Source organism: Ruditapes philippinarum, unplaced genomic scaffold (assembly GCF_026571515.1).
Source record: "Ruditapes philippinarum isolate M1 unplaced genomic scaffold, ASM2657151v2 ctg421_1_1_1_1, whole genome shotgun sequence".
NCBI classification, from domain to species: Eukaryota; Metazoa; Mollusca; class Bivalvia; order Venerida; family Veneridae; genus Ruditapes; species Ruditapes philippinarum.
The window spans coordinates 1-126426 of NW_026858341.1; the positions used below are offsets into that span (position 1 = coordinate 1).

The 126426-nt window shown below is 33.9% G+C and overlaps 7 protein-coding genes across 14 annotated transcripts; 4 read left to right on the forward strand and 3 right to left on the reverse strand.

Annotated features, from left to right (window-relative positions):
- Window positions 1-16846: 16846 nt before the first annotated feature.
- On the reverse strand, window positions 16847-26377 carry LOC132752880 (uncharacterized). Of its 5 annotated transcripts, none has more exons than XM_060743272.1 (5): window positions 26301-26377; window positions 21145-21199; window positions 19746-20582; window positions 19006-19136; window positions 16847-17249 (listed from the first exon to the last, which is right to left on the reverse strand). In XM_060743272.1, exons 2-5 carry the CDS (start codon window positions 21188-21190, stop codon window positions 16944-16946), a joined length of 1320 nt encoding a protein of 439 aa, XP_060599255.1. In that variant the 5' UTR covers window positions 21191-21199; window positions 26301-26377; the 3' UTR covers window positions 16847-16943. The 5 variants fall into 5 exon arrangements, with proteins under 5 accessions (XP_060599255.1, XP_060599257.1, XP_060599254.1 ...); XM_060743274.1 differs by lacking the exon at window positions 26301-26377 and adding an exon at window positions 22440-22722 and having other exon boundaries at window positions 19746-20579; XM_060743271.1 differs by lacking the exon at window positions 26301-26377 and adding an exon at window positions 22440-22722.
- A 2558-nt stretch (window positions 26378-28935) lies between these two features.
- On the forward strand, window positions 28936-57122 carry LOC132752897 (puromycin-sensitive aminopeptidase-like). Its single transcript, XM_060743303.1, is given in 20 exon segments — window positions 28936-29393; window positions 36906-37064; window positions 39593-39793; window positions 40224-40320; window positions 40900-40967; window positions 40969-41049; window positions 41052-41063; window positions 41408-41574; window positions 42836-42941; window positions 43845-44000; window positions 45223-45304; window positions 45937-46073; window positions 47493-47627; window positions 49213-49432; window positions 50555-50697; window positions 51811-51867; window positions 53097-53204; window positions 54573-54725; window positions 55676-55723; window positions 56214-57122. Coding segments are annotated over 20 exon segments (2610 nt in total). The 5' UTR covers window positions 28936-29054; the 3' UTR covers window positions 56355-57122.
- A 5320-nt stretch (window positions 57123-62442) lies between these two features.
- Window positions 62443-65335, reverse strand: LOC132752881 (perlucin-like protein). 2 transcript variants are annotated; one of them, XM_060743275.1, is made up of 6 exons: window positions 65187-65335; window positions 64631-64731; window positions 64321-64411; window positions 63254-63340; window positions 62812-62941; window positions 62443-62552 (listed from the first exon to the last, which is right to left on the reverse strand). In XM_060743275.1, the coding sequence occupies exons 1-6, from the start codon at window positions 65230-65232 to the stop codon at window positions 62519-62521; spliced, it is 489 nt and encodes a 162-aa protein (XP_060599258.1). In that variant the 5' UTR covers window positions 65233-65335; the 3' UTR covers window positions 62443-62518. The 2 variants fall into 2 exon arrangements, with proteins under 2 accessions (XP_060599258.1, XP_060599259.1); XM_060743276.1 differs by lacking the exon at window positions 63254-63340.
- Window positions 65336-67771: 2436 nt separating this feature from the next.
- On the reverse strand, window positions 67772-70361 carry LOC132752882 (perlucin-like). Its single transcript, XM_060743277.1, has 6 exons — window positions 70220-70361; window positions 69681-69781; window positions 69372-69462; window positions 68631-68717; window positions 68210-68342; window positions 67772-67927 (listed from the first exon to the last, which is right to left on the reverse strand). The coding sequence occupies exons 1-6, from the start codon at window positions 70263-70265 to the stop codon at window positions 67900-67902; spliced, it is 486 nt and encodes a 161-aa protein (XP_060599260.1). The 5' UTR covers window positions 70266-70361; the 3' UTR covers window positions 67772-67899.
- Window positions 70362-73729: 3368 nt separating this feature from the next.
- Window positions 73730-77640, forward strand: LOC132752883 (uncharacterized). The gene is made up of 2 exons (XM_060743278.1): window positions 73730-73883; window positions 75693-77640. Exons 1-2 carry the CDS (start codon window positions 73857-73859, stop codon window positions 76893-76895), a joined length of 1230 nt encoding a protein of 409 aa, XP_060599261.1. The 5' UTR covers window positions 73730-73856; the 3' UTR covers window positions 76896-77640.
- An 11250-nt stretch (window positions 77641-88890) lies between these two features.
- Window positions 88891-91010, forward strand: LOC132752898 (uncharacterized). The gene is made up of 2 exons (XM_060743304.1): window positions 88891-89737; window positions 90979-91010. The coding sequence occupies exons 1-2, from the start codon at window positions 88891-88893 to the stop codon at window positions 91008-91010; spliced, it is 879 nt and encodes a 292-aa protein (XP_060599287.1).
- A 5020-nt stretch (window positions 91011-96030) lies between these two features.
- LOC132752885 (uncharacterized) lies at window positions 96031-125911 on the forward strand. 3 transcript variants are annotated; one of them, XM_060743281.1, is made up of 7 exons: window positions 96031-96459; window positions 112676-112714; window positions 113110-113166; window positions 113693-113870; window positions 114484-114534; window positions 122415-122527; window positions 124977-125911. In XM_060743281.1, the coding sequence occupies exons 4-7, from the start codon at window positions 113725-113727 to the stop codon at window positions 125663-125665; spliced, it is 999 nt and encodes a 332-aa protein (XP_060599264.1). In that variant the 5' UTR covers window positions 96031-96459; window positions 112676-112714; window positions 113110-113166; window positions 113693-113724; the 3' UTR covers window positions 125666-125911. The 3 variants fall into 3 exon arrangements, with proteins under 3 accessions (XP_060599264.1, XP_060599262.1, XP_060599263.1); XM_060743279.1 differs by lacking the exon at window positions 96031-96459 and adding an exon at window positions 97059-97333; XM_060743280.1 differs by lacking the exon at window positions 96031-96459 and adding an exon at window positions 97070-97209.
- The last annotated feature ends 515 nt before the right edge of the window (window positions 125912-126426 follow it).

Genomic DNA, 126426 nt, shown 5'->3' on the forward strand with positions numbered 1-126426 from the left:
TATGAATCAAAGTCTGAGTAAATAAAAGATTTTCATGTATAGTCAAGAAAAAACGCTTGGGGAATGAAATTGTTTAAAGGAATAAACATTATGTTTGAATTATTATTATCTTAAAACAAAATTCTATTGAGCAACTCAAACATTTACACCATTGTCAACTTTTAGCTAAGTGTCTAAGTTTGAAATACTTTTGTCTATCAATTTCAATTTTCGTTTTTTTTTCCAGAGAGTTCGCTTACAAACCCTATTACAAGTAGAGAAACTGATAGCGAACAGCATGGGTCCTGATCAGACTGCGCGGAGGCGCAGGCTGGTCTGGATCCATGCTGATCGCTAACCCACTATATATGTTGGTTTTGTCGTGACGCGGCTCTTATTAATGTAAACCATGCATTCCAGCAAGTATGTCAAAGAAAAGTTCTACAAATGTAAAATAATTTAAAAACAGTCTTAATGATGACGTTATCACTAGCATTTAATCTAAAAATAATTAGTTATCTTAGATTTGTTTTACAGAATAAAAGTAAAGCTAAATGCTGATTTTGTCATGCCAGATTTAACTTGTCATTTTTTTTTGAGAAATTATAATAAAAGTTAATTAAATGAGGTACAAAAATACACAATATTCATACATGTCTTATATCGCAATAGTGGCCTCAAACATTGAATTAACCTTTGATAACCTCTAAGCTCTAGACTATCAAAGGTTTATGTGCTGTGTCATTGGTCAATGTGATGCAATAAGGCCGTCGTCGGTTATGTCAAAATGCTGCCGGTTCTATTTTCTCCGTATCATCATTCGTGTCGTGATTAATGGACTCAACGATTGGCCGAACAATCTAATGCCGAAGCCATATTTCTTGTTGAAATTGGTTTCGCTGCACCCAACAGAATTTCGCCCCCACCAACTGTTGCACAGTTCAAGGCTTGGGTAGTAGGGTGAAAATTCAGTTCCATTCAGAATTGCGAAACCATAATCAGCAGAGCTCGCAAGGCCTATAAAATATGAATTTTATAATAAAAATTTAAGTATTTGCTTCTAACTAAATATTTGATATTGTTTTATTATCTATCTTCAAACAATCTATCTAATAATTGATCCAATAACATTTATATCGAAACAGCAATACTTCGTACAAAAATATGTTGAAACAAGGATCATTACCGCTTAATGTCGGTAAATCTTGTCTAGTAAAAATGTCGCAACATTTGACGACATTTCACGTTAATATTTTGACATTGAATTTTGAGGTTTTAGCTACATTTTGCTGTTGTTGCGACATTTAGTGTCGTTACGACATTCCTATGTACGTAAGTTGCCTGTCTCTAGCGAAGCACACCAAACGGCGTGTTGTCGTGTGGCGCGTTGTCGCGATGACACCCTGTCGCTTGGCTTAAAAGCCAAACCTTCGATTTGTGCCGAGCGACATTGTGATATCGCAAAAACACGTCGTACGACAACGCTGTTATCGCCGGTTGGTGTGCACCGTTAGCGACTTGACGACAAGACGAAGGTCCTATGACGCGCCATTTGGCGCGTTGTCGTGCTGTCACTAGCGACATCACGACGCATAAAAAGCGTATTAAATTAGCCACCATATATTTGGTACACTTTGCGGAATTCGTTGTCGATAGCGACAACACAACCTATATTTGTTTCGCCTTTTCGTCTTGTCGCTAGCGAATCCACCAAGCTGCTCGTTCCCACACTGTCGTGTTGTCGTCCTGTCGCTAGAGAAGCACGCCAAACGGCGTGTTGTCGTGCGGTGAGTTGTCGCGATGTCGCTTGGCTTCTGTATATACAAATAGCCAATTCTTCGATTTGAGCCGCGGGACAATGTGGCATCGCGACAAAACGCCGCATAACAACGCGCTGTTTGGCGTGCATCGTTATCGACAGGACGACAATACGAAAGTCCGACAACGCACCGTTTGGGGCTTTGTCGTGCTGTCGCTAGCGACAACACGATGCAAAAAAGTGTTCCAAATCAGCCACCATAGAATGCAGGCAATTGCTTCTTCGCGTTGGTGACCTCAGCATCGTAGGGACGAAATATCTGCACGATATTCTGAGTAACTCCGGGACTAGAAAAAAACCTGTCTTACACAAGTTTGGTGATTCCCACGCGCCTTTATGAAATACTTGCAGAGCCTCGTTATCGCAATAAACACTTTAACCCCGAGCAAGATATCACTGTATTTAACTTAGGCATTTGCCATGCCAACGATGGTCAAATTATCATAAAATAATCACCCCTTCATCAGAAAGAACAAATTTAAATTACTATCCAGCACCAGTTTACTATACAGTATAAAATATATACAAGCTACATAAATCGCCGTATCATATTCCCCAGACTAGGTCAACATTTTGATCTCGCATTTTTCAAAAATGAGGCATATTTTCATAATAAAACGTGCAAACATAGCACAGTAGATATACATGTATCTTTTAGTAACCGTAAAAATATTGAGCCATCTATCTTCATTTACGTTAAATGAATCATAAAATGTGAAAAAATACCTTAAAATTTCAAGGTCACATAATTAATTAATTAATAAATGTCACTAAATCATGAAATTTTAAATAATTTTTATCACATTATTCTTTTCGTACATATTGGCAACATTACGTCACGCGCATTGATATAGCCAATGGAAACCTTCCAATTCATTTGAAAGCAGCATGGCGGTATTGAAGAAAAAATGTGTATTTAAATTAAGTTAAATTGCGCGTTCATGTCACTTTAAATAATGGCCCGTTATATTATAACTGGAATTCGATGTTTCAACCTTTGTTTGGAATAGTTTCTTATCAACAGCAAGCAGCTTAGCGTATGTTTACTCGTGGTGGATTTGGGAAATTTCGTTACCCTGTAAACATTTTACATAGTAAATGGGTGCTGGATAGTATTTTGTTGTTGATGATCAAGGGGTGACTATTTTATGATAATTTGACCATTATTAGCATGGCAACTACGGCGACGGCCTGTAGTCTCCTTATACGCTTACGCGATAAGACGATACGTCAAAGCCGCCAGATGATACGAAAATGGAAAATATCTATATCTGTCATTGCATTGCCTCGTCGCACAATGGCATCGTCTTATCGCCTCGTCCCTTTGATGCATCGTGTTCTTGCGACGATACGATGCTCTAATACGATGTGGTAATACGATGTACCATGACCGACGATATCTCAAAATGCATTGTTATTTCACGTGTCGTCACATCGCTTTGGCGTTTTAACTACATCAGAGGTTGCCGATGTGACGAAAGTATAGCCACAATAGAAATATATCATATATCAAAGAATGAATCGATTATTGGACGACTCCACTACACACATACAAAATAAACAACACAAACTTAATTAAAAAATAATAAATAAAAACAAAATATTATGTACAACATATCTTTTTTTCAGATGATAAGATGATGTTATCTGACTATTATTACCTGTTTTCTCTGCAGGTTCTGCATCTAGGAAAAGTATGTACCTTTCGCCAATAAGTTTGAAACGATCGTATCTTTCATGTGCACGATCACCAGACATAAGTGACACATCATACCAAAGTTCAGTCGGCAATTCCGCGAGTTCCTGTACATACTTAAGACCTAAAAAAGAAATGCCTTTGTTTTCTGCTGCCTTATACAATAAAAATCCTCTATTAAGACCACTAATTCTTCACAAAATAAATGTGTAGAAATCAACAAAATCCACTCGAAGACTCGTTTTCTCTCTAAACTTTATTCGACATTACAATCGAGCAAATAATAACAGCGAACGTGTGGTCTAAACTTTAGATTTGAATTTAATTTCTTTTGCAATAAAAAAAATCCAGCTGTGTGAAACTTATCAGTTTAATCGACAATTTCTCAATTTCTGTTACATATCAACGCCTATGGAACAGAATTAATGCATTTATTCTATTTTGCTTGATGACATTGGACCTTGCATTATGCTTGATTCCATCTTGCTTTATGACATTGGAACTTGAATTATTCCATCTTGCTTTATGATATTTAAGCTTGCATTATGCTTGATTCCATCTTGCTTTATGACATTGGAACTTGCATTATGCTTGATTCCATCTTGCTTTATGATATCTAAACTTTGCATGAAGCTTCATTCTTTTTTTTTCATTATTTCATTCAAACTTTCGTAGTGACTAATTCTATCATTAAGTGATAACTATTAAACTTGCACAAGCCATTCATCGTACTGTTTTGGAATATTAAAATGTTAACGTCATATACCTTTATGTATAAGCTACCTTTCTTCATGCTCTTTACAAACTATATACGGTTTAGTTCTTTTTTTGTATTACTTTAATGTAGAAGTGATTTAAAATCGACTATTTTCTTCGTACACCTTAAATTACACGATGGATTTTGTTAAAGTGTGACTTATATGATTTATCGCTGGCATGGCGTGATTACTGTTAGCTTTCGCTTATATTCATTATTAAGTGTTTATGCTAAATAAAGCTCGGTGTCTGATGCTTTGTGAATTATGTTTGATCATCTTACAATATATATAAACAATTTAAACAACGTCTAACGAGTGTGAACTGTTAAGGGGCGAGAACTCTGTTATCGAGATCAACGGAATTTTTCCACATTTCGCCTACCATCGGTATTTTCCGTATACAAACTGCGGTGACCATTTTGCGTAAAATACGTACCAAGCACTAAATATAGAAATTGCCCAGGAAAGAATATAAATATAAGTAGAAAAAGGTTATGCAATATAATTTTATATATTTATGCAGTCTGATAGAAAAATATATTCGTAAACAGTTATTTAATGGGGCAGTTATACAGTGGCGGATTCAGGCCCTGGCTTAAGGGCTGCATCCAGCCCCCAGCTCAGCCAAAAGATGCGTTCATGGGCTGGGATGGAATATATACGTGTCAGTTTCGTCAGTTATTGGCCTATTAACTTTCCAAATGTCTCAGAGTCACTAATAGTGGCGAATAGGTGTGTTACGCACTTACAATATATAATAAGGAAAAGGGAAGTTGTTTATTATTGTGACATGTGCATATTGAGCCAATTACAAATAATGAGCATATATATGTGTATGATTATAGTACACGGCCCAATGGGCATATAAGTCACCAATTTACTGTGTCACAGACACCCCTCACACACCACCACATTCAAAGATATACTATGCACATCTTTCACTACAGAAATTTATTGAAATATATAAGATTCTTACTGAATATATCTTATTTAAATAAAAACACATACACACAATGTATGGGAATCTGCATACCTTATTACGGGTCAAGTAAAGTTGTGCCTTTCTTAAAAAAAACTGCCATATTATTCTAATAACACTATATTCATAGTGCCCACTTATAGTGTATATAGGATTTAAAGCAAAATATTTGTGTGAAGCCAAATTATTTTTTTATGTTACAAACAGACTGTGAAGCAACACTCAATATTTTCAAACATCAGCTTTGAATTAATCTTTAAATTCAATTTCACGATTGTACAAACGACTTCGCCACACACTCAAAAAGGTGTATAAACAATGAGAGGTGTTTTGCCACTTGTAGGATGAGTTATAAGAGACATCTATAACATGCTGAATCTTCAAAAACACGCACTTTTCCCCTGTCGCATCGTTTTCTATTTCTTCCACTTACGGTATACGCCCCTATATAAAGGGGACGTAACTTTGTTTACTCCAGTTGCAAAAATAGCGGGAACATCCGGAAAATAACGGGATGTACCGACAAAGCGACACCTGCTGTCATAATATGAAAACAAAATATTGCAACTCGCATTATGCTTACTGTCAACTGCTTAGTGCGTACTGTAACATGCGACTATAATATCGCTATCGTTGTCATCTTCGTTGTCGATGCGCAGTGATCATGTATTGCATTATATTTGTAATCAGTGAATATATTGAAACATATGAATGCTAAGACACATCGAATTCGCCAAGTATTGATCAAAATCAATTATTAATTGTGAAATAGTGTCGACAATGTAAGTGGCAGATTTATAACAAATTAAAGGTACCTAAAGGAACTTGCCATTTTACATCTTGTTATATCAAGAACAAGCAAAGAATGTTCTTTTAAACACCGAACATAATACTCTGTCCTAAATAAAAGATGAAAATAAACACATAGCATATTAAAATATGTGAGTTTGATGGTTCAGAAAGGAACACAAAAAGTTGCAATTACATAAAATTGCATAAAGTAATCACAATGCAAGATTGTATTCGGCAATACGTAGGTTCCATTGTCATAAAGAAGAATGGAAACAAGCACAATATAAGTCCCAATATCATCAAGCAAGTTGGAATAAATGCACTAATTCTGTTCCATAAACGCCGGGTGTACGTATTTATCCAAAATCAAAATCGCATTCAACGCGAAATACTGACAAGAAAGGGAAGAATTGTGTCAAGGCATTTCGAATATTAAAACTAGAAGTAAGGACATCTTCTTTTCCAAAGAAATTAAATTCAAATCTATTTTGATTGCTTTGAATGCCTCGTTTTTGTTCAAAATACCGGTTGAAAAAGTGTTTGCGGTATCAGAATTTTGAGGATGCGCGCGCATGGTATGACCCCCTTGAAAAAGGTAAAGTGATCTCTATAATGTCGAATATGGTGAGTGCATTTGGTGAATAAAATCGTCACATCAGTCTAACAATTGTAAGTAGGGCTCGCACCATTCCATTATAGAGACAACAATATCCTTCGGAGCGAATCTATGTGTGATCCGGTGTCGCGTAATAATCATACAGGTGGTTATATTACATCCCATGTGATAATAACGCGACACCGAAACTACCGGATTGCACTCGTTTATCAACATGGACGTTCTTGACAGTGTATTTGATACATGCATTAAATATTTTTTAATTATGTATAATGAATTGACTTTACTTTCTCAAAATCAGTACGATGTTTTCCGTAAGAGAATTTTATAGTAAACAAAAAATCGTTATTTAAACTGAAATAAAATTGAAAGAAACTTACCGAGCCAGAATTCACCGTTTATATCACCAAATCCGTTTTCAAACATTAAGAAGTTTCTATCAAAATCAACTGAGCCATCAAACCGGTTTTGGAAAACCTGAAAAATTTATTGATAAAGCATAAAAATTAAACACATAATGTGTATCGGTGAAATGCTATCCATTTATATCCAAAACACATTTAATATTGATATTTTAATCCTTTCCATGCTAAATATCTCATATTTGGCGTGTCAATCTTTCAAGCTGGACAACAACTATAAATTTCATATTATTTAGAAAATATTTTCAAAATAACTTAAATAGCGAAAAATGTAGACTATGATCGTCCGGGATATTTGCAACCTTGGTCTGTACTGTACGCTGTATAGAATCAGAGGCCTTCAGCAGGCTTTGTGCCAAGAGACCAGGTGGCCGTTTTATCAACGTGTCATAGTCTACGACATTTTATTGTCACTATCGTACGTCTGCGACAAAGTCGTACGACTGTTTTATAAAACGTGTCGCAGACATTGTGTTTCTGCGACATCGCAGCCTTTGTGGTGGACAATAATTTTACGCAAGACACAGTCTAGCAAGTGCGCTTTGACGTCACATGAAATCAAAGTACTAAAAGTAATACTTGTCTAAGATATGATGAACTTTATATAAATGTGTACAAAATACAAAGCACGCATCCATTATTTGATTCATAAAGTGTACTCGTGTAAATTTGAAAATATATTGAAGAAATTAGAGCATACCGTCCATCCCCCGCCGTCTGTTGTCATGTCGCAGTAAACTTGTTTCGTTTCCGAGTTCCTCAAAGTTATCTGATATACGCCATTTTCGGCATCCTCATTTCTCTCCAGAATGTCTTTACAATCAATGTCAAAGTCTGAAACCAAAATGTTAATTGATTTTAAGCAAAACCATTCACCCCTACCCAAAGAAAAAACAACAATAATCTGTGTTCAAGGCAAAAGTCTGTAACATAAAAAAGTAGATAGGGAAGGGAAACTTTATAAGAGCTATTCTTTTTTATAAAACAATCTGCTTTCGGATAAAAACAGGCCATTGCTATACAGATAAATAAGAATGTTCCATTACACTTACCTCTATTTGAAAAATGTACTGATCCGGTCGATGTCGGCAGAGGAGCACCTTTTAGAAACACCTGGCATCCAATGCATCGATGACTTTCCGGTTGAAAGAAAGTCGAGGGACATTTATTTTTCAGGTAACACATCTTGCTGCATGCAAATGAATCAGGAACGTCGTCGGCAACAAATTGTGCTTCTTCAGGAATACACGTGGCTTCCACGGATTTGTCCTCAAATCTGTATTTAGTCCAAGAAATGGAATAAGCCGATATCATGCCGAGGAGCATTGTAAAATAGCAGACACCTAATAAGGCATTTTTTGCTTCAACGCCTCTCCAATCCAACATTTTCCTGTTACAAAATCACCTTGAAAATGTTCAGATTTAAAACGCGTCTTCTCAGAAGAAAGACGGACACGAATCTGTGGTTACTGCGCATTTAGAATAGACGAATCGTGCTTACTAAATAATTCTTGTAAAAAAAATGAATATTAATGCCAAGTTACTAGAACATCAAAGACTGCATTTGCACTTCAAACAAACCATTTTTGTTTTAAACGTGTCAAGTTGCAGGTATCATTCGCTTAGTCCTGAATAATTAAGAGCATTGTCTGCATACTATATTACTCTCTCTCCCTTTGATCGAGAGTACATTAATTATTTTCTAATCTAATATAACAAAATAAAGACAAACATAGGAATGACACTCTGTTTGTTTGTTTGTTTGTTTCATGTTACGCCTTTTCCCAACAGTATTTCAGTCATATAGGCGGGTAGTTTCCTAACCATCGTTCCTGGAGAGTTACACCAGTATAAGACTACCTTCCTCCGTGCTAAACTACCAAAGCATCTCCCGGGGATCGAACCCACCCCAGAGAGGTAACTGGATTAGAAGTCATCGACTCTAACCCTTCGACCACGGAGGCGGTCTGAATGACATTCACTCTGTATTTGGCAATGATTTTCGAGTATTGGCATCATAGAAATAATTTTGCCCGACAGTTTCGCTATTTTTCTGGAAGTTACATATGGAAAAGTTTTTTTGATCGAAATGATGCATGACAGTGTATTATCAATACGACAATCTGGAATAGATAAAACCCCATTTTTTTAAATCCCAAACAAAACCTAGCCATTCTAATTGTTTCTGGACAGGGATAAAAACGGATTTAATCTACATTAATCAGATATCCAGCACTTGTTTAAGTTGATTTTACTAATTTTGAGTCTAACGTTGCAAGTTCAAACGATTTATTGACCCCTCAACCATCATCTAAAAATAACGCTTTTCTCATACCTTCTGAACACCAATATTTGACTAGTGGCCGTAGTAATGTTGTGAAAATAAAAGGAGCAGACGACAAACCGAAAGGTAATACGGAAAAAACAAAATAACGCCGTTTGCTGTTCATAATCCAAGAAAATCCCAAATATGAATGATGAATAGGTTTAACTGACAAATGATGATAACCACTTGCAAGATCAAACTTATACATACATTCCTGTGGAATTAACAATTCTTTAGCTACCTTATAATCCTCAAATATAATATGTTCTTTTTTTAACATATCCGTTTAAAACGCTTAAATCAAGAATTAATCGTTTTTCCCCAGAAGTATTAGTAGATACGGATAGAGGATTTACATTGTGTGGTTAAAAAGGTACTTCATAAACACACTGTTTATGTAACAAATCTGAAATAGCGTTCTCCACAAAAGCACTGTTATCTAAAGCAGATTTATTATTATTCATGTAAAATGTCGGAGGCTGAACAGTGAAAGGAATAACATAACCTTGTTAAATACAAGATAAATACAAGATAAAATATCAACTTTAGGTTGCAGTACGTTTCACCAAAAAGTCAAAGCCTTTTTAATCTGCCATTAACAGAAAGGTCGGACACTGAATTTTCAATGTATTCACAAAAAAACTCGTGATCATCAAATGTTTGAGTAAAATTTAAGCCCGTACAATAAAAAATCCAATACTTATTACAATCAAATGATGAACTAGTCTCGGCCGTTGTTCTTTTCGCCTGTTGTATCACTGGTTGCTGCGGAAGATCCCGGCTGTCTTGAGAAACCAGTGTTTGGTTGAATACATTCCGAGGCAATGTGTCCCATTTGTCCACAACGGAAACAGACGACTGCCTTCCCCCCCCCCCTGATAAAGCGTATCTTGAGTCGATTCCTCGCCTGAAGCTGCGATCAATACGAGCTTTGGCTCTATCTTCGGCCCTTCGAATACGTTTGTCATCTTCCGAATCACTGGCAACCACTGCACCTGGTAATATACTCAATTTTTGAAAGTAACTCGTTATATAGACTTTTGCTGTGTCATTTAACATATTTGTCCGTTACCAAAGTCTCATCCATCCAAAATCACCCGTAAATGTTATGCAAACTATCACTTTTAACATGATTTCGTAGAAATAACTTCATTTATCATCGCCAGTATTGTCCAATTATCTATATTGCAAAACACTTAATTAAGTTAAGAATAAATCTTCATTTATAATGCTGAAAATGAGCTGTAGTAATGTCTATAGTAATGGTTCAAAATTAGAATTTTATATGTACAAAATGTCAATTTTATGTCATGTATCATTTCGGTTGCTTTAAAAAATATTTCACCTTATCTTGTTTTAACCAATTTATGTTTTCTTCTCTATTATATAAAGAGATATAAGAGTGATATTCACATCTCTATGTCTCTCATAATGCTCATTAGTTCGACTACACCTAGTCACATTTAAAAAAATTGTCCGTTTAATAACTTTCAAAGTATTGCATAGTGGTTAAAAAGCATTTTCCTGCTGGTTTCGATGGTCTTTTTCACTAGGTTTGCAAGTCGTGTGTTTGCACTTTTCATGAAAAGAACGTCTTGAAATGTTCAACTGTTTCTGTTACAACAATGGTGGTAACGTATTTTAGCTGTCAGGAGGCCATTTACGCCTTTGATTTTTCCTAGGACCTTACTTCACGCTTAAAGTGTCTTGTTTTACACAAAGACTTGATTTAAACATGAAAGTCGAAGGTTTCATCTTTACTGACAACTTCGCCACGAGATTTATTTTCTTTCTGCAACTTGCACAGTTATTGTCTTAAATAAATATACGTTCAACATTTTTTCTTGTTTCTGAACTTTTAATAATAATATGGTCTCTTGCAGTTTTCTCTTCTTGTCGTAATGATAACAATACTCTTTTCTAATATTTCGGCTTTTTATCCAGTCATCTAAAAAAAAGCATTGTCTGATCTATATACTATACTTAAGTACAATACTATAATTAATAATATCTCTTCAAGTGCATAAAACATCAATGCAGCGGGGTATGAAGACACTTAGTTTTGTAAAATTTTCTGTAACATGCAAACTTTCAAAAGAGAGCCAAACGAGGAGCCAAACGAGGAGCACTTTAAGTTTAAAAGAAAAGTAAACATGGCACTCCAAGAGGCCGGGAAAGAATACGAAGCCAGGTAAAAACACGCAGAAGGTCGGTAAAATAATTCACTATAAATCTTGATTATAAATTCTGTTGTAAAATATCTATTCCGCATGGTATGCATATTTTATTTGTATCTATTAATGGAAATAGAAAACATAAACCGTTTCTTTAGTAAATGATGCATATATCGTTCTTGTAATGTAGCATTATCAATACAAGTTGTTTCGTAAAACTTATTATTTTTTTACGGCTCGTGGTCGTTATCATCGTAGGTAATTAGTGATTATGAAATTTCTTTACAATTCACATTCCTTTAACGTGCATAATATCAATAACCTGTCTTACAACCGTACATTTCTCATTGATCACTGGCTCATAGACAAAATATGATACTCTTGGCTGATTCTTCAGACCTAGGTTGGAGGCTGGTTATACAGTATGAGGCGAATCCGCTTCCCGACGATTATGACCACGAGTGTGGAATGTTACACACAGCAGAAACACAGGTGAAATCAAAGCTCAGAAGAAGAAGAAAAAAGATCACGTACACGCCTCATTATCGGAAGTTAAGCAACAAGTTTACGGGCCATTCTCAGATGTCAAACGGCAACGTCAGTGGCACAGTCGACACAACGCAGACCAGGGTTATGTTCCACGGATGCAATTAAAATGGACACAGATACGGTATGCGTGCATAATACTGATAAAGATAAGAAGAATGTATGTATGTAGTTAATGCTAATTGAGGGTCCATCCGCTCCTTCAAGCACAAAATGCAGCTTTCGCTGTCGAGTACGGACCCGGACATGTCACCAGTCATGCTCTTAAAGAGTTAATTTCGAAGCACAAAGTGGTGATAATTTACCGCCATGCAATTTCCACGGAGAATTAGCCATAGATATGAATTTTAAGCCAAAAGTAGGTCACTGTACGGCGGTCAATGAGAACAGAAACCTAGACAATATGAAAGGAAAGTCCTAAAAGGGGCCGTTCGTACCAATAAAAGACCTGCCGTTCAAGCCGTCTCACCGAACTAGGGGCTCACGCACCCTCGCACACAACCCTCGTCGACTCAGAGCCTACTTTGTAGGGCCACTCTCCTCGGCTTTAGTCAGGACACCGGCAGTTAACTTCATGCAAGCTAAGTCGTGCCACCTTAAACGTAAACCCGAGCAGTAGAAAACATGCGAATCTTCAATCATCTACCGATGCCCTGTGTCTTCTCACCGACGTGTACACGTTCCAAGGGGAAGGGAGAAGAGAAAACAGAATTCTCCAGTAGTTAGGTTAAGGGTAAATTTGGCAATGTGGATATAAACAACTGTCTTTAATGTATTTTAACAAAGTTATAAGCTTCCTTTCGAAACTATTCCAGAAAATTCATAAATTAAAAATAAATAAATTGACAAGAGAAAATCCTGAATTCGTAGAAAAAAGAAAACAAAGTATTGATAGAAATCTTTTTTCAAATCAGTTTAAAGCTAAATATGAAGATTTTGTGTGCAAAGCGTTTTAAGAAATAAGGTACGATTACTAACAAGACATTTACTCCATTGTACTGAAGATTATTTTTGCTAGCTTTGTCATGTTTACCTTAAACGAAATAATATAATAATTACCTTTATTTTTGTCAGGTTTTTGGTGTAAGAGACAAATAAAATAGTAAAATAGACGAGGCAGAAACATATACATCATCTTATGTAGGCATTACGGACGGAATGACCAGTTATTTGCTTAACCATTGTTATTCATTACGTGTACGTTCCAAACCAGTTCATAGGAAAGACGCTCATTCTACTGAAATAATTCATTTCAGTCCCTGCAATCGATAAATGGAACTTCTAATGACACAATAGATTAAAGAGACTTATTCATGCTTATTCTAGCATACTCAGGGTTTAAGAACATTAACGAAGGTACTAATTTCATTGTAACCATATTTATTTCAAACAATATCACTTATTTATAATGTAAGATAAAGATGTATGTAGAAAAGGGCTTGAGATTGTTACAATTTATATACAAAGGTACATCAAAAGCTTGCTTATTCTATTTCAACAAAGGTACGTGACGCACGCTAACAAAACAAATGTTTATTTCGGCTTTGTTTTAGTTTAAAACAATTTTCAAGTTTAGTAAATGCGCAAAACGTTAAGGTACACATGCGAACGAGAATGTCTTTTTAGAAAATTAAAGCTTGTTGGAGCTGAATGAGATTGTGGCATACATTCTTTATGAGCCAGCAGTGTTACAAATGCGTCAGCTGTGTCTGACAAATGTCTTATGGAAGACCGAGATGATCACAGATGGCTATATACAAGAATGTTTAGAAGAAAAGTGTCTGTCACCTAAATTTTGAAATTAAAGTAGTTTTATATATTTTCTGTTTTGAATTAGAAATTGCTCTCGCACTATACTTTGTATTTTTTGAGTAGTTCTTGCCAAGCACAACAGAATTGTTACTTCATTGGTTTTGTAGAAAACTATCAAATACTTTTGAGTACCCAACGTTACAGTGTATAGTTGAGTTCTACTGCCTTTACGGATATTGTAAAACAAAACTGGTTTGTCTAGAAATTTATGTTCGGCGGATATTGATGATTGAAGTCAGTTCTAAGTTGCAAAGGCAAATTTTAGGAATGCTTTTATTAGACGTGTAGAACCTTTGGCCAAATTGAAACGCAATTTTTAGCATGCTTGGAAATGTTCTGTGATTTCTTAAATTAATTAACTTTAACATGCATGACAAAGAATATTTTGTTGGTTTGATTGGGTTTAACTTCCGATCGACACAGCATAGATCATATGGCGACGTTCCAGCCTTACTGGAGGAAGACCTCATGTGCCCTTCCTTGCAATATTTCAGGCACGAACGGGCACCTGAGTAGAAACACGACATTCCGCAAGCTAGATGAATAGCTTCCTCACATGAAAGAATCAAAAGTCCATGCCGGTATACAAACCGCCTTAAAAACACAATATTCTCAAGCCAACCGTTTTAACACCATTTGTATGATTATTTTGCAGATTCGATTTTGTTTGGAGGGTCTTTCTTACACATTATAAAGCCCAAAGCCAAAATCCAATCAACATGTATGTGAGATTTCCGCGTGGCATGGGCCTTTTTCTGGTCCAACGATTTGTTCTTTCTGAATATAAATTCTCGTAAAAAGAACCATATCATTGAGCCAACCGTTTTAACACGATTTGTCTGTTTTTCTGCAGATTCAATTTTGTACACGTTTGGAGGGTCTCTCTTACACATTATAAAGCCCAAAGCCCAAATCCAATCAAAATGTCCATGAGATTTCCAAGTCGGATGGTCGTTATCTGGACCATCGATTTGTTCATTCATTTATAAATTCTCGTAAAATGCACCATTTTTTCAAACCGCCTTAAAAGCACAATATTCTCGAGCCAACCGTTTTAACACCATTTGTCTGCTTCTTTTGCAGATTCAATTTTGTACAAGTTTGGAGGGTCTTTCTTACACATTATGAAGCCCAAAGCCCAAATCCAATCAATATGTCCGTGAGATTTCTGCGTGGCATGGTCGTTTTCTGGACCGTCGATTTGTTCTATCTGTAATATAAATTCTCGTAAAAAGCACCATTTATTCTAGCCGTCTGTTCTTACACCATTTGTCTGATTCTTTTGCAGATTCGATTTTGTACAAGTTTAAAGGGTCTTTCTTACACATCATAAAGCCCAAAGTCTATAAATATGTCCGTGAGATGTCAGCGTGGCATGGTCGTTTTCCGGACCGTCGATTTATTCTTTCTGTATATAAATTCCCTAGAAAGCACCATTTTCTCGAGCCAACTGTTTTAACACCATTTTTCTGATTCTTTTGCAGATTCGATTTTGTACAAGTTTAGAGTAAGTTTTATTTTGATTATGTACACTCGCTCTAAGATAATTATTTTCAGATTAATTCTAATGTATTGATGGTGTCGTCATTAAAACTGATTTTATCTTATTTTATATGATTATGTACAACTTTGCTTTGACATGTTCGCTGGAATACATGGATTTCAACTATATAAACCTGTATGTTCATTTATTTATGAGCTTGGTACACATTCTTTAAAAATTAGTGTTGGTGTTACATATGTGGCAAACGCGTTTGCTGTGTCTGACAAAAGTCGTAAGAGGCACGATCGATGGAAGATCATTAAGGCCAAAGACGGCTATATACAGGACTCTTCAGAATATAGATTGTCACTAAAATTATTAAATTATAGTAGTTCTATATATTATCTGTTAAGAATTGGAAAATTTTCTCACACTATAGTCTGATTTATTTTTTTCTATAAGCATTTCTCGCTAACGCACAAAGATAGAGTCGTTGCAGAAAGACAATTGAGCCGCGTCACGACAAAACCAACATAGTGCGTTTGCGACCAGCATGGATCCAGACCAGCCTGCGCATCCGCGCAGTCTGATCAGGATCCACGCTGTTCGCTATCAGTTTCTCTACTTGTAATAGAATTAGTAAGCGAACAGCATGGATCCTGATCAGACTGCGCGGATGCGCAGGCTGGTCTGGATCCATGCTGGTCGCAAACGCACTATGTTGGATTTGTGGTGACGCGGCTCAATTACTGTTGTGTTCGATGTCCTTATCCGAATATTGACGGTTTATTAAACGCAGAGAAGTTGCGACTGTTTTATGTCTTAAAGGAACTCCACGGAGGTTTTTTGACATGACGGGATTAAAAATAATTTTTCGAAATTAATGTTCCATTTGATGTTGGTCTGGACCATAACTTGGGTGCTAAATTTCTGATCATTTTCTTACTACGTTTTCCCGGAATTATTATTTCAATTGTGAAAAATGACCTAAATTGAAAAGCATTGCAACGCTTTTCACTCAATTCGAGATACGATTTGCTCAAAGATACTATATTCAGTTTATTTCTAAATCTTTTTCTTAAATTTTACTCTTTTCTATCTATAAATAATTTCGTGTTTTCAGAAGCTCATTTTAAATGTCCCAAAAGTCATGATCCTATATGTAAGAAAATCCATATTCAATTATATTTACGTTTTAGGTCATTCTATAGAATATGAACCTTATAGAAATATTTCTACATTTGATCAAATAGAAATATACAGTATAAATAAACACAATGCGTTTTGACAGCCATGATCCAGCCATACGAAATGTGCTTATTATCAGGATTTGCGTTTTTACCACTCGATTTCAGTAATGAAACTGATAGCGAACAGTATCATCGGCAATGCACCTGATATTGGCACAAAACCATTATGCATTTGTCAATGACGAGCTCATATATAGTTACACAGCTTTGAAATATCAGAAAAACACATAAAATCTTTACAACGCTAGCATCTTATATGATAAACAACATAACTTTGATTTTGTCATTATGTCAGAATCGTTCCCAAGACCTCGGTAAAGCCACTTCGTCATAGCTCGGCATTGCACTGTGCCAGTCAACTGGTCTATTATAAGAATTTCTTACTCCAAATGACGAAAAATTTGGCCATCTGTCAAAACGTCCGTCTTTATAATGTGTATTTCCATGATCGACAGATTGTTCAGGAGCATTTTCAAAGGAATAGGAACTGTAAGGATCGTACGGGAAACGTTTGTATGGTTCATCAAGCGGGGACCATCCATCAGAATAAGTCATCTCTGGCAATCCATATGGTATCTGACTTGACTTGAAGAAGTTCTGAAAAACAAGTGAATGTTTTGGAACAAAAAGAAGAAATGAGGGGTAGGGGTGATATTATGTTATGCTTTGCTATGCTATGCTACGCTGCACTGCACTACATTACACTACATGTACACTACACTACACTTGACTTCACTTCAATTCATCGCACCGCACCTCACTGCACATCACTTCTCTACACTAAACTACATTACACTGCACTTCCCTACACTATATTATTATGATATTTTCACATTTCAACAATGTATCTTATTTATATTTAATGCAAATAAATTTGATGCTGTACGGTCATCATTAATGTTTTATTTATCTATCTGCGGCGGTGCCACGCCAGTCGTTTTTAAAATTTTCTTTAATGAAAGATACTTTTTTAAATCTTTAAAATAATTAAAAAAGCAGCATTTAATAACCATGTAAAATGATTTTGTACACCAAAATTATTATAGGCACAATTTTTTCTCTCTAATTTCTAAATTGTGACATATGAAAAAAAGAGAGAAAGGAAAGGAAGGTTAAATGGAACTTTAAGAGCTACTAAAAAAGGATTATTTTTTTCTGTTTGTAGAAAAGACAAAGGTGTGCTTTATAATGTTGTAATAATAGGTTTAGAATATGCAAGATGCTTATCACCTGAAGAAAATACCTATTAGTACATGTAAATGTAAATTGCGAAACATGTAGCCAATAAAGCAAGTCTGACACTTAATGGGCCTTTAAAGTAAATGTTATCATATTGTACTAAGACAATAAGCGTTAACATTTTTTCTTTGTTAAAGATCCATTATACCTCAGAAATGTTTTTTCACAAATTGTTTCGAAAATTTGTCAAAAACTTTTTATTTTTCATTTTTGATATCTTATTACAACTTTCGAAAAAAATTCGTTTGCCATATGTATGATTTTTTTTTGCTACTTTTGCTGATTTGGCATATGCTTTAATTATAGAGTATAAATACTTTGTACGGAAGGCAAAATACTACTTTGTTTACATTTTGCTATCTTTGCGACACAACGTGGCACGTTCATCCCTACATTCTTAAGGCGATTAAACATTTAAAATGCTCTTAAACCATCATCAAAGCATTAAATAAGCAAATGTTTGACATTTCTATAAGATGAAATGTAACAATATGGATTTCCGAGGCATAATGTGCCTTTAAATGAATGTATACGAGAGAGAGGATGGTGATTAACAGAACTCAAAGGTATACTGTGTAGTGAACTACATTGAATATATAGGAAAATACAAAGATGAAGAAAGTAAAATAAAGATAAAAAGAGATAAAAAAAAGGAAAAGTGGAACAAATATGAAACATAGCGAAACTCTTGAAAAAGAAATAAGAGTTATGCAGTTAAAAAACAGAGACAAGATTAGGAAGTATAAGAACTACGCAGGGAAATTACCATACCATTACCAATAAAGACACTGGTGAACCCACACACTACGGTGTTCCGTTAGGGCCAGCGCGTTTTCTCTGAGAACGGAAATCGCGAAAGATGACGGTACGATGGTGACAGTACGCTGGTGACAATACGACGGTATTCTGGCAACAGTACGATAATACGATGGTGACAATACGACAGTACGACGGACTGTCACCATCGCGCTGTCGTGCTTCGCCATCGTATTGTCGTATTGTCACGATCGTCGAACTGTCACCATCGTGCTGTCATGTTCCGCGTTTTTCGTTCTCAGAGAAAACGCGCTGACCCTAGCGGAACACTGTACTAAACAAATGTAGATACTAATACCTCTTTACTATGTGGTCCAAAGCGTCTTTCACTGTGTTTGTTATGGTATAGGATGAACCACGTGCAAATTGTCAGTAGGCATATCAGAAACACAATACCTGCCATTGTTATAGAGGCGATTAGTGCTATTTCTGAAAGAAAATAAACATACATATATAATATACCCTAAAGTAGCTCATGTTTTGGTCGGTTTTTATAAGCTGCACCGATACTAGACAAAGTTTTCAGGTTAAATGGACTAAATCCTTTGTTTAATTTCGGTGTAGACAATTTAAATAATTTATGTTTTTATACAGAATTAATTCTGGTCCAAACTTTGTAGAAAGCTGTATAAGCTTACAGACAGACTCTCGAATTCGTTCCTAGAGTTAACCTGTACTCAGTCTGACCAATTGGTGTATAGTTTCCTGCTCAAGGAAACAGCGCCTTTTCCATGCGGACAGTGACTAATTTATTGTTTGACTTGGCCATGCCGCTATGTCAATAATTCTATGTCTTGAATCGACACATGTGATTGGATAATGAAACGAGTTATGCCAATCGGAACCAGTCTTTTTAAGGTGTAAAAGTACTTAAGTCCATTTTCTTAAGACTGTTATTCAAAGAAATTTTACGCTTTAACTTATAAATGGAAATAAGAACATCATTATGAACCCACTAAAAACGTAAATGTATGTTTGTAATATGTCAATTTCTACAAAGACTCCTTGTAAATAAAAATATAACGAATGAACATTTACTTGAATCTAGCAGTCTTTTTGTAATGCCTGGCCCCGGATCAGTCGTAGAGCTTACATCTGATGTAGATTGTCTGGTCGATAACGAAGCCCCAGTATCAGTCGAAGTAATTATAGAAGTATTATTATCAGTTGGATCAACAGTTGAAGATGCGTCAGTTATGACATTTGAAGTTGTTACTGAATCGGTAACTGCGTTAGTTGAAACTGAATTGGTTACTCTGTCAGTTGAAACGGAATCAGTGATTGCGTCAGTTGTCGGCGAATTGGTAACTGCGTCAGTTGTCACTGAATCGGTGTGTGCGTCGGTTGTCACTGAACCGGTGTTTGCGTCAGTTGTTAAATCGGTGGTTGCGTCTGTTGTCGATAAATCGGTGGTTGCGTCAGTTGTCGATAAATCGGTGGTTGCATCAGTTGTCACTGAATCGGTGGTTGCGTCAGTTGTCACTGAATCGGTGGTTGCGTCAGTTATCACTAAATCGGTGGTTACGACGGTTGTCACTGAATCGGTGAATGTTTCGGTTGTAACTGAATTAGTTACTGCACCAGTTGTCACTGATTCGGTGGTAGCGTCAGTTGTAACAGAATCGGTGTTTGCATCAGTGGTTACTGAATTAGTGACCGCGTCAGTTGTAATTAAGTCCGTGACTGCGTTCGTAGGGGTCAAAGTAGACGTTGTTTTAGCATTTGCACTATCTATAGTACTACCCGATATCTCTGTAGTTACGGCGTCAGTCGTTGTGCCTTGGTCAACTGTGGTGATAGCGTCAGTTGTTCTCGTGCTAACGACTGAAGTTGGAGTATTCGTTGAAGTAACAGCGCCAGAAATCGTTATACCTGCTGATTTGAAATGAATTCTATTATATATAAAATGATTCTGATTATATAAAATATGATGTCATTTTAGAAGGGAAAACGTTGTTTGGCAAAACGCCGTGCATGACGTCACTATGATATCATTATACGAAAAATTATTTAACTATGAAAACATAATGTAAAAATGATTCGATTTAAAGAGTTATAGAGGCTTAAGGACGATTGCAGCTGTTTAAGACGTTTTATTCATTTTTCCCCTTTTCAACTTAGTCGTTGACCTATTTTTCGTAGGCACGGGTAATGTTAAGCCAGATATAGATCTACGCGGCGCTTAAATTAATGGTTTAATTCGTAAATGCTGCTCGGATCGGTTTATATGAAAAAGATAGTCAGAAATTTTCAAATTTAGGCACAATCGGAAAGTCCTCGGCTATTATTCATAATAATAGCCCTTATCCGAAGACTGACGGAAAGGGCCGGAAAGTTGCATTGATTAAGATTTTCTAATTGTTAAAAAACTATAATATGAATCGTATTGTTCTTATTCTTAGTGACGTTAAACCGAAAACTAGTATTGAATCTTTACCTGTACACATGATAATAAGAAACGCTAACGCTCCTCGTGACGTCATAGTGCCCTCCTTAAATGATAATTAGAATAATAATCAAAATATGCCTACGTACAATATTTAATGCTTTGTCATATGTCAATAGCATTCTAGTTATAATACTGCAAGTTTGTAAAGCCTATTTCGACTGGACAATCGTAACGTTTTTGATTTTTGCTTCGTAACAATGTATCTTTTACTACATAAATTTTCCAGGTGAAATGTATTTCTAAACAGATTTTCGAATTGTGTTACATTTTACCATAAAAACAACAATAATTTTATTGTTAACGTACTGACAATATAAGCATGTTAATTAAACAATCTAATTAAATGTAAATATGGTTAGCAGTTATAGCAACTAGAAAGTAATTCATTAACTTGTCAAATCAAGTTTCAAGTATATTTGAGCCGTGTCACAACAAAACCAACATAATGGGTTTGCGACCAGCATGGATCCAGACCAGCCTGCGCATCCGCGCAGTCTGATCAGGATCCATGCTGTTCGCTTACTAACCTTATTACAAATAGAGAAACTGATAGCGAACAGCATGGATCCTGATCAGACTGCGCGGATGCGCAGGCTGGTCTGGATCCATGCTGGTCGCAAACGCACTATGTTGGTTTTGTCATGACGCGGCTCATTTGTTAACTACACGCCATCAGTTCAAATACACATTATAATATTTAAAATATGTACATCAGATTAGTTTATACAAATTTATTTTAGTTCGTGTTGGAAGCTATATAGGCTTATTGAAACACTCTTGAATCCGCCGTTCCTGAAACCATCCAGTACACCTGGTTGTGTCACAAGTTATAATATACAATAGAGTTAGCATATTCAATAATATTGAACATTGTACAACAAGGTGGAGAATAATGCATAGTACATAGCCATTAATGTTCAACATGTAATTTCAAGTTTAGAAAATAAAACACCATACAAAAAACCTTGTAATACATGAAGAAAATTACGGAAAACAAAAAAAAACTTTGTTTACATTTGGGTATTTTATTAGTAATATTATAATTATTATTATTTTTTTTTTTTTTGAGAAAAAATCTTTTGTCAATTTCTATCAATATGAAACACTATGCAATAAACATTTATGCATGAGATTTTGTTTACATTTACGTACATGTATGTATTTGTCTTGAATAGATCTTTAATATCTTTGAAACCAAATCAATTCCTATATATCAATATTTATCATACGTTTGGTTACATACAATACTAAACTTTTTTTTATTTCATAGAAATAAATCTTACCTCTATAATTGTACAATTAGCGCATCTGTTCCTTACTCAAATCTTCAACTTTCCCGATCGTTATAAGAAATTTTAGTTTTGCAACAACTTTGACATCTCGCCCATATATCACATTGCAAAACAAACAATTTCTTACCGGTCAACTGACTTTAGTGAAAAATGAAACTGACCGCGGAAATCACCCGCCATATGATTAGCTCGGGAATGTGTATCCATTGAAAATAAATGTTCCGAATATATATAAACAATATAATAATGAGCCGCGTCACGACAAAACCAACATAGTGCGTTTAAATTTGCGACCAGCATGGATCCAGACCAGCCTGCGCATCCGCGCAGTCTGGTCAGGATCCATGCTGTTCGCTTACCAAGTAGTGAAACTGATAGCGAACAGCATGGATCCTGATCAGACTGCGCGGATGCGCAGGCTGGTCTGGATCCATGCTGGTCGCAAACCCACTATGTTGGTTTTGTCATGACACGGCTCATATAAACAATATATATCTATATATAAACATGGTAAGAAAAACATTATTCTATATATATATAAAACACTTTTTGAAAGGGGAGAAAATTATCAAATCACCAATGAAGAGATTGTATATATTTATTTTATACTTTTAAATGAAATATTGAGAAGTATTGATGAAATAAAATGCATATTTTCATTTTCCGTAATTTCACTGCAGTGAAGCATATTTTCCGTATTTTCACAGCAGTGAAACATAATTATTTTCCGTATCTCCACTGTTGTCTTGCCGGACTACTTTCTGCTAAATTCAGCCAATCTACAAAATTTATGGGAAAGTCTTTCAAACTGTGATGTCAAAAAAAAAAGAGAAAAATGTATAAAAATAAACAGAAAATTCAAGTTTTTTTTCTATGGTGGCATATTTCTGCCACCAGATAATCTGATACCTAACTAGTTAATTAAGAGGTTAACTAGTTACGTAACTAGTTAACCTGATACCTAACTAGTTAATTAAGAGGTGGTTAACTAGTTACGTAACTAGTTAACCTGATAACTAACTAGTTTATTAAGAGGTTAACTAGTTACGTAACTAGTTAACCTCTTAACTAACTAGTTAGGTATCAGGTTATCTGGTGGCAGAAATATGCCACCATATTTTTCTATTAATACAGGATTTTTTTTCATCTTGTGCTAAGAAATTATCATATTTCACTCGTGGCTACCGCCACTCATGAAATAACTATTTTCATTCCACTAGATGAAAATAAATCCTGTATCTATAGAAAAAACTTGAATATCATCTATGCATTATATTACATTTATGTCTCTTTGATAATGAATAAAAATACAGTGCGTCCTGGGTCCATTTTTACGCTGCCTTAGTAGCTAAGTGAACACAATATCGTTACCAATGTGCAGAAGGCGTAGGTGCAGTTGTAACCTATAGGATGAGTCGCCAACATATCGCAAGTTCGACGCCTATGTGGCGCCGATATACATGTCGCAAACGACGCTAAATGCCGCCATTGCCACTAAATGTCTCAACCGCCGCTGAATGTCTCAAAATGTGTTGCCGTTAAATGTCGCAATGGTGACGTTAAAGGCCTTAACATTTTCCCCTCACCGTTAAATGTCACAACACAACCGTTAAATGTCACAATGTCTTAAAACATGTTAAACAACTTGTATTAAGTCTATACTAACGTTATGTAGGTGATCTGGGGACTAGCCATATAACACATAGGAAAGAATTTGCTGTAATGTGCAAAGTTATTGGTTGAAATTGAAGTCATCTTAATCTGTATTATAAATTGAAAACCACAGTTCATGACAAAGATCTCCTTAGTGATAAAACACATTTATATACGTTTTTCATTTAGCAACCCAAATGTCGTGGATTCGAGCTACGAAATCAGCTTGAGATATATCTAACACACCGTGAAATTTATTCTAAAAAGATATTAAGATTCAATCTCAGTTGAGAATTTTTTTAATTTTGTGTCGGCCTTTGACATAGAAACATGTTTACTTATCAAATGAATTATGCTATATATGTGTGTGTTATTTTTTGCCACTTTCAGATTACAAATTTACAATATCGTTTGATACAATGGCATCACTTAAGGTCACGTACATGTACCAAGTGTGTACGTCTTTTTTGTGCACGAATGGGAACTGGAGTAGAACTACCGACTTTTCTTAAGATTGCTGGGTAGCTTCCACACAGGATTCTAACCCACAGCGTCAAGGGGCAAGATGGACACTACTAGTTAAGAAATACTTTGTAAGAATTTCTAAATGATACGTTTTTATTGCTTTTTATCAATAGTTGAAATATTTCTTGAAAACGTGTCTATTGTAGACCAATTCACTTTAAATAGCATTTTTTATCTTGACTCTGCAGATGGATCGGGACATCCAAAAAATTATTCACAAGCATTTACTCAATGTTTTTTTCCTTTATTTATTTAATATCACTAGCTAAGTAATAGAAAGAGCATCGAAACACGAGGCTATCTTATTTGTACGAGGGGGCGTATCATAGTCAAACATAAAATTACGCTCCCTGTTGTCACAAATTGAAACCTCGGGAAAAAGTAACCAACTATGAACGACTATCTGAATATGATATTTCTGTCGCTTTCCCTTTCTCTGCCGTCACAATAAGTAAACCCCAGCAAAAATGAGCCAATCAATGGTCATGCTCTGGAGTGCGGGTAACTAATACCTGCACTCCAGTTAACGCACTGTGCATGTATATGTATACGATTTAACTCTGACACATTTTCAACAGAAAGGTCCCCAAACTATGATACAAATTATTGTATCATGAGTATATATACATTTTGCGACATTAAACTAAGGTGATTCGACATTTAACAGTAAGGGAAAATCGTGTGACATTCAATTCATGTTACCATTGCGACAATTTTGCGTCATTTAGGGGCGATTGCGATATTTAGCGGCAATGGTGCGACATCTGGTAGCAGTGAAGCGGCGTTGCGACATATATTACAGCGCCACATCCTGCCCCACCTCTCCACCACTTACAATACGTACTATGTTATATCGATACTTTTAAAACCGAGGTCCCATGTTATTTTGCTCTAAGTACATCGTGTATGTTAAGAACCAGGGTCGTCTCTGGGACGAGGCATTTGTTCTTGAAAGTCTATGCACTCCCCTGAAAACAACAACAGCACGGATTTGTAATATAAATCCGTGACAACAGGGACTACCTACAGGGACTGCACCAGAATTGTGAACCAACTGACTGGACTTTTGACTATAATTACTTAAAAACTTATTTAAAACTTCTGACCATTTGCTTACTCCGTTAAAGTGGATCTTTTAAACGCTTTTAATTAAAATCAGGCAAAAAAATCTGTTCAAGAAAAAAACAAAGCATCTATAGACCTCTCCCCCCCCCCCGGTCTGCGTAGCCTAAACAACTATATACAGTATATCTTGGCTTATAAATAAAAGATCTAGATTCTTTAAAATGTTTTACTTAAGGGGTTTCATACATCCAGTAAAGCAACCGTTTCAGATGATAAATTTAGGCAGCCAGACCTATACAGAATATTCCTTTCATTTGTTTGCATGTATTCTATGAGGGTCCATCCGCCCTTCCAGGCACTGCATGTGAGTAGTGAGTACGCACCCTGAACATGTCACCATTCATGTCCTTAAATGTTATTATCTACCAAAAGGTGACCAGTAAGGCAAACAGGACGTTTCGGCTCCAAACCAAATCGGCCCCTGTGCAAAAATCGGCCCCTAGACGTTTCGGCCAGGCCCAGGGCCGAAACGTCTTGGGTTATTCGGAGCCGATACGTCTTGGGGCCGAAATGTCTCGAAATCCCAGTTAGTCACCACCAGTAAGTCACCTTTGATTTCCAGTTTTATTTTTATTTATCCATTTTTACACCTCTGAGCCCCGCCCCCTTCCCCTCTCGCGTGACAATCACATCTTCTCGGATTTAGCTCAATACAGGATTGGAGCAGTACCTCTAGACGCTTGCAGAAATCATGATCACAAAATAGACAAATATCGTTTTTTTCGCCGAATTTTACATTTTTCCTTGATTATCGTACTTGATTCGGTGTGAAAAGATGATTTAGACCTGTTAAAGTTCATTCCGTTGGGTTAAAAGACAAGATTTTAGCATTTTATCATTCAAGCGCCTTGTCCGGTATATACCGGAATACGGTATTTAGTGTGGTGCTCCAATCCTTTTTGGCTTGCAGCCACGGCTGCAAGCCCATTTGTTTTGGAAAAGTTGTTCCGGTAAAGTGGTTTCCTGCTTACATTTGTTAGTGCATGATTGAACGGGAAACCAGCTGCAATCGTGCTAATCGCAACTTTTTGGCCCTTTCCGTCACTCTTCGGTTTAATAATAATAGCCGATGTAGTTCCGATTGCAATCGTGACAATTCGGGCGATTCCGGAAATCTAAGCTATTTTAGTTACTATCTATCTATCTTCCATATAGTCAAACCCCTGCTGGGGACCTAGACTTGACGCGCGTCAACTGACAAGAATGTTAGTAAAAGAGTTGAAATAAAAGAATATAAAAGTAAAGGAAATGAGTATATTGTTAAAAACAGGTTAAAAACAGAAAAGGTATTTTTAGGGAGACGTATGTTCAATCCGGCTTACAGCCAGACTGAACTCGGGGCCAGACAAGTTTATGATTTCAGGTGGTAAAGCATTCCAGTGGGACAATTGTTCTTGGGAAAATGAATATTTATAGTAATCAGTTTTTAGTTTGGACTTGTTGGAATGCATGGAGATGGGATGTTCTAGATGATCTTGTAAGAGGGACGATATACTTTGGGAAAGGAATAGCCACCTGGTCATGCAGGATGTTGTGAAACATGACCAACCGTTGGTCAATACGCCGAAGGTCAAGGCGCCTCCATTGAAGGGAAGTCAACATGTCAGTGACACTTGACATACGGCCAAAGTCATGTTTGACCCACCTAGCAGCCCTTCTCTGGACTGACTCTATCTGGTCAATGAGAGTTCCTGTGTAGGGGGACCAGACCGTGGAGCTGTACTCAAGCTGGGGTCTGACAAGTGTCTTGTATGCGGTTGACTTTAACCTTTCTGAGTGAACCTTGATGTTTCGGCGTAGAAAACCAAGTGTTTGATTCGCCTTTGTTGTGATGTTGTTTATGTGTTTGTTCCATGTTAAATCATTTGATATTGTAATGCCAAGGTATTTTGCAGATGGAACTGTTTCTAATGTGGAGTTATGTAGGAGGTATTTTGTTGGAATGACTGTTTTTCGTTTTGTGATTTGGATAACCTGGCATTTTGATGGATTAAATTGCATGTCCCATTTTGTTTCCCATTGTTCAAGTTGGTGTAAGTCATGTTGAAGTAAGCTAGAATGAGAAGCGACAGTCAGAGATAGATAGATGGCTGTGTCATCAGCAAATAGGCGGACCTTAGAGGATTGGACATATTCAGGAAGGTCATTTATGTATATAAGAAATAAGAGAGGTCCGAGGACCGAGCCCTGGGGAACACCGGAGGAGACTGGTATGGAGCTGGATGTGGAGCCATTTACCACCACGGACTGTGACCTGTTATCAAGAAAACCTTTGATCCATTTAAGAGTCTGACCCCTTATACCGTAGAAATGCAGCTTATACAGGAGTTTTTCATGGTTGACCATATCAAAGGCCTTAGAGAAGTCAAGAAGGATTAAGTCTACTTGGCTTTTCTGATTTACTGACTGTAGGATATCATCTATAAGCATTAATAATTGGGATTGACATGACCTTTTTTCTCGGAAACCATGCTGCAAATCATAGAACAAGTTACTTCGGTAATCCCAGTTTGTTTATATGAATAGGATTTCTATTCTTACTTGATTTATCGGTTTAAAGAAATTCAATTCTTTTTCAAGACGCAAATGTTAGTTTCTTTTATAATTGTTTTTGTATCTATTAGTTTTATACAATCAGGTACGTATATTAACATATATACCTGATACAATACAGGATGGTTACGTCTCCAAAGGGTCGTCTTGCTTACCAAATCACACAGAATATTAGTGCATGATCGAGTTATATTTAGATCTAAGGAACGCAGTGAGGTAATCTAAAAATGCTATATAAATGAAATTAGCAACTGCCAAAACGAATTATTTCTCTGGAAATGAAATGTGCACACTTGTTTCCTTTTCAGTATGATAGAATAGTTAGTATTTTTATGATTGATTATTTTCTTTATAAGTTTTATACAATAGAGAATAGATTTCAAACCGTTTTGACAAAAAATATTCGTTTTTACAAAAAAAACAAAAAACTAAATAAACCCTTTATGAAATTCAAAAAAAAAATTGTGATAATAAATTGAAACAAAAAAAAACAATTTTAAAGGGTTGGGATGAAGGCACAACTGTGCAAGCCTTTCCTTTTAAAAGGAAACTTTATTTTAGTCACAGCCCATCTTCTCGGCCCTATCCTTCAAACCCGAGGTGTGCCGATTGCTCACGTGAGTTGTGTAAACTTCACGACATCTATTTTTTATGGGAAACACCGTCGGCATTTCAGCATAAACCGAAACGGAAACTCTAAGCGATACTTTTGACCACTTTTAAACATATCTCTATCGACGTCTACATTGAATGAATACTTTGTTATTCAAAATATCCAAATCACTTGTTTATAACTCTAAAACTTGTTTACAATTATCAAAATCTTCATTATTGTGCTCTAGTTCTAATTATTTGGACCGGGTGGTGTCGAGGTTCTTTTCACCACTGACAAAAGTTAAGACAGTCGAATTCAACAGGAAATATTTGCCGAACTTAATTATTAGCCGCAGGGTTACCGGTTCAATCATGCCAGCTAAAGAACCATTTCAACGTCTTCCAGCAAATGTTAAAGCTGTGAACTACGATATTCAGCTGAAACCAAATTTGAAATCCTTTGTGTTTGAAGGATTGGAGTCAGTCAGTGTAGAGGTAAGATTCAGGCTTCTGGTTGTGGACCATCAAACACAGACAGCCCTCAAACAGGATGACCATCAAACTCTGACGGTCCTCAAAATGTTTGCTTTACTGCCCTTTAGCAGGCTGGTGAAAATGCCCAATCGGGCTTATGACATAACAAATCATATTTCTAGAAGGAAGTGGCTAGCCGTACGGGCCCTTACACTATATCGGCTAGCCGTACGTCATTTTCAAAATTAGATGGAAGTCCAAAATGCATATGTTATTTTATGACTTTAAGCGAGGATTTTAACCAAGAAACAGCAATTGTCTTCGTATGTTTACTTTTTAGAGATTAATCGCCTTGTTGGCTACAGTAAAAAAAGTACAAATATCGATCTTTGTCATCTCAAGACGTTTAGAAAAAAAGGGCCGGAAAAAAAAGCGTTTGGTCACAGTTAAATAACATCAATTGAAAAAGTTTACAAAATTTTGATGATAATCCGTTTTTGTTTCATTAAGTTTAATTTTCGACACCTTTAAAATGAAAAATCGTTGTTGGGCTCTGATAATTGCGTCAATTACCGACGGTATAGAAGTTTGTCCATCATTAAGGAAAGTTTGCATGTTCCGTGAAACGCATTTTAAAATTCTATTGTCAGTCCCTGTGTAGGCTTTAATTAAGGCTTATTACTTGATTGCGCTTTTATATTCGATATTTATCTACTGTATTGGAAAATTATACAATAATTTTTGCTTTTCAAAGTGTTTTTTTCAATGTTCTTTTTATTTATTCCACTCCGATCATTATTTATTCGCATACATGTGAAATTTTTTTTGTTGATCAAGTGGGAGATTTTTCTTCAAAAAGAGGGAGATTTTAGAATTTGCAATACACAAAGAAGGAAGTTCTGACATCAAAAAGAGGGAAAATTTCTTTAATTTGTGAAAATACCCCTTATTTTAAGAAAAATCTTTGAAAATATGGCTGCAGAAAGTGGGAGTCTCCCACTTAAAGTGGGAGAGTTCACATGTATATTTATTCGATCCATGTGCTTAATGAACAAAAATTCACCTTTCATACAAATAAAACAACAAATCATAATCATGAGGCACAAAATAACATATGCATGTTCGACTTCCATATAAGTTTGAAAAGTGCCTTACAGCTAGACAATACAGTGAGTCCTGGCTAGTCGTACATGACTCACGTACTGCTAGAACTTTTGGCTAGCCATACGGCTAGCCACTTCCTTTCTAGAAAAATAATAAAAATATTTCTGTTAAACTTTCTTTGTTTATTGAGCATAATAAATGACATAAACATAAAGGAACATGTTTGGTTATGGTCACCTCTTTGAGAATTATTTCTACTTTTTCATTTTTAGCTCACCTGAGCATATGCTCAGGGTGAGCTATTAGGATCACTCTTCGTCCGTCGTCCGGTGTCCGTCGTACGTCGTCCGTTGTCCGTTCACACTTTTCAAACGACATCTCCGCTGAAACCATAAGGCAGATCATAATGAAACTTCACAGGGATGTTCCTTGTGTGAAGCCTTAACAAAGTTGTTCAAAGAATTCCATTCCATGCAGAACTCTGGTTGCCATGGCAACCAAAAGAAAAAAGTTTAAACATCTTCTTCTAGAAAACCAAAGAGCTAGAGCTTAGATATTTGGTATGAAACATCTTCTAGTGAGTGTCTACCAAGATTGTTCAAATAAAGCCCTGGGGTCAAAATTGGCCCGCCCCAGGGGGTCATTGATTTTCCCTATATGCATATAGTAAAAACTTAAAAAAAATCTTCTTTAAAGAACCCAAAGAGCTAGACCTAAGATATTAAGCATGAAACATCTTCTAATGAGTGTCTACCAAGATTGTTCAAATAAAAGCCCTGGGGTCAAAATTGGCCCGCCCCAGGGGGTCATTGATTTTCCTATATGCATATAGTAAAAACTTAAAAAAATCTTCTTTTAAAGAACCCAAAGAGCTAGACCTAAGATATTAAGCATGAAACATCTTCTAATGAGTGTCTACCAAGATTGTTCAAAATAAAGCCCTGGGGTCAAAATTGGCCCCGCGCCAGGGGGTCATTGATTTTCCTTATATGCATATAGTAAAAATTAAAAAAATCATCTTCTAAAAACCCAAAGAGCTAGAGCTTAGATATTTGGCATTAAACAATGTTCTAATGGATGTCTACCAAGTTTGTTCAAATAAAAGCCCTGGGGTCAAAATTGGCCCCGCCCCAGGGGTCATTGATTTTCCCTAAATGCATATAGTAAAAACTTAAAAAAATCTTCTTTTAAAGAACAAAAGAGCTAGACCTAAGATATTAAGCATGAAAATCTTCTAATAAGTGTCTACCAAGATTGTTCAAATAAAAACCTTGGGGTCAAAATTGGCCCCGCCCCAGGGGGGGTCATTGATTTTCCCTATATGCATATAGTAAAAACTTAAAAATATCTTCTTTTAAAGAACCCAAGAGCTAGACCTAAGATATTAAGCATGAAAACATCTTCTAATGAGTGTCTACCAAGATTGTTCAAATAAAAGCCCTGGGGTCAAAATTGGCCCCGCCCAGGGGTCATTGATTTTCCTTATATGCATTATAGTAAAAACTTAAAAAAATCATCTTCTAAAAACCCAAAGAGCTAGAGCTTAGATATTTGGCATTAAACATGTTCTAATGGATGTCTACCAAGTTTGTTCAAATAAAAGCCCTGGGGTCAAAATTGGCCCCGCCCCAGGGGGTCATTGATTTTCCCTATATACATAGAGTAAAAACTTTAAAAAAATTCTTTTAAAGAACCCAAAGAGCTAGACCTAAGATATTTAGCATGAAACATGTTCTAATGGGTGTCTACCAAAATTTGTTCAAAATAAAAGCCTGGGTCAAAATTGGCCCTGTCCCAGGGGTTATTGATTTTCCCTATATACATAGAGTAAAAAGTTTAAAAATCTTCTATTAAAGAACCAAAAGAGCTAGAGCTAAGATATTTAGCATGAACATGTTCTAATGGATGTTTACCAAGTTTGTTCAAATAAAAGCCCTTGGGTCAAAAATTGGCCTGCCAGGGAGAGGGGGGGGGGGGGCAAAAGTTCATTGTTATTCTTTATTTGTGTATAGTAAAAACTTAACATCATGAAATATCTTCTAATGGGTGTCTTCCAAGTTTGTTGAAATAAATGCCCTTTGGTTTAAACTGGCCCGGCCCTGGGGGCCTATGTTCAGGTGAGCGACCCCAGGGCCATCATGGCCCTCTTGTTATATAACACATAATTTTTGAGGTCCGTAAATAATATGTTGTAATGTAAAATTCTTAACAGAAATGTGTCCAACAACTTCATTTGCTCAAGATTATTGCATTATAGTCTGTCCCATCAAATTTGAACATTCCATTTTTTATTTAATATAATAGTAAAATCATTTAAATTAATGTCATGTTAACCCTTACGTCAATATCTCTAGGCATGTTTTTCATTTTTTTCATAAAGTCAGTAATATGGTCAAAATGTTGAAATTATATTTTTTCCTGTTGACTTACGTTGTAACCTGACGTGACGTCCATTTCAAAATGGCGGCGCCCATATAGACGTCATTTAGGGTTCGTCTCACAATTAGCGCGAAAATGTACTCAGTGATTATAAAAAATTATTACTCTTATTCACTTACTAATCAATAGCTAAATGTTATCATTAAAATGAAAAATGACATAATAAAGTTGGAGCCTAAAAGGCAATTTTACTTAAGCAACCATTATTTGAAATAATCAAAATCATTTGAAGTGAAAATATCAGTAAGGTTTATAAATTATAACAACAAAAGATTTAACAATTAGCATGATATACCGCCGTATTTTTATATTTTTTAGAGAAAAGAACAATGAAGTGATTTGATTAGATAGCTTTTCAATCAAGCGCGTATCTTGAATACCGCAACGCGTCGTAGGGGAGCGGGAACACAAGCTAAAAGACTATAAAAATTGTTCTTCGCTAATTAATGTTTAATTTACATAATTCTGTAGTTGTCTGAATTCTGTCCAAAAGTGTGTATCACGTCTATTCAAAAACAGGTTCAATGGGATACAAAAATATGTTACCCTTGCTATTTCCAGAGACATAGATAACATATATGTCTCTGTTATTTCGGATGAGATGTTCGTGTGCTAAAACTTTACGTAGGTTTCAACTTTCACAAGAAATCGCCAACAAATACTACATTATCATGCAAATCTGACAAAATATATTAAGAAAACTGATTCACTATACGTTCAGCATTGGTTTGCTTGTCACCACAGTGTCTACTTTAACTAACTAGCTTTGAATAAGCGACAATAAGTGCTGCTTTTTTGTAGTACATATAATTATTTTGTTAATATCGATGAAGGGTAGATCAAGTCAAAGAGAAACGCCGAGTGACGTTCTCAATATTTTTAGCCTTCCGAAAATTTGAAAATATTCAAACAAAAGATCTAGCATATTTTTCGCGGGAGAAAAAATACCACGTATTGTAATACTATATTTTGTAGCTAAAAGAGTAGAATTTACAGAAGTCTTGAATAACGAGATAATATATGTAGGGAAACTATTTCTGAGAAATATAAAAAATAGTTCAAAAATATAAAATCAAAACGAATGTTTTATGTAATTAATGGAAAAAGTATTGTACTGTTGTATTTTCATGTCATTTTAAGTATGTTTAAAATTATTTTTAAATGTTATCAATCGTTTTATATTGTTAATATATGAATTGAAGGTGTAATTTTTAGCTCGACTATTCGATAAGAATAAGTAGAGCTATTGCAGTCACCCGAGCGTCGGCGTCGGCGTAACCACTTATGTTAAAGTTTTTGTAATAGTTCAAATATTTTTCAAAAGTCCATTGACATAATGGCTTTGAAACTTTGCACACTTGTTCACCATCATGACCCCAACCTGTAGACAGGAGGAGGTAACTCTATCAAGCATTTTGACAGAATTATGCCCCTTTTTCGACTTAGAATTTACGTTAATAGTTTTTTGTAATAGTTCAAATATTTTCAAAGTCCATTGACATATGGCTTTGAAACTTTGCACACTTGTTCACCATCATGACCCCAACCTGTAGACAGGAGGAGGTAACTATATCAAGTATTTTGACAGAATTATGCCCTTTTTTCGACTTAGAATTTACGTTAAAGTTTTTGTGTAATAGTTCAAATATTTTCAAAGTCCATTAGACATATGGCTTTGAAACTTTGCACACTTGTTCAACATCATGACCCCAACCTGTAGACAGCAGGAGGTAACTCTATTAAGCATTTTGACAGAATTATGCCCTTTTTCGACTTAGAATTTACGTTAAAGTTTTTTGTAATAGTTCAATATTTTCAAAGTCCATTGACATATGGCTTTGAAACTTTGCACACTTGTTCAACATCATGACCCCAACCTGTAAACAGGAGGAGGTAACTCTATCAAGCATTTTGACAGAATTATGCCCCTTTTTCGACTTAGTATTTACGTTAAAGTTTTTGTAATAGTTCAAATATTTTCAAAGTCCATTGACATATGGCTTTGAAACTTTGCACACTTGTTCACCATCATGACCCCAACCTGTAAACAGGAGGAGGTAACTGTATCAGGCATTTTTTTTACTATCAAGCACTAAGAATAGTCGAGCATGCTGTCCTACCGACAGCTCTTGTTTAATTTACAATTAAGTTGCAAAATCTGGGTATACAAAAATTATTTTAAATGCCATCAAGACAAATTTATCTCAACGCTGAAAATTATCTGTTTGAGGTTACATATGCCTAACCGCCCTCTGTCAATGCCGCAACTGGAATAGCGCGAGGCATTTTGTTACGTCATATATTTCGTAAATTGTTGTTGACGTAATAATTTTTTTTCGTCAGGAATCCATAAGCATTGTGATGTTGACAACAGTACTAAAATTGATGGGCCGTTCTTGAATTATGGATTTGGAACATGCTGAATTATGATGTGTTTCATTTACATATTTCATTTGCTAACCCAGATAACTCCACAAATTGAACAATGTTTTAATAATGAAACGGATTATTAGTTTGAAAAAATCTGGATCATCAAAAGTGTAGATCTAGGAGTCTTGACTCATGTCATTCAGGATTTTTGAAGTAAAAAGTGGGATCTACGGAACTGGGTAGAAACTGACAATGAAGGAATCTTCAGAATGCGAATTTGTCGTGACGTTTATAAACTATTCAGCATAAAAGTAAGTGCAATTTCTAGATCTACTCCATGTGACTCGATGTTCTTGTTGCTTATTTTTTAAAGTTTTCCATCATGCATTGCAACTAAACTGCTGCATCTTGTAGATCCAGCTTTGTAAAATAATCATGAAACAACCCGAGAAACTCATGTATATTTTAGAAACATGACACGTGCTTTCTCCCGTTCATCTTCAAATGAAGAGTACTTCCGCAAATGGCTACGAAAATAAACAACATAGATTTACCATAGAGAAATCAAAATTGGCTTTCACAAGAAAAGTAGACACTTTAGAAAAAAATCCTGAAAAATCTCGAGGGTGACTTTTTTTTAGTTTACATAAAAGTTTTATTTTTTATTCAACGTCGTTTTGTTAATTCATACCAGGCAAAAGTGCATTTCCATTTTTAATGGGACAGACTATAGTATCTTTATTCTATATATTTGGATTAAATATTCTGTTTCTGGCATTTATATTTTGACAATGCCTTTGACACTGAACATTATTCTTTGAAATTATCTTTGGAAACTGAATGAAATGTATGCTGACAGGTGTAGGTGCAATGAATTGGAGCATAAAGAAGTTACTTAACCTATTTAAGTTTAGTGCTATTTCATTTACATTACGGTGTGATAAAATACCAGTACATCACATTTGAATGACAAATCAAATAACAATGTTTGATTTTAATTTTCAATTAGCTATATACGGACAATGATCAAGTATAATCACATTCGCTGGTTAAAGAACAAGTTATTGTAAATTTCTCTTTTGAAGAATACATTTATTTTTAAATTGACCCATTTAGCTCAAGTGAAGGAACCGATGATTGGTTGTGTTTTAAATTAGGGGATATGCTCGTTGAATGCAACGCTTCCTTTGTTGATATTTGTTTTCATATTTTAAACAAATAAAGTGGAACACAATAGATTGGCCAGTTGTGTTGAGTATATAAGAACAGAAAATGAGAATTTTATTGAAAAGTGGCTGACTGATTTTCCGTGTATAAATTGAACCTTAATGATGTGAATAAAACATGAAATAAACTGTTGTCTTTATTTTGCACAATAAATGTTCTGGGCCTGTGATTTTCTCTCTGGGCCTATACTTCTGCTTGGGTTGAAGGCCCAAATGGCCTATGATCTAAAAAAGTTATTTTGCACACTGCACTTTAGGCTTACATTACAGCATTTTTACAATAAATAGTAATATAAGATTGATACACCTTTTTTATGTGCATTAACATACGAAGAAGCATGAAGATGTTAAAAGTTATGCTGTTACTGGTAATGGATTATCTTGATTTTTACAGATCACTTCACCGACAACAACTGTGACCTTGAACAGTATAGAAATAGATATCAGCTCTGTATCATACCTGGCGGAGGGCGAGACCAATGAACTTGTTGGTACAGTGGCGTATAAGAAGGAAAATGAAACGGCAACATTCACTTTTCCTAGTGAACTTAAGGTAGGCATTTTACATTACGAATTCAGGGTTCGCAGAAGTCTTGAAAAGTGCTTAAAAATGATCTATGTCTTGAAATGTGCTTGAGTTGAGAGTGTCCTTGAAAAAGTGTGTAAAAAGGGCTTGATTTTGGGGGAAAAAATCCTTGAAAATCTCTGATTTACGTTAAAATAACAGTCACCATCAATTAAGTAAGAAATTATTCTTAGTATACTGTATTAATATATATGATATTCTAACCGTATTTCTGAAGAAAGCTGTTTTGTGGTTATTCTTGGGTGCCCTTTTGTGCCTGAAAAATTGTACGGAGGGGCACCTGATGTCAACCTCTATCAGTCAGGCTGCAAATGTGCTATATGACCCTTAAAGTGTTTGCGCGATATAACCCCACCAGGGGAGGCAATCCATTTCATGTGATATTAAAAGCATCTCGTGCATTTTAATAGAAATGCAGGCAAAATTTAAGGACTTTTGTTAAAAGTAATGATTTAATTACGGAAAGTGTAAAAATAAAGTTTTAAACTTTATACTTGTAAATTTTTTTTCGTTTTTTAAAATTTTTTTTTTTGAAAAAAAATTTTAAATAATTTAGAAATGGGAATGTAATTTTAAAAATGGGGGGAAAAAAATTATTTGATTTATTTCTATTGTTGAGGTAAAGGTTGGGAAGATTTGTTTAACCCGGGGAAATTGGTGACAAAAAAGAAAAAATTTTTCGAAGTTAAAACAAGGGTTTTGGTTTAAAATATGGCTTTAACAAATTTTGAGGGAAATTTAGTGTTTTTTTCCTTTTTTTTCTGTTTCCAAATTGGGGTTAAAAATTTAAAATTTTTTTTCATTTGGGACTGTCCCCTTAAAACCGTTGGGTTTAAAAAAATTTTTTGTTGTTTTTGGTAGCGTAACACAGTTTGAGGTAACATTTAAATTTTTTTTCCGTTTATAGGCTTTTAAAAAGTTTTTTTTTTTTTTACTGTGCTGGGTTTCACAGTTTGAAGGGGAAAAAATTTAAAAGTACGTCCCCTTTTTTAATGTTTATTTCATGTGGCCCCCAAGAAAACATAAATTTACGAAGTTGTAAATATTGTAAAAAATGTTTTTTTGGCCCGGGTTTCCCCTGGAAGATGGGAAACCAAAAGTGAACCGATAAAAAAACCCTTTAAATTTTTTACTTTTTTACGCCCGTTTTAGGTAGGGAAAAATAATGTTGTTTTTGCCGCTAAAAAAAAAATCAAAAATCCCCTTAAAAAACATTAAAGGGCCAATTTTAAAACAAAAGGGTATTTTCTTTTTTTTAAAATGTTTTCATTTTTACAATGATCAAGAAGAAAAAAATGGTGGCACATGCCCGGACGATAAATTAAAAAAAACTAAAATTAATTTCCCTGTCCCCTTTTATTATGTCCCAAAAATTTTAGTAAAATTTTGTTTTTTAATTTGGGCCCCCTTTGGCCCATTATTAGGGAAGGGGAAATTTCATTTAAAAATGGCGGCCCCCAAAAGCAATAAATTTTTAATAACATTTTAATTTGTGAAACCGGCCCTTTTACCTCCCCCTAAAGGCTTTTCTAGTTCAATTTTAATAGAAATGAAAAATTTTTCAGGATCTTTATGCAAGGAAACCTTCCCCTTTCTTTGGGGAAACCCGGGACGAAAACCCCTTTGAAAACCCCACCCGATTGTTTTAAAAAAAGTTGCCTTGTCCAAATTTGGGGAAGTTGAAAAATATTTATTAAATCTTAATTTTTTTCTTTTGGGGTTTTTACTCGAGGTGTTTTGAAATTGGAAAGGCAAATGTTTAAGAGGGCAAAAAAGTTTGGTCAATTTAAAATTTTTGTATGGGTGTTGAATTTGCTGTATCTGACAAATAGAAGGAGGGATGTTGACACCCCTTAAAGGGACTCAACTGAGGTTTTTTGACATGACAGAATTTTTGACATAACCAATAACTTTTGTGCAAATTTTCAGATCATTCCTTCATCCCAATTTTCCCGATTGATAATTGTTATTGTGCAAAATGACCCTAAAATGAAAAACGCTTTTAGCTCAAATCAGACTAAGAATTGCTCTAACTACAAATTTTTATAATTCTGAGTATATTTCTTTATTATCCTTTACAGATTAATTTTTTTTCCATTTTAAGTGCTTCACTTAAGATCTATGTAAATTTCAAATTTTATATTTTTAGTTTTTTAGACCTCAGTGGAGCTCCCTTAATACTTTCACTAACATATTGAGACATTAGATTTTAGATGTGTCACGTATATGGTATGGCACAGCCTTAACATAAAAAAGTTACTCCATATTCGGGTACTACAAGATATGAGCAAATGTCATATCTTTTCATAAAGAAACAAAGTTAACGCTGAAAATCTAAGGATTTTATTAGTATGGTTGGTTAAATGTTTAACACGGTTGATAGGTGGCGATTAAACGGTTAGAATTTTTTTCTAACTGTGATACCCCTATTAGAGTTTACCTGGTGCAGTTGGCATTATTTAAGTTAGTTTTATGTCTTTATGTTTATTTTGCAGCCTGTTATATCCGAGTCTGTGGACCCCGCCCATCATAACCATAAAGTATTGAGGTACGGCAAATCACCGATCATGTCAACCTACCTGCTGGCATTTGTTGTCGGAGAGTTTGATTTTGTGGAGGGCACGGATGTGAATGGTGTGAAGATAAGGGTGTACACACCTGTAGGCAAGAAAGAACAAGGACAGTTTGCACTTGATGTAAGAACACATTGCTTAGTATATATTCTGGCATCTGTTTACTTAAATTTATGTTAAAATAGTTATAAACCAGTTCCTACCATTAAAGAGTCTTTAGTGAAAGGATGAATTCAATTAACAAAAGAAAATTGTAAAAAGTAATAAAAAACTGTTTTTACTCTCAAATCACCTTAACAATTTTGTAATAAATAAAATTTTATACTCTTATTAAAATGTATTTGTACAAAACACAGTGAAATTTGGCTTGTTTAGCCCTAGAATTAAGATATTTTGAACAAAAGTCAACAAAAAAAAGAATTAAGTTTGGAATAGAAAATGGAAGTTTTGAGAAGTGTTTTTAAATATGTTCTGTATTCATATCTGAATTTGGTAGTGACCGGTCAATGTGACATCTTGTAATGGTATATAGTTTGATTTTTTTCTTTAACAGGTAGCTGTGAAGACACTTCCTTTCTATAAGAATTACTTCAACATCGCATATCCGTTACCAAAAATAGACCTTATTGCCATAGCTGATTTCTCCGCAGGTGAGAGATATATTTTGCAACGTTTTTTTGTCTCTACAGAATTTTTTTCTACCTCGTATCTTAAATATATCAAAGATTGGTAAACATGGACCTATTCCCTAGGAGGCAAGGACGAAAACAGTTGATTTTTTTAGTTGAAAGTAGTATTTAGGCATCTCTTTTGAAAATAATTTAAGAGAATTGAAGCTGGAGAGGGAGAATACCTCCATGACAATTGATTTGGAACATCTTGCTAATGGTCATGGTCTCTCACGAGTGATTCAAAATCGTTTTTGAATTAGTAGTTGGTCACTTAGAGATATTGAAATCTTAGTTATCCGAAGCTGTAAGGTGGTATCGACTGCCGAGATATGGCCAGGTCAAGTTACATTGGGCATAAAAACCCAAGAATCATTGGTTTAAATCCTACTTTGTGCCAGCACCCTATTTATTTTTCTTATTTAACATGAGTATAGGGTAGTTCCTTGAACAAGTCTTGAGATTGTTTCTAATAAATCATCATGCTTTCTTTTTGATTAAGTTCATGAAAATCATGTGTAACTAAAAATTGAATTAAAGCTCTTCTGTTGACAGTTAAAGGTGCCCATGCTGAGAACTGGGGACTCGTCACTTTACAGGGAAACCAGCCCTTGTTGATCGACCCATCATGAATTCCGCTCCTCAAAAACAAAACCAATGGTTGCCCTCGTTGTTCGAGAACATGAACTGGCTCATAAGTGTTCTGGCAACTCTTGGTTACCATGGTAACATTTTTTGATCCCCAATTGTTATTCAGGCTTTTAGACAAGCATAAGCCCCATAGCTAAGAAATAACAATGTGATCATGTTGCCATCAGTAAGATTTTATAAAGTGTGAAATAAAGTGTTTTCCATGATGAATTTGACTAAGAATAATAAAGATCTTAGCATATTTGAACATTGACCTGGAAAGTAGAGTAATATTTGATAATATTGGTGTATCATCAATATTTTTCATCTTATATATCAGCAATATGCTAACCACTAAATCAATGACAGCTCTAGTAATTTCATTTATTGTATATAGAATTTTATGCTGACATTGCAAGTTTTTGTTTTATCACATCAGGAATGGTGGACTCATTTGTGGCTGAATGAAGGATTTGCTTCATGGATAGAGTATCTCTGCGTTGATCATTGTTTCCCGGAGTTCGATATCTGGACGCAGTTTGTTAACCAGGATCTAGGTCGTGCCCTAGAGCTTGATGCTTTACATACAAGTCATCCAATAGAGGTACTCCTATGTTTAGTCTAACAAATGTTCCGTAATCAGGAATCAAAGACAGGAATCAAATATGCCCCTTTAAATGTTTAATCTAACAAACGTTCCATAATTAGGAATCAAAGACAGGAATCAAATATGCCCCTTTAAATGTTTAATCTAACAAACATTACGTAATCACAAAATCAAAGATAGGAATCAAAGATGCCCTTAAAAATATTTAATCTAACAAACATTACGTAATCAATTAATAAAGATGCACCTTAAAAAGTCCATCTGCTCAGCTCAATAGGGATGCATCAGATTTGTAACCGCAGTGGTTGCTGGTTTGATCCTTTGAGCGAGGCATATAATTTCTTAGTGACTGTTGATCTCAGACATTGAGTCTAATGGTCATTTGTTTAACACCTTTGATTAAAAAATCATGTGGGATAAGTAGTGGGTCACTTGCTTAAAAATTGGAATTACTGGTTAGTTATCCAGGAAAGCAGGTTAGGTGGATTGATCACTGAGATATAACCAAAATTTGTAGGTTTGTATCTTGTCAAGAGCCATTTAAGTCATTCATGTTTGAAAGTTAAGTTAGTATAACAGTCCTATGAATATTGAGGTTCTGCCCAGGTGATGGCTTAAGCTTTAATTAATGAATATGAATAATTCAGTTCAAGATCTTAATTGTTATCATTATATTCGTTATCTTCATAATTATGCAAAAGTTCAAATGTGATGGAATTTTATATCATTACCTCTTCAATTTTAAATTTCATCTGTATAGTAACAGTAAATCAGCTTGCTACACAAGGGGCATCCATGGCTGAGTGGTTGATGTTGTTCATTTCATACCACTTGCTCCTCACCGTTGTGGGTTCGTAACTCACCAGGGACTATGGATTCTTTAATGTGAGGAAGTTATCCAGCTAGCTTATGGAGTGTCAGTGGGTCTATGTCTAAGGTCATCTACCAGTAAAGCTGGAAAATGGCCATATGACCTTAATAGTGTTGGTGCAAAGCATAATTATTGTCGAAGATGTGTTATGAATTAATATAATATCAGCAAACATTTGCAGCATAACGACTCAAGCCATATAAAGTGTGAATAATGAAAACATTGGTGCTGTTATATGTATCTCTTTATTTGAGAAATGTTTGTGCATATATTTTCATCATAAAACTTTTAAGTATGTCAAATAAATCAAAAGTTTTCTGATGAAAGTATGTTAAAGTTTTCTGTATAAATGTATATTAAGTATAAATTTTCAATGTTTTTAATAGGTAACCAGTGGGAGGTCCGCGGACGAGGTGGAAGAATATATTTGACGCTATACTCTTACAGCAAGGGAGCCTCGGTCATCGGAATGCTTCCATAATAATCGGAGATGCAGTATGTATATACATATGAGCCGTGCCACGACAAAACCAACATAATGGGTTTGCGACCAGCATGGATCCAGACCAGCCTGCGCAGTCTGATCAGGATCCATGCTGTTCGCTATCAGTTTCTCTACTTGTTATAGGGTTTGTAAGCGAACAGCATGGATCCTGATCAGACTGCGTGGATGTGCAGGCTGGTCTGGATCCATGCTGGTCGCAATCCCATTATGTTGGTTTTGTCATGACACGGCTCATATACCATATTATACAGTATCAGAGATAGAAAATTCCACTCGTACGCTCATAATTATGAGTAGAATTTTAGAGAACTCGATACAGGATGAGTAGAAAAATGTTGCCTGTTCATTGGGTTTTAGAAGGGACTGGTCCTGCAGGACGAGTTATTCTGAAAATATTTTTCGGTGCCTGTAATATTTATTCTGTAGTTATTTGTCGGAACATCGGTGGTTCTACTCCGGTGCCGGCTTGTGTCAGAAATGATACATCGAGGGGCACCTGAGGTCTCCTGCCACCAGTAAAGCTGGAATGTTGCCATATGTATCTTTCTGTGTTGGTGCGATCGAAAACTCAAGCAAAATTTTAAAAAAAACAAGTGATTGGTTTGAACTTTAAAATTCATTTTTGCAACAGGTCTTGCCGTTTGAAGTAGGTGTTAATAAAAATGAATAGAAAATTGGAAAAGCTTTAACCATGAGAATTCCTATTATTTTGATTCTATGATGTATAAGAAGGAAGCCATGTGTATTCCTTTTATTTTCATTCTATGAATTATTGGAAAAAAGCATCCTTCTATGTTGAAATATTTAAAAAGAAAACTTGTATGAACAGTTTGTTTGCTATCCTGTACTAAGAATGGAGATATGTATTTCATAAATAGTTTTTTTTTTTTCAGGATTTCAGGAAGGGCATGAATAGTTATTTGAACAAGTTTGCATACAAGAATACATTTACTGAGGATCTATGGGCTTCACTAGAAGAGGCTAGTGGTAAACCTGTAGGTAAAGTAATGACAACATGGACAAAACAGATGGGCTTCCCAGTGATAAAGGTAATATAACAGTGTCCTTCTTTTGTAAAATTTGAGGTTTAGTTGCATTATGATATGACCATCTTAATGGGCACTGTAAGAAACTGAAAATTTGACAAACCTAGGTCAGCTATATGCCTTAAAAAGACACCTGTATGCAAACTGTAAACACAATTTACCATACGGTTTATGTGTTAAGGACAACATTCTGAACATAGCTTAGGTATTAGAAGGGATCTTTTTCAGAAATGAGAAAAGTCTTTAATAGCTTATTTAAATACTATTCAAAGCAGAGGTAATGGATTAGGGTGGTCATACTTAAAGTAGGTGAAAAATGCATTGTACTGTATCAGTGTTTTTCGTTCTTCATTAAATCTAAGGGAAAAATGCTAGGGTCTTATAAGTGGGAGAATAAGAAATTTGTATAAAAATGACTTCAACCATTGACTTTTATAACTGCTGTGACATGACTTTTTATGTTCAGGCCCATTAATCCTCAACAGTTTTTTATTTTTGGTGAAGATTGAAAAAAATTGCTGATTTTTCATATAGCTGAGTCATCTTTTTGTCTCTTGCTATTTGGAACTTAGTACAGTTGTAGTGATTTATTGGGGCATCAGTGGCCCAAGTGGTTATGGTCAATGACTTCAAATAACTTGCCCCTCACCTCTGTGGGTTCATATTCTGGCTGGGCCTTGGAATTCTGTCATATGTGGAAGCTATCCAGTTAGCTAATGGAATATTGGTAATTCTAGTTGGTGGCCATTTCATGCATGAAATAACAAGGTACCTGAAGTCTTCTTCAACCAGTAAAGCTGTAAAGTCGCCATTAGATCTCTACTGTGTTGGTTCAACATAAAATATTAGCAAATCAAAAGAGAAAAAGTAAATAAATAGAGGATATTGAATGAGTGTAACTTAATACTGAATTAATTGAACAAGTTGAATAAAATTTATTATGCAAGCCACTAGCAAGCATATTTTATTCAACGAGTTTCAGCTAATTTAGTATTATCATATACTAAAAATAGAGACTTTTTGAAGTGAAAAAGAACCATTTTTCATTGATGCACCTTTAGTGTAACACTAACATTTTGCTCGTCTTAACGCTATGTTTATATAAGCAAAATGACGTCAAATCAAAACATATGCACGATCATGCATTACCATTTTTACAGATTCTCAAAAACAGCATAGGTATATGATAAGATGTTTCGAACAATATTCTATATTGATATTTCAGGTATCCGAGTTACAGGAAGGAACTAAAAGAATATTACAGATTTCACAGGAGAAATTTAATGCGGATGGCAAAACGAAAGAAGGTATTGTTACTGGGATACCTATATTCCTTTTTAGTCAGAGTTGCAATTGTCATTTTTTGTCAATTCTGTTTAAGAAGGCAATGACAATTTCTAACCTTTCCAAAACTGGGATGTTTTGTGTGTGTATGATTCATACGATGCAATGCTAGTGTATTTAGGGATCTTTTTGCACACATTTGTTTCTGTTTTAACCAAAATTAGGCAAAAATGACGTCCCCTCTTCAAACTGTATAGAAGTGTTTGCATAAATGGCGATGAATTACATTGTGTGCGTGTAATAAGTTGGAAGAAAACATATATTAGTTCAGTCTCACTAAGTGCTTCCTGTAAAACATGAAACAAAAATAAGTCATATACTTACGGACAACAGCAAACGGCCATTTTTTACCCTCAGCTTCTACGACGAATACTCCACTGCCTCTGTCATGGACCCACTGCTTCTATGAAAGCTATGGCCAGTGTGTAGAGAGCAATTAGTTTATAAAACTTATTTTGATTCAATTGTGTTGGAAGCTGTATTGAAACACTCTCGTATCTGTTCCTTGAAATAACCAGTACTAAGCAATGAATGTAAAAGTTTCCTGCTCAAGGAAACATCGGTGGATTGAGTTAAAATTTTACTTTCTTTGCAGGAGAAAGTTCACAGTGGTTGGTTCCCATCACAGTGTGCACATCCAAAAGTCCTGAGGTACCAGTAAAAACAGAACTGATGGAGGACGCTAAGATGACTATCGTACTGGATGATGTTGCGCCAGACACGTGGGTCAAGGTTAAGATTTGTTTACATTTTTATAGTGGATTGGTCTACAATGGGCACATTTGCCATAAGTTTTTCAAGAACAATTGATAAAAACAATAGTAACAGAATAAACATATCATTTGGATATTCGTATGAAATATTTCTTGAAAATACACATTTTCATATTTTATCTGAATTTTGACCCCAATGTGTGACCTTTGCTTTAGCCATAGGGACCTAAATTTGATAAATTGAAATAAATAATTTTGATAAAATTGAAATAAATGTTGATAAAAGTGTTCCAAGTGATTTTGGACTGACACTTTTGTTGCTGGAAAAAAATTTGTTCTACATGTAGAACAATCAAAATTATATTCTGCTATACATATATATGTTATATCGGATCATGCATCTAACACTTCACCATTAACATACATGCCTAGTTCTTTCATGGTCTGTTGTTTATATATGATACTAAATACAATCAACATAATTCTTCTGTTTTTCAGACCTTCCATTATGAACTAATTCACTTAAATGTATATATATTATAGTTAATGACCGATATTGGCCAACATGTATGGATTGCTGTAGATATGATTGAAACCTGAGGGCTATCATGAGCCGTCTTGTGAACTCATTAGGTAGAGCATTTCACTGACTCTAGCGACCTGGGTTAGATTCCGGTCAGGGCGCTTTCATTGGGATTAATCATGAAATCTTTTCTACAGCCATTTGCACTGTACCTCTGGCATGTACAGACGTTGCCTATTCCTTGCAAAAGTGAAGGCAACTAGTACTGGTAAACTACTTGACAGCTTGCCCAGGAACAATGCGGTGGCTGAAAGTAGGTCTGGTCAATTCATTGTGGCTTATTGCGGTGATCCAGAGGTTACAATACCAACTCCACCACAACCATTAGCATTATACAGATCTGTACCTGTTTTCTGTAGTGTTAATATAAGTGGGAAAAAATTTTGAAAGTTGTAAGTCATCCTTTAACTTCCCATTTACTGAACATATAGAAGGAATTTCTGTATTTGAGCCGCGTCACGACTAAACCAACATAATGGGATTGCGACCAGCATGGATCCAGACCAGCCTGCGCATCCGCGCAGCCTGATCAGGATCCATGCTGTTCACTATCAGTTTCTCTACTTGTTATAGGGTGTGTAAGCGAACAGCATGGATCCTGATCAGACTGCGCATCCGCGCAGGCTGGTCTGGATCTATGCTGGTTGCAAACCCATTATGTTGGTTTTGTCGTGACGCCGCTCATTTCAATTTTGACTTTTGATGACATGTGATACTGCCTTATTACTCAGGTGAGTGATCTATATTCCATTGGGCTCTCTTGTTCAACTGCCTGTTAATTTACTGAAGATATACGTGTGTTAATCTTATTAATGTTTTTTTGATGTCTGAAAGTTTCTGTGTTTTATATTACAGTTGAACGCAGGTTCTGTTGGTGTATACCGTGTACAGTACTCGTCAGAGATGTTGGCGAGGTTTGTGCCCGCAGTCAGAGACAAGGCATTGCCTCCGAGAGACCGACTTGGTCTGCAGAATGACCTTTTTGCACTTGTAAGTGAATACGTTGATTTATCTGAACTTTTTGCACTTGAAAGTGAATATGTTTATTAGTAGTATTCACTATTACAAGAATTTACTGTAACAGTGGGTGTAACCGTGATCTTTCATTTAATGTATAAAGAATACAATAAAGTTCATGACATCAGAAAACCTTAACCGCTAGAAAATAGACCTCTCTTTAAAACAATGTTCTCGAACAATCAGTTAAAGTAAAATAGTTGTATACCTTTTAAGGGCTTTAGCGATTTTTTCTACTTTGTGTATTCTAACAACATTATGTCAAACTGGTTACATTTACAACAAACAATGTGTAGCCCTTAAAGTCCAATTGAAAAAATGTAGTAATTTGTGAAAGTTATAGTGATGTTTTTAATGACCAATGTATTCTAAACTAAACAAACTAACGTCTTCAAGTGCAAAATTTTAAAATGTCAAAGTTAATGTTTGTTAAATCTAACATTTTTAGCTCGACTTTTCTATGAAAAGGGGAGCTATCCTACTCGCCCCGGCGTCGGCGTTAGCGTCGGCGTTGGCGTCACACCTTGGTTAAGTTTTTCGTACCACCCCACTTTATTTCAGAAGTATTACAAGTATGGCTTTGAAACTTACCATACTTGTTCACCATCATAACCTCCATCTACAGACAAGAGTACATAACTCTGTCAAGGTTTTTGACAGAATTATGGCCCTTTTTTGACTTAGAAAGTGTATTGAGCTTTGGTTAAGTTTTTTGTACCACCTCACTTTATTTCAAAACCATTGGAGGTATTGCTTTGAAACTGACCATACTTGTTTACCATCACGACCTTCATCAACAGACAAGAGGACATAACTCTGTCAAGGTTTTTTGACAGAATTATGCCCCTTTTTGACTTAGAAAATACATTGAATATGGGTAAAATCCACTTATTGCCTTAACCCTTTGAGATATTGCTTTGAAACTTTTAATGCTATTTCACATCATTACCCCCCATCTGTACGCAAGAGAAGGTAACTCTGTCAAGGGATTTGTTTTAAAAATTAAGGCCTTTTATCGACTTAGAATCTTGGTTAAGTTTTTTGTACCAGTCAACTTTTTGACTGAACTGTTGAGATATTAAATTGAAAGTTGGCAATACTTGTTTACCATCATGGTCCCAAACATGGGCAGGAGAAGGTAATTCTGTTAAGGATTTTATTTGAATTATGGCCCTTTTTGACTTAGAAACTCAGTTAAAATTTTCATTCTTGTCCACTTGTTGACCTAACCATTTGAGATATTACTTTGGAAGTTGGAGTTCTTATGTGCCATCATGAGACCTATCTGTAAGCAAGAGAAGATAACTCTGTGAAAATGTTTCTTGATTTGTACTTAGAAATTCCTAGTTAAAGTCTTGTGTGCCCTTAACTGTCAAAGTTTTGTTTTATAGGCAAGCACTAAAAAAGTCGAGCGCGCTGTCCTTCTGACAGCTCTTGTTATTAGTACGGTCGATTAAACATTCAACACTGTTATAAGGTCTCCATTTAAATGGTTATCCTTTTTTCTAACCGTGACACCCGTAACGATATATACATATAAATATATATATATTTACAGGCTAGAGCAGGACTGGCCTCGTCGGTGGACGTACTGAAGGTCGCGGAAGGTTATATCAATGAAGATAACTACACAGTGTGGTCTGACCTCACCATGAACCTCTCCACTATTTCTAATATGATTCAATACACTGATGCTGAAAGTAACTACAAACAGTTCACGAGAAATCTGTACGGACCTGTGGCTAAAAACCTAGGCTGGGAAGCTAAACCTGATGAAGGTTAGTATTATTTGTACGAGTTTACCTGGTTCATTTGTAATCATTTGAGCCGCGCCATGACAAAACCAACATAATGGGTTTGCGACCAGCATGGATCCAGACCAGCCTGCGCATCCGCGCAGTCTCATCAGGATCCATGCTGTTCGCTATCAGTTTCTCTACTTGTTAAATGGTTTGTAAGCAAACAGCATGGAGACCGCCTCCGTGGTCGAGGGGTTAGAGTCGATGACTTCTAATCCAGTTACCCAGTTACCTCTCTGGCGTGGGTTCGATCCCCAGGAGATGCTTTGGTAGTTTAGCGCGGAGGAAGGTAGTCTAGTACTGGTGTAACTCTCCAGGAACGATGGTTAGGAAACCACCCGCCTTTGTGACTGAAATACTGTTGGAAAAAGACGTAAAATGAAAGAAACAAACAAACAAACAGCATGGATCCTGATTAGACTGCGCGGATGCGCAGGCTGGTCTTGTTCCATGCTGGTCGCAAACCCATTCTGTTGGTTTTGTCATGGCGCGGCTTATTTGTGCATTTAAAGTGATATTATGCTTATGATGTCATTGTCAAGTTAAGCTGAATTAACTTTATATTTCAAAAGATTGACTTTCAATGAGGGTAAGTGTAATATTGGGTGTTTTCCTGCTTCATTCGTAATTATTTGTGCATTTAAAGTGATATTATGCTTGGTTTTTATATGTGAAGTTGAGCTGAGTTAACTATACATGTATATTTGAAAAGATTGACTGTTATATTGGTGAATGATCAACAGTTAATATTTGAAAATGTTGAGGATAAAATCTGAATCTGCCTCAAATAAAAAAAGTCTGCCCCACTCTTTTTATGAATTGAACATTTCAGGGAGATTCCAATGGATATTTATCTAGAAATTTCCATGGGCCACCCAAGTTATTTATCGTTCATTCAAAGTGAATTATAAAATTAGAAGGAATATAATCATTGTGAATTATTTGAATTATTGTAAATTAGGAAAAGCATTGTGAATTAGGAAATGATAATAACATTTGTCACATATATTTTCTCTAGTATTATAGTTAAGTGTTAATTTACAAACAAAGGACTGTTTGAAGTTTATAACAATATAAGTGTCTACATATTAAATATTACAGGTGTGTTGACAGCAATGTTACGTGACCTTGTATTACTTGTCATGGGTCGTAGTGGTGACCCAGATGTTGTTGCCGAGGCAACCAAGCGATTTGAAGCTCATTGTGCAGGCACTAGTAAAATACCAGCAGACCTCCGGGCTACAGTAAGTCTTTAAAGTACAACGAAAAAATGAGTGATACATTAAATTTTCTGTTCTACTGAGTACTCGAGTATCAATTTTGTTAACCGGTTCATAGACGTTTGGATCCAGTTCCCGATTGACCAGTTTCTTGTTTCCATCCCTCTCAAATATGTGTTAAATCTAAATGTAACTACTATTATATTCTCTTTAAAATTTTTATTCCTTCAATAAATGCCCCAACCTCATTTTTCGACAAAGAAAATGGAAATTGAGTTAGGGTATGAATGCAAGGGAAATAGCACAAAGTTTTACACAGTTTGAGCTTCCAAAAGGTTGGAGGGTGTTTATAAGGAAATATATGGTTTTATCAAGTACCCATGCCTCTTTTGCAACATACGGCCAAGCATTAAAATATTTTGATATGAAGTCACTTGTTATATACAAACATTGCATTGAAATGTTATAATGTTAGCGTTATACTGTGGCCTTTTCACTGAAAAAATTATTGTTTCTTTTGTAAACCATTCTTATTTTGGGTATGTGATAAATAGAATATTATATTTTTGTAGGTGAATTACTAAATTTATTGAAGAAGTTAATTAAAAGAATTTCATGCTCACCAGAGGCTTGCATAATATAATTTTATCAAACACATTAACCCTTTCACTGCCATAGGGACGGCTTAAGCTGTCCCTGTTATTTTCGGCGTATTTGCCATATGGACGGCTTTAGCGTTTTCTATAATAATAATAGTAATAATAATAAATTAGTAATAATAATGATAAAAATAATAATAAATACAAAGAAAATTATACCATCGACAATAATAATTATTATACTCACAGATTTGGAAACATATATAATTATTATAATACTAATAACGAATAATAATAATTATATTAATTAATAATATAGTAATTTCTTAGAAAACCCTCTGGCAAATAGGTGATCAATAAAACAATAACCCTCTGGCAGCGAAAGGCTTAAATAAATTTCTTATTGAACATAACTTTATTCAGTATGCTCTATTTATGTAATAGAGACTGCGAAGTTTTGTTTTTGCTTACTTATGATACTATGTTCTCATAAGATTATCAATACAAATATGATGATTGTATGTATTTTGTTTTACAGGTATATGCAACAGTATTAACAAATGGCACAGAGGAAACTTATGATAAAATGCTCAAGGTAATTATAGCCCCCCCCCCCCCTCACTCATAAATTCGCTTAGACCGCAAGCAAATTACACACACTGATATCCAATGTTCTATAGAAGCGCAAAAATATGACTATTCAGAAATTATGTTTGTTGTAAATTTGCGCTAAACATGATTTCGCAGATCAAATGTCACCGCAAAGATCGCGAAATTTGAAGCCCGCAAATATTTCTACACATACAATATTGTATAACAGTTTTGTATATTTACTGTTGTATGACAGTATATAAATAACACAGGGGCTTGTGGGTAACAGTAAAAATATCATCACGAGGAAAATACCTCGGCTACTCCTTGGGGTAACAGTATTTTTACGAGGGATGATATTTTTACTGTTACACCCAAACCCATGTGTTATTTATTTTATTACCCCCGAACAAATACTGTGATGATCTGAATTTGTAAACTAAATCTAACTGTTAACAAAAATAAACCAAGAGTAGCAATAACTAACTGTCCTTACCTTGCAAGTTTTAAGTGTACTGTAGGCCTACTTGAGAGGCTGTTTTTCTTTTATTCTTTAAGCAAGTGATGATATCTTCCAGTCATAAACATACAAAAAGCTGTGTTTTATTTAGAAAACAAAACACTACCCCATTTATAAGGTTATGATCTGTGAAATCTGGTCCTTCTGTATCCTGAATATTCTTAGCATGGTTTTTGACAAAGTGCATTTACAAAATAACGATGATATCCTACAGATGTCTGTCCACCAACTCTATCTATAACTTTTCACTGGTTAAAATTGTTAAATAATCCTTTGTTGCATGCTTTAATTGTCTGCATGTTCCAGTTTGACACAAAATTATTCACATTACAATTACTTCCGTTGAAAACGGATGTTTACTTTTTGACTATTCAACAAAAAGATATTTTATATGTGAAAAGAACTCTAGGGTACAAAGAACTAAATTTTATGAGAGTCATAGTTACTTTGGTGATGCCCTAGGCCTTATCGTCGAAAATAAGAATGAATCGAGAGAGAAATGGCGGCCATTTTATTTCATTTTATTTAGAAAATAGACCACTTGACCAGATTTTATACTATATAAAAAAATACTGTTACCCATGTAACAGTACAGAATTCTTAGTCACGAGGTACACTTGCATTAACAGTAAGAATAACTCCCAGAGGCCTATGGGAAATTAACATTACGAAAAAAGTGAGGGTTAATAATATTTAATATTGTATATTTACAGTTGTATGACAGTGCTGACATGCAGGAAGAGAAGGTCAGGATCAGCAGACTACTTGGAAAAGTGAAATCTGAAGCCCTCATCAAACGTACACTGGACTTTGCCTTATCTGTAAGTTGATATTTTAACATATATTTTAGAAAAATTGTTTTATTGTATTGCAAAAGCTATATTCTTTATGTTTTATAAATAGGAGATCTGGGCTGCGTTTCATGGAGAGTCCTAAGTTAATCCTAAATCCTAGGACTTATGACCAACTTTAGGAGAAAAAGTTTTTGCACTCGAGACCGTTTCAAGTAACTGTCCTATCTTTTGTCTTAAACTTAAGACTTATGACCAATTCGCTATCCTGAAAAAAGTAACAAAATACAATGGCACGCGCATAATCCCGGATTTGATTTACTCTGTAATTGATTATAGCAAGTATAAAAAGTAATGTATTGCCCTCTTATCATGTTGAGTGAAAATATTTACTATATTTCACGAAAAACAATAAAATAACCGCTTTATTTAATTTCATAGTAAAAAAATGGTTACTAACCCCTTTGCTTGCTATGCAACTGCAATTTTACAGCGCAGTAATAATATTATTTATAGATGCATCTTGTTTTGCACGCAATACTTGGCGCTAAATTGTGACGTCATGTAAACAACTCTTTAAACCTCTGTACAGCGTTAATGACTGAATTAAAGATATTGGTGTTCGGATTTATTTTCTTAGTTAGACCATTATCTATCATTCTAGATAGTTTTCAAAAAAAAATTCAACAAAAAGTTTTTTTGATTTTTGAGTGGTTTTGACTTAGGACAATCTTAAGATACCTTTAATACACTCCTAGACTTAGGACTGTTTTTGGTCATAAGTATAGGAGTCATAAGTTAGGACCTTTTTTAAGACTTTCTTTGAAATGCAAAATTGTCACAATTTTTATCTTAAGACAAACTTAAGACTTAGGACTCTCCATGAAACACAGCCCTGTATCTCAAGTTTTGTAGCTCAAGTTGCATTTTGTAAAGTGGAGTCCTCAGGATGAATGTGAAACCAATGGTGAATTTTTACAAAACCAGAGTGATAATGTTCACCAGAGTAGCTCACCTATAGATATTTACACACTCACACTACTTAGGGGGCTTAAAGATTTGTCCTTGTCTGTCATGCTGTCCATCCAAATACTGATAAAACAATGTATTATTTAATTTAAAGCATCCTTGTCAAAGGACAGGTTTAAAGTACTTTAGTATACTTTCTGTACAACATTTAAAAAGAATCGGAACTAAAGCAAGAGAACATTGTTTTCTTATGAATATATAGCTTATGACTATTTCAATAATACATATCCTTGATGTAAAAAAGTGTTGAATACGGAATGAAACCAGATCCAAATGACTTGTGTGTTTTTCTTCAGTTAGAAGTGACCATTTTTTTATTACAAAACTTTGCAGATGTCTGATATTGTGTTAAATATTTTATTTATTCAGGACAAGGTAAGGTCTCAGGACACAGTTTTTGTGATTGCTGGAGTAACAGGATCAGTGCTAGGGAGAGATTTGGGTTGGAATTTTGTCAAAGACAACTGGACAGAGCTGCACAATAGATACCAAGGTGGATTTTTATTATCCAGGCTTACAAAGGTTAGTCTAAAAATAGTCAATATATAGTTAAGATACAGGTGTGGTGTTGTTAGTTATTGCTCCGGATCACAGCATTAAGCCACAGTTAAGAAATTGTCAAGATATAGGCTTTATAAATGCATGTACTGAGTAATTTTAGTTCTGGGGCCTATATTACAGAATTGTTAAGGAACCTGACTTCGAACCACTGACACTTAACTGCTGTGGGTTCGAATCCTGCCTTAGACTTTTGACTGTTTCATGTGAAGAAGCTATCCAGGTAGCTAATTGAAAGTTGGTGTTTCTACATATATGTCTTGCTCCACCAGAAAAGCTGGAAAATTGCTGTATTACCTTAAGAATTTTGTGACTTAAAACGTAACCCACCCCCACCTTTCTGCCCTGCTCCCCAAAATATACTTGGTTCAGACTAAAAACATATTTGTTAAAAAAAAAGTTGGTAATTACTGGTTAGTTACCCAGGACAGTCGGTTAGGTAGATCACGAGTCAAGAAATGACCAAAAACATGTTAAATTTACCATGAAAAAAGATCACAAGGAACAATAAACATTGTTGAATGTTTTGTCACATGTGTATTTGTGATATTTTAGTGATAAAATTGATCATTGTAGTGACTGGTACACTATTATCTTTAAAACTAAAAGATTATTGAGATAGTAAAATTCAATACATGTACAATAACATAATAAACATATGAGCCGCGTCATGACAAAACCAACATAATGGTTTTGCGACCAGCATGGATCCAGACCAGCCTGCGCATCCACGCAGTCTGATCAGGATCCATGCTGTTTGCTTATCAACTCTATTACAAGTGGAGAAACTGACAGCGAACAGCATGGATCCTGATCAGACTGCGCGGACGCGCAGGCTGATCTGGATCCATGCTGGTCGCAAAACCATTATGTTGGTTTTGTCATGACACGGCTCATATGTCTTTGCATTACAGTGTATGACAGAGAACTTTGTTACAGAAGAAAAGGCTGGAGAAGTGGAGGTTAGTGTTTTTAAAAGCTGTTACTTTGAAAATCATACTAAAGAAGACCTACGTAAATTAAAAGAAAGATGCTTGAATATTTTCCAGAACATTTTTTGTGAGTCTTTAAGGGTATCAGTTTTATAATGAATGTCTCACTCAGTACCACTCAACCCTCTAATGTTTATGATTTATAATTTATTTCATTAGAGGAGACTATATTCCTCATATATGAAGGGCAGTTGATCCAATTTAGGGACCGCTAGTGCACGAAAAATAACACAGCTTGGCACAGGAGTTCCTCCTTCACTAAGGAGGGTTTTAAAAATGTCACGGCGACTAAAACCACAACCATTAGGAAAAAAAGAAGAAAAGGCACTTTGTGTGATAATATTTGTATTTTTATAAATTTAATTTCTCAGTTTAAGTTGCAAGAACTTGTTTCACAATCGAGCTTAAATAAATACGTTTAAACCAAATTAATTTCTTATTTTGTATGTTTTCTATACAGGCATTTTTTAAAGCAAACCCAGCTCCAGCTGCCGAACGAAGCATACAACAAGCCGTGGAAAATGTCCGTCTGAATGCCCAGTGGATGAAGAATGAATCCGAAAAAGTGATGGCTTTCTTAAAAGACCGTCCGTCAGCCTAAATGTGTTCCTCGGTCTAGATGTGGCACAAGAACACATTTTCGAGACTTTGAATATGATATCATATAATGATGTGTTTCATCATGTTTGAAAAATTTTGAGTTCGAATTTTGAATGATCAACCAGAGGACCAATTTATATTGTACTCAAATGAGTAAATGATAGACTAAAATGTTTAAAATTATGAAATATGTGTTATTTAAAGCTGCATGCCTCCAAATAAGCCGAAATATTTCAAGACAGTTAAACTTGAGAAAAATGTATGAAGATTTTTTGAAAAGTAAAAAGATTCAAGATTGAAGTAATAGTTTATGTGTTATGTGCTATAAAACACTGATTTTGTTGTATTTTTTGCCATATTTCTACTATGTGACCAATGCAGTAAGTGCTATTTTTTATGTATTTTGACCTATTTCTAACAATTAACAATAATTGTAAGTGCCCTTATAGTGTGTAAATTTTTTTCTTTGTTCACTTCACAATATTCAATTTTTAAACACATTTTTCAATTTTTTGTGAAATTCAAATTTATCTTGAGGCATGCTGCTTTGATAATTGACGTGAGTTTATTAAGCTTTAAGTGCTAAATATATTAATATACTGTTTACAAAAATTATAGAAAATGATTAACATATAAATGGAAGTATTAATTTCTTGAATGATTATGATTTACATATAAATGAAAGTATTAATTTCTTGAATGATTAAATATCTGCTTAAATCAATAATGGCACCATTTAACCATTGAAATTCTTATTTCAATGTTTTTATTTAATTGTAACATTTTTCTTTTCATCGAAATCAATAATGAATTATTAAAATCAATTTTGGTTTGTTTTACTTTTTACATAGAGTATATAAGATTTGCAAATAAATGCCGGAATTTTTTACCCTTAGATAGACATTTTGACTGTAATATCTGAATTTTTATCAAGGTTTCCTATTTTCTGCTCGCCATTAATTTCACCGACTCTTCCTCCTTTTCGGGGCGCCTCCCGCAATCTACCCCTTGGGGTTGAGGAATGGAAATAGGGGACCATCTAACTTTAAACTGGATTAGGGTACAATAGACAATATACCTCATTCAGTAACAATAAATCAAGGGCAAAGACCCATCATTCAATCTAGACAAAACAATTCAATCAAGAGAAAACAATTCAATCTGGAGAAAACAATCCAATCAAGAGAAAACAATGTTATCAAGAAAAAAACAACATTCAATCAAGAAAACAATTCAATCAAGAGTGAGCAATTCAATCAAGGGGGGAATTCAATCAAGAGTAAACAATTCAATTAAAAGTTAACAATTCATTCAAGAGAAAGCAATTTCAACGGAGAGAAAACAATTCAATTAAAAGTTAACAATTCAATCAAGAGAAAACAATTCAATCAAGAGTTAAAAATTCAATCATGAAAAAGCAATTCAATCATGAGAAAACAATTCGATCAAGAGAAACAATATAATAAAATATAAAAAAAAGTAATATACATCTAAGAAAATCTGGCTTGCGCCATGAAAATCTTTAGTAACAGTTTGCATACCAAAATAGCATAATATCATGAATTATAGCAAGATGTGGAGTAACAAATATGGCATCAATGTAATAATTTTCTGGGGGTTCTCTAAAAAAATGAAATCTGTATGTTACACATAGGCTTTTGGTGCATTTTTAGAATGCACAAGAAGTAAATTCAAGAGTCGAGTATATTTTCTACATAAGAATAGGGTGTAGAACAGCCAGGGTGTTGAATTCTAGTTGATTTTTAAAAAAAATATATCTACAAGGTTAATAGGTTTCTGGTACGTTTTGCTTGACACAATTCAAGTTTATTCATTTTCTACCGACTGAGCTGTCCGGCCGCTTACACATCTTCTCAAACATGAACATTTCTGAACGTCATGGGTTTTTTTTCGCTATATTCGCGTGCACTGTACATCGCGAAAATAAGATTCGCTAAATTTTCCATCACTTTAATACGGGGATTTCGCGAGTTATTGGAATTTCTGCTTTAGATATGTAACTCAGTTTAGTCGTATATATTTTACAATTTGATTCATACAACACAATTTATATATCAGTTTTCGAATATTCATATTTTATTTTTTTACGGACATGTAAATCTTAACCCTTAACCTCATATATACGCGAAACAACGCACTTTCGACCCCCTCTTTAAGGCCTCAAATAGTGAAAAAAATGTCCTGTTTGGACCCCAAACACATGTTTTCGTTTGAGAAATGGTGTAAAAAAGTGACCACTTTTTCGGCGCGGCCCCCAAACCAAAAGATACATTAGGGGGGTTGCCAGAAGGGGGATGTACCCCCTTCTGTTTGGGGGGTTTGAAGGGGGTGGCAGTCCCCCTCATCGCCAGGAGATTTTTGGACTTGTGAGGGGCTAAAAATGACTCCAGATCGATCATAAGGTAACGTGTAACCAACGCTGAAAAGCATTTGACTCTATCTCAATCCATTGAGAAGTTGCAGCACTTTGAAATCAATTTTGATGGAAAAAAATCAACGCAAAATAGAGATTTTTGGCAAATTTGAGATGTCCCCTCGTTGCCATGGTAACAGGAAATTTAAGCATGAGCATGTTGTTACAAAGGCAATGATCCAGTCAACATTTGTGCCAAGTTTGATTAGAATTGAAGCAGTTTTTATAGTTTTATAGCAATTTGAACTTGTAACGGGAGACTTTTCAATGAAAACAGGCGTTTTTCACAAAATGCTTATGAAGTAATGGGTTAAGTGACGCGGTGACAGTGAGCTAAAAAGTTATTTGTTACCGATTGTACGGTATAATGATATAATTCATATGAGACAAATTTGTCATAATATCATAAACGAGTTTAGTTTCTCTTAATGTTGACTTCTTTTTCGTAAAGAATGTCATTTTACTTTGACTGAGTCAAGGGGGTTAATCCATGCGCGCGCATCCATAAAGTTCTGATACCGCAAACACTTTATCGGCCGGTATTTCGAAGAAAAACGAGTGGTGTGAAGAAATCAGAAAAGGTATGAATTTTATTTGTTTTGCAAAGAAGATGTCCTAACTTCTAGTTTTTATATACAAAATGTCTTGAAGTAACTCTTTCCTGTTGTGTCAGTATTTCGCGTTGAATGCGATTTTGATTCTGGATAGTGCGTACACCCGGCGTTGAAAGTTACAGAAAATGAGCAAATATCGATTAAACTGGCCGTTTTAAACGGCTGGAAGTTATTCTGTTGTAGAAGCCTTTTCATAAATATATTTTCAACCTTCGTTCCAATTCATTTGTACTCAAAACGTATTTAAACTTACTATTTACAGAAAACAGAGATTATGATATTGCGTACACTCTAAAAAAATCCAGATACTGCGTACACATTACTATGCAATTGATATAAAAGTAGGTATGTGAAGTTGGCTTGTACATTGTACATCGTAGTTCAGCTTGTAATACCCCAATTACAAGCTAGTAGTTGGGTATTCAGCTTGTAGTTCGGAACAAATACGCCAGCATACATAATATTTGAATTACAAGCTAGTAGTTTAGTATTCAGCTTGTAGTTCGGACCAAATACATCAGCATACATAATATTTGAATTACTAACTAGTAGTTGGGTATTCATCTTGTAGTTCTGACCAAATACATCAGCATACATTATATTTGAATTACAAGCTAGTAGTTGGGTATTCATCTTGTAGTTCTGACCAAATACATCAGCATACATTATATTTGAATTACAAGCTAGTAGTTGGGTATTCAGCTTGTAGTTCGGAACAAATACATCAGCATACATAATATTTGAATTACTAGCTAGTAGTTGGGTATTCAGCTTGTAGTTCGGACCAGATACACCAGGATACGTTAAATTTGAATTACGAGCTAGTAGTTGGGTATTCATCTTGTAGTTCTGACCAAATACATCAGCATACAATATATTTGAATTACAAGCTAGTAGTTGGGTATTCATCTTGTAGTTCTGACCAAATACATCTGCATACCATTATATTTGAATTACAAGCTAGTAGTTGGGTATTCAGCTTGTAGTTCGGACCAAACACACCAGCATATACATTATTTGAATTACTAGCTAGTACTTGAGTATTCAGCTTGTAGTTCGGACCAGATACACCAGCATACGTTTAATTTGAATTACAAGCTAGTAAGTTGGGTATTCATCTTGTAGTTCTGACCAAACACATCAGCATACATTATATTTGAATTACAAGCAAGTAAGTGGGTATTTAGCTTGTAGTTCGGACCAAATACACCAGCATACATAATATTTGAATTACAAGCTAGTAGTTTAGTATTCAGCTTGTAGTTAGTTTGTTTGTTTTTTTCATTTTACGCCTTTTTCCAACAGTATTTCAGTCATATAGGCGGGTAGTTTCCTAACCATCGTTCCTGGAGAGCTACACCAGTACTAGACTACCTTCCTCCCCGCTAAACCACCAAAGAATCTCCCGGGGATCGAACCCATGCCAGAGAGGTAACTAGATTAGAAGTCATCGACTCTAACCCCTCGACCACGGAGGCGGTCTAGCTTGTAGTTCCGACCAAATACATCAGCATTCATAATATTTGAATTACTAGCTAGTAGTTGGGTATTCAGCTTGTAGTTCGGACCAGATACACCAGGATACGTTAAATTTGAATTACGAGCTAGTAGTTGGGTATTCATCTTGTAGTTCTGACCAAATACATCAGCATACAATATATTTGAATTACAAGCTAGTAGTTGGGTATTCATCTTTTAGTTCTGACCAAATACATCAGCATACATTATATTTCAATTACAAGCCAGTAGTTGGGTATTCAGCTTGTAGTTCGGACCAAACACATAAGCATACATTATATTTCAATTACAAGCTAGTAGTTGGGTATTTAGCTAGTAGTTCGGACCAAACACACAAATATTATGTATGCTGGTGTATTTGGTCCGAACTACAAGCTGAATACCCAACTTCTAGCTTGTAATTCAAATATTATGTATGCTGATGTATTTTTTCCGAACTACAAGCTGAATACCCAACTACTAGCATGTAATTCAAATATTATGTATGCTGGTGTATTTAGTCCGAAGTACAAGCTGAATACCCAACTACTACTTCTAATTCAAAAATTATGTATGCTGATGTATTTGGTCAGAACTACAAGATGAATACCCAACTACTAGCTCGTAATTCAAATTTAACGTATCCTGGTGTATCTGGTCCGAACTACAAGCTGAATACCCAACTACTAGCTTGTAATTCAAATATTATGTATACTGGCGTATTTGGTCCGAACTACAAGCTGAATACCCAACTACTAACTTGTAATTGGGGAATTACAAGCTGAACTACGATGTACAATGTACAAGCCAACTTAACATACCTACTTTCTATCAATTGCATAGTTATGTGTACGCAGTATCTGGATTTTTTTAGAGTGTACGCAATATCATAATCTCTGTTTTCTGTAAATAGTGAGTTTAAATACTTTTTGAGTACAAATGAATTGGAACGAAGGTTGAAAATATATTTTTGAAAAGGATTCTACAACAGAATAACTTCCAGCCATTTAAAACGGCCAGTTTAATCGATATTTGCTCATTTTCTGTAACTTTCAACGCCGGGTGTACGCACTATCCAGAATCAAAATCGCATTCAACGCGAAATACTGACAAAACAGGAAAGAGTTACTTCAAGACATTTTGTATATAAAAACTAGAAGTTAGGACATCTTCTTTGCAAAACAAATAAAATTCATACCTTTTCTGATTTCTTCACACCACTCGTTTTTCTTCGAAATACCGGCCGATAAAGTGTTCGCGGTATCAGAACTTTATGGATGCGCGCGCATGGATTAACCCCCTTGTGAGTGTCATAATAGTACGACCGGGGAGTTCATATTCTTTTTACAAATAATTACCGGGAGAACAGACCAAATATTTCGTTTTGCCGACATGCTCCGTACGATAATAGTGCATGTGAAACATAGTGTAATCTGGACATTTAATCTGCGTTTTTTCGTGCGTGTAAAATAGTGCATGTATCTTGTACTTGTACCGTTGTAATTAACGTTACATTTTACTTGTGCATAGAAATGACAAAAAAGTTTGTGTTTTGAAAATTCTATATTAGTTTTCATTCGTAATTACATCCGTGTAAGTCCGTGTATTAAAATCGTCCATCTATCCAATCACACCAACATCTACTTCACTTGACCTGGAAGAAAGTATCAATTTTGAAATAAAAAATCAAGAAATAAATCAAACATCTTTGTTGTTATATTTCATTAGAAATATACAACAAGGAAATGTATGCATATTTATGCTTATGAGGCTATCAGTTACAAAAAAAGGAAACGTTAAGGAATTACAAAAAGTAGTGTAACGTATCCAAAAGGAGATAACCTGTGCGAAACAAATGCTAAAGTCAAACGAAGTAAATAGAAAAGATAGACAGATATGCATAAAAAACAGACTTGACTTCACATAAAGGTTCAGCGACTCTTCCATCACAAGGTACATCAGCCCATTGGTAATCTTCTCCTGACGATGAAATAGCACAGTCTTCCTCACCACCGTGTGAATTTGGTTCACTCACATGCCAGTCTGTGAAGATAAATGTAACATTTGGTACAATATGGCTACAAACTGTCTTCATCATAAAATAATTTAAGTATTATAGCAGTAAATTCTTTAATCTACTTTTCTTATTTGAAAAGTTTGGTTGATATGTATTCTTAACGTAGAAAGTTGATTCATCAACGCATAAAGCACGAGTAAAAATTCCCTTTAAAATGTTTGAATTATTAGCGTCTAGAAAAAAAACTGGCTGACAAAAAACACAGACAAACTATCATGCATCCAAAGTGCAGATTTAGAAGACGTGTGGAAATGTTTTAAAAATATTGATAACTTAACCTGTGAATGAAGGTGTATGTTTTGAAGTATACCATTTCCAAACTCCTTCAACCATCTCATCAGTCAATCCAATCCAATGATACTCCGCTACAGTTTTAATTAAAAGTCGTGTTCGAAAAAAAAATTCTGGAAGTCTTGAAAAACGTTAGCTACAGTTTACATATATAAACAAAATTAATATAAAGTCTTTCATGAAATTTATTTAATGTTTGCATTGTTTTGCTCATTTTAATTGCATACAATTCAAAATTATGATAATTATGCAATTCCTGATTTTCTTTGCCTTTTATGCAACTGACACCTTTTACAGTAACTGTGCAAAATTTCAAGAATAGGTGAAGAGCGATTGACTTGTATTTCTTCTTTGCCTTAACCCATGCAATTTGTTTTTATAAAAGTTTTCGCCCCATCTTTGCTTTCGCTGAAAATGGTTCTTGTTAACATGCTCAAAAATCATCAATTTGTATGACAGGTATTTGAATATTAAATAATACATGTTTTCACTTTAGATTTGAATAAGTTATAAGATAAAATAAGTTTGAAATGACTTGTTTTAAATTAGCATTATTGTAAATATTTGTGATAGAAATGTAATAAAAATGTATTAATCATAATCATGCTAAACTTTAACATACACGATAAATAATATTTTGGTTTAATAATTTTAGCACTATTTCAAAATATGATGTTTTTCCTTATAAATATGATACTTATTTTTTTTCAAGTGAATTTGATTCTTACCTTGTTGATAAAATGTATGATATAAAACTGTACATATACACGGTTATATTAACTATACGTATTTTTCGTTTGACAGTGTTAATGTATTGATCGGTATTTAATAATAATAATAATAATAATAATAATAATAATAATAATAATAAAAATAATAATAATAATAATAATAATAATAATAATAATAATAATAATAATAATAATAATAATAATGATGATAATAATAATGATGATGATGATAATAATAATAATAATGATGATGATGATAATAATAATAATAATGTATGTGATCATAATATTAAAGATTATATATAGTGTACGAAATAAGTTACCTATCATCCCACGAAGATAGTCCCTGATGAACATACTTTCATATTTCGTCTCAATTTCTACAAGGTGTCCCCCATGCTGTCTACAATAGTTCTAATAAGAACAAATATGAAATAAATTTACCAATATCAATGTGTTTTGAATTAATCTTTATGTGGTTATATTTATCTAGTGTTGTAGGTAGTCAATGCCAATGCTAAGCTTATATCACCTTATTTGCGCACATAACTAGATTACTGCAAATAAGAACATTTATAAACTTAATTTTTAAACGTTGAACTGATTGGGTTTTGCTTTAGATATTATTTTTACCTCTGCCTCGGTAAAAGATGACTTGTGGTTTCTTGCAAACAGATAGCATGAATCTTGGAACGTTACCCAACCATCTTGGCAAACAATCCCATATGCAAATCCTTAAAATAACCAAAAAACATGTTTTTCTTGGGTCGTTTGGTCAACGCTAAATCGCTTTTTGTTTCGCGAAAATTTTTACGCCTCCTGATTCGCTTAAAAACGCTCGTTATATAACGCCTTCACACGCATTTTAACGCATTCACGTTTTTAAATTTTATTCTATTTGATACTATAAAGCTTTCGTAATATACAGAAAAAATGGAAACATGGTGATTATAATGTCATCTGTCTATATGAGATGTTTAAGAACATTTTCTATAAAAGCCAAAACCATAAATTATTTTTTCCCTAATTTTGTTCGACCAAATTAATTTCCACCAAAAAACGTTATTTTGTGTACTTTTCAGTAAGAAACTCTACCGTAATTACATACTTGAATATTGCACCATTTAGTATTGGTGTTAATTATCTTAACATAATTATAAAGATAGCTTTTAGATCAAAGTGAACTTACCATTGTATAACAGTACAAAAAATATATGAACATATGTTGGAAACATAGTTAATTATAATCCTTCAGTTTAATATACTTTTCCTACATAGCATTGCCATTTGCCTTATATTTAAAATTCTTATCTTTCAAGTTATCGTGTACGATATAATGACACATTACATTGTCACGTGACAATATTTAGATAATTTTGTCATCGTTAAAAATAAGAAATGATCACATTGAAGATTGTGGCGCCGTTATGATTATGTCGCAACGTCACTAAATGTCGCACTTGCCTTTAAATGTCGCACTATTGCCGCTAAATGTCACAACCGACGCTAATTGTCTATTGAAATGTCGCAACTGTAACGTTATAGGTCGCCTCATTACTACTTTGTTACTTCTTTTTAGGAATTTAAAAAACATAATATGGATTTTTTCGCTTTAAATTAAGAGCTAGAAAAGCCTGATTAGGACTCTCATTCTTCTAAATATGAGAGATAAAAAAAACTTATTCGAATTTATGTCTAAAAACTAATAAGAACTATACATGTCCTCATTAGAAGTTTTTAAAAACTTACTAGGAAACACGAACTTATTATTTGTTCTAATAATAGAAAACCTAATTCAAATTAGGGTTTTATTTTATATTTAGGCTTTTGAAGCTGCTTCTCAACTCCTAATAATATTTTTATTTCTCCTAATTAAGCTTTTAATACTTCTTAGTTGTTATTTCCCTTGAAATTGAAAATTCTTACTTACTTGTACCTGGTAGTTACAAATTGTAACAAAGATTTTTTATCTCTCATATTTAGAAGAATGAGAGTCCTAACAAGGCTTTTTATAGGTGTAAACTAAAAGTGAAAAAATCCTTTTTAGGCTTTTAAAACTCCTAAACAGATATACCAAAATCCTAATTAAGCGCTTAAAACTTATTACAATTTCAAAATGAACATTAAGATTTTTCACCAAATAATTCCATACCAAAAAACTTTTGTAAACATTTTCATTTAATTAGAGATTTTCTACCATGCGACCTCATATATGCACCGATGAAATACAAGGAAAGTGACCGTGCGACCACATACACACATCACTGAATTCCCCTTCTAATATGAGAAAGGGACAAAAGAGTTGTCCGCCCTTTAAAAACGGCAGACTTTAATTTTCCCCATATTTTATCGTAATGGATAAGTATGTACATGAACGTTTCTAAAACGTTTTATATGCATTATTGGAGTTGCTTCAGTTAAGTTTACAAATATCTGCCAAATTTAGAACTGTTTATCCATCTTGAAATATCAAGAAGGGCATTTCTAAAGCAGCATTAAGTACAGAGCTGGTTCAGTCCGCACGGATGTGCAGCTTGGCATACATTATTCGATACTAGTAAAATAATTTCAGGGGATATCCGCCATAACAAATACAATTCCATCCAATGACATGTAAATTACTCATTCTTACATTGATATAATTTTAAATTAATACTTTAATATTCATTGTCCCTTTTTCTAATTTCTGTGTCCCATTTTCTAACTTTTTTGTATGTATATTCACATTTCACATGTAAATTATGCTGTGAATTTCCCAAATAAATTTTTCTTTGTGCCAATTTCTTAACTTAATGTTCACGTTTGTAAATTGTTCTTATAAAATCACTCTTGTTGTTTCAAACGTAATAATTGTCAAAATACATTTAACAGCCCGAAAATGTAATTGTTTTAACTTCCAATATAAATGTACAAATGTACAAACTTCATATTCCTTTTATGGAAAACGTAAGACTTTGTAAATATGTTATTTTTACCTTTATATTGATATTTCCGTGGCCAGGCCTTTTTTTTATGAAATTCATTGTTTATAATTCAACGTTTCTGTCAACAAAGAATGTAATGTTTTTCAAACCTTCAAAGTTAAGTGATGAAAATTGCAATATGCAATTTGAAACATGTTATGGGACTTTACGACAATGTGATATAAATAGATTTCGAGGTTTCCCCACAAGGGTAGCCTAGCACAACACGTGGGGGTCAGTCTAAATCTTAACGGTTGAAATATGTGTAACTTCATAATAGTTGAGAGAGGACCGCCTCTCTGATAGTGAGCGCAGTTTAGACTTTGCAATTTAATGACCCGTCCTAATATTGTATTGTAAGTCTGCTCAGAAGCAGGCTGTTATCTCAGGGCTCGGGTTTGAGGATAAGTGATGATTGCATTACTTGGCATAAATAGAGGATATAGTGTGGGTGCAAGTTCAGAACTGAGTATACTGAACGTGTTGACTAGAATTATAATGTGCAAACCTCTACAAGCATAGTATTTATTCATTCAATAAGTGCAAGAAATTCAATAGTGAACCTTCACGAATATAATATTCTATTTATCACTTATCCACACTCTCAAGAAAAGACACACTGGATTAATATTTTGCAAACGTGACCTTAAGCGATGATTGCATCAACGAAATTTGTAAAACTGTAATCTTATTAAGGCAGAGTAATAACACATATAGTACATATATAATAAGTTAGATCAGAAGAATCTTGTTCTGACGTAATTGAATTTATGCGTACATAAAATAAACAATTTAAAACAAAAAGCAGAGATCTACACATAAGGGGTAAACTAGTTTTAATCATGAAATAAAGGAAACTAATATCTCAATTTGTAACAATCTGAAAAATTCTATATTCTTTAACATTCGTAATTACATCAGTTTATTGGAATTTTCTGTCTATCCAATTAAATCGACATCTGCTTGACTGAAATAAAAGCAAATAGATACCTTCAATTCTGAAATAATATGTTAAATGATTATATTTGCAATGTATTTATCCCATATTCATTGTTGTTATGTCATTACGCATTTTAAAGAACAAAATGTGTGTATGATAATATTATGAGTATCAGTTGCAACTCGTATACGGAAACGTTAAGGAATTGTAAAAAGTAGTATAGCGTATTCAAAGAGAGATAATCTGTGAGAGAATATAAAATAGAGTAAACAGAAGAGATAGATAGATATACAGACAAAACCAACAGACTTGACTTCACATATTGGTTCAGCAGGATCTCTTCCGTCACAAGGAACATCAGCCCAATTGTAATCTTCTGCTGACGATAAAACAGCACAGTCTTCATCGCCACCGTGTGAATTCGGTTCATTCACATTCCAACCTAAGATAAATTGTATCATTTGGTAGAATATGGCTAAAAGTATCTTCAACAAGAAATTATTTAATTTTTTATAGTAGTAGATTCCTAAATCTACTTTTCTTCTTCGAAAGCATAACGCACGAGTAAAAATACCCTTTTGAAAAGTTTAAATACGAATTATTAGCGTCTAGAAAGACAGGCTGACAAAAGCACAGACATACCTTTACTGTCACGCATTCTATGTGCAAATAAGTTATTTGTTTAAAAATGTGTATGGAAATGTGTTTTTTAAAATATTGATAACTTAACCTGTGAATGAAGGTGTACGTTTTGAAGCATACCATTTCCAAACTCCTTCAACTATTTCATCAGTCAATCCAATCCAATGATGCTCCCCTACAGTTTTCAATAAAATTCATGCTATATGTCTTAATGGCGAATTACACCGATAAAACATTAGTTACGGTTTCAATATATAAACAAAAAGCAGAATGAGAAGACTTTCATAATAATTATCTTATGTTTGCATGGTTTTAGAATGTGATTTCAGAGAAATTTCAACAAAAAGCATTGGCTTACGAACTCGTTTCAGAGTTTATCCAGCTTGGGATTTGAATTATTTTGCCCATTTTAATTGCATACAATTCAAAATTATGATTATCAATTGCTGATTTTATCTGCCTTTTATGTAACTGAAATCTTTGAGAGAGATTGTGCAAAAATTTCAAAAGTTGGTGAAGGGCGGTTGACTTAATTACTTCATTGCCTAAACCGACGTCATTTGTTTTTATGAAAACAAAGTGATTTCCGACCCCCATCTTTGCTTTCCCTGGAAATGGTTCTTGTTAACATGCTAAAAATCAGGTATATATTTAACATATATCTATTATCTATATGAGAGAGGGGAGATCCCTAATATAATAATCATGATAATAATAATAATAATAATAATAATAATAATTGTAATAATAATAATAATAATGATAATTATAATAATAATGTATGTGATCGGAAGATTGATGGTTATAAATAGTGTACGAAATAAGTTACCTATCATCCCACGAAGATAGTCCCTGATAAACATATTTTCATATTTGGTCTCAATTTCTACAAGGTGTCCCCCATGCTGTCTACAATAGTTCTAATAAGAACAAATTATGACATAAATTTACCAATAACAGTGCGTTTTAAATGAATCTTTATGTTGTTATATTTATATAGTGTTGTAGGTTGTCAATGCCAATGCTAAGCTTATATCACCTTATTTGCGCACATAGCTAGGTAACTGCAAATAAGAACATTTATAAACTTACTTTAAACGATGAACTGATTGGGTTTTGCTTTATATACTATTTTTACCTCTGCTTCGGTAAAAGATGACTTGTGGTTTCTTGCAAACAGATAGCACGAATCTTGGAATGTTACCCAACCATCTTGGCAAACAATCCCATATGCAAATCCTTAAAATAACCAAAAACATGTTGTTTTTTTGGGTCGATTGGTCAACGCTAAATGGTCTTTTGTTTCGCGTAATTACGCCTGTTGATTCTCGTTATAACGCCTTCACTCGCGTTTTAACGACTTTTTAATTTTGTTTTATTTGATACTATAAGGCTTTCGTAATATATGTAAAAATGGAAACAGGATGATTATATTGTCAACTGTCTTTATGAGATTTTTCCGAACATATTCAATAAAAGCCAATCCATGAAATATTTAAATATTTTTTTTCGACCAAACTATTTTTCAACCCAAAAACATTTCGTTGATGTTACGTTGTGTATTTTTAAGTAAGAAAAAAGAGTACCGTAATTAAATACTTGAATATTGCACCTTTTTGTACCGGTGTGAATTAAATAAACATTAATAAGATAGCCTTTAGATCAATGTGAACTTACCATTGTATAACAGTACAAAAAATATATGAACATATGTTGCAAACATAGTTAATTATAATCCTAGTTTAATGCACTCTTTGTTACATAGCATTGCCTTTTGCCTTATACATGCATTTGAAATTCTTATCTTTCAAGTTTCAAGTTATCTGTACATTACATTGTCACGTGACAATATTTTGATAGTCTTTCATCATTAGATATAAGAAATGATCACGGTGAAGGCTTTTGCGACACATATGTTATATGTCGCAACGACGCTAAATGTCGCACTTGCCTCTAATTGTAAAGAATAAAGTTCTCGCTGTGTTAGATCAATCTCAAATTGATGTCGTAGCTTGAAATCACGACATTTTGGTTGTTATGAAAAACGTATAAAATTGTGTTTTATCAATAAAGGCCTATTTGGCATATACATGGTGGTTATCAATTTATAATACTGCCTAAGATGACTTCAACTTCTACCAATTACTTTATACAGTAACACCACAGTAAACCCTTTCCAATCTGATAGATAGCTTGACGAAAGATCAGCGGCGTAGCATTAATATTGTCATAATACGAGTTTTTAAGCCATGAATTTAGGTATTGTGGCATTTAACGGTAGCGTTATGACATTATATGGTATCTGAGAATGGTGCGACTTTTAACGGTAGTTTTGCGACATTAAACGGCAAAATGTTTTCGGACAATCTGCGATGGTTGCGACGTTTAGCGGCAATAGTGCAACATTCAGCGGCAAGTGCGGCATTTAGCGTCGTTGCGACATATAACGGCGCCACAAAGATGAAGTTTTTGACATAAATACATGAGAAAATCAATTTACAATTCATACTGAATTAACCATTGGATTATTAATATAATTTCACAATTTTAAGTTACATGTATAGATATACATTTGTATTTGTCCCATCAACAAACGTTCTTTTATTTCAGTGAGCTACTCAGGTAGCTTTCAATAGGTCGATGGTTGTGCTCGGGTGCCTGCTCGTGCCTGAAATAATTCACGGGTCCCCTTGTTTTTTTCAGCGAATTACATATACTAAAGGCGCGCAAATAATCGTTCACTATCGACATTTTCCGATGTTCACAAAGAACCGGTCAGAGTTTGTTAGTTGAACAAAAATTTATAGAGGCCTTATTTACCTGACATTAAGGCTGAAAAAAGACGTAAAAAGGCCTCACCTGGTCGAGTAACTTAAATGCTGAATTCTCGCTCGTAACCCGTTGATCAGAATATTGATCAGTCGGACAAGATTGTAGTTTATATGCAAACATTTCAGTAAATTTAAGGACAAAATACAGAGAAACAATGAATAAATTAGTTTTAAACATGAAATAAAGGAAACTAATATTTCCATTTGTTATCATTCTAGCTAATTTCATGCAAAATTAATACAAATTGACCAAACAAAAACGATGCTTATGTTTATGGACGATACTAGAAAGTGCAAGTTAGCTCGCAAATTCCATAGCGCCTCAGCATTTAAATATGGTTATTATTACAATTTGAAGACAGAAACATAAACAGATGTGTTTTTATGATGGAACCATAGTAGTTAATACACAGTAGATATATCTATTAAAAAAAACAACAACAAAAAACAAAAAACAAAACAACAAAAAACAAACAAACAAAAAAAAAAAAACGATTTTAATCAATACATTGATGTTAAAATAAATATTAATATATGCATTAAGTCAGAACCTGTCATGAAATGGAATATGGGTTATGGGGGAAATACAATTTATAGTAGAATTATTAGTAAGACCATATCATCTTAACGTCTTATTAAATTGTTTTGAACGTTTTTTTTAACAATGATGATAATGATGATGATAATGATGATGATGATGATTAAAATGATGATGATAATGATTAAAATGATGATGATGAAAATGATGATGATGATGAAAATGATGATGATGATGATGAAAATGATGATGATGATGAAAATGATGATAATGATGATGAATGAATGATGATGATGATGATGATTAAAATGATGATGATTAAAATGATTATGATGATGAAAATGATGATGATGATGATGATGATGATGATGAAAAGGATGATGATGAAAATGATGATGATTATGAAAATGATGATGATGATTAAAATGATGATGATTAAAATGATGATGATGATGAAAATGATTAAAATGATGATAATGAAAATGATGATTATGATGATGTTGATGATGATAATGATGATGATGATGATGATAATGATGATGATGATGATGATGAAAATGATGATGATAATGATGATGATTAAAATGATGTGATGATGATGATGATGAAAATGATGATGATGATATGATGATGATGATGAAAATGATGATGATGAAAATGATAATCGATATTTATTTACGATATTAATCACAAACCCGTGCCTGCTTTTGCGACTTAGTAAAAATGTTATTGCACAGCTGCACATATATGTTTACGTGAAGTCATTTGCGTTATATAGACATAGTGTAATGACGTGCTAAATATTAGTGTTACACCATCAGCGCGTCGATGAAAAAAAAAATTTTGTTACTTACACAGACTTTATATTGGATACATAGGTTCGAATGCATTACTAAATTTATTGAACCCGTTGAAAATCATATTAGGCTCGCCGGAAGTTCGCATAATGTAATCCAATTCAATTCATACAACAAATTTGGTAATGAACTTACACACATTCAGTATCTTCTATTTATTTATCAAACGATAAACATCTTAAAGTCATCGATTATTTGCTGATGGTAAATAATGTATTATTCTCTACACTTGACATATTTTGCTATTTATTGCCCAATTAAAAGCTATGGTAAAAATTTGTACGATGCCAAACGTTTCACTGGATATAAATAATACATATGGCTAATAAAAATGCTAAACAAAGTAAAGAAAAAAAACGATGTGAATGAATGAATGAATGAATGAAATAAATAAATAAATAAATAAATAAATAACAATAATCATGTCTTAATGTCTTAAAATTTGTTTTTTGTCGGTAAAATAAAAATTGATTCGCAGCAGATGTATAACTGGTAGAAATAAACATCATGTGTATCCGGTGAAGACAATATTAACATGCTCTATTACAACACTTATATTAGAACATTATAAAGATTTCTGACAGTTTATATTGGCCAGCGAAAATGGTGGTAAGAAAATATAACCCGGGTCGCCGGGCCTTATAACCCGCCTGACTCGAGGCTTTAAAACGAATTAAAAGTATTGAAAAACCACTATTTTCATTAAATTGTATTATATCATTTCATAAATTTGCAACAGCCTGTTTAAACAATGGAACATGCAGTAGATCTTAATTACGGGGTGGTCTTAATTTCGGGGTGATCTTAAGTAGGGATTGTACTGTATAAGTTCTTTTTTCCCTACAGACAACACGCACTTTTCTTGTGTTAAATATATCTTTCAATATCGATTTTGTGGTTAATAAAGTAATGTAAGAAGGTAAATACCGCACCTAACTCACCTTTTGCAAATATCGGCCTCGAACATTTTATTTTTTGATAGGTAATTCAATACCCTTTTTGACATGAAGTACACTTAAATTTAAGTCAGTCATCACTCGTTTTTAAACCGACAGATTAGTGAACAAAGCGAAAATTTAAATAGAAAAATGGAGATACGAAAAACTTGTATTCAGGTAAGTGCAATATTTTTCAAATTATATTCATATTTAACTGTTACCTTTGTTTCCCGTTAGAATGACATTATGCTTTTTTTTAAATTTTCATTCAGCTTCATTTTTCTATATATATCAAAAGGTTGACTATTATAATTGTGATTGACCAAGTGGTGATAATGGAGAATGAAAAATGTTTGGGATGAAACATAAATCTGCCTGATATATAAAAAGACTGCCTCATTCCTTTTATAAACTAAACGTTGTGTGCTGATATTTACAGAAATTACCATGGTCTATGAGACTTATTTACCGCTCATGCAAAGATGATTATGAATTAAAAAAGAATTATGGCAACATATTAAGTTATTTTAACTGTTTGTTTACTTGGATGGGCATAATGTCACTTTAGAAAGCGAAAAGTTAAAGTGTAAACATTGATCCAATGAGATTTTTTGTGTATCTGTGATTATATGCATTCATTTCGATTGGTATCCTGTCATACCGCGGTAATTATTCTAAGATTTATCTGGCACTGGCTGCTGCATGTTTTCTAATAAGTACACGTACCCATAAAGGTTAAGTCAATGATCCAAGGTAATAACATGAAGGTTATAAGCGACAGTTTTTAAGCCAATTAACATAATTATGGTAGGAATACAACACGAGTTTTGCCTTATCATTATACTACATGTTTGTAACTGTTGTAAATGTATGCATTCATAGTTATTTTAAATCATCCTCAAATGAATGACTTGTGCTGTAATTATAACGTCGTTATATAGATCTGTTTACAGATTATATGCTAGTTTATGTTTATAAACCGTCGTTTGCATATTTTAGATGATGTTATATTACATCCTACCTGATTCGTATCTTGTATGAATGGTATAGATTTCAGGAAGAAAATTTAAAAGAATGTAATATTAAGATTTGGTTTAAACATAAATGACACGTAAATACACACGTAATTAAATTTGGGGTGTCCGTAGCCGAGTGGTTAAGGTTGTTGCCTTCGAAACACTTGCCCCTCACAATGGTCGGGTTCGCATCCAGCCAGAGACTTTCGACTCTTTCATGTCAGAAAGCTATCCATCTAGCTTACGTTACGTCGGTGGTTCTACTCAAGTGCACGTTTGTGCCTGAAGAGGAGTACATGTACCTGAGGTCTTCCTCCATCAATAAAGCTGGAACGTCTAAGTGTTATAGAGAATAAACCCTACTTTTCAAAAAATACTTTGATATTACAGTCCTTTAAGCTTTTACAGTCCGTTAAAGCTGCACGCCCCCAAATGATCAAAGATATCTAACCTGAGAAAAATGCACAAAGATTTTAGGAAAAGTATAAAGATTCAAGATTCTATCATTCTAGTAATAATTTACATGTTACTCGCGATTAATGACCGATTTTTTAGTATTTATTACTATATTTCTACTAAGTTTCTAACCGATAAGGGCTATTTTTGCAAATATTGACCTCTTTATGGTAATTTACATGGGCTGTTAGTGCCATTGATAATGTGTGAATTGCATCATTTTGGCATGTTCACAATATTATACTGTTAAATACATCTTCAAAATTAATTTTCATGAATATTAGAATGAATCTGGAGGCGTGCTGCTTTAAACTGAAATTGACTGTTAAAATTTTAAACCTGGTTATAAACATTACAAAAATATATTACATTAATTAAGTAAATAAAAAGTATCAGTTGAATAAGTAGAATAATATCGTTCATGATAAGGAAACTATTTCTTAAGATTTATGCACATCCGCAGGTTCAAAGTTAACTTTAGTCACACCAGATGCATTCACTTTATTTATTTCAGGTTTTTCTTGCCGAACTCGCAATCACTCTTGTACTGGTGTTTAGTTACCTCTTTATATATGAGGCTCGACCACCATCAGCACTAACGCCAGATATACAGTCAGAAATACAGTTTAAACATCAAGATGGTTTCTGGAACAAACGAATTCTGACAAATGTCATCCAGTATAAAAGTGGTCGCGTTATATCAGATGAGAACCTGGAAAATATAAAAATCATTAGTGTAAACCAGTGCAAAAATCGTAGATTCCTTATGTATAAATGCGACGGAGCCAGCCTGTGCGGGGGTATGGGGGATCGTCAAAAAGGTATTATATCAACGTTCCTCCTCTCTTTACTAACGAACAGAACCTTCGTTCTTGACATGACAAAACCGTGCAAAGTAGAAGCAGGTTTACTACCCGGTGTATATAATTGGTCATTATGCAAAGAACATATTAAATCTCTACCCAAAAAGGAATACTTGAAACTGAACTTAATGTTCGGCAACAGATCGTACGCCAAAGAAATTGAAAACTTTGATTTTGATAACCAATGGACTGCAAAAGTTGTTCTTATACGATGCAATACTATGCTTATAGATAAAATAAGCCGACATAATTATACCAAAACCAGGATCAGTTGGTTGTTAGATACAACGATAGAAGAAACTATTCATAAAGTATTACACACGCTGTTCCAGCCCAATCAGAGAATACTGGAGGACTTTGTGAAGCTGTATAACAACCATGTTCAGGGAAAACATTTAGTGTGTAGCCATATAAGAATAGGAAAGAACCCTACACTTCCAAAGGATAATAGATTATTGCGAGGTGCACCAAATAGTACAAAGATACTTGAATTCTTGAAAAGGTATGACGACAGTGAAAAGTTTGCCATATATATTGCGACTGATTCGGACGCTGTAAGAAAAGACGCTGAATCAAATTTGACATCCTACGTAAATATCAATAGACCAATTGTACACGTTGATAGACGTATGAATGAGTCAGTAGCTGAGGCTTGTGAAGGACTTTATACAGGAATTTTTGAGCAGTTTATTCTATCCGTTTGTGACACCATTGTATTAACCCGTAGCAATTTTGGATGTATGGCTGCTTACATGCGAGGCGTTTCCGACAATATTTTTATGTATAACCCAGCAAGTCGAGAAGTTGAACAATATAATTTGACAGATATTCAGAGAGTATTTAAATTCTTTTAAATGTTAAGAAAGTTAGGAGGAATCATCCGGATGGTATTTAAATTATGTTAAATAATGTTTAACCTTACTGAAGAGTTAGTTACAGCGAAATAATTGTTTCAATAAATATATTTTTGCTGGTTGAACCAGTGGCTATCTAAAGAGAAAAGAGGACACTTATTATAAAGATAGTATGTGTACGTAAGAAAGCAAGAGCACAAGTCGATATGTTATGTATAGTTTAGTATATATATTGTAAATTTTGTTACCAATTTTATAAAATTTGTGAAATACTGATTACACAGAGAGTTTTTACAAAAGCCTTTTTAGGTTCCTACTCAATCCGTAAATTTTATTTTATGTATCTAAAATGTAAATGTAAAGATTACAAATAAATGTTGTTTAAACTAAAAGAGGACATTGATTATACATGATCCTATTTTAATACTTGATTTACAAAAATACTCTATATTTGGTTCTATAAGATGTATTATCAGTTGGCCTGATTTGTTTTACAGCTTGAAAAGAGCACAATTTCCGAGCACTTTGTATAACTCTGTATGTTATTTATGGGCTGCATTACAATAAGTTGAAATGCAATTTGAATTTTCCCTCTTAATCACATGCATACCGAAATTTAGTTAAAGTGATTCCAGTGTTTAACATTTTCGTCAGTATGTTTTCCTTATGCAGATTCAAATGTATTTATTTTCAGTGAAGGTATACCGGAAACCAATGTTTTTATTTTTGTACTTTTTTATTCTTTTGTCTTTTCAGATAATATTTTGTTTTGTATATATATATTTTTTTATTTTTTTGAATTACAAATTTATATATTTACAAATATGTAATTTTTAATGTAAGCTGAGTGAAAATAGAGGTCTTATATTTTAATTAATACTTACTGGAGGGTAAACCTCCTCTTTCTTGTGCAATCATATTAATAATTATATTTAGATTAACTGTATTATTAATTGTATTATTATGACAATGCCTTATTGATAAACGGCAAATGCATGTATGACCAGTTTTCTAAATCGAACCTGTCTCTGTTTTATCAAAGTATCACATGTACCTGTTTGAAAAAAAAAACATAACAAAAAGAGAACAGAACAAAACAACAAACAAATAAACAGATATGCGTTTCTTTTTTCTTTTTTGAGATATTATTTTTTATTCCGAAACTATGACTTTTTCTATAGATAGATTAGGGTGAAATAAGTAAAATCGTTTTTTGGACGAACTCTGTCTAAAATAAAAAAAATAAAATTTACAGGGAAGAACTGAATATAAGAAGAATTCATTGGTCATTTAAGAAATACAAATTCAATTCTGGGAATCTCATTGGTCTTTCTGAAATTAAATGAAAAGGATAGTTCTTACTATCCTAAAATGAACTTTAAAGGATGGTTCTTATATTAAATGTAAAGGTTAATTCGTCCCATTATAAAATAAAATGTAAAATATTAGTATTAAAATAAAATATATAAGAGAGTTCTTTAACTTTCTAGTTAAATTGCTAAAATATTTAAGTTCTGTTTAATTATAATTCCCCACAAAACACTGCGCCGAGTTCTCATTTTATCTTTAAGTGAAATTTTATTTCACGTAACAGCTGACAAAGTTTACTATGCACAAGAACATACAGAATTTTCAATTTTGTTCACTGTGGGTATGGTCAGCTCTACTGTATTTCTTGTGGCTAGACGCGGGAATGGTTTTCCGTTACTAATTCTTTATAAAGCAGATGACCGTTGATTTGGTCAGTTTTTCTGTATTCCCTGACGCTAGCACCGGGGTTAGATTTCTGTAAAAGAAACTACTAAAAGGCCTATCACCGTGGGTTTGTTCGGCTTGACTGTATTTCCCGAGTCTAAAACCGGACATTGATTTCCGTTAAAAGCTACTAAAAGGCCTATCACCATGGGTATAGTCAATTTGACTGTATTCCCTGATGCTAGAACCGGGCATGGAATTCCGTTTATAAATACTAAAAATGACTATCACTCTGGGTTTGGTCAGGTTGAATGTTTCCCTTAGGCTAGAAACGGGCTACGTTTTCTGTTAAAAAAAAACTAGTAAAAAGACTTATCGACATGGGTTTGATCAGATTGTCTGTAATCCGAGCCTAGAACCGAGCAGGGATTTTGTAAGAACTACCAACTACTATCCCCGTCAGTTTGGTCAGCTGGACTGTATTCCCTGAAGCTTGAACCGGGCATAAATGTTCGTTACTAACTACTTAAAAGGCCTATCAGAGTGGCTTTAGTCACTTTGTATTCCCTGAGGCTATAATCGGGCATGGATTCCCGTTTAAAACTACTATAAAGGCCAAATCACCGTGGGTTTAGTCAGCTTGTCTGTATTCCCTGAGTGTAAACACGGGCACGGATTTCCTTTAAGAACTACTACAAAGGTATTAGGTCAGCTTGACTGTATTGTTTTAGGCTAGAACCGAGAATAGCTTTCCGTTCTTAACTACTTAAAAGGGCTATTAACTTGGGTTTGGTCAGCCTGAATGTATTTCCTGAGGCTAGAACGTTAATTACTACCAAAAAGGCCTATCACCGTAGGTTTAGTTAACTTGACCAATAACTTGGTGTTAGTCAGCTTGAATGTATGTCCTGAGGATATAACTGCGCATGGATGTCCGTTAATTACTAATAAAAATGCCTTTTACCGTGAGTTTTGTCAGCTTGTCTGTATTCCCTGAGGCTAGAACCGGGCTTAGTCTTCTGTTAAAAAACTACTTAAAAGATCTATCGCCGTCGGTTTGATCACCTTGACTGTAATCCGAGCCTAAAACTAGGCATATATTTCCTATAAGAAACCATCAAAAAGGTATACTACCGTGGGTTTTGTCAGCTTGACAGTATTCTCTGAAGCTAGAACCGAGCCGAGATTTCCAGTGATAACTCCTATAAAGGCTTATTACCGTGGGTTGGGGCTTGTCTTTATTTTTCTGAGGCATGGATTTCCTTATGAATTACTAAAACAGGCTATGACCGTGAGTTGATCAGCTTGACTGTATTTATTTAACCTAGACCCGGGCATATATTTCCATTCTTAATTACTAAAAAGGCCTGTCACCGTGGGTTTGGTTAGCCTGAATGTATTTCCTGATGCTACAACCGGACATGGATTACCGTTATTAACTACATTTGTACTAAAAAGGCCTATCACCGTGGGTTTCGTCAGCTTGCCTGTATTTCCTGTATCTCCTGATGTTTAACCGGGGCATAGATTTCCGGTTATAACAAATAAAGGGGTCTTTCACTGTGGGTTTAGTCAGCTTGACTTTATGTCTAGAGGATAGACCTAGGCATGGATTTTTGTTAATATCTAATAAAAAGGCCAATCACAATAGGTTTGGTCAGTTTGTCTGTAATCCGAACCTAGAACCGGGAAAGGAGTTCCATTTCTAACTACAAAGAAATACCTTTTGTGTGAAAAGACTGACACAGGATCATATGTTTTGTACATTTTTATTCAGTACTAGTTTATTGTTTAGGAAATAGATATCAATTCTGAGTGCATTGTTGTAGAATAATGCACGGTTTCAGTTCAAATGCGTAGTAATATAATCACGAAGGCCGATAGGCCTGAGTGATTAATTACAAAGCATTTGAACGAAAAACGTGCATTATTTAAGAAATAATATATCCCAAACTGTGATTTTATTGCTCAATAACATCACTGTTTGGAGTTCGGATGCAGTCAATTAAATCACGAGGGCGTAGCCCGAGTGATATAATGATGCGCATCCGAACGACAAACAGTGATGTTATCAAGCAATAAAATCACCGATTTGGATATATTATTTCGATTCTAACACGACATCAACAAATAAATGCTGCCGTGCATGATAATTAGCTAAATGGCGAATGATTTGTTTCCGTACTTATTGTCAGCGCGTCACATTTTTAGTGGTTACGTCACGTGTATAATGATTACGTCACATGTCTAAATATAGAACGTCAAACAGTGATTTTATAGCATAATAACACACACTTTTGGTTCTTCTATGTTCAATAGGAAAACACGCGGGTCGCGTTAGAATATACAATAATGCACGAAGAATTAATATCTATTTCCATTCTAACATGTCAAGAAAAAATATAATTATTATTATAAAGTTGGACTCTATGTTTGGTGCTTTAATTTGTTTTCGCCTCAGAGTTTCCAATAGAAACGTTCTTAAAAGCTGTTCCAGTGGGTTGAAAAAAAAACTGTCGTTCAATCTACCGTGTGTAGAAACATTTTCAGAATAACGAATTTTGAAAACGTTGATAAAACTTTGTTTGTTTATTTTATTTCACTCTATAATTTTTCAAGCGAAATACAAATTATTAAAAGTGGAATAAATGTAAAACTTAACTCGTTTGCGACATTAAAATAGCGTACTTGATTTGATTGTTTTGCACGTGCTGTTTGGCGCTACATTGTGACGTCACGTAAACAACACTTTAAACGTCTGTACAGCGTTAACGACTGAATTAAAGATATTGGTGTTCGGATTCATTTTCTTAGTTAGACCATTTTCTTTCATTCTAGATAGTTTTCACAACAAAATTCGACAAAAAATGTTTTTATTTATCAGATTTTTCAAACAAAATGGCGCCCTCAATGTGAAAATACACAGGGAGATAATAAGAACGGCGAGTGCATTGTTGTAGAATAATGCACGCTTCGGGCCTTCTTTGTTTATATAGAAAAAAAATCCGATAGTGTTAGAATTAACATTTTATAACATGATTCTATATCAGTCCAGTACAGGGAAATTAGTACATGGAATAAACTATTTAGATAAAAAAATCTCCAACTCAACACAACAATTTTCTTTATATATTTCTAAAGGTTACTCTTAATGTTGTGCAAAACAAAACAAAATGATCTTTTCTATACCATTACCTGAATCTTACTTTGTATTATAATGTAATTTACATTCACCGGTTTGGGGTATTCTCATTAATATACAAAATATGAAGACAATGACCTTTATATTTTTTGGTTAAATTTCATTCAAAAAATTTTCTTTGAAAACTCGAACGAATGCTTATAAATGTCTGCTATGCCTACCGAATACATATGCCATGTAATAGCCATTATCTGTCAGTCAAGCCCGTCCGAAAGATATTATCATTTATTTTGGTAAGGACATCTTATTTTTCTCCATGATGCATGTGCGCCCCCACACACAAACACATGCACGCGCACGCAAACAACCTTTCTTTTGTATCTCCGTCAGTGTCGCTTGTACATCTATGCCATGTCATCATATACAATTACCGTACACGTATCGTTACGTTTCAAATTACAAACATATATGGTGGAAGACCGTTTTACGTGTTTCTATTTATAGATTTATCGCGTGATGCCTGAAACTAGACTAAAATACCATATAGTGTAATTTCTTTAGGGTGTATTATTACATTTTTATGATTATAGATGAAGAATATCCTAATGTGTGATGGTTTGATTGTATGGCTTTGGACAGTATCTTGAGAAGTCATTATTTTATTATTCATTAATATTTCGTGTTTTGTCTCACTTGGAATAGTATTATTATTAGAATCATGTCTTGATTAAAACCAGTAATAAACGGTAAAAATTGTGAATATAATTTAACATGTCCGATTTGTACATGCGTTTATATAAATCCGAGATACTTTATTCCGTGTCATCACACGTTTTGTGATAAATGTTTATTAGGCATCATCGAGACATTCCTTAGTAACCCATTTTATCGAATTACGTGTCCAATGTGCAAGACACCCTCGGACAAATCTGTTTCATATTTTCTTGGCCTTCCAAAATCGAAATGGTTGGATGCATTCCCTAAAAATAGAGATATCGCAGATTTACTTGATTTACTACACAAGGAAGTTGATGTTTGTCCGCTACACGAAACAGACTGTTCAAATTCTTCTGCGTCATTCATAATGTGTTGTGTTGTAGTCATTGCCTTTATCACAAGCATAGAATGTGCAAAGGTGTATCGAGGATTTTCAGGATGATATATTTTCAAAAACTCTTCACGTCAGTGAACAACATGACATTAACAACAGAATGTTACGTCGCTTAAAGGACTTTGAGAAACGTCTGAAGGATGTGAAAGGGCATGTTGAAAGAACACAGTATGATATTTTCTCAAAATACAAACATTGAAGAAGCGAAATGAAAAAGATATAAAATGAAAAAGAAAATAAAACAGTCTACAAATATCTCTTGTCTATTGAAAATTCAAAATGAAATTTAAGATATCACAGAAGAAGTAAATTGTATCTTGGGCAAAATAAGTGCAATTGATAAAAGTATTGCTGACATTTTCCCGGGTGTTGTTGATTTCAAAGAACATTTAAAACATATCCATGTTTCGTTAGTTGAAGATTTCAAAGCAAAGGAAGGAGGTTCTCAAACAGAATTCGAAACAGCTAAGGAGGCTGCCACAAATGCTGGAATCGACGCGCAAAGGTTTGACGCCGCAATTTAACCTAACAGAAACTTACACCCAGCTAGATTCAGGGAAAACGGGCTCTCGCTTTTCCCGGTATGAATCAAACTTATGAGCAGTTTTACAAAGGACCTAAATTATTGACTCGTGCCAAAACTGAATGGAATTTTCCTTGCAAAACAAGCTCGAACAATAACAAAAAACTTAGCTATGAATTGAGAATTTTATAACAAAATATGTCATATATAAAGAACAATGAAACAGTCTATTGCTTTTGAAGATGAAAAAAAAAAAAAAAGAAACTCCAACCAACTTTGCTTTTGAAACTAGGAAGGTGTTGTGCACTTGAGTAAATGTAATAGTCAAGATTGCCGAGTGGATATACAATACAAATGTTATTGTCATTTCTTTAAAACGTTTACATACAAAAGCTTAAAATATATTTAACATTCTCTATCGTTTTTGTTATAAAGACATATTTGTGTACATTTAAATTCAATGTCGAAAAATAGATTGTAGTAATGTAAAACAAATGTATTTTAAAACAATATCTTTTTTTAAATGACGAGGAAGAAGAAGAAGAAGAAGAAGAAGGTCAAAAAGCAGAAGATGCATGTATACCCATTCATAGATATAAATTAATTTACTTGTATATTGTACAAAAAATATGCATCAAGTTTTCTGTCATATTAAATTACGGTCTTTATTAAGATAAAATATTGCAGATAAATCGTATCATGCAGACTATAAGATTTGTATAGTTTAGGGTTTAAATATTTATGCTATAGAAAATCCTCTGTTTTGTGAAAGCTATATTTGTTTTCCTGTATTGTTTGCATTTATTGACTTCAATAAAATTTATTCTAACGTAATTCTTGGCATTTAGCCAAAACACGCAATACAAAATCACATTGGCAAACAGAACAAAATAAGCAAAAGATAGTTTATGTATATGGCAAATGAGTATTTCGACAAGGTACCAAAGAAAAAAAGTTTCTGAGAAAAAAATATACTGCATTTCTCAGGCATAATGGATCGTTTATCTTCTTACTTTTATATGATTTCAAATATAATTTAATAAATTCTAACATCACTTTGATCATGTGAAAAATATACATGATTAATAATAATGAGAAGTCAATGGTAAGTGATTGGGAGACGATGCTTTAAACTGTGTCATTGAGTGTGTATAACACAAGCATTTTCCATGAAGTGAATCTCGCAAGTTTGTCAATTAAACACCAAGGGGAGTAACTCAATAAACATTCTATATTCTTTAAAGTTATCATTTATCTCCCTTGACAGAAACACCAAATACTACACTAGTTTGTATATAAATTATTCTAAATTTGACATTATACTTACAGCCATTGAAACCGCCTCCGTGGTCGAGGGGTTAGAGTCGATGACTTCTAATCCAGTTACCTCTCTGGCGTGGGTTCGATCCCCGGGAGATTCTTTGGTAGTTTAGCACGGAGGATGGTATTCTAGTACTGGCGTATCTCACCAGGAACGATGGTTAGGAAACTACCCGCCTATAAGACTGAAATACTGTTGGGAAAAGGCGTAAAATGAAACAAACAAACAAACAAACACAGCCATTAAAACCCCAGAAAGAATGCCATTTCGGAGCTTGTTTACTAGTACATTGATGAAAGTACATCATCATTATGAAAAACAACGATAACGATTTGATAATTAGTTTATATCAATTTATTTTAGTCCGTTTGTGTTGCAAGCTATAAACTAAGTTAATCAAACCGGTTAGAAATGAATTTTGGCAGGAGACATTCGCTCTTAGGGACATATTCAAGCATACGTCTTCCATAAAGTTATTTTGGAACTTTTTACTTTCACACATTATAAAAATCAGATGTATTGCTTTACACACTTTAGGGGAATTTTACACATGCTTGAAATGATGGAAAATATAGATATCCAATCGAATAAGGCAACTGTCTATTCATATTGTAAGCAAACATAAACGGAATAATAATTGAATTATACGTGCGTTCAATATGTACATGGTCAAAGCAAAACTAATGAAAGTAGTATGTTTAGCTGGGTTTTTCTTCCAAGGAATCACCCTTTTTCGAGACTTGTATTCTTCACAACAGCAGGTGTCACGTGTCATGTTGCAGTTGTAAAATGTTCCCCTATACTTTACTTAAATTTTGTTATATTTTATACACGTTAATGTTGAAGATTGAATGCAGCTTAATGCGGCGCTAGGGAGCGTAAGAGATGTTGCACATTGCATTATCTCTAATAAACAGAATTAAATCGGCCTTTTTCATGTTAACATGTTTTTGTGTTCATTGTTTTATTTGCTGTTTTTTTTTATATCTGGTTTACTGGTATATATATGCTTGTTATACGCTGACCTCAGGATGATTTACATGGCATATAGTCAGGCAAAAAGAAAGAAAACAAACACACAAACAAAGGACTGTTTTACAAAACTTCAAAATAGAACATAAATAAACTGACGAAATTTCGTATTGTGTTAAAAACAAGATAAAAATAAAGGAAACGAGATTGCCTGCAGAATTCGATCTGGAGAGCGTTGGAATATTATATCTTTATAAACATTTATCTGACAGGTTATTACAGAAATTGCAAAATAAATATTCACCTATCTTTAAAACGTTTTTCTTTTTTCAGATTAAATACATGTATAACGTTTTTAATCGGTTTAAAATAAAGAAAAGAAAATCCACCTGCTCCGAGAGAAACAATGAAGAAAGACCCTAGGCCGTCCGTGCATTATTTCAGACCTGAGTTGAACAAACTTGCATTGAGTAGGGTTGGTCAATATGTAATGTAATATGAACTTTATTTTCTTATTAAGCTCGTGATTCTTGTTCTTGGGTAAACTATGCTAGGCTTCAAAGCATCTGCTTTCAAATGATACCAACCGTATAAGTCAACCCATTAAGAATTTTATTCACATTTAAAAAAACCTTATACGAGTAACTATATGTAAAATATGACCGGTGAACTGTCAGTTAAAAGAGCTGAAATATGGGCTTACATAAAGGCTCGGGCAAAACTAGGAAAATCTTCAGTAAATGTTTGCAATGATGCTTGTAATATTTGTTGAACAACGAAATATCTTTTGCAACTGTTCGGGTGTATAATACAGAGTTTGTATGAGGATCACGTAAGACAATCAAGGGACCATGTCGATGAACATATATTCTATTTATTATAGAGTATGAATGAAGGGAATCACGTAAGACTATTAGGAGACCATTAGATGTACATACACTTTACGGAAAATGATATGTCGGGATCAGGCTAAATAACCAAGGAATCTAGATTTATATATACCCTTTTTTTATGAACATGTATTAGAGATCACGTTAGACGACCAAGGGATCATCTCCATGTTCATCTGTCTACGAAAACACGGAAATGAGTGTCCCACGAATAATTATGATTTTAGGGGATCTTGAAAATCGAACTTATGATCATCTTAGTGTACATTTTCTCTCGTTCTTATAGAACATAATATCAAGGGATTATAAATAATGTCCAGTGAATTATCTTTATATACATATTCTAGTTCTCTTTCCATTATGGTACATGTATAAGGGGATTGCGTAAGACGGCTAGGTGATCAAGTAGATATACTCTATTTATCGTTGAACTTGTATAAGGGGATCATATAATAAGACTAGGGGTCCTCTAGATGTTAATACGTTCTATTTATTTTGGAACTTGCATGAGGTCATCATGTTAAATCATCTAGATGTATATGTACTCTTTTTATTTTTTGAAAAGATGTGATCAGATCACGTAAGATGTGGCTAGTAAGGTGACCAGAGAACCTTCTAGATGTACATAAACTATATTTATTATGGGACATGTATGAGGGAATCACTTAAAAAGACCAAATGATCATAAAAATGTTTCTGTACTCTATTTTTATAGAACATTTATAGAGGGGTCACATACGCGGATTATGGATCATTTAATATACATATTCTTTAGTTCTGTTCAATCATGTATATATAGATCACGCAAAGTTTTTCTAGCGGATCAGCTAAATGTTAAAATACTTAAAATTTAAATAACATGTATAAGGCAATCAGGTAAGATGACCAGGGTGTTATCTAGATGTACATGTTCTATTCATTTTAGAATTATGTATGAATGGTTCATGGAAGACTCCAAGGTTGTTTATATACTTTAGTTCACATTGAACTTATTTAGGAGATCACGTTAGATGACCAGAGGATCATACTTTTTTTCTAGAATATGTATGAATGGTTCATACAAGATGATATAGCTGTTCATCATTTTATTTCTGAAGTAACATAATTAATCTAGGAGAATATTATATTTTAGAGTGATCATCCAAAACACATTGCCTTATCCCCTCATCTTACCTAATCACCTTATATTTGTTTTATAAGAACTAGAGTGTTTATGCATCTAAAAGACCTCCTGGTCATCTAAGGTGACCCTCATATATGTTCCATAACAACTTATGTATAGGCACATCTAGATGATCCCCTGCTAATCTTATTTTATGCCATCATACATCTTACATAAAAAAACTAGAGTATATGTTCATGAAGATGATTTATTGGTCCTCATGTGTCATTCAACATACATTGTGTATATCTTTCATATGAACAAGAGTTTATGGCCATTTAGATGATCCTTTATAGTCATATTACATGATATCCTCACATATGTTCATGTGGTGGTTAAATTATATGAAAAAACATTATTATACGATTGCAATTTCCCGAAAACTTTAAAATCCATTTCTATTTTTAGACATACATATATATTTATAAGGAGGAATAAGCATATGCACTATTTACCAGTGACATTCACAGGGACACTGGTCATTTCCACTACACCATAGTCTAGTTAAATCAGGATGATAACGCTTTATCAGACATTCGTGCTTAATTAATAGACGGAGATTAGAATGAAAATTTTGATTCTATCCCATGAATAAACATTTTTAAGTATACAGTAAATATTTTTAATAATACAATTATATTTTCAAATATAGATTATACATAAAGAAAATTATCTCACACAAATATATTTTATGATTAACAAATATTCAGTAGGATTGAATAAAAATTATGTTATAGAATTTGAAATTAGAGTGATACAATATAAATATTGGATATAGTCCAAAAGAAAAAAAGTTTATAGAATTTTGCAACGATTAACATGCCATAATATGATCTCACACAAATAGCTTTAGTATAAAATAAGAGTTATACGATATAAATATTGGATAAAATTATTGAATTTGCAACGGACAGTATCTTGAGATGTCATTATTTTATTATTCATTATTATTTCGTGTTTTGTCTCAATTGGAATAGTATTATTATTAGAATCATGTCTGGATTAAAACCAGTAATAAACGGAAAAAATTGTGAATATCAATTAACATGTCCAATTTGTACATACGTTTATATAAATCCGAGATACTTTATTCCGTGTCTTCACACATTTTGTGATAAATGTTTACTTGGCATCATCGAGGCATTGCTTAGTAACCCGTTTTATCAAATTACGTGTCCAATGTGCAAGACACCCTCGGACAAATCTGTTTCATATTTTATTGACCTTCCAAAATCGAAATGGTTGGAAGCATTCCCTAAAAATAGAGATATCGTAGATTTACTTGATTTACTACACAAAGAAGACGATGTTTGTTCACTTCACGAAAACCGGCTGTTCGAATTCTTCTGTGTCATTCATAATGTGTTGTGTTGTAGTCTTTGCCTATATCACACGCATAGATTATGTAAAGGTGTAGCGAGGATAGAAGAGTATAAGGAAACATGTCTTGAAAAAACTAAAACGGAGGTGCAGTGTTTTCAGGATGATATATTTTCAAAAATCCTTCACGTCAGTGAACAATATGACATTAACAACGGAATGTTACGTCGCTTAAAGGACTTTGAGAAACATCTGAAGGATGTGATAGGGCATGTTGAAAGAACACAGTATGATATTTTTCTCAAAATACAAACATTGAAGAAGCGAAATAAAACAGATATAAAGGCCCTTGAACAGAAAATTAAACAGTCTACAAATATATCTTGTCTATTGAAAATTCAAAATGAGATTAAAGATACCACAGAAGAAATAAATTGCATCAAGGACGAAATAAGTGCAATTGATAACGGTATTGCTGACATTTTCCCGGGTGTTGTGGATTTAACAGAACATTTAAAACGTATCCATGTGTCGTTAGTTGAAGACTTCAAAGCAAAGGAAAGAGATTCTCAAACAAAATTTGAAACAGCTAAGGAGGCTGCCACAAATGCCGAAAGCAACGCGCAAAGGTTGGACGACGCAATTAAACCTAACAGAAACTTACACCCAGCCAGATCCAGGGAAAACGGGACACTCGCTTTTCCCGGTATGAATCAAACTTATGAGCAGTGTTACAAAGGACCTAAATTGTTGACCCGTGCCAAAACTGAAACGAATTTTTTAAGGAAAACAACCTCGAACAATAACAAAAAAAAACTTCTTTAGATAGAGAATTTTATTAAAAAAATATATCATATATAAAGAACAATGAAACAGTCAATTTTAAATGCTATAACTTATTCAAGTGTCTTTGAAAAATGAAAATGAGACTCCACGAAACTAGGAAAGTATTGTGCACTTGAGTTAATGCAATAGTCAAAATTGCCATGTGGAAATACAATACAAATGTTATTGTCATTTTTTTAACTTTTGCATATAAAAACTTCAAATATATCTCACTTACTCTATCGTTTTTGTTATAAGGACATATTTGTGTACATTTAAATTCAATGTCAATGTAAAACAAATGTATTTTAAAACAATATCTTTCTTTAAATGGCGAGGAAGACGAAGAGGAAGAAGAAAAAGAAGAAACTAAAAAAGCACAAGCTGAATTTATACCCATTCATAGATATAAATTAATTTACTTGTATATCTAAAACATATGTATCAAGTTTACTGTGATATAAAATAACGGTCTTTATTTAGATAAAATACGGCAGATAAATTGCCTTCGAGTTCGTATCGTATCGTGTAAGAATGATATATTTTAAGGTTTAAATATCTTTAATATAAAAAAGCCCTTGTTTTGTGTGAGCTATATCTGTTTTCCTGTATTGTTTGCTTTTATTCTAACGTAGTTCTTGGCATTCAGCCAAAACACGCAATACAATATAACATTTGCAAACAGAACGAAATAAGCAAACTATTGTATAAAGTTTATGTATATGGCGGATGAGTATTTCTTTGAAAACTATGACAAGGTTCCAAACAAAGAAAGTTTCTGAGAAATAAAAAAAATGCATTTCTCAGGCATAATAGGTCTTTTATCTTATTACTTTTATATGAATTCACATATAATTAAATAAATTCCTACATCAACTTTGATCATGTGAAAAATATACATGATTAATAATAATGAGAGGTCAATGGTAAGTGATTGGGAGACGATGCTTTAAACTGTGTCATTGAGTGTGTAACACAAGCATTTTCCATGAAGTGAATCTCCAAAGTTTGACACCAAGGGGAGTAACTCAATAAAGTTATCAATTATCTCCCTTGACAGAAACACCAAATACTACACTAGTTTGTATATAAATTATTCTAAATTTGACATTATACTTACAGCCATTGAAACCGCCTCCATGGTCGAGGGGTAAGAGTCGATGACTTCTAATCCAGTTACCTCTCTGGCGTGGGTTCGATCCCCGGGAGATTCTTTGGTAGTTTAGCACGGAGGATGGTAGTCTAGTACTGGTGAATCTCACCAGGAACGATGGTAAGGAAACTACCCGCCTATAAGACTGAAATACTGTTGGGAAAAGGCGTAAAATGAAACAAACAAACAAACAAATAAACAAACACAACCATTGAAACCCCAGAAAGAATGCCATTTCGGAGCTGGTTTGCTAGTACATTGATGAAAGTACATCGCCATTACGAGAAGCAACAACAACGATTTATTAATTAGTTTATGTTCAATTGTAGTTAATCAAACCGGTTAGAAATGAATTTTGACAGGAGACATTCGCTCTTAGGGACATATTCAATAAACGTCTTCCATACAGTTATTTTGGAACTATTTACTTTCAAAATTTAAAACATAATCAGATTTATTGCTTTACACACAAGTACAAATTTACAGAAGAATTTACACAAGCTTGAAAATGTGGAAAATATAAATATCCAATCGAATAAAGTAACTGGCTATTCACTAAGCAAGCAAACATAAACGTAATAATAATTGAATTATACGTACGTTCAATATGTACAGGGTCAAAACAAAACTTTACTCACTTTGCAAATAATTTAAGTAGTATGGTTTGCTGTTTCTTTTTTTGCGTCCAAGGGATCAACCTTTTTGGAGACTTGTATTCTTCACAACAGCAGGTGTCACGTGTCATGTAGCAGTTGTAAAATATTCCCCTATTTGTCACTTAAATTTTGTTATATTTTTTCCAGTCATTAATTGCAACACGTTAATGTTGAAGATTGAATGCAGCTTTATGCGGCGCTAGGGAGCTTAAGAAATGTTGCAGATTGCATTATCTCTCATGAACAGAAATCGGCAATTTTCATGTTAATATGTTTTTGTGTTCATTGTTTCATTTGCTTTTTATATTGGGTTTATTGGTATATATATCTACATGCTTGTTAAACGCTGACGCCGGGATGATTTAGATAGCATATAGTCGAACAAAAAGAAAAAAAGAAAGAAACAAAAAGAAGAAAGAAACAAAAAACAAAGGACTGTTTTACAAAATATTATAACGAATATGTGAATTTTATAAGCATTTATCTGATAGGTTATTAAAAAGAATGCAAAATAAATGTTCACGTATCTTTTGTAGTCTACGTACTTTTTTCAGAAATAGAGGAGAGAAAAACATAACAAAAAACGTTTATAATCAGTTTAAAATAAAGAAAATCTACCTGTTCAGAGTGAAACAATGAAAAAAGACCCAAGGCCATTCGTGCATTATTTCAGACACGAGCGGGCACCTGAATTGAATAAACTTGCCTTAAGTAGGGTTGGTCAATATGTAATACAATATGCACTATAATTGTGTTTCTTGTATATCATCTGGCATAGGGAGGGAGAGGGGTGTCAGATTAGTCGCGTGCTATAAAATGAAATGCTTACAGGCCTACTAAACGGTGGCTCTTTCACATTTTGGTGATCTGTTTAAATGAGAGCCATTGGCACTTCCATTGCAGAGCCCTCGATGAAAACAAGGCTGAAAAAGGTAAGACATTTTAGTAAAAATATCAATTTCAAAATATCATGCTTGTTTTTCAAAAATCGAAGAAATGTCATGCCACATAGAACATTTTTCTCATCATGTTGGGTGCAGTTTCGATAAGAAATAACCTGAAATGACGTTGCTAGAACTTTTACCAAATATGACCTCGTGGGTTTTCTTTTACGAGAAGACACATTTTGAGTGATTTCCCTACCGTAAAGTAGAATGATGCTGGCCCACTTATTCGTGCATATAACATTGTCCCAACCTCCTTTTTGGACCAACACAAAAAATAACTTTGGACGGATATTCCGATCCGAGCCGCAACATATGGCAGATATTATCATTATTGCCAGAAACAACAAAAGAAAAAATTGGCTAATGAGTATTTTTTTGTGTACTATAAAAGTACACCAAAATTAAAAAGCCTTTGAGAAATAAATATTAAAGCATTTCTGATGCATAAAAAGATTTGCTTTACTTTTAAAAAATGCAAATTTTACCGTTAAAGTAATGTTTTAATTCGCAGATAGAACAGTAAAGTTGCAAATTTAATGTTTAAATTGCGTCTTTTGCAGTTGAACTTTAAAAAGTAAACTTATATTATGTAGGTTTGTCACCGTTACAAAAATGATATCCAATTAAACGGCGACCTAAATAAAACGTTAAACGTATTATCGATCGTACTAATAAACTCCTTAGCATTTTCAACATTCACATCGTGTCTTTATGACAAAATATGAAATACATGTATTTGACTTAAAATGATAACAGCGAGTATAGAGCAACTATTTTCCTTTAGGACCGCAGCGCAATCGATCAAATCGGAAAAATACATTGTTGAGTAACACTAACATACAACACCTAACCTCGGTTACCGGGTATTGAATTTTCTTAACGGTATTTAGCTAAATCGACAGTAACCGTTTTAAAACGGATAAACGTGACACCCCTAATATCATAGGGTCATTGGGACCTTTCCGGTATTTACAGTTTTATATAAATTGACTAACATGTTATCCAATTGCTACACTGAGATAATACATAGTCACAAACTCCGCGCACCGGTTACGCTACAGCTAATCCTGTAAGGGGAGATCACTGTGTAGGAGATTGACATAGTCACTGGTTGACCTGGTTTGCACGCTGTGTGATACTTTGTACCTAGCAATGAATGGAAAAAGTGTGGCTAAATGTTCCGCTACGAAAAACAGGAAAGGTCCAATTAAAGTATGCCGCGGTCGTTGGTACATGCATTCAAAGCTGTTTAAATAGGGAAAAATCAATCAATATTTTTTTCTTTACAAATAAACCGCGATATAAATTGGAGGCAGGAGAATTTATACAGTACATGTATATACAAAATATGAATGTTTTTCGAAAGATTAAAGATTCACTTACTACAAAGAAATGGACTCTATTGATAACCGCTTGTGGCATAGGTATTTATCAAATAAGTCAATTTACATGAACTTTTTTCATTTATTTATTTATCATATAGCAAGACAGTAATTGCGGAGGATTAACTTTTGTTTATATATCAAACCTTTATTAATATATCTATTGATTGATTGTTTCAAAATAAATAGATACATATTATTAATTTTAAAAAATGAATTGAAAAATTACTTACTTATTTAGTTTTTATTATTAATTCATTTATTAACATGTATTTTGTTATTCTTTTACATGTGTTTATTTATTTAGTTTTTATTTTATAACAGACATGTTATTGTATTGGTTATGTATGTATGTATGTATGCATGCATGCATGTATGTATGTATGTATGTATGTATGTATGTATGTATGTATATGTATGTATGTATGTACGTACGTACGTACGTACGTACGAGGGTTGATCAATATATTCGTGGAAACTATTAATAACTTAATAATTAATTAAGATATTATATTATAGTATTTTCGCTATTTAGGAGAAGAATTTAGAACAATAACGAATATATAGACGATATTGAATGAGTGTAAGTTCAATACTGAATTTATTGCACGAATTGAATAAAATTATATTATGCGAGCCTCTGGCGAGCATAATATTATTTTAGTCAACGAGTGCAGTAAATTCAGTTATGACCTTACACGAATTTAATATTCTATTTATCACATACCCAAAATAAAGACCGTTTAAAGTGAACTAAGAGTCATTTTTCTTTGACGCGCCTATAGTATAACGCCAACATTTAGCGCGTCTTTACACTATGTTTGTATAACGCTAATGACGTCACGTCAAAATATATGCACGGCCGTGCAATACCATATTTACGGAGTCGCAAAATCGGCACGGGTGTGTGATAAATTGTGATTTTTAATTTTTTTTATCATTTTGTATATTATATTTATCGCCATAGCAACCCTATGCCGTACAAACGCCGCAGCTTAAAAAAGTTATAACTTACCATTTTGAAATACTACAAAATTGTCCTTATTTTGGCGCGCTTCTTTATAATACGAAAATGATGTCAACGTTGTTTCAAAACGTTTATAGAACATTTGAAAAAAAACAAGCGTCGCTACGATTTATCAAACTCCTCACAGTGATTACCTCCCTTGGCAGAATTGTAATCACTGCCTTCAAAGACGTCACATGATGATGAAAGTCACATGACGTAACGTCGAAATTCAAATGTAAATATCGACCGTTACATAGAAAATCTAACGTCATTTTTCTCTTTCTGTTTTATTTTTAACTTTTAGTGCCTACGATCGATATAGTTTATCAAAAAATTATCAAAAGTATACAAAATAACGAAAAATAAATTCAAAAGCTAAAAAATAAATAATATCAAAATATCGTCTCGGTAGAAAATATTCTCATATTTTTTTAAATTATTTCTAAATATTCATATTATTTATTTATTTATCCATAAACATTGTTTAATCAATGAGAAAAAACTTAACTGATAGATAAAAGCAGTAAATAAAACAATTTTTGAAAAAATATAATATATCAGAAATTCTGATATATTGGGACCTTGGTGGCAGAGATCTACGCCGAAGAAATAAGGGGAGATCACTGTGTGGAGATTGACGATTTATATTGTTAATTAGAGATGTCAATGGAGACAGGGGTGTGTACGCCAGAGAGGAGCGCGACGTTGTTGGAGCAGAGGGCAGTTATTAAATAAATAAATAAATAATAAAAAATAAATAAATCAATCAATTAATCAATTTTTTATTTATTTATAAATTTATTAATTAATTTATGTATTCATATATTTACTAATTTTATTTTTTAATTATATAGAAGATATTTGTTTAGTTCAGTGTAAGATCGGAATTTATCATGCAACTGCTATGGTAACTGCCCGATAACACTTGCCTGATATCAAAAATTAGCCCCGCCCATTCTAACGGACTTTTTTCAATTGCTTATATTCTCATTTTCATCAGCATGTGAATTCTACAATGTAATCTCATACCCTTACAAATCTTGAATCAATATGCGAAATTTATTTATTTATTATTTCGATTTCAATTACGAATAAATTAGATAGCGAATAGTTTGAAGTGACGTCATAATTTATATATATTGCAAATGACATCATCGATGTTCACGTCATACTATACATGTAATCATAACAAACAGGCTAGACAATTTTCTTTGAGAACTTGTAAATGTTTACTTTATTTCGCCGGATTATTATTTAATAAGTGAACAAATTGTTTCGTTTAAAAAATAAGACGCATGTTTGTGTAGCTTGTGTTTGATTGCCGATTTGACTTTTCTTTGATTGAAATTATCGTGAACTTTTGAATTTTTGAATTTGACAATTCAAGACAAAAATTGCAGTAAAGTTTAGTTTATGTGATTCTAAGCGGATTTTTGTATCGATGTTTAAATTAAAGGTAAGAATGTTATCGTATTAGGCCTACATTCTGTTGTATCTTTTATCCGAGTCGAAAGAAAAATGGCCGCCAATTACAAATTCTAAGTTTCAGGGGCGGAGGAATTTGTTTTCAAGAATTATTTCTTTGAACAAAAATCCCCCTTTTTAACGAAATTCGCTGTTTAAAGGTAGATTATTTTGTTATTTTGACAGTTATTATGTGTTACATGATAAATAGAAAAACATGCTACTGTCTTTTGATATCAATTTTATCAGGCTGATATGGGCAGAAAGGGCTCGGCAAGCCTCGCCCTTTCTAGCCCATATCAACCTCGCCTGATAAAATTGATATCAAAAGACAGTAGCATGTTATTCTCTATATATTTCACCGAGTGAGCACCAAAAGGTATATTTCACGAGTGGCTCAGCCACGAGTGAAATATGAATACTGGTGTTCACAAGGTGAAATGTATTTCGATCTTACACTAAACTAAACAAATTTTCTTTTTATTACATGCAAAGTCAAAGAAACGTTTTAAAAAGACATTCAATCTAATACTGAATGAAAAGCGCGCCAAATAATAATACAACGTGACGTCATTTAAGACGTCACGTCATTAAGTTGGTACCTAGTACTGTGCACGCTGGTATTTCACTGAAACAACGTGATGAGCTTAAATTCAAAACAGTGAAATTATCAAAGTGGTAATTTCACTGTTTCTAACACTCCGTGCAATACCATATTTACGGAGTCGCAAAATCGGCACGGGTGTGTGATAAGAGTTTATACAGTACAATTATTTTTACAATGATGAGTGTTTTTCGAAGGATTAAAGATTCACTTTCTACTAATCACAAATGGACTCTGTTGACAATATTAGCTTGGGGCATAGGTATTTATTAAATAAATCTATGTACATGTATTCATTTATTTATAGTACAGCAAACAGGTTATTGCGATGGATCTAATTGTGTTTATATATAAACCCTTTATTCATTTATTTAATGTTTAATTATTGATTTAAAAGAAAACAAATTAATACATATTATCTATTAATTAATCAATTAAAAATTTATTTATTCATTTGCTTATCTTTATTAATAATTCGTTTATTTACATATATTTGTTTATTTATTTATTTATAATATAACAGACACGTTATTATGATGGTTATTTATTTATTTATTCATATATTTATTTACGTGTCTTTATTTATTTAGTTTTTATTATTTAACATACACGTTATTGTGATGGTTATTTATTTATTCATTTATTTATTTACGTGTATTTATTTATTTAGTTTTTATTATATAATAGACACATTATTGTGATGGTTATTTATTTATTCATTTATTTATTTACGTGTATTTATTCATTTAGTTTTTATTATTTAACAGACCCGTTATTGTGATGGTTATATCATTTATTTATTCATTTATTTTTTACGTGTATTTATTTATTTAGTTTTTATTATATAACATACACGTTATTGTGATGGTTATATTATTTATTCATTCTTTTATTTATTTACATGTATATATTTATTCAATTTTTATTATATAATAGACACATTATTATGATGGTTATTCATTTATTCATTAATGTATTAACGTGTATTTATTTAGTTAGTTTTTATTATATAACAGACACGTTATTGCGATGGTTATTTATTTATTTATTCATTTATTTATTTACGTGTCTTTATTTATTAGTTTTTATTATATAATAGACACATTATTGTGATGGTTATTTATTTATTCATTTATTTATTTACGTGTATTTATTCATTTAGTTTTTATTATTTAACAGACCCGTTATTGTGATGGTAATATTATTTATTTATTCATTCATTTATTTACGTGTATTTATTTATTTAGTTTTTTTAACAGACACGTTATTATGATGGTTATATTATTAATTTATTCATTTATTTATTTACGTGTATTTATTTATTTAGTTTTTATTATATAACAGACACGTTATTGTGATGGTTATTTATTTATTAATGAATTTATTAATTAATTTATTTATTTAGTAAAATTTTATTTATTTATTTATTTATTTTATAACAGACAAGTCATTGCGGTGGATGTATGTATGTATAAATATATCCGCCCTGTCGTAAATTTCCGCTGTAATTTAAATATCAAGACCAGTTAAGAAGTTTATTTAAGTTACTTGCTGAGAATCAAGGGTCGGTAAAATAATTTTAATCATGTTGCGAGTAAAGATTTCGTATCCTACTGCTAGCCTTGTTCCCTGTCTATTTTAAATACGGACAGTAACGTAGTGTATGGGGAAGTAACCCCAGAAGAGTCTTACTGCGGGCACGTTGTTACACCATAGCCACTTGATAGCAAAAAAAGTTTTTTTAAACGACTACCAGTTGTGACCGACTACCCGCCATGATCTTTATAAACTTGTATCTGTTACACACACATACTTACCACTCCTGGTAAATAATAGAGCTACCTCTTTCGAAGGTATGCGGTAAATCGCTCTATCGCTACTTCCGAGCTAGTGCATGTCGCTAAAATCAAGTGTCAAATATGTGAGAAAGCCATGGCTGTCTGATATTGTTTTTTTTCAATTTATGTAACCATTTGGATAATATATAAGTTCACTTCGACTATATATGAATTGAAAAAACCTTCTTATTTAACCGGAATCCATTATATTAATTCACAGTTACAATATATGAAACCATACCGTCAGTGTATGAAACCGAGTTAGCAATATATAAGTTGATTTTCTCAATATATGATTCCAAGTCTTCAATATATGGTACCAAAGTAGCCATGTATGGAACCATATGTCCTTATATCAAACCGAATTATCAATATATTAATTCATTTTTCTAATTTTTTCAATATATGAAACCAATGTATCAATTTATGAAACCAAAGTAGAAATATGTAAGTTGGTTATTACATTATATGATACCAATTCTTCAATATATGGTACCAAAGTAGCCATATATGGAACAAGATTTCCTGATATGAAACTGAATTATCAATATATAAATTCATTTTTACAATATATGAAACCATTTCAGCCATGATTGTATTAAACAAAAGTATCAATATAATAGTTGATTATCACATTATATGATACCAGATCTTCAATATATGGAACCAAAGTAGCAATGTATGGAACCAGGTGTCCTTATATGAAACCGAATTATCAATATATTAATTCATTTTTACAATATATGAAACCATTTTATCAATGTATGGAGCCGTACTATCAATATATAAGTTGATTATCACATTATATGATACCAGATCTTCAATATATGGATCCAAGTAAGTCATGTATAGAACCAGATGCCCTTATATGAAACCGAATTATCAATATATTAAATCAACTTTACAATATATGAAACCAGTTTATCAATGTATGTAACCGAAGTAGCAATATATTATTAGTTATAAAGATTGTTGACATGTTATATGGCCCTATATAAACGGTTGTTTGTAAATATAACCCGAGCCGTTAGGCGAGGGTTATATTGCAAACAGCCGTTTATATAGGGCCATATAACCGGTCAACAACCTTTATAACGAATTTATAATACAGCAAGCATTATTTTTTAGAGAAAAAAGTAAGATTTCTTCATGAATCGACAAAAGACGTGTATATAAAACTATATAAACGTCACGATTATCCAATGAAAAGCGACGTTACAAACGTGCAGTATTATAATATTAGTTATAAAGATCGTTGACAGGTTATATGGCCCTATATAAACGGCTATTTGTAAATATAACCCGAGCCGTTAGGCGAGGGTTATATTGCAAACAGCCGTTTATATACGGCCATATATCCTGTCAACAATCTTTATAACGAATTTATAATACCGCACGCATCATTTTTAGAGAAAAAAAGAAGATTTCTTAATGAATCGACAGTAGCCGTGTATATAAAACTATATAAACGTCACGATTATCCAATGAAAAGCGACGTTACAAAAGTGCAGTATTATAAAAGTTGATTTACACATTATATGATACCAGTTCTTCAATATATGATACCAGAATACCAATATATGGAACCAAAATGTCATTATATTGACGGGACTTTTTTTAAAGGCTGTATTTTATCCTTGCACCAGTATTACAGTTTCGCGCCAACTGTCAAAAGACCAGCGTGCTTCACTGATTGCATACTGCACATTTTCTTAATAAGGAAATATTTGAATTTAACGTCACATTCACTTAAAATGGGCTGGGCAGGCAAAATTTATCGTTATATATGTACGAGTTGTATGTCATAATTTAAGCTACATTTAAGTTTCATATATTAAATAATGAATTAATATATTGATAATTCGGTTTCATATAAGGACATATGATCCCATACATGGCTACTTTGGTACCATATATTGAAGAATTTGAATCATATATTGAGAAAATCTACTTATATATTGCTAACTCGGTTTCATACACTGACGGTATGGTTTCATATATTGTAACTGTGGATTAATATAATGGATTCCGGTTAAATAAGAAGGTGTTTTCAATTCATATATAGTCGAAGTGAACTTATATATTATCCAAATGGTTACATAAATTAAAAAAGAACAATATCAGACAGCCATGGCTTTCCATAGTCAAATGCTTTAGTTTTAATATATTTTGTAAACTCTACACCAAATATCGAAATTTGGAGAATGCTATGCCATGTAGATTTGATTAAAGTTTCCAGAAAATGAAAAAGTCTTATATTTGTGTTTGAAATGTAGTTGTTGTGGCGTTTCCCAGTTCGCGAATTCAGCGTAGAAATGGCCTGTATCGTCATGAAACAGATTACTGTTCCTTCAATTTTCATCTAAACAGCAATTCAAATTAAAAGCAAATGCCAGCCCGGGTTTTATGGCGGTGTGGTTTACAAACTTCGTAAAATTTTGGTTCATTGTAGTTTTTCTGCTGTTTTTGCTGAAATCATTGGGCGTTTTATTGAAAATGGTTGTGACCCTACAGTTTTGGGACATGTTAATTACTTGGTGTTCTGGACACTATCATTGTTGAGTATACATGTTATATGGCATTTTTGTTTCATCTTTTTGGCCTTTTTCACTTGGGTGGTTCCAGTATTTCTACTTGAATACTGTGTAATCATTCTTAAGATATGTTGCCTGCTTTTTAAATTTGTCTTTTGACGTCTTGTCTGTGATATACAGGCTTCATAACCTCAGATTGTCTTTCAAAAATCCATTCGATTTAGTTCCGCCTATTGTTTTCTCGTTTAGGGAACACGCATTCATTTAAATGGGGACCATATGCCGCTTTTCATGGAATGGCACTACTGTGTTACATTGAAGGTCCCATGATAACCGCTGTATAAACATATCTGTGGATGTTTCTTAATTCAAAATTTTACTATTTTTGTGTTTAAATGATGAATTCTGCTTAAGCCGGTGCTAGGGAGCGTGGACGGTTACTTGCACTTTCCTTTCCAGTACGTCCATGAAAAGTCTCAATCAAACCGAACCTGCAACACTTTCAATTTTGTCATGATGGGCTTTCTTTAGGGTTTCTGTTTTTCTCTATTTGTTCATAGCAGCTGTCGGAATTTCGCTTTCTGGGGGTTTGTTTTGTTTCCACCGTCCTGTTTGTGGGAACATGGTGGAGCTGAGAGTGAGGTTTGGAACGCAGTTGGCCGGTTTGGACTCCCCAGCGGTGCTAGTACTCCTGACCGTTCCGGGGCGAGACCCCTCTGCGTTCCTCAAATGTATGTCTATGTTGTTTAATACTGTTTAATACTGTTTTGGTGTGTCCGTTCTTGTTTTCTCGTCTTGAGGAGGTGTCTTCCCTTTTGCCCCTGTTTTTTTTGTCCCTCCCCTCCCCTGGTCTCGAGTCCCCTTCCCATGTGCCCTTTTGCTTTGTGGGCCTGTCGGTCGATCTATTATTTGTTTTCTTTTATCTTTCTTGTCGGTTACTATTATTTTTTCTTTATCATTTATATGATTATCATGTCCGTGCTCAGCTTTACGTCCTTTCCCCTTTTTGCTTAGGGTCCTCCAGGGCTCCTTGCTACTGGTTCTTGTTGCGGGGTCGTTCGGGGGTTGCGTTCAATGAACGTCGCCTTTCCTTGTTGATCTTGTTTATTATTTTTTTGGTAAAATTTAGGGATTTTTTTGAAGAGGAAAGAATATTATTGTTTTGAAGGAAGTTTTGTTGATTTGTTGAAGTTGGTTGAATTTAATTGTGGCGATCTTATTGATCAGAGTTCATTAGTTGTAATTAGTATTTTTTGTTGTTGCATTATATTTGGTTGTTGAGTTATATCTGAGATATTTGGTTGATATTGGTTGAGTTGTATTGAGTGATTTTGTCTTGTCAAGATTATCATAGTTAATGCTTTATAGAAGCACATTTGTCTCGGAACACATTTGTCTCACGAAATTTGACCAATGTGCTTGTTATAATTCATTTTTGCGACAATTGGAAATGAGACAAATGTGTTCGACACACAATAGAAAGGACACTCGAAGCACATTTGTATCACATTCTTTCATAAAATTCTAAACAGGTAATAATTAAGCTCGTCCGTTTACCGGCTACCAGTCATTGTTCTGTGTCTTCTGTATTTATAATACCGTTTGTAGGTCACTACCGGTCAATTAAAAGCGTCCTGCCTCTGCATAGGAGTCATATATAAACTTAAGGAATATCCCTGTTCTGCATGTCACAATGAAAATTTGTACAAGTGCAATATCCAGAACTCTAACACATATGCAAAGAGTCCATTCTTATCGTTGTGACACGTTTCTTTCCAATGCATAAAGTTTTATAAATGAATAAGCAACAACAAGGGCAGTATTTATGGTGGCATAAAGAGGACATAGGATTTTCTTATTCATTACGTGCGCACGCGATAGTTATTACGTGGCCATGCGATACTATTACGTGCGCACGCAATGGCTATTTCGTTCAAAAGGGGTATTTATTGCGTGCGCACGCGATAACTATCACGTGCGCTCGCGGATATGTATCTCGCTTTAAGACCCTGGGCAGGCTGGCTCGCATGAATAGTTCGACGCCCCGAGTGAGTGTCAACGCTACAGCGGTTAAAGGCAAGGAATTTCAATTTTAATATTGGTGGTTCTTCTACGTCATAGTAAAGTTTTTAAAGTGATTTTCCAGTAACAAATGTGACACTAGAAATCCTTCTTAGAAGATACATAAACCCTACTTTCTCATTATATTATATCAGAGATGTCATATCTCTTCAATTGGCATAAGGATTTGTTCCCTAAACTGGGTCTAGCTATGTTTTGTAGCTCTTTGAAAAAATATCGGTTTTATATAGAATATAAAGGGAAAACTATTTACGAAGAATTTTCTTGTCTCGCGTCGACCTACGAGATGCGAAGCGAGAAGCGAGATTCCGGCGAGACGCGGAAAAAAGATAAAAAAGAGAAAATAGCAATCCCTAATATAGGGGTCACACTGTTCCGAATTTGGCATCAGTTGGACACACGAATATTTGGAAATGTTCGAATTCGGATCTGATCAAAATAACATCGGGCCATTTGTGAGGGCATCTTTTGCCATCGTATGACCCGCGGCTAAATTTTTTTTGGCTCCGGCAGCAACTTCGTGAGCGGTCGCAAAATCTTTGGCATGCCAAAAAATTGCCGGAAGACATTGCGAAGGTTCGTTTTCTTGTTGAATTCGTATGCCAATTTTGCGCTTCGTAAGGCCGTCATAAAGCCAGCTTGTCAAATCGTGAAGGCTTCGTCTTTACTTCTTGTGATCATCGGTGCAATCACCTCAAGAAGACAATACGAAGGAAACACGAAGATTCCCGATTGTCTTAAGAAGGGTACACGACTACGTGAAGCCGCCGCAATACCGTCGTGTCGCCGTCGTATTTTGGTAAGATGTCATCGAGACGGGACCTCGATGAGTACGAACAAAGCAAATTTGAGTGGATCAAGCGTTGCATATCATCATGGTGGACATATAAAAGGTTAGCCTCACTCAGACCATCTTCCTCATCTGTCAGTATTGCACATCTCTACAGAGACATCAAAAGCTTCCATTATTTGCAATTAATGAACACTTATTTTCAGTTTATTTCCTGCAGGATTTAATGAACGCAACCCCCACACGACCCAGCAACAAGAACTAGTGGCAAGGAGCCCAGGAGAACCACAAAAACAGGACAGTGTGCAGGGTAGAACAAGGACAGGCTAATCACTAAAATAATACATAAAAAGAAATAATAGTAACCGACAATGAAATGCTGGCTACAGATTACCCATAATGTCAAAAAAGACTCCATATTGTATATATCCCCTTGCCCCCTGCCCCGTGTTATTTATTATCTATCTTTTTTATTCCTGTATATATAAACTAGTATCCTTAATACTAGTAAACGTGAACCCGTGCCCCCATATGGAGCAATACGTTTATCACGGGTTCACTCAAGCATGAGATTTTCTTAAATATGTTACAAAAAGACTATCTCATCACATTATGGGTAACCAAGTTATTATTATTAGCCATATTTGGGACTTAGATTTTTTCTTATTCTTCTATGAATTGTTTAGGTAATAGAAGATTAATTATTATGTGTGATATCTAGATGCATAATAATTTATAGACCATGAGACAGTGATAAATAGATAAGGCCGTTTCCACCACATTTTAATTATTATATTTGTTTTAATTTAGAAATAAAGTTGGTAAAAACTCGTATACATTGGAATGCAACGGGCACCCGCAAAATTTCTATCCAGTCCGCGCGACAAACTTGTCGAAATAGGTCAACAGAAAAACTTGCAGAACTTTTAAGAAAATCGGATTGACCTCCTTATTTAGAAAGAAGAAATTTTAGACCAATGAGGACAAAGGAGGCAATCCTCTCTAAACCAATCAAAATTAACTTTATAAAGCGGGTGTTCGGTAGAACTTACAAAATTTACAAAATTTAAAACAAACTCTGCTTATTACAAACATGTAATTAATTATATACATCCCGATGTATACGGTTTATAACATTTAAATAGAAACCAACATAAATAACAGTCAGCCCACAATTAATTGGTCAGAAAACGTTCCTGACATGCCTTCTTCGCAAGTATGCGAACTCTACAACTATAGGTAATATTTTAATTTTTTTTAGCTATATTAAATATTAATTAGTCCTGTTATAAAAGACGATAACCTATATAAACGTCTTGGCAGATTTTAAATTAAGTGCTTTTAATTATTAAATTTTAGATTTCTCAAACTTAGTATGGGATTGCCCAATCTTCCTCCCATGGCAGAGGTTGTACGTAGAGACTACCCTGTCATGGGGGATATGGTATGCACATAAACACATTACGGATATAAACAATTAGTAATTAAACATCAGCTCCCCCTTTTTAAAAGGTTATAAATGAAGTATATGCTCGCCCATATGGTCTCTTTCCGGTGGCGAGGGTAAACAAACCCAAACACACACACACACACGACAAGGAAATCAAAGAAAACAAATAATTGGTTGATTGATTGGCCCACAAAGCAAGGACATAAGGGAAAGGGGTAGGAGGTTCGGTGAAGGGGGGGGGGGGGCAAAATAAAAGAAAATGAACTAGGGGCAAAAGGGAAGATACTTACCGTAGACGACAATACAACAAGGGACACAAACAAATATGTCACCAAAGCAGTATGAAACAACAAAGACATATATTTGAGGAACACAAAGGGGCACCGCCTTGGAACGGTCAGCATCTCAAGTACTGCTGGGGAGTTTAAACCGGTTAATGGTGCACCAAACCTCACTCTTAGCCCCACCATGTTGTTTTAAACGCAACAGTGCAAATAAAGTGAATCCCCGCCAAGTAAAATTCTAACGGTTGTTATGGTTACAAAATGTGAAAACTGAAATGATCATGTAGACACATATAAAAGTAACCCCATTCCTACAGGGGCCCAAGGAAGCAAGAAAGAAGACGAACAGTAAGGCAGTTCAGCCCCAAAGGCCTTTAAGAACTGTCCATCATTGAGTCTCCCACTTGGTCCGTCAGATGTTATCAACAGAGGAAAGCGTAGCGTCCATCTGTAAAAGTGTTAAACACTAAGTATGCAGTAGGGTCATAACCTCTTTTAATAAAAAGTTTAATAATTTAAGTGAAGACAACAGAAAAATTACAATGACCCAAGATCATACAAAGTTTGTAAATAACATCCCATTAAAAATCAGGCTGGATAATCCCTTGTCGCAGAAGTGCTTTGAAATCAGTATTGATTTTTAAGATTAAATCAAAGTTACGATTGTAAATTTTGTAAAATATTTACGTAATTTAAATTTATAATCGCGGTAGCCCTGTTAGAGTAGCTTGCTAGAAATGGAAATATTTCGTTCGTTAAAGTCCTTTACGTTGCTACAAGCTCTTGCGAATTTAAATTACTGAGATTTATATACCCTACAAGATGTTGCATGCGGTACGTCTCCATCTAAATGTTGATAATTTACTATACCATCTTTTATCATAGATTTTCATGTGAATAGAATTGTTTTTGATAGTAATATGAAGATCCAAAATAAAGTTTAATATTATCTGCCATTGAAATTTGCCGCGTTTGACCGAAGGTTTTATACCACCCGGAGGTCACTTGTTACCACGTACGGTGGTAACAACGCATCGTACTCAAAATACGTCGTGACCTTCGCGTGTCCTGTGGGTAAACTACTTGGTAAAAATTGGTATCTTTGAGGTGACTTCGTTTGTGGATCTGATACTATCGCTAGAACTTTGGTAGGAATCGTTTGTGGATCGGATGCGATCGTGTGACCTTCTGTAGGAATCGTACTTGCTTCGGCTGTTGAGGGGCTGTCGACCAATCTCCGCGCGAAATTTCAAAATTCCATATTTGTGTGCCCATCTGGTGTCAATTTTGCTAAAGTGTGACGCCTGCATTAAGAAAGTGCAGAACAGTAACATTAAAAATGTTGCAGGCTCGGTTTGATTGAGCCTGATCATGGACAATACTGTCAAATGCAAACTACCGTCTGCGCCCCAATAGCACGGACATAAGCAGAATTCAACATTTTAACACGAAAATGGTGAAATTTTAGCACGGACATAAGCAGAATTCAACATTTTAACACGAAAGTGGTGAAATTTTGAATTTAAAAACATCCACAGATCGTTCAAATATCACCCAATGTGTTCCATTTGGACATAAGTTATATTTTTTGTCTCCTTATACCGCTATGCACGATAGTACAATGGCTAAAGCGCGATGTTACGATGGTACGATGGTGAAAACACGACGCCACGATGATGAAACAGCGATGGCGCGATGGTAAAATTATCATGATGCGATGACACGATGGCGAAAATAATATTGCGTTTTCATCATTATGCAATCGCAGTTTCATCATCGTACCATAGTATTTTCACCATCGTAGCATCTTGTTTTCACCATCGTACCATCATGTTTTCATCATCGTGTCTTCGTTGTTTCACCATTGTACAATTGTTGTTTCACCATCGTACAATTGTTGTTTCACCATCGTATATTTTTACCATCGTAAAATCGCGTTTTTATCATCGTACCTTCGTGCCATCGCGCTTTCACCATTGTAAATCGTGAACGGGATTCCGTATGTTTCAGTGTTCGCCTTCAGGTTCAGCCAATCAAATTTCTTGAATTAGATATTTTAGAATTAATAAGTTTTAAGTTTAAGATTTCATTAAAAAAAGTAGCAAACCTATTGATGATTACACTTGACATGACAAAAAGGGCGATCATCGATTCTAAAAGAAATGTTGCCGTTGGAAAATATGTGACAAATTATTCAGAGAAAATGACACGAGACAAAAGTGCTTTCTTGTCACTTAAAAAAACATGAGACAAATGTGCTTTCTTGTCCCTTAAAAAAACTTGATCAGAGCACATTAGTAATACAATTAAGTTTTTACAAGTTTGTCTTACGTAAGACAAATGTGCTCCGAGACAAAGGTGCTCCTACAATGCTTTGTTTTTAAAGATGTTTGTAAATATTGTGTGTTTTAGTTTAAGTTGTTTTCTGATGCTGATTAGATTCTGTGAAGTTAATATTGTTGGTTGAATGTTTTCTCTATTTTATAGTTTATACTGTATGTAAGAGTGTATAATAATTCATTTTGTGTTCTTTATTTTGTGGCGATTTTATTGCTTTGTTTGATCATAAGTTGTTTAGAGCTTGAAAAGATTTTTTGAATAAGTGGTTTATAAATGGTATGTGTTTGTTTTGGGTGTAAATAATGATCAGAGTTCTTTGTTTTGGGTGTATATAATAATCAGAGTTTGTTGCATTAATGTATGTATGGATTTGAGATAGAAAAAAGATAAAAATACCTAAAAATAGTGTTAACTAAACAATTACATGCTAGGTTTCCTACTGAGAATATATAAATTTTAAAGAAGGCGTTGCTGTGTAGGAGCACATTTGTCTCGGAGCACATTTGTCTTACGTAAGACCGATGCGGTCGCATTTGTCCCACATGAGACAAATGGGACCTCAAATGTCTACCCAAAAAATTTCATTTGTGTGACAAATGTGCTCCGATCAAGTTTTTTAAGGGACAAGAAAGCACATTTGTCTCATGCGTTTTTAAGGGACAAGAAAGCACATTTGTCTCATGTCATTTTTATGAATTATTTGTCACATATTTCCCCACGACAGAAATTCTTTTTTAGAATTGAGGTTCGCCGTTTTACCTCATGCCAATTGTAATCAACAATTGGTTTGCTTATGCTTTCTTTACGAAAACCTGAAGTGAACTATTAATTATTATATCTTTAATTCAAGAAATTGATTGGCGTACACTGAAACATACTAAATCCCGTTCAAGATGGTAAAATGGTGACAGCGCGATGGCACGATGGTACTGAAAGCGCGATGGAGCGATGGTGAAAACGCAATGGTACGAAAGTGAAACAACGATTTTACGATGGTGTAACAACGAATGTACGATGGTGAAACAACGAAGGCTCAATGATGAAAACCTGATGGTCATATGGTGAAAGACGATGTTACGATGGTGAAAATACGATGGTACGATATGATGGAACTGCGATGGCATGATGATGAAAACAATATTATTTCCCCCTATCGTGTCATCGTATTATCGTGATTTCACCATCGTGCCATCGTGTTTTAATCAGCGTACCATCGTACCATCTCAATTTCACCTTTGTACCATTGGGCATAGCTGTTCAGGGAGACAAAAATGTTACTTATTTCCAAACGGAACACCGTAATCGGTTGATATTGAATGATACAATATCGTGACTCGTTTCGCATCTCGCCGAAATCTCGCGTCTGGCTTCGCATCTCGTTCGTTGACGCGAGACAAGAAATTGATTCCAGGTCATATACCGCTACGTAGTATTCCCTTTATAGTCTACATAAAATCACTTTAAGGCCCATTATGCCTGAGAAATGCTTTTATTTGTATTCCTCAAAAGCTTTTTATTTTTGGTATACTTTTATAGCTCCAAAAAGTTATTCATTGGCTAATTACCTGAAACATTTTTTCATCTGCTGCTTTTTTTTGCAGTTTGTACAGTTGAAGTCAAAATACTACTTTGTTTACATTTTGCTACTTTTATGACTTTATCGCGAATTTGTTTTGGGTTACAAGCATCTAACTTCCTCAGAAATAATTATTTGAATATTAATAAATTCGTACTTGCCCTATCTTAAGACATTTCAGTCTGAAATCTCGTGGTACGGGATACTCCGACATTGTATCTATTCTTGGAAAATGACGATTTGTCATACATGTATTTCGGATGAAAGAAAATACGTGTGTAATGGTCTTCTTATTTTCTTCCATAGATCATTTAAGGACCTCCGTGGCCGAGTGATTTCTAAAAACCACTTGCCCCTAACCGCTGTAGGTTCGACACATACACGGGGCGTCGAACTATTCATGCGAGGATCCAGGTCAGGGTCCAAATGCGGAATACATATCCGCGTGCGCACGTAATAGCTATCGCGTACGCACGTAATAGTATCGCGAGGCCACGTAAAAGCTATCGTGTGCGCACGTAATAAATAAGAAAATTTTATGTCCCCTTTATGCCACCGTAGATACTACCTTGTTTTTTGCTTAGATATTTCTAGTGCCATAAATCATTTATAAAACTTTAAGCATTGAAAATAAACGTGTCACAATTAATAACGATAAGAATAGACTTGCTGCATATGTGTTTAGGTTCTGGATGCTACACTTGTAGAAATTTTCATTGTGTCATGCAGCACAGGGATATTCTTTAACTTAATAAATGACTCCTATGCAGAGGCAGGAAGTTTTTGACTGCCCGGAAGTGACCTTAAAACGGTATTATTAATACAGAAAACACAGAACAATGGCTGGTAGCCGGCAAACAGATGGGCATACTTATTACCTTTTAAGAATTTTATGGAAAAATGTGAGACAAATGTGCTTCGAGTGTCCTTTCTATTGTGTGTCGAACACATCTGTCTCATTTCCAATTTGTTGCAAATATGAATGTTTACGAACACATCGGTCACACTTCGTGAGACAAATGTGCTCCGAGACAAATGTGCTCCTACATTGCTGTCCAGAAATGTGTCATCCTGCCACGGATGCCCACGCATGCAGCCAAAATTTCAGATGTTATATTTTTTAGTTCCAAATTTGTTTGCATAATTTTTTTTTATTTAAGTTCAAAGCCCTTAAAACTTTTCAATGTTAACACAAACCATTTTTATATAATGTTCAAGGCACTGAAATTTATTCAGTCTTAACCTTTTGTAAATTGCATATTGCATATTTGTAGCCAAAATAATTGCTACATACATTTCCACAAAAGGATGAGTGCTGAAACTGAAAGTTCTTTTTTTTCAACATTCAGGAAAGATAAGTTTGTCCAAAATCATTGAACCACGACCAAATTCAAACTTAAACTACTTATTCCTAAGATGTATCTATATGTTAAATTTGAGTTGAATGTGTACAACCATTGGGAAGATAATGAACGGAAACTTAAAATTTCAGATTTTTTTTCAAAGTTCAAGAGGGATAACTCTGTCAGCTATCATCAAACCATGACCAAATTCGAAATTGACCAATGCATTCTTATCATATCTTTAATTTGAGTTGAATATGTACAACTGTTGGGGAGATAATGAATGGGAACTGAAAATTTCCTTTTTTTCAAAGTGAAAGGGGCATAACTCTGCCAAAAATCATCAAATCATGACAAAATTTCATTGATGTATCCATATGTCAAATTTGAGTTGAATGTGTAATACCCTAGAGGTGATAATGAACGGAAACTGAAAATTTCATATTATTGTCAACGTGAAAGGGACATAACTGTGCCAAAAAATCATAAAACCATGACCAAATTCCAACTTGACCTGCGCATTCCTTTGACATATCCATATGTCAAATTTGAGTTGTATATGTCTGTTGGGGAGATTATGAACAGAAACTGTAAATGTCATACTATTTTCAAAGTGAAAGGGGCATTATTCTGCCAAAAATCATTGATCGAACCTGGTCTGCGCATTCTATTGACAAATCCATGTCAAATTTGAGTTGAATGTGTTATACTGTTGGGGAGATAATCAACGGAAACTGAAAATTTCATATTATTTTCAATGTGAAAGGAGCATAACTCTGCTAAACATTATTGAACCATGACTAAATTCAAACTTGACCTGTATTTTCTCATGACATATCCATATGTCAAGTTTGAGTTGAATGTGATGTACTGTTGGGGAGATAATGAACGTGGCATAACTCTGCCAAAAATCATCGAACCATGACCAAATTCAAATTTGACCTGTATTTTACATGACATATCCATATGTCAAATTTGAGTTGAATGTTTGCAACCGTTACTAAGATAATGAACGTAAACTGATGATGACGGAATGACAGAATGATGGAATGACGGAACAGGGTAACACTATATGCCCCGGCCATTATATGGCGGGGGCATAAAAACCAATGGGTGATTCTAAAATTTATTCGTTGAAACTAGCGCAATAATTAGAACAGTATGACTTATGTGACAATTAAAATTTGTGAATTTTATTATTACTGTAAGACAGTAAATAAATGCAAACAGAGCTATTACAGCGTTACGTAAAGATACCCAATTTCTTGAATTCATCATTTTTCAATGCAGGTAGACGTTGTTTTTTTTCTGTTTGTTTGTTCAGTTTTTTTGAACAGCATTGCAATTAGATTTTATTTTACATTCAGGTATCACATGTTTATACTGGACGAACATACATTTATCAGGTATGTATCCTTCATATAATCTTCAAACCATAATGATCTCTTTTATTTATCTATAAACTTGCAAAAATGTTCTCATACTTCTTTATAGGAATTCTACTGAGGTCATGATAACCTCTTTATTGGGGGTCATTTTTCAAAAGAAGAATGAAAAACATAGTTAGCGAATGTTCTGAAATATACTTAATCTGGAATAAGATCATTATTTCGTAAAATGTATTCATAATTTAATATTATTCTTTTATTTGTTTGTTTTATTATGTTTTACGTCACACCGACACAGTATAGATAATAATAATAATAATAATAATAATAATAATAATATAATAATAATAATAAAAAATATATATAAAATTTTAAGCTGACATGTGCTAATAAATGCGTACTTATATATAAAGGTACAGATTTCATCAACGACTGTAAAGACGTTTATCACCAAAAGCCGGTTCTTAAATGTAAGTGTGTTTTTCAGTAGTCCTTATTATTCATATCACAGACACACGTAATAAGAAAAACAAACTTTTAACAGTCGCAGCGATCTACTCCTTTATTTGATATTTAGTAACAAACCAACTGTTTTTATTTAAATATCTCCAAAATTGCTGAAAAAGACGTGTTTTATTGAAATATTCAAAATTACGTTAAATATCATTCTAAATCTACGTACATGTATTTCTTTTTAAATTTATTACAGAAATAGCTAACATGTTCTATATTTATTAAATGGTGGGAAGGGTGGGGGCGACGATAAAAATATGGAAAAATTGATTGACTTTCATCTAAGGTTAAAGTTATAACAGAAATGAGTAAAACCTAACGGTATTTTGTCGTATAGCACTTGGTTTATTAACCTTTGTCCTGTAAATGTGTGTGAATTATCTTTTATTCTATTTCCTATTTAAACACATTTGAGCTTTTTTATTTAAAACTTCAAAAACAGACTATTCAGTGTCGCATCTTTTGGTTTATGTTTCTCTCCAGCACAATACTATGACCTACTATTAAACAGTTACATGAGAGCCGGAAGTTCTTTTGCTGGTATGGTTTTCGGATATAGAGCAGATTCGTTTTATGTATACGAACCCTTATGGAAACTCTCACAGTGGACTTATTGGCATGGCAACAGGATGGTATGTAGAGCTGATCGTCTAGAGTGCAGGTATGTGCAGGTTTTATGCGCAAGCTGTCTCGTGAACATTATTCAAAATGGATTTAACCACAGGAACTTAAAATTCTATCACTATTAACGATAATATGCGAAATATACCCCCTATATACTATAAAAAAACAGTATATAGGGGAGGGGGTATATTTGGATATTATAATTAATATTGGTTATTTGATAGAATTTCAAGTTCCTGTGATTTAACTCACTATGAACAGTGTTGGAGTCGCTAGCAGAAATCATGATCACAAAGTAGAACAATAACGCTCTTTTTCGTCGCTGTTTTTAAAAGTTTTGATTCATAATCGTACATAAGTCCGTGTGAAGATTTTATTTAGATTGTGCATTTTGGCGGGTAAAAAGGCAAATTTATAGCATTTTTGATTTTAATCATTCAAGCGCCTTGTCCGGTATATACCGGAATACGGTATATGTTGTGGTGCTCCAACATTTTTATCAGCCTAATAGTCTCACTCATTTAATAAATTCTAACGAAATATCTGTCAGTGACATCATATGCTTCTTTATAGAATATGATTTTTGTGAAGAAAAAAATTGCAGAGTGTTTTGGTCAATATTTGTCTGTCTTTTGCATATTTGATGTCAGAAATGTGGAGCCAGGGGAGATATATCAAGACAAGGCATCTGCTGACCTAAAGTAAATATGTTTTTGTTTATACATGTATATGTGAAAAGGCATACGTTGTCATTAAACCTGCTGAAATTATACAATGTATTTGCCCAACTTTGAATTCGGATATTCCATTGGAATATCGGGGATTTCAAGTTAACAATACAAACGTTTAGCTACTTCCCGGGTTAAAGAGAACATTACCGTGATATGTGTAGAGCTCGAACCTACCTTGTGTTTCTAACTTAATTAGAAAGAGGCCTGAGTCTCTAAATTTTAGGAAGCAAAAAATCTCAGCCTGGTGTCAGTTTAGAATTTAAGGAAAATTGCTTTGTTTAGAAGATTTTATTGTTTTTATTTTGAACAGGTCATTTATATACTTCTGTTTTTGTGTCGCCTCGAAAAAGGCGACATATAGGGGTTACTTTTGTCGTCGGTGTCGGCGTCGGCGGCGTCGCTATCGGCGTCGGTGTCGGTGTCCCCTTAAGCTTGTCCAGAGCATAAATCAGTCATTATAAGTCCGATGACTTCAAACTTGGTATGCATGCTTCCTTTAATAACCCGAAGTGCAGTGCACAAGAACCGGTACTCTGCACTTCTTATTTTTTGAGTTATTGCTCTTTGTTAATTTTCATACTTTATTTTTGTCCGGGCTATTTCTCCTTATGTATAAAAGCTATGGACTTGAAACTTCATAGAATGATAAATCTCATTAAGGAAAAGTGCAGTGTATAAGAACCGGTACTCTGTATGTCTTATTTTTTTAATAATTGCCCTTTGTTCATTTTCATACTTTATTTTTCTCCAGACCATTTCTCTTAAAGTATAAAAGCCATGGCCTTTAGACTTCATAGGATGATAGATCTCATTAAGAACAAGCTATGTTTGTAAAACATGTATGCTTCCTATCGGCAGCCAATTAGTCATGTGATCAGGTTATTATGCATGACTTCTGACCCAGTGAACAAACAATTAATAAGGGTTATCTAGTGACTAGTCACAAAGTAATAATTATTGTGACCCCATAGGTTGTGTGCAGCAATTTAAGTTATTACAAATCTTACCAAATAAAAGTTCCTAGGCCTAAACGTTCTTTAGTTATTGATTGGAAACCGTTTTTACTTACAAGGTCACATTTTACAAGGTCAATGTGACCTTGACTTTTGACCCCAAAATCAATAGAGGTCATCTGTTGGTCATGACAAATCACCATACCCAGTTTGAAGTTCCTAGGCCTAAGCGTTCTTTAGTTATTGATCGGAAACCGTTTTTACCTACAAGGTCAATGTGACCTTGACCTCCCCTTGACCCCAAAATTAATAGGGGTCATCTGCTGGTCATGACCAATCACCATATTAAGTTTGAAGGTCCAAGGCCTAAGCGTTCTTAAGTTAATGATTGGAAACCGTTTTTACCTACAAGGTCAATGTGACCTTGACCTTTGTCCCCTTGACCCCAAAATCAATAGGGGTCATCTGCTGGTCATGACCAATCACCATACCAAGTTTGAACTTCCTAGGCCTAAGCGTTCTTTAGTTATTGATCGGAAAACTTTAATACTTAAAAGGTCAAGGTGACCTTGACCTTTGACCCCTTGACCCCAAAATTCAAAGGGATCATCTGCTGGTCATGACCAATCACCATACCCAGTTTGAAGTTCCTAGGCCTAAGCATTCTTTAGTTATTGATCGGAAACCGTTTTTACCTACAAGGTCAATGTGACCTTGACCTTTGCCCCTCTTGATCCTAAAATCAACAGGGGTTATCTGCAGGTCATGACCAATTACCATACCAAGTTTGAAGTTCCTAGGACTAAGCGTTCTTTAGTTATTGATCGGAAACCGTTTTTACTTACAAGGTCAATGTGACCTTGACCTTTGACCCCTTGACCCGAGAATCAATTGGGGTCATCTACTGGTCATGACCAATCACTATACCAAGTTTGAAATTCCTAGGCCTAAGCGTTCTTTAGTTATCACTCGGAAACCATTTGGTCTACGGTCCGTCGGTCGACGGACCAACAAATACAAAGCAATATACCCCCTCTTCTTTGAAGTGGGGGCATAATAAGTGCGGTGTGTTAGAACCGGTACTCTGCACTTCTTATTTTTGAGTAATTACCCTTTATTAATTTTCATACATTATTTATGTCATGGTCATTTCTCATAAATTATAAAAGCTATGGACTTGAAACTTCATAGGATGATAGATCTTATTGATAAGAAGTGCAGTGCATAGAAACTGCTGCTCTGCACTTCTTATTTTTTGAGTTATTGCCCTTTGTTAATTTTCATAAAGGGTCAAGGTTATACAGGTGATAACAACTAACATTCTTTCTAGTAAAGTATAACCTGGATTTAATAAACTTTCAAGTGCATTTATTTAGATAAAAAGTTTCGTGGACTTAAATGTTGGAATATAACGTCAATGATGTTCTTGATGTAAATATTGGATTTAGAAGGCTATTTTTGTGGTTATACTTGACAATGGAATCTACCAAAGAAAAATTATGGCGGTCAACACATAAAACACGGAAAAAACGGATTGGTGAGTGACTGTTAAGTAACATACTTTGTTTGATTGCGTCTGTGTTGACCAACATTCGTCAATATTACTATCTTCAATTTCAAAAAAATAAAGGAATAAAATGAACACAAGACGTAGAAGTTCCGGGCGTGAGGGCCTGTCAAAAAATCGGGAACTGTATCGGCGTTGACGGGGTCGCCTAAAATGCCAGACTCGAACAAAAAGGATCACAGAAAAGATATACTTGAAAGAGACACTGATACTCAGGACGAAAGTGGAAAGCAGGTAAAAATTGACGAAATGATGGCACCAAAAGAAAGTCAGCCGGACTTAAAAAAGCTTATGGACATAGACAAAAGGTTAGAAAAGAAGGTAAATAATTTGGTTTCCAAAGAATATATTGAAAACGCGCTTGACGAACGTCTGGAGGGACTTGTCAGTGAAAACTTTGTTGCCTTTTCCTTGAAAACACTTAAAAAGGCATAAGTGATGAGATCAAGGCAGATCTGGATAAGTATATGAGCAGATAAGGTCAGTGAAAAGCAAAATTCAAGAAGCTCACACGGAGATAGAATATCTGTAAAAATCAGAAAGTGATATGAAAGTAGAAATACAAAAGGTAAAGGGGGGGAATGAAAAACTTCGAAATAGGAACAAGGAGCTTAACGAAAAAATCAACAACAATCACGATAGAGTTAGGTACAATGAGCATCAAGTGAATGCTGAGCATGAAATTTGCTTTATTTTTACAATTTACAGGAAAGAAATCTACATAAGTCTTTGACTTCTTTTTCAATCCTGTTTATATAATGTTGTTGTATCATAATAGTATATGTTTGTATTATATGAAATAAATACTGTTTAAACCAAAAACTTCGAAATAGGAACAAGGAGCTTAACGAAAAAATCAACAACAATCACGATAGAGTTAGGTACAATGAGCATCAAGTGAATGAGCTTGAGCAATACACCAGGAGAAACAGCATCCGGATCTATGGGATGAACGATACCAACAAGAATGAAACACAAGAAGATATGGAGCAAAAGGTACTAACTTTCTTGAAAAACAAATTAGACATTGATCTTGATCCTACAGACATCGATATCGCACACAGAATTGGGAAATTTGTTGTTGATGGCAACAGGCCTGTCATCTGTATATTCATATATAGGACACATAGACTCAAGGTCATTTCGGCCAGGAAGAAATTAAAAAGATCAACCCAGGTGATCAGGGAGGATCTTACATTAAGAAATGCAAGACTTCTTGAAAAACTGTCTCAAAAAGAGGAAGTGAAAAACCGTTGGTCAGACGAGGGCAAAATTATTGTCCTTTTGACAAACGGAAGAAAGATTAAGGTAGACATGTACACAGATCTCTCAAGTCCTTTACTGTAAAGTGTGAAAAAGAAGATTAATTCAACTGTTTGTGACTTGGAAGAAACACGGATTTATATTACAATTGCAGACAGTTACTCTGAAATATTGAATTGCGCTTCTTTTTCCGTAATCTTGTTTTTAGAGATTACTACAGTATATATTATGTACTCAGTATATGTGATTTGTGAAAAATGAAGAAGCTAATGTTTTATACTTAAGTATATGTCAGCCTACTCTTTATATAGATGGTTAGTCCCGATGTTGCTTATAATGCATAATTTCTTTTTTTATGTTTTTTGTATTTATAATAAATATGCATGTATGTCTTCTATATATATACACAAAAAGGTTATGGTGGGGTGAAGTAAAACATAATTTAATTAGAGGTCACATTAAATTAAACAATATTATAGTAAAAGAAGTGTTTAAAATATAACAAAACACAGACAGCCTTCTTGTTTTGTTTTTTTCCAAATTTTCTTTTTCATAATGGAAATATGTTTCAAGAATAAAATAGGTTGGGCAGTGCAGAGACGAGTTTTTTAAAACTGATAATTTTTGCATTGTCAAATATTATTACTGTTTTAGGGATTTTTTGACATAATGACTGAAAATATCAATTTTTCTCAATGAATGTTCATGGGTTAGGGCATAGCCAAAAAAGAAAAGATGTATTTAATTACTTAAAAGGGAAAAATACAACGTGTATTTTTACAAGATATACATTTTACTAACAAAGAAGTTAATAATAATATCCCTTCGCAGTGGGAATATGAATGCTATTTCAGTAATTATGATAGTCAATCTAGAGGAGTAGCAATATTTATTAATAACAATTTTGACTTAAAACTTTAAAGTCTTGAAACAGATTAAAATGGTAGATCTAATTTACTTTTTATACATGCATGCATTTCAAATATTGATATCACTTTCATTTGTATATATGGAGCAAATAGAGATGACCCTATCTTCTACAACAATATAAAAGAGAAAATCTTACAGTTAGAAAACCCATGTATAATGGTAGGAGACTTTAATATGGTGCTAAGAATATGGTAGGAGACTTTAATATGGTGTTAAGAATATGGACTGCTTTAATTATTTAAACATAAATAACCCTAAGGCCAGGGAAGTTGTGTTAGATATGATAATTGAATGTAATTTAATTGCTGGAGGGAACAATTTGTAGAACAAAGGCAGTATACTTGGTTTTAAAGAAACCCTATAAAAAGAGCTAGGCTTTTTTATCTTAATCTCCAATAATCTTTTTACAGATATGAGTAGTGTTGACATTGTGCTAGGTTATAGAACAGATCATTTCATGATTTTATTATGTATTCAATTTGGCAAATTTAAAAAAGGTATTTCATACTGGAAATTTAATAATTCCCTTTTGAAAGATTCACAGTATGTTAATGAAATTAAATCCCTTATATCCCAAGTCAAATTACAAAATGATTCTGAGACCCAAAAAACAGAGGTACAATTAGAAAATATAAGTAATAATCTTATAAGTTTTATAATAGATGATAAACTATTTTTTGAAACACTCTTAATGGAAATTAGGGGGAAACTCTTTCATATTCATCTTTTAAAAAAACAAGAAGACAAAACTCAGGAAAAATTGATGATAGAAATTGGTAATTTAGAAAGACAGTCAAACATTAATGTCCAGGTTTGAGATGAAAAAAAGAAGGATTACTTAAATTCCGAAATAAGAAAATGCAAGATGTTTTTATAAGATCTAGGCCAAATGGATTTCAGAAGGGGAAATCCATCAAGATATTGTTGTAACATGGCAAACAGAAATTATGTCTCATAAACAATGAATTCTTTATATGATATATCGGATACTTTGCTTACAGATCAAAATGAAATTCTACAAGAAGTAGCTGGTCATTACAAAAATTTGTATACTTTAAGGGAAACAGATAATGTCAACCTTACTGCTTATTTAATAATAATAACATACAAAAACTGAATGATGAAGAAAGCAAAGGACTTGATGGTCTTTTATCTTACAATGAAATGTTAGCCACTCAAAAAAAAAATATCAAATGATTCTTCCCCAGGCAGTAGTTGTTTTACAGCGGCTTTCTTTATTTTTTTTGGAATGATTTATGTCAGTTTGTAGTTAGATCAGTTAACCAAGCTTTTGTTTCAGGAGAATTATCGAATTATCAGATACCTTTAAACAAGGGGTTATAACATGCATCCCTAAAGGAAACAAAGATAAACATTATATTAAAAACTGGAGACCTATTTCTTTAATAAATGTTTCTTACAAAATTGCTTTAGCAAGTATTGCCCAACGCCTTAAAACTGTTTTAAATAAACTTATAAGTGAAGATCAAACTAATTTCTTATCTGGAAGATACATTGGTGACAATATCAGACTTATTTATGATATTATGAAATACACAGATGATCATCAAATTCCTGGAATGTTGTTACTTATTGATTTTGCAACAGCCTTTGATTCTATATCATGAACATTTATGCATAAAGTTTTAGAGTTTTTCAATTTGGTAAAAATTTCATAAGTTGGGTAAAGTTATTTTACAAAAACCTTCATTCTTGTGTCACAATAAATGGAAATTTGTCAGACTGGCTTCAAATACAACGTGGTTGTCGTCAGGGCGATCCCCTATCCCCTTACATTTTCATATTATGTGTAGAAATTCTTGCATTACTTATGAAATATAAAAAGTATCAGACTTAATACATATAATTCTTAATTTTTATTATCCCAATATGCTGATCACATAACTATAATGTTTGATCGAACTGTTTAGTCTCTTAATATCGATGCAAATTAAAGAACACAGTTCCAAGCGTTCATTTTTTTTTTAAAAATATGTCGTTATTCTTCTGAGAACACAATTATATAGTGCAAAAAGAAAATAAAGTTTCAAAGTTTGACAATTTATGGGAAAAATATATTTCTTTGCTGCCTAATTGAGACTAATTTTTTAAGATCATTTAGTTAGGCTTGATCCACTCTGTATTGCACCCACTGCCCTTTTTTGTATCTTTCCTTTTTAAACACAATGAATGACCTTTGGTATTTTTTAATCTTTTTTATGATATTAATGCATAAAGTATTCATGACAAAAGGTGCAACTCTTAACTGGATATCAATTTTAAGATAGTAGGAGTTGTTTCCCTTGAGTTAATGACATTTTTTTCAATATATCTTCAATGTAAAATTGGAAAATCTCCTTTATGTTAAATAAGTTCTATAAAATCGTAAAGTAATAAGTTCCGAAAATGAATCTTTTGCTTATGTTATACTAAAATAAGTCTGGTATTAAATATTTGTCAACTCTGTTAAGATACTATTGAATTAATATCTTTACTATATTTATAAACTTTGTAGATTCCAAAAAGAAATCTTTTATTCCTCCTTATACGTTTATCTCATATAATGTATGTATATGCATAAATGTTTTGTATTGTGTAAAAAATTTGGAAAAAACAAAACAAAATCATATTTTATTTTTGTCGTGGCCATTTCTGCTAAATTATTGTTCACAAGGCGACACATCCAACTCGCGGCTTTCTAATTTAAAAGTAAAAGTGCTATCATGATGTGTAAGTCGAATGATTTTTTATTTAATTAGATGTTTTACAGAAATCAATTTCACAAAGAATAGACGGAAAAAAAGTTTATTTCGTCGAACCGTTTCTCGATATGCTTGAAGTTTTTGTCTAGGCCTAAAGGTATCTATTCGTTTTTTGTTTTTTTTGTTTTTTTTTAGAATAGTGACTAAGTATAACAAAAAATGGTCTAGTCTTTGTGAATAAATTGAATTGATTTTGGTTAAACATCTAATCAAAGTGAACAAAAATCAGCCACATTACACCTCATGCTCGCACTAAATGGAGACCCATTAACGTTTCCGTAGTTATCGTTATTTTGAAATCTTGATAAATTAAAAAATTGCATTTTGAAAGTTATTTACAGTGAGCTATTGATAAACAGAGTTCTTATGTTTCAGGCGACCTCCTTGTTCTCTGGTGATAGCTAAAAGTGTCTTACACAAAACCTACGATTGTCAGTTCCGAGACTATGAACGCATAATTGTTGAATCTTTAGTTACACCCAAATCAGGTAAGTCGTCATGACTAATATAGTACAGAGAAAAAGGGTACAAGTACGGAAACGTAAAAGGGCATCCGTTTTGTGCGATCATGAGGTGTAAGATGGCTGATTTTTGTTCGAATTAATCAGATGTTTGAACACAAATCAATTCCTTTTATTCACAAAGACTAGATCATTTTTCGTCATTGTTGTCATTTTACCCCAAATGCTTCAAGTTGTTAGTCAAGACGAAGTGTTCTCAAAAAGACAAATGTTTTTTAAAAGACGAAAAGATACCTTCTCGCGACTACACGTCGAGCAAAACAAACATCCTATATTTTCTTTACCAACTTATTATTTGATCTGATTTCAATTTTATCTGCTTTCTAGACCCTTTATCCACTTGAAACGTTTTTGTTATAAATATGAATCGCTATTTTTGAAGAATATTGGAGAATTAATCTGCTTACTGATGAAACGGTCAACATAATGTATTATGCAATTAATATTAACAGAGAGATTCAAAATAAAAAAAGAACAACAATATAATATAAATTTGTAATTACCTATCAGAATAGAAAAAAATCCTGAAGTTGATGCAAAGCCTCGTTTGTGACTATCGTGTAAACTGCTATTAATATTCAATATTACTTTAGAGAAAAAAATATATAAAATATATTCCTAAGGAATAAAAATGAAATGATCAGCGTTAAACACGTAAACAAACTGAATTACAACCAGCCGAATTACACATCATGATCGCACTAAATGGAGGCCCTTTAACGTTTTTGTACAAGACATCTGATATATTTGCGATTTTAACATTCTAACTTTCGTACATACAAGACAGTGATTTTTTAGGAACGAAATTTATTATAATTTTTTTTTATAAACAGTCACGCTCAATTTAACTATGTCTTGATTTCTTGTTTAAAACTTTAATATAGGAAATAAGTAGTATAGGGGGCCTCTTTAGCGTCACGACTGCGCATGCGCGGCGGCCATCATAGCCCTCTTGTTTTATATACAGTCACGCTCAATTTAACTATGTCTTGATTCCTTGTTTAAAACTTTAATATAGGAAGTAAACTTCTTTGTGATGCCCGTTTGTTCCGAGGGGCATCTGAGGAAAAAACATCATATTTTATAACCATTTCAAAATCGCCCAATTATTAATTTCAGAAACTCTGGAGAAAAAAACCCATAAAAACTGACGTCTTGTGTTGTATGTCGTCATAATTATAGTCCTCTGTTGTTTAAAACACAGTTTATGTCTTTTTTTGTCGTAAATCAACGATGTTAAATTTAGCGTTGACAGAGAACGTGCTTTAGAATCATAGCCCTGGGTTGACGTATCACTTTTCTTAACTGGTACTACCTCAACGGGCGTACTCTTGCAACTAACTAGAACTCTCAGGATCAATTCTTGATCATTGGATTAATTATATATGTAAACAGGGTTCTCCTGCATTGAAGTATGATGACCCCAATATCAGTGCAAGTTTAACGTACGACTCCCTCTCAGACTTATTTTACTTGGGGACCATATGCCGCTTTTCATGGAATGACACTAACGTATCACATTGAAGGTTCCATAATAATCGCCTTATGAACACATCTGCGGGTGTCTCAAAATTCTAAATTTTACTAGTTCATGTTTAATGTTGAATTCTGCTTAAGCCGGTGCTAGGGGCGTAGGCGGTATATTGCACTTTACGGTTGTCCATGAACAGGCTTAACCAAACCGAGCCTGCAACATTTTCAATTTTGCCGCGTGGGGCTTTCTTTAGGGATTCTTATTTCACTCTATTTTTACACTTTAATGACACGACAATTCTTAATTTGACCAATCAGTTGTTAGTCTTCCTAACACAGACATACGGTAACACGAGTTTAGAAAGGTTTGTGACGGGTGCGTGACTGAAAACACGACAAGAGTCCTGTCTTGTCTTACAAAGTCTTGCTTCAATGCAGGACACTACAAAAATCTAATTGTTTGTTTAATAGGTCAAAAACACATGGTTAGATTTGAGAAATCTTACCTTGTCTGTAGTGGAAACAAGTTTTTCTTTGTCGCCATAATTATGGTCAAGTTATGTTCTACACAATCTTGATTTCGTTTTCGTATTGAATATACATGAACATGTATACATAAGAAGGATGCTGTCTCTCGACGTCGTCATGCGATAATGTACGTTGTCTTGTAAGTCCTGCGTTGACTTCTTCAATTATGCACGCATTGAGGAGTGACACGACATTTTAGTTTACGCACGCGTCCGTACTACTCCGATGAGCTACGCCATGGCACGGAGTGACAAAAACTTTTAATTAACAGTGAATAATAGCTTGATTATAATGTAAACATTAAACGATTGATTTACTTAGCAACGATACAAGTAGTTTTACAAATTAAAGTGCTAAACACCAAGACATGCTTTAAAACTTAATTAAACTGCATTTTATATTGTTCCCTTAACAGGTCCAAGCTGGAACAAAATGAGGGAGTGTTCGAAACACAAGAGCTTTTTCCACTATTTTCAGACATGCTTTCAACGACACATACCGAAATCGTGTAAAGATTCTAAACATAAAGTCACAAAAGTATTACGACTTACAACAGATCTATTGACGCCTGTTCTGCAATCACGTGCCAATCTGAAGGCCATTCATCTTTTCAGAGATCCACGTGCCATCATTAATTCTAGAATTGAGACCGATTGGTACCCTTCAAACACGACCAAGTCGGGGATAGAAAATGCTGAATCTTTGTGCAATAAAATGCTTTACGATTTTCGCGAAGGTCAAAAAGTTCAACAATTATTCCCAGATAGATTCAGATTTATTTATTTCGAAGATTTTAGCGTTGATATTTTAAACAGGTCTAAAATATTATATAAATATTTAGGTATGAATACAAATGAGAAATATTACCCAGAAATCCTTAAACTTTCGGCTCTTAAGAACGCAACATCTGTTGAGACGGAGCGAAAAAGAAATACAGCATTTTGGTGGAGAAAAACTTTAAAATGGGAAATTGTTGAGAAAATGGAGAAAATATGCAAGGATGTTTATAAAGAACTTGGCTATAAATCCTTTTCAAATATACAGGAATATAACGACTTGTCAATACCCAGTGTAGTCATACCAAAAGAGTATTTGATTGTTTGAAGCAAGAGTTTATTTTAGAAATAATGTTTAATATAAACGTGTTCTGGTTAAATAATGCGCGGTTATTGTTAAGATGCGCAGAATGCCTAGTATATTATTAATCTCGACGACAGCTTCTGTGATGAGCGGACGAATTCGGTGGTGACAGGAAGACATTTAACACCAAGAGCAGTTGTTCATTCTGTTTTTATCATTTAAACTGTATAAATTGATTATTGTTTTCTGAATAGAGTTTTGCTAGAGTAATTTCGTATTGCTTTTATTTTCTTTCTATACAAATACAGATACATGTACAATGTCACATGCAAACATAAGACAAAACATTCAGAAATGAATTTGCAGTATTTACATGGATGATGGTAATGAAATTGAAAGGGGGGAGGTGGCCTAGTGGTTAAGGTGTCTGCCTCTCATTCCAGAGATCATGGGTTTGAGCCTAACTAGTGTCACGACCATGTTTCTTCATATGACACCAGTACTGGTTGGTTCCAGGAAGCAGACTCGAAAGTCAGTGATTGATATAAGTTGCAAGAACTTGTTTCGCAATCGAGCTAAAAAAATATGTTTAAACCAATGAAATTGTTCATAAAATACGAGAGTCGGACCAAAGTTTTAACAACATTAGAGAGTTGGCCATTCCCACATTGTCTCAGTAATAGTTAAAAGATGTACATCAATACCGTTGTACAGTGGAGATTGTCTTAGCGACCCCCTGATTTAAACGACGCCCTGTCTTATCTGACCTTGTTTCAGTCCTCCCA

Excerpts from the sequence above, each read along its gene's own strand:
- LOC132752880 (XM_060743272.1), bottom strand. The coding sequence starts at position 21,190 with ATGACGTCACGAGGAGCGTTAGCGTTTCTTATTATCATGTGTACAG. Across the intron at positions 20,583-21,144 it reads TCTTATTATCATGTGTACAG|CAGGTATAACGATTTCTGGC; the intron begins GTAAAGATTCAA and ends ATTTCAAATCAG. Across the intron at positions 19,137-19,745 it reads AAAAAGACTGCTAGATTCAA|AAATAGCACTAATCGCCTCT; the intron begins GTAAATGTTCAT and ends ATTTTCTTTCAG.
- LOC132752881 (XM_060743275.1), bottom strand. The coding sequence starts at position 65,232 with ATGTTTCCAACATATGTTCATATATTTTTTGTACTGTTATACAATG. Across the intron at positions 63,341-64,320 it reads CTATCTTCGTGGGATGATAG|CGGAGTATCATTGGATTGGA; the intron begins GTAACTTATTTC and ends TTAAAACTGTAG. Across the intron at positions 62,553-62,811 it reads GAACCTTTATGTGAAGTCAA|GTCAAGTGAAGTAGATGTTG; the intron begins GTCTGTTTTTTA and ends ACTTTCTTCCAG.
- LOC132752882 (XM_060743277.1), bottom strand. The coding sequence starts at position 70,265 with ATGTTTGCAACATATGTTCATATATTTTTTGTACTGTTATACAATG. Across the intron at positions 69,463-69,680 it reads CATCTTTTACCGAAGCAGAG|AACTATTGTAGACAGCATGG; the intron begins GTAAAAATAGTA and ends TGTTCTTATTAG. Across the intron at positions 67,928-68,209 it reads GAACCAATATGTGAAGTCAA|TCAAGCAGATGTCGATTTAA; the intron begins GTCTGTTGGTTT and ends CTTTTATTTCAG.
- LOC132752883 (XM_060743278.1), top strand. The coding sequence starts at position 73,857 with ATGGAGATACGAAAAACTTGTATTCAG. Across the intron at positions 73,884-75,692 it reads TACGAAAAACTTGTATTCAG|GTTTTTCTTGCCGAACTCGC; the intron begins GTAAGTGCAATA and ends TATTTATTTCAG.
- LOC132752898 (XM_060743304.1), top strand. The coding sequence starts at position 88,891 with ATGTGCAAGACACCCTCGGACAAATCTGTTTCATATTTTATTGACCTT. Across the intron at positions 89,738-90,978 it reads CGGGACACTCGCTTTTCCCG|CCATTGAAACCGCCTCCATG; the intron begins GTATGAATCAAA and ends TTATACTTACAG.
- LOC132752885 (XM_060743279.1), top strand. The coding sequence starts at position 97,249 with ATGATGAGTGTTTTTCGAAGGATTAAAGATTCACTTTCTACTAATCAC. Across the intron at positions 113,871-114,483 it reads GCTGATCGTCTAGAGTGCAG|AAATGTGGAGCCAGGGGAGA; the intron begins GTATGTGCAGGT and ends ATTTGATGTCAG. Across the intron at positions 122,528-124,976 it reads TTTAGTTACACCCAAATCAG|GTCCAAGCTGGAACAAAATG; the intron begins GTAAGTCGTCAT and ends TTCCCTTAACAG.